The sequence below is a fragment of the Antechinus flavipes genome, chromosome 4 (assembly GCF_016432865.1).
Source record: "Antechinus flavipes isolate AdamAnt ecotype Samford, QLD, Australia chromosome 4, AdamAnt_v2, whole genome shotgun sequence".
In the NCBI taxonomy this organism is placed as follows: domain Eukaryota; kingdom Metazoa; phylum Chordata; class Mammalia; order Dasyuromorphia; family Dasyuridae; genus Antechinus; species Antechinus flavipes.
The window spans coordinates 190382282-190524760 of record NC_067401.1 but is presented as its reverse complement, the minus strand read 5'-3'; the positions used below and the strand labels follow the sequence as shown (position 1 = coordinate 190524760).

The 142479-nt window shown below is 40.6% G+C and overlaps 5 protein-coding genes across 61 annotated transcripts; 4 read left to right on the top strand and 1 right to left on the bottom strand.

Moving 5' to 3' along the window:
* The first annotated feature begins 4426 nt into the window (after window positions 1–4426).
* PRRT1 (proline rich transmembrane protein 1) lies at window positions 4427–8465 on the top strand. 3 transcript variants are annotated; one of them, XM_051996324.1, is made up of 5 exons: window positions 4427–4531; window positions 4663–4773; window positions 5797–6335; window positions 6798–6983; window positions 7337–8465. In XM_051996324.1, exons 2-5 carry the CDS (start codon window positions 4755–4757, stop codon window positions 7511–7513), a joined length of 921 nt encoding a protein of 306 aa, XP_051852284.1. In that variant the 5' UTR covers window positions 4427–4531; window positions 4663–4754; the 3' UTR covers window positions 7514–8465. The 3 variants fall into 3 exon arrangements, with proteins under 3 accessions (XP_051852284.1, XP_051852283.1, XP_051852282.1); XM_051996323.1 differs by lacking the exon at window positions 4427–4531 and having other exon boundaries at window positions 4611–4773; XM_051996322.1 differs by lacking the exons at window positions 4427–4531; window positions 4663–4773 and having other exon boundaries at window positions 5192–6335.
* A 29479-nt stretch (window positions 8466–37944) lies between these two features.
* Window positions 37945–40317, top strand: FKBPL (FKBP prolyl isomerase like). Of its 2 annotated transcripts, none has more exons than XM_051996320.1 (2): window positions 37945–38447; window positions 39159–40317. In XM_051996320.1, the coding sequence occupies exons 1-2, from the start codon at window positions 38407–38409 to the stop codon at window positions 40282–40284; spliced, it is 1167 nt and encodes a 388-aa protein (XP_051852280.1). In that variant the 5' UTR covers window positions 37945–38406; the 3' UTR covers window positions 40285–40317. The 2 variants fall into 2 exon arrangements, with proteins under 2 accessions (XP_051852280.1, XP_051852281.1); XM_051996321.1 differs by lacking the exon at window positions 37945–38447 and adding an exon at window positions 38727–38813.
* Window positions 40318–43611: 3294 nt separating this feature from the next.
* On the top strand, window positions 43612–53332 carry ATF6B (activating transcription factor 6 beta). 3 transcript variants are annotated; one of them, XM_051996313.1, is made up of 18 exons: window positions 43612–43726; window positions 44166–44245; window positions 44483–44561; window positions 44858–44937; window positions 45093–45228; window positions 46902–46987; window positions 47142–47277; window positions 47360–47491; window positions 47617–47768; window positions 48618–48803; window positions 48892–48983; window positions 50224–50403; window positions 50878–50985; window positions 51296–51383; window positions 51641–51711; window positions 51818–51929; window positions 52226–52310; window positions 52746–53332. In XM_051996313.1, the coding sequence occupies exons 1-18, from the start codon at window positions 43642–43644 to the stop codon at window positions 52970–52972; spliced, it is 2115 nt and encodes a 704-aa protein (XP_051852273.1). In that variant the 5' UTR covers window positions 43612–43641; the 3' UTR covers window positions 52973–53332. The 3 variants fall into 3 exon arrangements, with proteins under 3 accessions (XP_051852273.1, XP_051852275.1, XP_051852274.1); XM_051996314.1 differs by lacking the exon at window positions 43612–43726 and having other exon boundaries at window positions 44811–44937; XM_051996315.1 differs by lacking the exons at window positions 44858–44937; window positions 45093–45228.
* Window positions 53333–57690: 4358 nt separating this feature from the next.
* On the top strand, window positions 57691–122517 carry TNXB (tenascin XB). Of its 50 annotated transcripts, XM_051996312.1 has the most exons (43): window positions 57691–59008; window positions 63348–63758; window positions 63926–65647; window positions 66868–66983; window positions 68658–68814; window positions 69030–69293; window positions 70554–71333; window positions 72750–72842; window positions 74893–75180; window positions 75685–75969; window positions 78986–79270; window positions 81216–81488; window positions 86369–86698; window positions 89076–89402; window positions 89899–90225; window positions 90739–91071; window positions 92071–92397; window positions 92904–93230; window positions 93737–94063; window positions 95225–95557; window positions 96555–96881; window positions 97395–97727; window positions 99416–99742; window positions 100249–100575; window positions 103340–103666; window positions 104172–104498; window positions 105004–105330; window positions 107675–107962; window positions 108365–108643; window positions 114955–115242; window positions 117078–117392; window positions 117671–117997; window positions 118635–118757; window positions 118929–119072; window positions 119449–119568; window positions 119725–119868; window positions 120029–120159; window positions 120304–120436; window positions 120644–120795; window positions 120930–121026; window positions 121353–121514; window positions 121609–121772; window positions 122090–122517. In XM_051996312.1, the coding sequence occupies exons 2-43, from the start codon at window positions 63356–63358 to the stop codon at window positions 122189–122191; spliced, it is 12561 nt and encodes a 4186-aa protein (XP_051852272.1). In that variant the 5' UTR covers window positions 57691–59008; window positions 63348–63355; the 3' UTR covers window positions 122192–122517. The 50 variants fall into 50 exon arrangements, with proteins under 50 accessions (XP_051852272.1, XP_051852228.1, XP_051852222.1 ...); XM_051996268.1 differs by lacking the exons at window positions 57691–59008; window positions 63348–63758; window positions 63926–65647; window positions 66868–66983; window positions 68658–68814 and having other exon boundaries at window positions 69124–69293; window positions 89076–89299; window positions 90123–90225; XM_051996262.1 differs by lacking the exons at window positions 57691–59008; window positions 63348–63758; window positions 63926–65647; window positions 66868–66983; window positions 68658–68814 and having other exon boundaries at window positions 69124–69293; window positions 92904–93127; window positions 93961–94063.
* Window positions 115275–127951, bottom strand: LOC127561099 (steroid 21-hydroxylase). Of its 3 annotated transcripts, XM_051996317.1 has the most exons (10): window positions 127667–127911; window positions 127486–127575; window positions 127148–127299; window positions 126890–126985; window positions 126651–126752; window positions 126400–126486; window positions 125050–125244; window positions 124739–124917; window positions 124534–124637; window positions 123933–124241 (listed from the first exon to the last, which is right to left on the bottom strand). In XM_051996317.1, exons 1-10 carry the CDS (start codon window positions 127863–127865, stop codon window positions 124000–124002), a joined length of 1446 nt encoding a protein of 481 aa, XP_051852277.1. In that variant the 5' UTR covers window positions 127866–127911; the 3' UTR covers window positions 123933–123999. The 3 variants fall into 3 exon arrangements, with proteins under 3 accessions (XP_051852279.1, XP_051852277.1, XP_051852278.1); XM_051996319.1 differs by lacking the exons at window positions 123933–124241; window positions 124534–124637 and adding an exon at window positions 115275–115341 and having other exon boundaries at window positions 124703–124917; window positions 127667–127951; XM_051996318.1 differs by lacking the exon at window positions 124534–124637 and having other exon boundaries at window positions 124703–124917; window positions 127667–127924.
* Between the last annotated feature and the right edge of the window lie 14528 nt (window positions 127952–142479).

Here is a 142479-nt window from a genome sequence, read left to right as displayed (position 1 = left end):
TTCCCCCAAAACCCTCTCCCATTTCCCTGTTATTGTAGACAGAACAGTATTCTTCCATTCCCTCATTCTCAAACCTAGGTGTCTTCCTCTAATTTCACACGTTCGGTCTGTCCTCAAGACCTGTGGGGATGAGAGGGGATGTGAATTACTAGATATCAATCAACTAACATTTATTAAATACCTATTAATGTGTCAAACACTTTATAATGCAAAAGAGTTACAGAGGCAAAAGGCAAAAAGTCCTTCCCTCCAAGAGTTTACATCCTAATGGGGAAGAGAACATACACATATACAAATATATACAAAACAAATATGAAGTAAAACCTAAGGGGTTGCAGGGAAAGAATAAGTGAAGGAGCCAAGAAAAGCTTCATGATTAAACAAAAAGAAAAGGGACCCATATGTATAGACATATTTATAATAGCTCTTTTTTGTCCTGTCAAAGAACTGGAAACAAAGGGAGTACCCATTAGTTGTGAAATGTCTGAACAAATTAAGATATATGCATATAATAGAATATTCTTGTGGCATAGGCAAAAGAAATTATTAAAGGGACAGTTTCAGAGAAAACTGAAAGTCTTCTGTGAACTGATGCAAGGTGAAGGGATTAGACTCAGGAAAACAATTTACATGTAACCTGGGTTCAAGTCTACATAATAATCTTATTGGTACACAGGATACTGATTGAACATTGAAGCAAGGACGAAAGTGAGGAGGCAAAGTTAGGTAAGACCTTGTGAATAGAGAAGCTTTCTTCCTGCTTTTGGATGAATGGAAGACATATGATTCCAGATTTTCTTCTGGGAGAGAAAGAGAATGGATTTTGAAAGACAGGTGCATAGGGGAAAGCCAACAAATCCTTAATTTCTAGATTGCCTCCTTAGAGACTTTGGGAGTTTCCTCTTGGTTAAGAACAGGTACCCTCTTGGTTGAGTTAGGATTTCTTATCTCCCAGTTAAAAAGCTTATTCACTCTGGTTATTGTCTGTAAAACTTTTCAGGTTTCTGTTTGTGATCTTAGATAAATGGGCTTGTTCAGTATTCACTCATTGTGGTGTTTGGGTGTATGTGTGTGTGTGTGTGTGTGTGTGTGTAAAAGCTAGTATTTGGTGGGAACCAGTCAAGTTTTAGGCATACTCCTAAACCTGGCATACTCCTAAGCCTGGGATACTCCTTCTGCTTTAAGGGATAGCAACCAGAGAAGCTCCTTGGACCAAAAAATAATTTCCTCTAGAAATATTTAAGATATGAGCAAATAGATATAATTATAATATGGTATCTTCTTTCTGAAAAGAAAAAATAGCCAACCTAGTGGCCCCACTTCACTTCTCCCCTCCAAACAAGAATCCTCTCTCTTGTAGAGAGATAAGCTAGATTCCAGAGTTATCCTTACCTCCTAGAAAGCCACCTACATAGACCATACATACACATACCCTATCTATCCATAACAATAATATTGTTTTTAAAAAAAAAAAAAACCTATGAAGTTCTTAAGAATTCTAATAAATATAATAATGGACCATGATTCCAGAGGCCAATGATGAATAATGCTACATGTATCCTGACAGAGAGGTGATAGATTCAAGATACAGAATGAAATATATACATACATACATATATATATATATATATATATATATATATATAGAGAGAGAGAGAGAGAGAGAGAGAGAGAGAGAGAGAGGGAGGTGGAGATTTTTGACTATGCATATTCAATACAACCATTTCCTTTTTCTTTTCTTTTTTTCAGTCTGAGTCACAAGAAAAAGTTTTGATCATGAAAAAATGAAATTTAGAAAAAGAGAGTCCTCATGAAGAAGGTAGCAATCAGGCTTAGTCTTAAAGGAAACAGGGATTACAAGCTGGGATGAGAAGGAGATGAATTCTAAGGAGATAGACTATGGAAGACAGAGTATCATCCTTGAGGAATATCAAATTGACTAAACACTAAAGTGCATGGAGATGAATAATGTATATAAGACTAAAATGTTAAATCGGGATCATTGAATACTTTTAAAATGCCAAACATTAATTTCTATGTAATCCTAACAGTTATAGGGAGCCATTAGAATTTATTGAATTAACAACTCAATACCTGTACTTTAAGAAAAATACTTTGGCCACTTGTTGGAATCCTTACTAACTGCTAACTAATTAGAGTTGATCTAATCTTACAAGAAGTTGTTTTGGCCAGAACCTGAAACAAGGTACTAAGTAGAACTACCCATAATCCCTCTCTCTGGAAGGAGCATAAATAGGCCAATGGGCCAGTCGGAGAGTTCTGGAGAGTGAAGACGCTACAAGTCGAGATTTCAGCGGAATGACATGAAGAGTTGGAGCTGGCTGGAGGCTGAAGAAAGCAGAGGCCGAGGCTGAAGGACCAGACCTTTGGATTTGGTGACATTCGGAGAGAGCTCTTGGAACCAAGCAGAGAGATAGGCCTCTAAGCTAACCGGGCTATATTGGGATAATAAAAGATCTGAACTTTTATCACCTGGCTGCTTTTTGAGAAGAAAAAGCTCACCACAGCCACTGTGAAGAAGATAAACTGAAGTAGAGAAAGATTTGAGGCAAAGAGAATAATTGGGAGGCTATTCCCAAGAAGAGATGAATCCCTTATTAGGATTAGGTAGCTATGTGAAGAGAAAGGGACAGCAGCAAGATATTTTGTGGAAGAAGAAACCATGAGATTTGGTAATAGCTTGGATCTGTGACATAAGTAAGAGGGTATTTGAGAACATGTCTGAGATTATGAAGTTGCATGACTAAAAGGTGGTAGAAGTAAAAAAAAAAAAAACTGAAAGAGATGTCTGTTTGAGGGATGAGTTCAGTTTTGGACAAATTAAATTTGAGACATCTATAAGTGTCTAAATATCCAGTTCGTGATACAGTATTGGAGCTTAGGCAAGAGTAGGGAAACAAAGAGATATCAATATATAAATATTACATATTACATATCACCTTTAAACATAGGAATTATATTATATTGTCAACTTACATAGTAATACATATACAATATATAGTGCATGTAGTACAATATATTGTACAAAAACTGTGTGTATATGTATATGTATGTATTATATTGTATTGTCTAGGAGCCATGTGTATGAAGGTGATAATTGAATCCATGGGAGCTCATGAGTTTACCTAATGAGAAAGTATAGAAAGACAAGAGAAAAGAACCTAAAATAGAGCCTTGGGACATACTGATAGTTAATGGAACATAATGTGGCTGAGGAACCATCTGAAGACACTTCAGAAGTGATCAGATAGGTAGGAAGAGAATCAAGAGAGAATAGAATCATGCAGAGAAGAGATAGTATCAGGAAGTGGTCAAGAAAATTATCTAACATTTAGATATCAATTTATTATTGAAAAAATACTTTCCTCACAATTGTCCTGAAAAATAAGTTGCGCAAGCATTATCCCCATGTTATAAATGAGACAATCACATTTCTGAGATACATAATTTGTCTGTTTGCCCAAAGTCAAAAAGCTAATGAGTGATGGAGTGAGGACAGGAACTCAAGTCTCCTGACTTCAATATTCTTTTCACTACACAACTCACCTCTCCCTTCTAATTTTGATCTGTATGCTTAATCCAATTTTGAATGCTAAAGGATAAAGGATAAAGTCTTCATTCCTTTTAGATGACTCAGTGGGCTCATATCACACAACAACGTGTCCCCATATCAACCCAAATTCCCAAAGTGTTTGTCTTTTCAGATTGATGGAGGGATATTGTGACAAGGAGATGGTGGTGAGGAATCAGTTGTTTGGAGGAAGGCTGGATACCTTGGTATTTGTGGGAAGCGTCAGGTGGACAAGGATATTTTGTTATTCTTGTTTATTTTTTTTTTTACCTATTCTATTAATCATTTCAGGAGACCAATGATTTGGCTATGTGTTCTCATATAAATTCTTCTTTCAAAGTTTTGATTTATTTCTTGAATCATCTGGAAACAACCTGCTGTAGTTCCATGCTCTCCTAAGAATCTACTTCTGGTTAATTAGGCTTTGAGTTTATTAATCTTTAAATATTTATTTGGAGATTTTAAAAATAACTTTTTATTGATAGAACGCATGCCAGGGTAATTTTTTACAGCATTATCCCTTGCATTCACTTCTGTTCCAATTTTTCCCCTCCCTCCCTCCATCCCTTCCCCCAGATGGCAAGAGTTATTTGGAGATTTTTTAAAAGGGGGTTAAAAAAAAGGAAAAGCAGGTGGAGAAATTAACATTTGTGGTTCTGAAGAAATCTCTCAATCTCTTCCCTTTCTGTCCTTGTTCCAAATTTAGTTACTTAGTAGATTATTGGAGACTGGGAAGGGGTTACTTCTATCACCTCACCTATAGGGTCTTGAAAATATCTATGATGGATTTGTCTAGTTACTTCCCTCTTCTAACCCACTTGATTTAGTTCTAGTCTGTTTCCATGGCAATCTCAGAGGACCAGAATCCCTGGGTTCTCTAGGAGATCAAAGGAAGAAAGAGGCAGGACTGGAGATGGGGCCCAGAGAGATTGAGTAAGGGTATGTTTGAAGGGTGCTTCCTCCCAGCTCGGTCCCTTTAAGATCCCCCTCCTCTCTCTCCTTTTCCTCCGCCTCTCTCCTTCCCCCTTTCTCCATATCTTCCATCTCTCCATCCTCCTCTGCTCTCTCAGGCTGCGCCATCTGTGCTTTTGAACTCTGTTGTCTGTTGGCATCTCCAAACTGAGAAGGAACTCCGCATCCCGGCACTCCAGATCCCACAGTCATGTCATCAGAAAAATCAGGTAAAAAACAAAAACAAAAACCAAAAAACCCCCTACCTTTTCTGACTTTTTCCCGGCACATAAATCCTCCTTTCTCTGACCTCCGCAGTCTAGGTTCCCTTCCCCCCCCCCCCCACTTTTCCTTAGTCTCCAAGACATGATTCTGGATTCATCCACCTCTCCCCTGCTTCCCTAATTCCTCCATCTCTCCTTCCTCTTTCTCCTTATTCCAGGTTCTCTGCTTTAATTCACAACCTCTTCCCCTTCCTACTGCCCACTTTTCTTCTGTAGGTTGGGGGGGAGGGGGAGGGGAAGGGGAGGAGAGGAGGAAGGGAAGAAGGCTGAGGGAAAGTAAGAACCACAGGTGTCCAGATGTAAATATATATGCCACATGTATCAAAACATGGAATAACAACTATGCAGATATCCTAGCATATGAACAATCACAATAATTCGCGGAGAATCAATCACAAGTACATCCTTGGATGGGAAAAAGAGAAATCTAGTATGCTTTTTCTCTTTAAAGAAATTTCTGAACTAGAATTAGACAGTTAAGGGTACATCATACAGAGACAGACATACTTAGACAGTTGAGCACATGCAAATACATAAATCGCCAGGTGCTGTCATGGTTTTACACGGACAAATCAAGCATCCTAATAGTAACACACAACTATACAGACAAGGGCTTTCACAGAAGATGGGCGCGTGGTAGGAACCCTGGCAACTGAGGGACTTTTAGGGGAGTGGGGATGTTATTGTAAGAAGGTGAGCAAATGACCAAAAAAAAAAAATATTAAAAGAGGAGACTGATGGGCTGGGCTGAGGTTTTGTTCAAAGATTGAGACTTTCCCACCCCCAAACTGAAGGATGGAGACTTACACCTTTTATTTCTCTTTTCCTTTCTTCCTGTCTTCCTGACCCTGTTTCTATCTGTGTTCGTCTGCCTATCTTTCTCGGTGTCTATGACTCCTGTGTCGTCTGCATCTGTATCTCTCTATCTCTATCTCCTTCCACCGTTTCCACCTGTCCGCACCACCTCAGGTCTCTCGGACTCGGTTCCTCATACTTCTCCTCCCCCTTACAATGCCCCCCAGCCTCCAGCCGATCTCCCGGCCCCATCTCTTCAGGCACCCTCCACCTCCCATCACCACCATCACCATCACTACCACCAGTCGGGCACCGCCACACTCCCAAGATTAGGGGCTGGAGGGCTGACTTCTCCAGCAGCTCCTGCTCAGCGGGGTCCCTCGTCCTCCGCTACCTTGCCCCGCCCTCCTCACCACGCCCCCTCAGGACTTGCTCCTGGGGCTTCCACTCCTGGGTGCGCTACCTTGCCCCGCCTGCCCCCAGATCCCTACCTCCAGGAAACCCGCTTTGAAGGTCCGCTGCCCCCTCCCCCTCCGGCCGCCGCCGCCCCACCCCCACCTGCGCCTGCTCCTCCCGCTCCTGCACAGGGCTTTGTGGTGCCCACACACCCAGGTACCGTGGGTACGCTACCCCTTGGAGGCTACGTGGCCCCTGGGTACCCACTGCAGCTGCAACCCTGCACCGCCTATCTGCCGGTCTATCCTGTGGGCGCCGTGAGTGCAGAAGGGTAGCCAGGGGAAAGGGAGAGGGAAAGGGGAAACTTGGGGTGGGGTATGGCGGGTATCGGAACTAGTTTAAGAGGTAAGGGGTCAGAAGAAACGGAAACAAGGAGGGGGGTGGGGAAGGCTTGGAGGCACTGGGAAATATATAAAAGGGAAGTGACATAGCTAGAAAATGGAAGGAAGAGGGGCACTGAAGAATAGGAGTGGGAGGCACTGGAGGGGATAGCCTAGAGGGCTGGTTTGAAGGAAATAGAGACAAGAGGGATTAGGATTCTTAAGGAACAGTTACATTATTTACATGATTCCATTAATAGTTTTAATTTAAAAGAGTGACTTTAAAATGACCTGCCTGCTCTCTGCAAACTGCACACTCTTTCGGCAGCGGGAGGGTACTGGATTTTATTGGTCGAGGTCCTGACTATGACCCGGCTTCCTTACCGTTTCTTTCCTCAGCCATACACAGGAGGAGCTCCGGGAGGGACTGGAGTGACCCCTACGCTTTCCCCTCCACCCTTGGGTCCAGGCCTAGCCCTGTTGGAGCCCAGGCGCCCACCCCACGACTACCTGCCAATCGCAGTGCTCACTACAATTTGTTGCTTTTGGCCAACCGGCATCATAGCTATTTTCAAGGCGGTACAGGTGAGGTGATAGAAGTAAAAGGGACCAGGGGAAGGGGCCAGAAATAGGGAATACGATCCATATGGGGAAGAAAGGTAGGCAACTATGGCTGGGCTAAGGTAGCCCCAAGTGTGGTAGCTATCAGATGCTACAGTGGAGGCGGTTGGAATTGTACAAACTGGCTTCTTTCTCTGTCACTTCCCAGGCCTGCTATGGCTGATAGGAAGAGAAAGGCAAAGACTGGGCCCTTGGGAAACTGCAAGGATCTTAGAGGACATTCATCTTTCTCTTGTCCAGGACCAAACAAAAGTGTTTGATGAGACATTTGTGAGGTGTTTCCCTGACCCTGGACCTTCTTCTTCCCTCCCATGCAGGTGCGGACTGCTGTGGCCCGGGGAGACATGGTGTCAGCAGAGATCGCGTCTCGGGAAGCTCGGAATTTCTCTTTCATCTCCCTAGCTGTGGGCATCGCAGCCATGGTGCTCTGTACCATTCTCACAGTGGTTATCATCATAGCTGCACAGCACCACGACACCGACTGGGATCCTTAGGAACTCTCCTTCTCCAGCCTGGAGACTCCTTAAACCCAATTTCCTGGGATACCCTTTCCTCTCCCTTAGTGATGTCTCTCCAATCCCCTATCTCCCTCCTCCCCTCCTCCCGCCAGATATCCACCAAATAAGACCAAGGAGCCTCCAAAGCTGGAAATACCCCTAAACCTGACAAGGATCTTTTCTACCAGAGTAAACAGCTAAACAGATCCCAGGAATTTCTTAAATATGGCCCTTGGGAAACCTCCACATCCACTTCCCTCGAGACCCAGAACCTCTGCTGTCAGATTAGGAAGCTTGAAGCTCTCCATTGGTTCAGCTTATCAGGAACCACAACCACCCCAGGGTCTAGAACACAAACTTCCCTTATTTTTCTGGGTTAATTCGAGCCTTAGATGTCAATCTCCTATATGGTCTGTCTTTAGACATAGCAAAGCTTCTCCTTTGTCTTCTGCTGTTAGACTCTACTTACTTTTCAGGCTTTTCCCACCTGCTGAGGGACCTCTACTAAAGCTAGATATGCCTGTACAGTCCCAAGCTCCCATGACAGCCAGGGAGGCCCTCTTCTCCTTGATATTCCCAGACTTTGGGTTACCCTTTATGTATGGCCTAAGATAGATGTTGGGATCTCTGGTTCCTGAAGCACCTCCAATCTCATCCCAAGCTCCCCTTATCTCACCCTTCCTAAGTAGAGGAGCCAGAAAAGGAGAGGGGAATCTACAAATTTTACTCCCTTTCTCTAGGTGAGGGAAATCAGTCGTGCAGGGATAGGCCTGGATCCATCTACTTGTCTTCTGAGGAACATGACTCTCCAATCCTCATCTCCCTACCACCTTCCCAGGCTGCTCCCCATCCTTCCCCATACAGTGTTTGATAAAATGTACAGTCTCAAAGATGGTGTGATATTCCCAAAGATGAGATTAAAGAAACTTTGTGATTTTATTGCCCCAGATTCTGGAGACTACTATTATACTCAATCTACAATTCCCTCTCTGACAAACATTCTGGCATATATCCTATCCTCACCTACCATCCCCAGGTGCAGAGGGAATTAATGGAAATTAAGGAAAGAATGGAGAATAAGAAAAAGAGATTGAGGAAGAGAAAAATAGATTTCACTTGAAATAAAGAAGGCATTATTGGTATGTTGGAAAGAGGAGTGCAGTAAAAGGAAAGCTAGTACTGTCATTGTGTGATCTTGGCCAAGGCACTTCCTTTCTCTATAATCCAATTTTTTCTGTTGTAAAATTTGGTCTTTAGGAATCCCTTCTAGCTCCGACCTTCTATGGTTCTATGAATCTGAAACAAGGAGAGAGAAGAGATTATTGGTACTTGAACTTCTCCCTTTCCTTCCTTATCTCTTATCCATCAAGAAACAGTCTTTTTTTTGGGGGGAGGATGGGAGGGGCAAGGATGACAAAGTGAGAGTAATGTACAATTCAGGCCCAGGATCTCCTGGAATGACATGTCAACAAGAAGATAAATCCAGCATTAACAATGAATCTGAGAAGAGGATCAAGATATATACAGAAATCTTCAAGAAAAGAGTGAGGGTCAGGATATATAGCTGAAGAAAGAATGAGAAGGTAACAGAGTAGAACTGGAGTTTAAGGTGGTATGGGCTTGGTGGATTGGGAAAGTTAGGTGGGATTGATAATTCTTCAATCAAATTGGGCAACACCAATCCCTTTCTTCACCTAGCACTCAACAAAGGGAACTTCTCAGGGAAGCCAGGTTTTGAAGACATATTACTGGCAACATTTATATAGCACTTTAAGGTTTACAAAGTGTTTTGTATAAAAATAGAGAGAGATACATATATATTCACATGTATATATATGTACCTATATGAGCTCATGTGTGTGTGTGTATATATGTGTATCATTTAAGTGTATGTACATTTATATATTTATATATATATGTGTGTGTGTGTGTATATATATGTATAATAATCTCTTTATAAAGAAGCCTCCCAATTGACCGTGCCATACCCTCAAGTTCAATTTTTTTTCTCCTTTTAATAACAAAAATCCTAGGAAAAAGCATCTCTTAACACTTCTCTATCAACTATAGTGTGAAATTCTGACCCCACAACCCAACTAAAATTGTTCTCTTTCCAAGGTTATAGATGATTATTTAATTACCAAATCCATACACCCTCTTTTCTGTCTTCAACTTGACCTCTTTGTAGATCTTTGTTAACCACTACTTCCTCCTGAACACACTTCCCTGAACTGGGATTCATAATAATTTTACGCCGAGTTCTCCTGACCCTTCTTTCTTAGGTTTCTTTGTTGTACCATTTTGCATGACTCAGACCACAATAGTGGAGATTTCTCCAGGATCTCCATATTCTGTCCCTGTGTGATTTCATCAGTTCTCATTGCTTCAGTGATCATCTCTTACAGATGATTGCCTAATTGCTCTCCTGAGATTTAGTCACCAGGACTTTTTGGAAGACTATCTGGATGATTCATTGAAGCAAGGGAAATAGACAAAATCACCAAGGAACAGCATATGGAAAAGAAGGTCCAAAACAGAGTATATAATAAATTTTACATGCTGTTTTCAAAACTGTCCTACTTGCCTGTGCTTCCTTATGAACATTTTTCTATTGTCTTCTATTCATTTAAAACAATGTTACAGTGGCCCTGTTTAAAAATTTCTATTGCTGACATTGTCTAGGGAGGAGGAAGAAGGAAAGAAAGTGAAAGGGAGAGGAAGAAGGAAAAGAGCAGAGAGAGGGAGAGATCTTTGATCTCTCTTCCTAATTAAAAACTAAAAAAGGATCCTTGAAACAAGCAGAGTCAAGAAAAGACACACAAATAAATGCACAGTAGTCATGTCCAAAAGTATATGTCTCTGTACTTGTATGTACATCAAGTTTCTACCAGGAGGTTTGTGAAATGCTTCATCATAGGTCCTCTGAACACATGGTTGGTAATTACATTAAATCAGAGTGCTTAAGTCTTTCAAACTTCTTTTTCTTTATAATCTCACTGTCCTTGTATAAATTGTTATCCTGGTTCTTTTCATTTCATACTAGGTCAGTTCATGCTGCCTGAGATTCCCTGAATTGGCCATTACTGTGCCATTATGTTCAAATATCAGTTTATTCAAACATTCTCCAGTCATCTAAGAGGCAATTTAAGGCATACATTTCTCTTTACCACTTCACTACCAGACCCCTTAATTTTAGTTCTTTTTTATTTTTCTTTTCTTTTTTTACGTCTATTTTATCCCCACTTTAGGATCAGGAATTGTTTCTTTTTTCTTGTTTTACTTTCCCAATTCTCAAGAATTATTTTCCTTCTTAACCAAACCTCCATAAGCCCAATTTGTTCCCTGTCAAATTTGAGTAGTGATTTCTTTTTAAAAATGAATTTTATTAGTATTTTCAATTTTTTAACACTGTAGTTATTGCAAATATCCCTCTTCCCTCTCTTCCCAGAATTTTGTGTGAGGTGCTGCTAGTCTAAGCTTTCTGTCAGATTGTTTTCCAGTTTTCCCCGCAGATTTTTTTTTTAATCAAATGAGGTTTTTTTCCCCTAAGTAGCTTATGTTTTTCACTTTATCACATAATGGGTTATTGAATTCTATTGTTTTTGAATCTCTCCTTAGTCTGTTCAGTGATCTATTTCTCTTTTTTAATCAATACCAGATAATTTTAATGGATGCTGCTTAATAAGATAGCTTGAATTTGGGAATTGCTATTTTTCCTTTGTTCCTAATTCTTTTATAATTTCCTTTGATATTCTAAATCTTTTGTTTTTCCACATGAATTTTTTATTTTATCAAGTTTTGTAAAGTATCCCTACAATAATTTAATTGGTATAGCATTAAAAGTGTAAATTATTTTTTGGTAATGTCAGTATGGCCTACCCATGATAACTGTATATTCTTCTAACTATTTAAGTTATTTTTTTAAGAAAGACTTTGTAATTAAGTATAAGTAATTATTCTTATAAATACTGTCATAGGTTAATCTTCAGCAATTTTATGCATTTTGTAGTTATTCAAAATGAAATTTTGCTTTCTATCATTGCTTTTTGTGTTGTTATTATGTGGAAATGTTGGCTTTTGAGGATTTTTATTTTGTAACTTTGAACTTAGCTGAAGCTAATTGTCTCAATTAATATCTTTGCTGGTTTCCTAAGATTTTCCAAGGAAACCATTATATCATCAGAAAACAAGATTACCTTTTTCTCTTCTTTACCTAATTTTATATCTTTAAATTTCTTTCTCTTTTCCTATCATTACCATTTCCCAAACTATTATCAAATAATAGGAGAACTTGCTTCATTCTCATGTTTATTGGAAAACATTATATAGCTTGTTTTTTGGTTTTAGGTAGATTCTTCTTATAATATTAAAAAAAGTCCTTCTATGTCTATATATTTTTAGCATTAAAAAAGTGCTGCATTTTGTCAAAAGGTTTTTTTGCGTCTCTGAGATGATCATGTCGTTTTGGATATTTTAGTTTCTAATATGATTAATTATATTTATTTTTTTCTTCATATCAAACCATGCTTCCATTTCCAATATAAATCCCACTTGGTCAAAATGAATGATTTCTTGGGTAAATTATTATAGTCTGTTTGATAGGATTTTCTTTAAAAGTGTTGAGTCAATGTTCATTAATGATATTGACCTATAGTGTTTTTTTTCTCTTTTTTTTTTTTTTGGGGGGGGGGGTTGGTTAAATCTTATGACCTTGTTTGTTTCATAAAAGGATTCTAGTATGAAATCCTAAAATTTTAGGAATAATTTATGAAGTGTGGGTATTAACTTTTTTAAAAGTTGCACAGACAACTCTGAGATACCACTACATACCTCTCAGATTAGCTAAGATGACAGGAAAAGATAATGAGGAATGTTGGAAGGTATGTGGGAAAACTGGGACACTAATACATTGTTGGTGGAATTGTGAACAGATCCAACCATTCTGGAGAATAAACAGGAATTATGCCCACAGGGCTATCAAACTGTGCATACCCTTTGACCCAGAAGTGTTTCTACTAGGCTTATATCCCAAAGAGATCTTAAAGGAGGGAAAGGAACCAACATGTACAAAAATGTTTGTGGCAGTGGCAAGAAATTGGAAACTGAGATGGCCCATCAATTGGAGAATGGCTGAATTATGGAATATGAATGTTATGAAATACTATTGTTCTGTAAGAAACGGATGATTTCAGAGAGATTTGTAGAGACCTACATGAATTGATGCTAAGTGAAATGAGCAGATCATTATAGACGGCATCAACAAAACTATATGATGATCAATTCTGATGGATGTGACTCTCTTCAACATTGAGATGATTGAAACCAGTTCCACTTGTTCAGTGATGAAGAGAGGCATCGACACCCAGAGAGAGATCCATGGGAACAAAGTGTGGAGCACAACATAGCATTCTCACTCTCTCTCTTGTTATTTGCTTGCATTTTGTTTTCTTTCTCAGTTTTTTTCTTCCTTGTCTAATTTTTCTTGTGCAACAAGATAACTGAATAAATATGTATACATATATTGGATTTAACATATATTTCAACATATTTAACATGCATTGGCCTACCTGCCATTGACTCTTTCCAACAATGAGATGATTCAGGCTAGTTTCAATGATTTTATGATGATGAGAGTATCTACACCCAGACAGAAAACTATGGGAACTAGGATGGATCACAACATAGCATTTTCACTATTTTTGTTGTGGTTTGCTTGAATTTTATTTTCTTTCCCATTTTTTTTTTACTTTTAGATCTGAATTTTCTTGTGCAGCAAGATAATTGTATAAATATGTATGCCTATATTGGATTTAACATATATTTTAACTTATTTAACTAATTTATTGGACTATCTGCTAGCTAGGATGTAATGTTCTTGTTTGGCTTTCTGGAGGTCTTGGAGCAGCCTTCCTTTCAGCAGGGTAATCACCACAAGAATAGCCAGGTGTTAAAGCCCAAAATTCTTTATTATCTCTTTCCTGGGGCTGGGAAGCTTTCTGGAAAACCTTTCAGACCAGCCTTGATCTCAGTGGAGAAATTGCAGGAGGCCAGGCCAGCCACCAGGAGCCTGACCGAAGATGGAATGAATCTCATCCAGTCCTTGCTGGGTCCCTTATATACTCCATTATCACAGGTGTGAATCTTGTGGAACAATATAGTTCTAAGTACTAAGTACATATACTGAACTAGCGAACTGTTAAGCACCATGCTAAACTAGGTAACCATTGTATTTATCAATTCCACTGACTTAACACCTTATAAAAATCCTTGTTTTAGGTTCATAGTTCTGGCCCATAACATCTCTTTCTTTTGTTTTAGAACATAGAACTCCCTGACTTCTCAAAAAAGGGGTGAAAACACCAAAAAAAAGGAGGTGATCACACCCTCCCTGATGTCTCAGGAAGGGAGATGGAAACCAAAGGAAAATGGGGAATCAAATTAGCGGGTTTCTGAAGGATCTCACTTGAAACAAGTATACATAAATCCATCAACATGGGAAGTATTACATAAGCACATAGCAATATAACACAGGCTAGTAGTGATGTAACAAATAATATGAGTCAATATGAAGAATAATACATATCCATAAGTCCTTGAAATAGTCCAAAACCAATCTATTGTCCATTACTTCATGTGTATGGGAATCCAACGATTCCTGCTGGTTTTGAAGTTTTGCAACAGTTCTATCAACAATTTTTCACCTCAGGGAATCCAATGATTCCTGCTGGTTTTGAAGTTCTGTAATGGTCTTATTATCAGCCATGCTCTTTCAGTGTTAGATATTTCCTAGGTCTTCTCCTTTGTTTTGATGTTTTTATCTTTTTCTGTCTCTCTCTGATGGACAAAGCAAATACAGTTTGTTCGCACCCATCTGATGCTTTCTCCATCTGTAGAAATACAAGCAAACCTTCTTCCTCAAGCAGTTAACCTATCAGGTCCCTTCCATTCAGCACTTTCTGGATCTCTCCACATCACCTATTGATTATCTAAAGATAGTGGAGCTGCTCACACTGGACACTGCCCTTCTGGTGGATTATAAAACATGTCTGCTGGAGCTAATGTATCTTTATCAAAAATTTAAAAATTAATAGTATACAGAACTAAATTTAGAAGTTCTCTGTTGGGGTTCTCAGGTAGCACAAGCCTGCTGACACCAGTTGGATTCTGAGCACTTACCCACACTTATTGTCACCGCTACGACTCTTGGATGTCTCTGGTTTGAGACCATGCAGTTAAGAAGTTTTATTATTTAGTTATATCTTCCTCCCCTCTCTTCCACTCCAGTCCTGTACTTATACTCTTCACATTTGCCCCTTGCCCACATGTCCCAGCAACAAGTATCTGAGTGGCTTGTGCATCCAGGGGCCCAATTCCTGAGATAAAGGGGGCTATCTTGATCTGGTACATGCTCAATAATGCTTGTGCTGATGTGTCAACAGGGTGTGCCCCGGACCTTTAGTCAGCCAGGCAGAATATATACCCGAGGACCTCAACATCCATTCCCAAGAATGTGCTATTGAGATTCAATCAGCCACAGACCACAAGGGTCAGATTGCACAAGGCTTGTTTTGCGCACATGATATTGGTTGTGCAAGTGGGACATTGTATGCAAAGTACATACTAACAGGTCACAGGATTAATGCAGGCTCTTGTTGTTATGTTCCCTAGCACTCTTGTTATTATGTTCCCTAGCATCTCCCCCTTTTTGTTTTCTATGGAGAGGGTGCCACTGTGCCACCAGCCCTGCAAAGGATTGTCGTACAAGAGAGAGAAAGCATTGCAGAATACAGGGTAAAAGTAAAAGCAATACAACAAAAAAAGGTGACTAACAGCAAAAGATGAGATAGCCATGAGGATATTGCAACTGTATGTTGATATATCCAATCAATAAGGTCACAAGAAGCATCAGTAGGGAGGCTAAAATTTTTTGCTAATATATTAATGTCAGCAACAAGCTTTGCTAATTCTTGGATTTGATTACATTTGCAGCTAACAAAGCACCTTTAAGGTGGTCTCTGACTTGTTCCCAAGTGTAATTCAACAAGGTGGCATTCCATTGCAAAGTAGTTACACAAACAGGTCGATAATCAAAATGATATGGAAAAGCCTGTTACAAACTCTGCAATACCAACTCATCTCCTAACCATTCCACAGCTACCTCTAGGGCTTCTATTTCAGCTTGTAATGCCTTATCTATAGTTTCCTGTCTCTGCCATGCTGCAACTTCAGTTACCATGAATCTTTGTAGTTCAGAAGCTAAATAACCTATTTGGTCTTGCAATTGTGTAATTTGGAATTCTAAAAAGGCTTGAATAGCCAAGTTGATAACTCCAAAGATGAATCCAATCTCTCCTTTGTCTTTTTAGTGCTTGTCGGACCTGCCGCCACTGTATATCCCAAGGGTACCGAGCCCATAGCAGGGCAGACTTCACTGGTATCAATGAATAAGTGGGTTGTTTCATCAACAGCAAATAAGGATTTTGGAGGAGTGTCTTAATCTCTGTTTCTCCTCTTTATTATTGCCTGACCTTGAGGATTACAAGGTATGCCAGTGGTGTGTAAAATTTGGAGCTGTGGCTAACAAAATTTGCCACTCTGGGATGGTTTCACAGCATACATTAATTTGTGCATTAGTATAGTGTAATGACGATGTATTTAAAATCAGCCAGAGTCAGGAACTCAGGTTAAGGGAAAAATCTTCAGTCTTTATTGAAGTGAAGAGGTGAAAAAAGATTGCGATAGCAATATGGGCAAGAAGGATTGTGATAGCAATATGGGCAGCTGCGACAGGAAGCCAGCTAGCAGAGAGAGAGATCTGAGCTGAAAAGCCGTCCCAATTGCAATTGCAAAAATGCTAGCAGGAGATGGCTCAGTGGGTAGAGCACCAGCCCTGAAGTCAGGAGGACCTGAGTTCAAATCCAGCCTCAAACACTTAACAATTCCTGGTTGTGTGACCATGGGCAAGTCATTTAACCCCAACTGCCTCAGCAAAAAGCAAAAAGAAGAAGAGAAACAAACAGAAAGGTCTTCGCAATGGCAAAAGCAAACGACTCCCCTTCCTTTTCTCCTCCCCTGCCTCCACCCACCAAAATCGTCATTTCCTATACAACACATCAGGACTTGCACAAAGAGTGGGCGGGGGCCAGTCTTTCTCCAAGCTTATATATTAATAAAGTATGGTCCAATTACTATTTAGCCTCATGTGCTTGGGACCTCAGTGCATCAACTCAAGCCTCAGCCCATTACAGTATAGAATGTGTATATTTTGTCAGGTCTTATCCCAAATTATTGTACTGTTCGCTTAATGGCCTTTAATAAATCTAGCTACAAGCACTGGGTAAGGAGTAAGGCTTTGTTCTGGTTATGCTGGAAGGTTCACCCACTCTATCACACTATCTCCTTCATGAAGGATGCGGTGGGTACCTCTTTTGTAGCAAAAACTAATATTTCCAAGGGTTTTTTGAGTGACTCTTTCAACCACATTGGATAAAGCCAATTCAACTTCTCTCAAAGCCTCTTGAGCTTCTTTTGTACACTGGCATGGTGAGTATAAAGAAGTGTCTCCCCTTAAAATGTCATATAAATGTTGCAATTAATTGGTAGTTAAGCCTAACACTGGATGCATCCGTTGGATATCTCCTATCAGTTTCTGAAAGTCATTTAAGGTATTCAACTTCTCTTAAGAAAATTTTTTTTTAATTTTCTTAAGGAAAGTTTTTGTATTGTAAGCAACTTAGGATATATTTCATATCCTAAATATTGAAAAAGAGCGTGCCTTTGAATTTTTTCTGGAGCTTTATGCAATTTGTATTTTCTTAGTGTTTCTATGGTCTTTTGTAGATATGCTTCTAACATTTGCTCCTCAGGTGCACACCCCAAGATATCTTCAATGTAATGTAATAACATAACTTTTGGAAATGCTTTTCTTACTAGAGTAAGAGCAGCAGCAACATAAATCTGACACATAGTAAGACTATTTTTCATTCCCTGTGGCAAAACTGTCCATTCATATCTTTTATAAGGATCAGCTAAGTTAACACTGAGTACTGAAAAGGCAAATCTTTCCATATCCTCCTTATCTAGAGGGATAGAATAGAAACAGTCCTTAATGTCTATAACCCAAAGAAACCATTCTCTAGGCAATTGAATAGGAGATAGAAGTCCAGGTGAAATAGTTCCCATAGTTTCCCTTTGTTCATTTACTCTTCTTAAATCAGTCAACATTCCACATCAGTATATGGATGAACACTGTCTTGTAAGCATTCTCAGGAGGTGAAATGATCAAGCTTACTGTGCCTGGAGGCAAAGGATCCATAGGTCAGATAGGAACAGATTTCACCTCTTCAGGGGATATCTCAGTAATCCCTGCTCTATTATATGGGGACTACACAAGAATGCTCCTTTAAAGGAGATCATACAACTCTATTTTTCCTAATTACAATCCCTTTTTTCCCATCTGATTGCTTCTTGGCTGATTGATCATGTCTTAATGTTGAATTTCTAAAGACTCTCTGGGTGTAACCTCAGTTGCCATCATGTCCCACCTAGAGCCCTGGAGTTGGGCCCCATCTCTCATTTCCCTGGATCAATCTGTATTCTGAGGCCCAGTGGAACCTCTTATTGCATTTTGGACACAGGGTTTGGGGTCTTATTCTCTCACCCTGTCCTCTCACTTTATCTCTATACCTATTGAGCTTTCAGATGCCCTACTTTTACCATACTGAAAGCATTTATGAGTCTCTCTGGAAGTCCCTTGCCAAGAGACCGTGTCTCCCCATGTTCTGTATCATAGCCTGGGTACAAAAGACATTTGAACCCACTGTGGCGCAGCATTTTATGATCTCCTTTAAAGGAGCATTCTTGTGTAGTCCCCATATAATTCTTCTACAAACCTCATTAGCATTTTCTCCAATTGTTCATATGACAGCTGTTTGCAGTCGTCCCACAAAATCATCAAACGATTCATTTGGACCTTGCTCTATTTTCATGAAGGTTTCACCTCTATCTTTTCCATGCTTTGATAGCAGGAGCAACAATTTGCTCATATGCTATCAAAGGGTAATTATTCTGTACTGAAGTGTCTGCATACTGACCACTATGTTGCTGCAAATAGAAATAATTTCACATTCTCATTATCTATACTTACTTCCTTGATTTCTTTTTTTTTTTTAATATATTGCTATAACTAGCATTTGTACTATTATATGAAATAAAAAGAAATAATAACTTTGGAATATTGAAGGGTGCTTTCAGTGACCCCAAGCTTCTCCCTCCAAAAAAGAGCATATGTTGCTAGCAATATTTTTTCACTATATGGCTGTAAGTCATAGAATGCCACCATAGTATTTCTGATTAGTGAAGATTGTGGAAATTCCTACAGAGAGAGACTGAGTGGATTATACAACTGGAAGCTGTATGACATTTCTGGCATGCAAAAACATGCTAAAGAATGAAAAAAGCATGGTAATTAATTGCTAGCCTTCAGGATTGATTGTTTTCTTCTCCAGTTCTGCCCTTCAGATTCAAGGGCAATTTAACTATGTGGGCAAATGACAGCTGATTTTTAAGAGAAGAATTTCCAGTTGTCATGCAACTCAAATCACCTAACGTTGTACTAAATATTGAGAATACAAAGAAAGGGGGGAAAAATCAACCAAATGCAAATAACAATGTGCCAAGAAGATATATACAGGATAAAATGGACATAATTTAAAAATGGAAGGCATCAGTATTAATAAGAATTAGGAAATCTTCTTATAGGAGTCGGGATTTTAACTGGGATATGAAGGATGCCAGGGAAGCCAGAAGACAGAGATGAGGAAGGAAAGAATTCCAGAAATTGGAAAAAGACAGTGAAAATGCCTACAGTCAAGAAATGAGAGTCTTACACAAGAAATACCAAGGTTAGTGTCACTGAATGACAAAGTAAGCAAAGTAAGCAAAGACTAGAAAAGTAGGAAGGGATCAGGTTTTGATGGACTTTAAAAGACAAAGAGGATTTTTTTTTCTTTTTTTAAAAAAATTTTTATTTAATGATTACTTTATATTGACAACATTATCCCTTGCACTCGTTTCTTTTCCGATTTTTTCCCCTCCCTCCCTCCACCCCCTCCCCTAGATGGCAAGCAGTCCTTTATATGTTGGATATGTTGCAGTATATCCTAGATACAATATATGTTTGCAGAACTGAACAGTTCTCTTGTTGCATAGGGAGAATTGGATTCAGAAGGTATAAATAACCCGGGAAGAAAAACAAAAATGCAGATAGTTCACATTCGTTTCCCAGTGTTCTTTCTTTGGGTGTAGCTGCTTTTGTCCGTCATTTATCAATTGAAACTCAGTTAGGTCTCTTTGTCAAAGAAATCCACTTCCATCAAAATATGTCCTCATACAATATCGTTGTCGAAGTGTATAATGATCTCCTGGTTCTGCTCATTTCACTTAGCATCAGTTCATATAAGTCTCTCCAGTCCTCTCTGTATTCATCCTGCTGGTCATTTCTTACAGAACAATAATATTCCATAACATTCATATACCACAATTTACCCAGCCATTCTCCAATTGATGGGCATCCATTCATTTTCCAGTTTCTAGCCACTACAAATAGGGCTGCTACAAACATTTTGGCACATACAGGTCCCTTTCCCTTCTTTAGTATTTCTTTGGGATATAAGCCCAATAGAAACACTGCTGGATCAAAGGGTATGCACAATTTGATAATTTTTTGGGCATAATTCCAGATTGCTCTCCAGAATGGTTGGATTCATTCACAACTCCACCAACAATGCATTAGTGTCCCAGTTTTCCCGCATCCCCTCCAACATTCATCATTATTTTTTCCTGTCATCTTAGCCAATCTGACAGGTGTGTAGTGGTATCTCAGAGTTGTCTTAATTTGCATTTCTCTGATCAATAATGATTTGGAACACTCTTTCATATGAGTGGTAATAGTTTCAATCTCATCCTCTGAAAATTGTCTGTTCATATCCTTTGACCATTTATCAATTGGAGAATGGCTTGATTTCTTATAAATTTGAGTCAGTTCTCTATATATTTTAGAAATGAGGCCTTTATCAGAACCTTTAACTGTGAAAATGTTTTCCCAGTTTGTTGCTTCCCTTCTAATCTTGTTTGCATTAGTTTTGTTTGTACAAAGGCTTTTTAATTTGATGTAATCACAATTTTCTATTTTGTGATCAGTAATGGTCTCTAGTTCATCTTTGGTCACAAATTTCTTTCTCCTCCACAAGTCTGAGAGATAAACTATTCTATGTTCCTCTAATTTATTTATAATCTCATTCTTTATGCCTAGGTCATGGACCCATTTTGATCTTATCTTGGTATATGGTGTTAAGTGTGGGTCCATGCCTAATTTCTGCCATACTAATTTCCAATTATCCCAGCAGTTTTTATCAAATAATGAATTCTTTTCCCAGAAGTTAGGGGCTTTGGGTTTGTCAAACACTAGATTGCTATAGTTGACTATTCTGTCTTGTGAACCTAACCTTTTCCACTGATCCACTAATCTATTTCTTAGCCAATACCAAATGGTTTTGGTGACTGCTGCTTTATAATATAATTTTAGATCAGGTACAGCTAGGCCACCTTCATTTGATTTTTTTTTTCATTAATTCCCTTGAGATTCTCGACTTTTTATTGTTCCATATGAATTTTGTTGTTATTTTTTCTAGATCATTAAAATATTTTCTTGGAAGTCTGATTGGTATAGCACTAAATAAATAGATTGGTTTAGGGAGTATTGTCATCTTTATTATGTTCGCTCAGCCGATCCAAGAGCACTTAATATTTTTCCAATTATTTAAGTCTGACTTTATTTGTGTGGAGACTTTTTTATAATTTTGCTCATGTAATTCCTGACTTTCCTTTGGTAGATAGATTCCCAAATATTTTATGGTATCAACAGTTATTCTGAATGGAATTTCTCTTTGTATCTCTTGCTGTTGGGTTTTGTTGGAGATGTATAAAAATGCTGAGGATTTATGGGGATTTATTTTGTAGCCAGCTACTTTGCTAAAATTATGAATTATTTCTAATAGCTTTTTAGTAGAATCTCTGGGGTTCTCTAGGTATACCATCATATCATCTGCAAAGAGTGATAGTTTGGTTTCTTCATTGCCTACTCTAATACCTTTAATATCTTTCTCGACTCTTATTGCCGAGGCTAGTGTTTCTAATACGATATTAAATAATAATGATGATAGAGGGCAACCTTGCTTCACTCCAGATCTTACTGGGAAAGGTTCCAGTTTTTCCCCATTGCATATGATGCTTCCTGATGATTTTAAATATATGCTTCTGACTATTTTAAGGAAAAGTCCATTTATTCCTATGCTCTCAAGTGGACAAACAGGATTTTATATTCAGACTTGGAGGTAATAGGGAGCCACTGGAATTGATTAGAAAGGTGACATGATCAAACTTGCACTTTAGAAAGACAGCTAAGTGATGACAGGAAAAAAATAATGATGAATGTTGGAGGGAATGCGGGAAAACTGGGACACTGATGCATTGTTGGTGGAGTTGTGAACGAATCCAACCATTCTGGAGAGCAATCTGGAATTATGCCCAAAAAGTTATCAAACTGTGCATATCCTTTGATCCAGCAGTGCTACTACTGGGCTTATACTCCAAAGAGATACTAAAGAAGGGAAAGGGACCTGTATGTGCCAAAATGTTTGTGGCATCCCTGTTTATAGTGGCTAGAAACTGGAAATTGAATGGATGCCCATCAATTGGAGAATGGCTGGGTAAATTGTGATATATGAATGTTATGGAATATTATTGTTCTGTAAGAAATGACCAGCAGGATGAATACAGAGAGGCTTGGAGAGACTTACATGAACTGATGCTAAGTGAAATGAGCAGAACCAGGAGATCATTATACACTTCGACAATGATATTGTATGAGGATATATTCTGATGGAAGTGGATTTCTTTGACAAAGAGACCTAACTGAGTTTCAATTGATAAATGATGGACAGAAGCAGCTACACCTAAAGAAAGAACATTGGGAAACGAATGTGAACTATTTGCATTTTGGTTTTTCTTCCCGGGTTATTTTTACCTTCTGAATCCAATTCTCCCTGTGCAACAAGAGAACTGTTCGGTTATGCAAACATATACTGTATCTAGGATATACTGCAACATATCTAACATATATAGGACTGCTTGCCATCTAGGGGAGGGGGTGGAGGGAGGGAAGGGAAAAATCGGAACAGAAACGAGTGCAAGGGATAATGTTGTAAAAAAAATTACCCTGGCATGGATTCTGTCAATATAAAGTTATTATTAAATAAAATAAAATAAAATATTTTTAAAAAAATAAAAAATAAAAATAAAATAAAATAAAATAAAAAGAAATGACCAGCAGAATGAATACAAAGAGGCTTGGAGAAACCTACATGAACTGATGCTAAGTGAAATGAGCAGAACCAGGAGATCGTTATACACTTCGACAACGATATTATATGAGGATGTATTCTGATGGGTGTGGATTTCTTTGACAAAGAGACCTGAGTTTCAATTGATAAATGATGGATAGAAGCAGCTACACCCAAAGAAAGAATGCTGGGAAACGAATGTGAACTATTTGCATTTTTGTTTTTCTTTCCGGGTTATTTTTACCTTCTGAATCCAATTCTCCCTGTGCAACAAGAGAACTGTTCGGTTCTGCAAACATATATTGTATCTAGGATATGCTGCAACATATCTAACATATATAGGACTGTTTGCCATCTAGGGGAGGGGGTGGAGGGAGGGAAGGGAAAAATAGGAACAGAAGTGAGTGCAAGGGATAATGTTGTAAAAAAATTACCCTGGCATGGATTCTGTCAATATAAAGTTATTATAAAATATAAAAATAAATTATATATATATATAATATATATAAATATAAAAATAAAGTTATTATAAAATATAAAAAAAAGAAAGACAGCTAAGTTTAACAGCTAAGTGAAAGATAAAGACTTGAAACAGGAAAATGAACCAGAAGGTTTTCCAGTAGTACAGTTATGATGTGATAAGGGTCAAAACTAGAGCGATGGCGAAGTCATAGTAGAAGGGAGTATATATGAGAAAAATTACAAAGGTATGAATATAGGCCTTGATCATTGAATTTAGAGGGTGAGAGAAAATGAGGAATCAAGGACGACATTTAGTTTGTGAGCTTGGGTAATTGGGAAGATGGGGGTTCCCTTGACAATAATAGAAAAGACAGGAAGAGGGGAAAGTTTGGAGGTAGAGAGATAATGAGTTCAGTTTTAGACATGTTGAATTTAAGATGTATATGGAACATCCAGTTCAAGATGTCAATAGGAAGTTGGAGAAGCAAGACTAATGATCTCTGAATATAAATGATATTAGAATCAATGGAAGCTGATAAAATCACTAGGAAAAGTAGCATAGAGGAGAAAAAAAGAAGTAATGATGAGCCTTGGGGATTCCCATGGTTAGTGGACATGATCTTGTTAAAGATCCAGCAAAAGAGACAAAGAAAGAATGCTCAGATAGATAAGAGGAGAACCATGACAGAGCAGTCTTTCTGAAGCATCATCATCATCATTTCATCAATTGTGAAAAGAAAGGACCAGCCATCTCCATCCAAACCACTAGCACCCATAGAACTAGCAAGCTATCCTAATAAAGTGGCAAGGCACTCTGAGAGAGGATTAGAAGGTGGTCTATGTCATGCAAACCCAACCCCTATTTCCACTTTGACTACCTCCTACCCTCAGACTCTAAACATAAGATTCTTGGGAACAGAAATACTTCCAACCCAATGCTCTCAGCCATCATTCTAGGAAACAAACTCTGTTCAGATGCAGCCTGGTAACTATTCTTACAGGGACTATAGCCATAACATCAGAAACTGATATGATCAACAGAAATGACTTTAAAGAAGAAATATTGTCATCTACTTTATCTCTGCAACCTAAGGATCATAGGACCTTTCCATCTGAGTTGCAAGTGAAAACTTCCATATTCCATATGCTCCTCTAGAGCAGGGTCTATCTTGATTTTCTATTTGTATCTTCAGACTTTAACACTGCATATAGTAAATGCTTAATTTTATCACATTTATTCAGTGTCCCAACAACCTACAGAGAAGAGAGGATCTAGGAAAAGAAAGTGATCAAAAAGAAGAGGATACAAAAAAGTCAAGATTGGTGACTACAAAAGACCATTAGATTTGACAATTAGATACCTGTGAAGTCACAGAGAATAGTTTCAATTGAGGGATATGGCTGGAAGCCAGACTACAGAAAGCTACAAAGAGATTTCCTAAGGAATAGTCATAAAAGGAGGGAGACAGATAAGATGATGAAGATGAGTGCAAGAAATGAAGGAAGAAAAAAGTAACTGGGAGCTCCTGCTATCAGACTGAAATTTGGAGAAATATATGGGGAGGCCACTCAGATCCTGAATCAAAGACAAGGATTAGAGCATGAGGAACAGAGAGGACTTTGATTCCCAAAATTCTCACGTTATTGAGAATCCTGTTGTGGTTGAAGAGCAAAGAAAATGTGGAGGATTAGTTTGCTCCATATTTTTCCCATTCTATAAGCAGAAACCAAGGTCACATACATTCACAGACACACACATTATTTCCATGATTTATAGATACAATTGGAGGGCAAATAGGAGTAGTTGGGTAGGATGATGAGGAGATAACTGAAGGCAAATGGCAACATAAAGGATTCACATAAGGGTGTTTAATCTTTTCTTTTGGTTATGTTTATTAAACTATGTAGCCATGGTATGTTGAAAATTCAAATTCTGAGAGTATAGGGGATTGTGACTATAGAAAGGAGAGTTCATATACAAGGCAGGAACAACTAATAAATAATAGTTTAAAATAACAGGATCAGTATTATATAATGTACTGGACTTGGAGTAAGGAAAATTTGAATTTAAATGCAACCTCTGGCAGGTCACTTAACTTTTCTGTGCTTCAGTTTCCTTATCTATAAAATAGGGGTAATAATAGCATCTACTTCATATAATTATTGTGAGGACTAAATGAAGTACCACATAAAGTGCTTTGCAAACTTTAAAGTATATTTGCAATGAATAAATGGCTGATTTTTTTTTTAGGGGAGGGGTAAGTTTTAAGCAATCTACAATGATCTCCTGGTTCTGCTCATTTCACTTAGCATCAATTCATGTAAGTCTCTCCAGGCCTCTCTGAAATCATTCTGCTGATCATTTCTTATAGACCAATAACATTCCATAGCATTCATATACCATATATCATATTCCATACCTATTCAGCCATTCTCCAAATGATGGGCACCCATTCAGTATTCAGTTTCTTGCTTCTCATAGTTCATTTCAAAGATTTCAGGTAAGAGTTTTTGAGGGGGAAAAGGAGTTTTCTCCCTAAAATGTGACCTAAATTACTGTGTGTTTAAACTTAAATGCTAGAATTACCTTCAACTTATACATTTTGGAATAAGATTTTTAAAATACGTGTGCATTAATATTGAAGTATTACTAGTAGAAATTTAAATGTATTTGATATTAAGTTTGAAAAAAGGTTATGGAAACAAAGTTCTCTGGTGACTTAAAGAAGTCACATGTTTATATTATTGTGCCAAGATATAGAGACCAGTTGAGAAATATTAATTTTCAATTGGATAATTTATTAAAGTTGACTTTGGCAACACAGGATTCTTATTCAAAGCTCATGGCCCTGCACAAAAGGATATATAGACCCTTTTAAAAAAACAGCAAACAGGTTATCTAACACATTTGCAACTAGTAAGGGGATATATTGAAGACAGTGGCAGGAAGACAGAAGTCTTGTATAAGATTTCCACTGCTAATTTGTTAGAAGAGAAGGAAGCAAGAGTCTTTTAGGAATACAAAAAGGGGGTTGGGATTGCTGGATCATTTTAAGTTCTCAAATATCGTTTTCCTGGGGGTTGGGGCTATGGTTAACAGAATCTCCTAATAATTTTTTTTTTTAATTTTTGCCCATCTGCCCTTCTCTTTTTTTAAAAAAAATTTTAATTTTATTTTATTTTATTTTTTTTATTTTTAAATAACTTTTTATTGACAGAACTCATGCCAAGATAATTTTTTACAACATTATCCCTTGCACTCACTTCTGTTCCAATTTTTCCCCTCCCTCCTTCCACCCCCTCCCTCAGATGGCAAGCAGTCCTATACATGTTAAATAGGTTACAGTATATCCTAGATACAATATATGTGTGCAGAACCAAACAATTCTTTTGTTGCACAGGAAAAATTGGAATCAGAAGGTATAAATAACTGGGGGAAAAAAAGAAAAATGCAAGCAGTTTATATTCATTTTCCAGTGTTCTTTCTTTGGGTGTAGCTGCTTCTGTCCATCTTTGATCAATTGAAACTGAATTAGAAAAAAAAAAAAAAGAAAAAAAAAAAAAGAAACTGAATTAGCTCTCTTTATCGAAGAGATCCACTTCCATCAGAATACATCCTCAAATAGTATTGTTGTTGAGGTATATAATGATCTCCTGGTTCTGCTCATTTCACTTAGCATCAGTTCATGTAAGTCTCACCAGTCCTCTCTGTATTCATCCTGCTGGTCATTTCTTACAGAATAATAATACAGAATCTCCTAATTAGATGAAATATATTTAAGGTGTGATATTGCTTTCTAAATTGTATATTGGGCAATTTATAAAAATTATATGAGCTATGCTTTAACATTTTGTTGGTTTTGCTGGACATAAGGTATAAATTTTGTGAAATTTGGTCCAAAGTTATTTAGATATTACTTATGTTATGGTTCTTAAGTTTTGTCTTGCTTTCTCACTTTAACAAAGAAATATGCTTAAAAGGTAGAATTTATAAAATTTTATAGAAAGTTTAAAAAATGGGGGAGTGTGATTTAACAAAAACAAGAGACAAAAAAAGTTGATTGTAAAAGATTGATAAGATTAAAAAGGAAATAAGAAGCTTATATTGGCATTAACAAAAGTCAGATTTGTGAAGAGATGACAACCTCAAGGTAAAAAGGTCTGCATTCTTGAGGTGAAAATGTGACTGTTTCCTGACTTCTGTGAATTTGGAAACAACTAAGCGGTAATTGAGCTTGAATTGAAGATCAGTTAGAAACTCACATTGATTTTTAAAATAAGTTTTCAAATGATGTATGTATTAAAATTAGAAACTTGATTGTAAATTGCATGAGATTACTATCCATTTTTGTGATAGGTTATAAAAATTGTGAGACTGTTAATTAAATATTTGGCATTATTGTCATAAAGTTGAAACCTAAAATTGATACAACTACTATGTCTGGGACAGTGAAAAACTGTACTTAGATGTTATTTTTGGATCAGTTAGCCCTTCTTCCACCCTCCCACATTGGTGGGGAAATGGCAGAAAAACTCACAGAACCATTCTTGCTAGCAAGGTCATCAGCTCAAGAAATGAATATGAATATGACATCCCCATATAAGAAAGAAAATACAGATGATAATTTGGTTATCATTTAAAAAATAATTATTAAGGATTTTTTATTATAAACTGAAATTCAGGATTAAAAATTATATTGTTTTATTTTATATCCATTGACATAATTATACATAAGGGTGTAGTCTATCCTTCTTACATTAGGCATGGCTGCTTCTTTGCTTGGCCTAAGCCTACTGGTTATTGGGGGAGGTGGAAAGAATCCCACTTATACTCAGCTCTTCTCTGGGCACTCCCCTCTGCTGGTAAGATGAAATTTCTTTAACTTTCAATCCATTATATGGAAGATAGCACACAAAGCTATCTACTGGGGAAAGGGGCTGTTGGCACACTTTAAAAATTCAGCCTATGTTTTCAAGGTGTTAATAACCCAAATATTTGTTTTTATTTTTCAAGTCTGTGGTGGTTGTTTTAAGAGCAAAATCATTTCTGTAATGCTAAAGATATCTAAGATGCTGTATCAAGGTTCTACTGCTTAGCAATTCAAGTATAAGAGAAATTTGTTAGATTTCTGGTTAACTGCAATTTCTCTGAAAATGGTTATTTCAAAACCCATTTGGCAAATTAATATTTACTAAGTATATTGTACTGTCATTGTTTAATGAATATGATAGCAAAATGATCTATAGCTTTCTTGAAATATCTAGAGCAGGACAGATCTCATCTAGTTTTGCTCGTGCTCTATAGGCACATGGGATAGATAATTTAGGTTCTAAAACTTGATGAGTGAAACTTGCTATTGAGATGAAATCTCTTAGGATTATAACTGTTATTGTTTTGAAATTTGAATTTGGGAATGATTATCTGATTAATTATTTGATATCTGAGTTGGCTATAAAGTAGGATTATTACTATTTGATTGGTTGTCAACTGTACCCTCGGGATGAAGCCCTGAAGGATCAATTTTAGTACTGTTATAATAATGCCTTACTTTTTCCTTTTGTAACAAATTTCTTTAATCATAATAAGTAGTCAGTAGAAACCATAAGCACAATTCAAGCATGTAATATTTTGCTGTTTTCAATTTGAAAACATGAAAATTTGGCTTAGTCATCTATTTGTTGCTAGATGTATATGTCTGAATGAAATAAAATCATTAAAAGTTTTCAAAGTAATGTAACAATAATTGATACAACTGTCTGTGGGACCTAACTGATGAGGTGCAAATGATGAGGTTAGTGGTAGTTGTGATGAGGTGCGAGAATTGGAATGGGAAATTCCCTCTGATCTGAGGCACAGGTTCCATGCTAAAGAATTCACAAACCCGAAATCTGTGTGGCAAAAAGGGATTTATTTACTGAGAAGCCAGCTTGCTAGGAAATCAGACTTCTTTAGTGGGCAAAAGGTCCTGTTAGGAAAATAGCAAAGGTTAACACTGAGAAGAGAATATATTCACCAGTGGGCATGGTTTGTTAAGATGTCTACAAAAAATATCTGGGCATGTAGCCCTAGATATATTGGGATTTGCTTTGATCTTTGGCCTCAGTCAGGGGGGCCAACTCCTGAGAGACTGATTTTCAATTCAATTTAAAATTGAATGAGATTCCTTAACTGAGAGTTTGAGCCACTGAGAGTTGTTTGTGGCAATTCAATGGAGGGTAATTGACCAAGCTCTCCAGTTGAATGAGACCACTTAACTGGGAATTTATAGGCTTTTCTCAGGGTTCTGTTCTTGGTGTTCTCTCACACATTCTAATTCCCTTGTTTTCCTTGCTGCTTTGAGCAATTCACTTTCTTTTTCATGTAATTACTGAGGAATGAACCATTTATTTCTTTTTTTTTTTTTATAATTTTTTATATATAAAACATATGCATGGGTAATTTTTCAACATTGACCCTTGCAAAAACCTCTGTTTCAATTTTTCCCCTCCTTTCCCCCACCCCCTCACCTAGATGGCAGGTAGTCCCATATATGTTAAATATGTTAAAGTATATGTTAAATACAATATGTATATACATATTTATATAGTTATCTTGTTGCACAAGAAAGATCGGATTTAGAAAGAAGGTAAAAATAAGCTGAGAAGAAAAAACAAAAATGCAAGCAAACAATAACAGAAAGAGTGGAAATGTTATGTTGTGGTCCATACTTATTTCCCAGTGTTCTTTCTCTGGGTGTGGCTGGTTTTGTTCATTACAGATCAATTGGAACTGATTTAGATTCTCTCATTATTGAAGATAGCCACTTCCATCAGAATTAATCATTATGTAGTATTGTTGTTGAATGAAATATATAATGATCTCCTGATTCTGCTCATTTCACTTAGCATCAGTTCATGTAAGTCTCTCCAAGCCATTCTGTATTTATCCTGCTGGTCATTTCTTATAGAACAATAATATTCCATAACATTCATATACCACAATTTATTCAGCCATTCTCCAATTGATGGGCATCCATTCAATTTCCAGTTTCTAGGCACTATGAAAAGAGCTGTCACAAACATTTTTTTCAGATACAGGTCCCTTTCCCTTCTTTAAGATCTCTTTGGGATATAAGCCCACTAATAACATTGCTGGATCAAAGGGTATACACAGTTTGATAACTTTTTGAGTATAGTTCCAAATTGCTCTCCAGAATGGTTGGATCCATTCATAGCTCCACCAACAATGCATCAGTGTCCCAGTTTTCCCACATCCCCTTTTACATTCATCATTATCTTTTCCTGTCATCTTAACCAATCTGACAGGTGTGTAGTGGTATCTCAGAGTTGTCTTAATTTGCATTTCTCTGATCAATAATGATTTGCAACATCTTTTCATATGATTAGAAATAGTTTCAATTTCTTCATTTGAAAATTGTCTGTTCAAATCCTTTGACCATTTATCAATTGGAGAATGGTTTGATTTCTTATAAATTAGAGTCAATTTTCTATATATGTTGGAGATGAGGCCTTTATCAGAATCTTTGACTATAAAAATGTTTTCCCAGTTTATTGCTTCCCTTCTAATCCTGTCTGCATTAGTTTTATTTGTACAAAAGCTTTTTAACTTAATAGATCAAAATTTTCTATTTTGGGAGAGAAATTCACTTTCAAATGACCAGCACTAGACAGCTGTATTGAGCAGCTTCAGTGATCTGACTGGACTTTCAATCAGCTCAAACCTAAAGACCCAGGATGTAGGATGACCCAGCTCAATGCCTATTCTCAGAAGGAAATAGTTTCAGAAGATGAGATCATTACCCCATATCCTAAAGGACTTTGGACCTCAATGATTTGGGAATGAACTGGAAATGGTTAGTGAATGGATCTCAAACTCACCCAATATCTGAGTGAGTCCCCAGTAAAGAATTTATTGATCCGATGAAGTGGGGTGGCTATGTAGTATTAACGTTATTCTCCTGCTGCATTAGTATTTGGAACTTAGAATATTATTGAGAAAGATACCCCACAAAAAGTTCAGTCAAATTATAGAATTACAGGAGCTTAACTAGCTGTAGAGAAGTATATTCTTATAACAAGAATTTAATGGAATTTTATGAAATAACGTTTGATTTGCTACAAAGACTGGACATTTAGAAAATTCAGATCAAAAGAGTAGATTAGGAATAAATATACCCTGGCATGCGTTCTATCAATAAAAAGTTATTTAAAAAAAAAAAGAACAATATGGTTTTAAGAATAAAAAAAAAAAAAGACCCAAAACTGTTGCTTAAGAACTAATTAAGTATTTTTACCATCTACTCCAACTACAACAAAATTCTTATGGAGTCCAAAAGTCAGACAACATGTCTGAAGCCCATCCTAATCCAAAGACCCTAATAATACATGTACTGGAGACTTTCCATTGCCTAAGTAATAGTAATTGAATAGGACTGGTAACACATGACAATGCATGTAAAGGGACATATTCATTGCAAATATTTATTGGCCAAAGGACTTATTTAGGTTATATTCTCCTCATATGGAGATGAAAACAGACAGTGGTCTCATCACAGGAAAATCAAGATCACAATATTTACTTGATTTTGAGGGCAAATTTCAACCTCAGAATTAGCTAACAGTAGAGGAATTTATATGAAAATTCAAATTTTCCTAAAGTCTAGCTATGACAATTACAAAGGTAAACATGGCATTTTTAATGGAGTTTTAAAATATTCTCTCTAAAACTTTATTTCCAAGTCTGAAAGTACATAGATTATTTGAACATGAAAATTTGTACCTTTTTATTCTCCTCTATTTACAAGTATGATTTTTTTTATTGTTTGTTATGTATTAAATTTTTGAAGACCCAAGTATTTTATAAAAGCTTTTATTAAAAGTCCCAACTTTTGGATGGCTATTAAAATTGAATCTGAATGCTGGAAAAAAAAAAAGGAATAAATAGAATACATGCAGATCTCTTAGAAAGATTTGGAATCAAGTCAAGGACTTAAAGTAAATGACAGACACTAATGCCTAGGTAGAATTGGTTTAAAAAAAAAAAAAAAGAGTCTGAAAGAAGTCTGAATGAAATGTCATCTGTTCTCTGCCTGAGGATGGTTGCCCCATACTCAGATAGTACCATTCCCTTTGAGTATGGAAAAATATGAGAGTGAATTCTTCTTCAGATACTTCAGTCACTCAAAATAACATTTCTGAGGAGAACTTATCAATGTTTTGTTCTACCTTTCCCTTCTGTGAGGGAATAAACCAGACTATACTAGCCTCTTACCTCTGAAGATTAATGGGGTTTTTTTGAATAGAGACAAAAAGGCAATACACCTTTTTCTCAGAGAACTGCAATGTTTTGTTCTACCTTTCTCTTCTGTGAGAGAATAGAGACAAAAAGGAATACACCTTTTTCTCAGCAATAAATGGCACCTACAAAAAAACTGAACATGTATTAATGATGAGGTTAGTAGCAGTGCAGAGAGTTGAGGTGTGGGAATCCCTTTCTGGTCAGCGCAGGTTCTTCGTGAAAGAATTCACAAACACAAAAAGTTTAAGTGGCAAAAAGGGAAGTTTGTTGTTGGATGAGAAGTCAGCTTTGCTAGGAAGACTGACTTCTGAGTGGCAAAATCCCTATTTAGGGAAATGGAGGCTGGCACTGAGAAAAGAATGTCTTCACAGTGGACAGGAGTCCAGATATCTATGCCAAAGGGACAAAGTATACTATTTTGAACATTCTGCAAAGAATGAATGAACAGAAACCTATTTTATGAGCAGATCTAGAGGCAGTTCAAACTGATTGTCAGACCATGATCTCCCACTTGAATGAAAATAGAGTTTCCCGAATGAGTATACAACTCCCCAAAAGATCAATGGGAGTTGATTTGCCCTTAAATGATACTGCTTACCTCAATCTGGGAGGATGTGTCTTCTTTCTAGACTCTTTGGAGCCTGGGAGATCCTGCTCTATCTTCTTTTACAGATTAAAAGGGGACACAATTTCAGAGTGATAATTTTACAGATTAAAGAGAACACAGTTTCACACCCCCATCAATAGGGCATAAAAATTTTACAATCAAATGCAGAAAGGCAGAAATAGTAAGTGCTTCCTTTTTCAGATCATGAGGCAATAAAAATTATATTCATTAAAGGCCCAGGGAAAGACAGACTAAAAACCAATTGGAAATTAAATAATTGAATTCTAAACAATGAATAGGTCAAACCACAAAGCACAGAAACAATCCCTAATTTCCTTCAAGAGACTGATGATAATGAGACAACATATTTATGGGACATGGCCAAAGCAGTTTTAAGGGAAATTTTATATCTATTTTATAATTTATATTTATTCCTATAAGTTTATAGGAATAAAATAGAGAAAGAGGAGATCAGTGAATTGAACATGCAAGTAAAAAAGCTAGAAAAAGAACAAATTAAGAAACCCCAGTTAAATACCAAATTAGAAATTCTGAAACTCAAAGAAGAGATTAATAAAATTGAAATTAAGAAAACTATTGAATGGGACGGATTGGATGAAGTTTTCTCAGTTTGAGACTAAATCATATGATCCCTGTTCCCAGAGGCGGAAAATGAGGTCTTGAACTCTGGGTCCAAGAAGGACACTGGGAAGTCACAGACCCTAAGTTACAGGAAGTGACAGGAAGTTACATGAAGTGATATGACTTGTGGGAAGTAGACAACATTGGTGACCATTGGTCAAAGATGGTTACATCCTTTTAGTCTATCCAATGAAAAGGCTTGGGTCTTTTGCTTTTTAAATCTCCTACAAGCTAGAAGCCAGTCAGGTAGTAAGAGCACATGGTGGGAGATGGGATGGTTCCCAAGTGTGTTTCTGGGTCTCTCTCTGCAGGGACTAAATAAATGCTTTCTCTTTGTACTTGAAGATGCCTCTGATTAGTTGTCTCACACCCCCTTTCCCACACACTATTGAAATAATTAATACAATTTTGAGTTGGTTTTAGAAAAAAACTAACTATCAATATCAGGAAAATTATTACCATGATTGATCACATCAATAACAAAACAAAACCATATGATAATCTCAATAGATGCAGGAAAAAGCATTTGCCAAAAATACTGCACCTATTCCTATTAAAAACATTAGTGAGTATAAGGATAAAGGGAGCTTTCTTTAAAATAATAAGCAGTATCGCTAAAACCCCAGCACACATTTATAATATAGAGAAACTGGATACATTCCCAATAAAATCAGGGGTGAAACAAGGATGTCCATTATCACCATTATTATTCAACATTGTACTAAAATGTTGGCTTTAACAAAAGAAATTAAAGGAATTAGAATAGGTAATGAGGAAATAAAACTATTACTCTTTAAAGATGATACAATGATATACTTAGAGAATTCTAGAACATCATTCAAAAATCTACTGGAAACAATTAACAGGTTTAGCAAAGCTGCAGAATATAAAATAAACCCACAGAAACCATCAGCATTTCTATATATTGCTGACAAAGCCTATCAATAAAAGTTAGAAAGAGAAATTATTTAAAATAACTAGACAAAATAAAAATATGAAGATAAACCCAGGAACTATATGAACATAATTACAAAACATTTCTCACACAAATAAAGTCAGATCTAAATAATTGGGAAAATATCATGGGAAAAATGCTCATGGGTAGGCCAAGCTAATATAATAAAAATGACAATTTGGCCTAAATTGGTCTACTTGTTCAGGCCATGATTATCAAACTGCCAAAACATTATTTTATAGAACTAGAAAAAATAATAAAATAAATATAAAAATAAAAATAATAAAAATAAAATAATAAAAAATTAATATCAAGGAAATTAATTTTAAAAAAAAAAAAAAAAGGATGGTATCTTAGATGGTCTCTATTCTCTCACAGAAGAGAAAGACAGAACAAACATAGTTTAGTACCAAACCTAAAACTATATCATAAAGCAGTAGTCATCAAAACCATTGAATACTGGCTAAGAAATAGAGTGATGCATCAGTGGAATAGGTTACATACACATGATACAATAATCATTGCCTATAGTAATCTGGTATTTTGATAAATCCCCAATCTCCAGCTTTTAGGATAAGAACTCACTATTTGACAGAGAAAACTGGAAAATAATGTCAGAAACTCCACATAGACCTAGATCTTATACCTTATGCCAAAATAAAGTCAAAATGAGTACATGATTTGAGTAATACCATAAACAAATTAAGAAAACAAGGGATAATTTACCTATCAGATCCTTGGAGAAAGGAGGAATTTATGACGAAAGAACAAAAGAACATTATGAAAGATAAAATGGACAACTTTAATTACATTAAATTAAAAAGGTTTTACACAAAGAAAACCAACAGAAAAAAGATTAAAAGGGAAATACAAAGCTGGGGGGGGGGGAGTAGAGGGGAGGATTTACAGCCAGTATTTCTGATAAAGGTCTAATTTATAAATTATATAAATAAATATATAAATATAAATATAAAGAACTGTGTCAAATGTATGACTACAAGTCATTCCCCAATTGATAAATGGTCAAAGGATATTAATAGACAATTTTCAGATAACAAAATGAAAATCATCTATAGTCATATGAAAAAATGCTCTAAATCACTATTAGAGAAATGTAAATTAAAACAACTCTGAGGTACCACCTCATACCTCTCAGAATGACTAAAATGACAGGAAAAGACAATGATAAATGTTGGAGGGTATAATACCTGAGTTTCCCTGTCTCCGTTTCCCTGAATTGTAATACCTCAGTTTCCCTGAATTATTATGTCCTGAGTAGAAATATTGTGGCCATTCCCCTTTCATGCCTCATTGGGACTGAGAGAATTGGGGCCTCAAAGATCTGGTCACTCTTACATTCCAAAGAGTTATAAAATTCCAGATGACTTATCTCACATGCCTAGTTATCTCCTGCCTCAGTCTCCTGTCTCCTGTTCAACCACCTTCTTGACCCCCAACCTATCAGAATTTAAAAATTATGGTTCTTTCCAGAAATTATGACTTACCCCATGTTCTGCTTCCTCTTGCCTTTGTTTTCCTGATAGCTGGAGTCCTGTAAAAGTCTCTGGAATTACTTGCTGGATGCTGGATTCTTTGAGCCAACAGTCCCATTTAGCCAGTTAAGGGTTGGACATGAGTCCTGTTTGATCGCTAGTCCAAATTCTCCATTATTAAAATATCAAAAACATAATCTCTGTTTTGCCTCAGTTTCTCTGGCATTATGAGGGGATGTGGGAAAATTGGGACACTGATGCATTGTTGGTGGAGTTGTGAAATAATCCAACCATTCTGGAGAGCAATCTGGAATTATGCCCAAAGAGCTGTAAAACTGTGCATACCCTTTGACTCAGCATTGCCACTACTGGGTCTGTATCCCAAGGAAATCATAAAGGAGGGAAAAGGACCCACATGTGCAAAAATGTTTGTGGCAGCCCTTTTTAGGTGACAAAGAACTGGAAAATGAGTAGATACCCGTCAATTGGAGAATGGCTGAACAAGTTGTGGTATATGAAAGTAATGGAATATTATTATTCTATAAAAAATTATGAACAAGCTGATTTTAGAAAGGCCTAGAAAAATTTACATGAACTGATGCTGAAAGAAACAAGCAGCATCAGGAATATATTGTAGCCAGTAACAGTAAGAATGTGCGATGATCAACTATGAAAGACTTGGTTCTTCTCAATGATTTAATCATCCAAGGAAATCCCAATAGATTTTGGATAGAACATGCCAATTGCAGAAAAAGAACTATTGAGATTGAATATAAATCAACACATGCTATGTTTACTTTTTTTCTGTTGTGTTTTTTTTTTTTTCTCTCCCATGGTTTTCCCCCCTTTGTTCTGATTTTTCTCTCCCAACATGATTCATAAAGCAAAATATGTTGTAAATAAATATTTTTTGAAAATTAAAATTAAGGATGTAAGAGTAGAGTGAGTGAGTATTGGTGCTCTAGACAGTAAAAGGAAAGGTTGGAAAGGAGGGTTTGGGGAAAAGATAATGAGTCCAGCTGAGACATGTAATAAGATATTCTTTCAATAGATATTATAATGACTGGAGATTAGAGCTGGACAACTAAATTTTAAAATTATTGGTATAGAAATGATAATTAAATACTGGTTGTGCAATACTGTTTTATCAATGCAGCCAAATCCTTTTTCCCCTCTGGGCCTCAGTTTTCTCATATTTAAAGTTGGACTAGGTCCCTAACCAATCAAATCAACATTTATTAAGTAATCGTGCTAGGCACAATCTATTCTAAAAGCCCATGACTAGATGATCTCTAGGAGCTCATTTGTCTCTAAACCCGATGATGGGATTGGTATGACCCCACCAATGCTAGATGAAAAGGTGCTGGGTAGGACTGGGGACTAGAGGTGTGAAGACTTTAAATACATCCTCCTCCTTGAATTAAGCTTTTACATACATGCTTCTCCTTCGCGCCCCCTCATTAGGAGTTAATCATCTAACTTGAATTTATTCAGTTCCTTTTATGGGCCAGGCACTGTGCTAAGGAAGGGCCCATTGACTGGGCAGAACTCCAATGGGGCTGTGTGCATAGGTAGACGGTTCAGAACCAGAAACAGTGGTAGGGGCCTTGTTGAAGGTTTAGCCTCAGAAAATGGGAAAATAGCAAGCTGGGTTAGTGCAGGGTCAACTTATCCGGTTGATGGATAGCAGCGCTGAGTAAGGATGGGTAGTGCTTAGATTCCATTGTGTATGTACTCAGGGGCTGGTTTCCATTAAACTGAGACTACGATTGTTGACCGTTGCTGAGGACCTCAGAGTGTTTGCTGTCACGCCTGAGAATACTTGGACCTATGATGAATGCGCAGGAGTGAGCACAAAGATCTGAGGAGACCCCTCCCCAGCTTTAACTTGGCTACAGTTCTTTTGGCTCATGAGAGCTAAAAAAGGAGGCAGGAGGAGAGGCAGACAGTGGAGTTCCTGAACATGTAACAGATTGGCAATAAAGCTGCCTTCTCTTTCCCGCTCCTTTGGCTCCTGACTCTTCTCAAAAACATGGCTGGCCATATCCAGCGGTACTCTGAAGACCGGCAACGGTAAGAACCCTGGCTGCCCCCGGTGGTAGGATCCGGACAGAACAGGAGAGACCCAGAGCCCATGATCTCAAGAAATAAGTCATTTCTTCCCTCATTCAGCTGTATATTGAAAACTTGTAACTCTAGAGATTGAATTGTTGGCCCCTCCCCCTCTCCGGGCTTCCGGTGAAATGTGATCGATAATGCTGGTCTAAATTGCTCCCGGTTGGGAAGGAAATGACGTAAATGTCCATGATGTAACCACGGAAAGATTTGCCCATCCTGGATTGGTTACCAGGAGGCCACTTAGGTGAGCAACCTGGCGGGGGGGTGGGGGGGGAGGAAGGAAACTGGCGGTGTCAACAGTTCTCTACATCCTTCCTAAAGGTGAGACCCTAATGGAAATCGCTTGGCAGAGACTCTTGTTGCGTGGGACGCCCAGCATCCCCGGCTTTCTCCTAGGCTAGATCATTTTGATTTTTTCCTTCAACTTTTGGACTTTCCGGCACGCCGTTAGCGGACGAGCTACTGTCATCGTAGAGAATTCTGGGACTTGTAGTTCCAAGCTGTCGGAGGCAGGCTGAACAAGTGTGAACCTGTTTATTTCAGAGGACCAGGAGATAGTACAAGCAGAAGATTTTGGGGAGGGGGGAAAAAAAAGATGCCCATGACGCAGAAGGAGGCATAAGAGCGTATTCTGAATTCATTCATGACTCTGATTTTCTTTTTTAGGTGCAGATCTGAGACCGAGGCCCTAAAGAGTACTCCTCAATCCCTCAATCTGGAATCCCTATCCAAGATGGAGAAGAAGAGCCAGAGCTCATTGAAGTTGGCCTCAAGCACTCTACTAGGAGAGAAAGACATTCTTCAACAGCAGGAAGTTCAGCAGGGGCTTGACAGCTCCAGAGAAGACTTGGCCCTGGATTCTGGAGCCCTGCCTGCTGAAGCCCTCTCCGCTGCAGACTCGGACCCACTGATTCCTCAAACAGAGGATCCTCAAGGGCTTGACAGAGCTCCTGCTGGTATGAGAGGAGATCCTCTGGAGCATTGCCGATCCAGCAATGAGATTGCAGAGCCACTCCAGTCTCCTATTCTCTGGCATTGCCCTGATGGGAGCTTTGTCAAGAGGATCATGGTCCAGGGCCAAGGTTTGGACAAACCCAAGGGGGGCTCCCAGTGCCAGGTTCTAGTATCTGGGCTTCCCCCTGGAGTAGGTCTGCCTGAAGGCTGGACAGAACTAACTGTGGGATCAGGGCCCTGGAGAGACAGTCTCTGGGGAGAGGTGTTGGAGAAATGCCTGGAAACCATGTGTTCAGGTGAACAGGCAGAGCTCTTGCTCCCTGGTGGAGCTGAGCCCCCTGCCCTGATCACCCTGGCCTCTTTCACCATGGGCAAGGACTCTTGGGAGTTGTCAGTTAGGGAGAAAGAAGAGTTAGCTTCAGAAGAGCGAGCTAGGGGCACAGAATTATTCAGAGCCGGGAACCCTGAGGCAGCTGCTAGATGCTATAGCCGAGCTCTACGGCTGTTGATGACTCTACCCCCACCTGGCCCTCCAGACAGAACCATCCTTCATGCCAATCTAGCTGCCTGTCAGCTGCAACTAGGACAGCCTACCTTGGCAGCTCAGAGCTGTGACCGAGTACTAGAACGAGACCCAAGACATGTGAAGGCACTATACAGAAGGGGAGTAGCCCGGGCTGCCTTTGGGGAACTGGATGGAGCTGCTGATGATCTACGGAGGGTGCTGGAGGTAGAACCAGGAAACCGGGCTGCCAGAGAGGAGTTGGGGAGGGTGGTGATTAGGGGGAGAGAACAGGATGCAGGGCTGGCTCGGGGTCTTCGAAAGATGTTTGGCTAATTAAAAATCAGAACTTAAAACAGAAAAAAGAAACTGATGTAATTTGTGGTCTGTGCTAATAGAAAAAAGACTTTGGAGTCACATGAATTTAGAAGAGAAAAGGCTTATTGGATTTAATTTCATATTCCATCTTCTGATTTGCTGGCCTGGAGAAATACTATTTCCCCTTTCAGCTTCCATTCCTTCCCTTTTTTCTGTGTTCTGGTTTCATTTTTCTCTCTTCACAATCTTGAGCCTATGATTGGCCAGTTCAATAATATACTACTATTTTCTACTTGAATCATAGCCACTTCTGATTTGCTACTCCATGGCCAGAATTCATTTCATTACCTGTCTTGTCTTCCAGTCAATATTAAATTCAGAGACTGAACCTACTGCAAATTTATATTATCTACTCTGATCTCACCTGAAACCTCACTGTTCTACTACAATCCTATATTTTCCCTTAATTGTTCATCATACTTTTTACAATGGTTATATCACTGTTTCTCAGGCTCCCTATTCTTGATCAACACAGATCTGACCACACAGCCTTGCATAAAATATCTGCAGTTGTTCCCTTAGCAGTCCCTAGGAGAAAGAACAAACTCTTTAGCTTTGATGTTTAAATCCTTTGAAAATCTGCCTTCACTAACATTTATGGACTTTATATTTTTATTATTCTCCTTGAACTCTACATTCCAGCAAAACTGGCCTATTAACAAGTTTTTGAACTTAACATGTCTTTTCATGCCTCTGTCTCTTCACACAGGATATCTGTTTCTTAAAACTGGAATGTGTTCCCTCTTTAGCTCTTAGAATAACTAACTTGATATAAGGAGCAGTCTTAGGTGCCATGTCTGACATAAAGCCTTTTTAAAAATTCTCTTTAGTTGTTAATTCTCTCTCCTCAAATTATCTTTTAGTTCTTTATCTGTAAACATGCAGTAAAGCTTCCAGAAATTGTCATTTTTTTTTGTTTTGTTGTCAGTCTATCCAAAGAACCTTATATATATTCAAGAGAATCTATAATCTCATTGATTTGGTATTTCCTACCCAATGGTGCTGATCACAACCATTCATCCCTGCTCATCTTGAGCCACTTTTTTTCCATGGCCTCCTTTGTTTACCACAAGAGGTCCACAAAATGGGGTGGAACCTTCTTTGATTTCTCTTAACACAGAGAAAATGCCAGTGAAGTATTATTCAAATTGTCAGTCTATATTATAACCTTTGCCAGCAATGCTGAAGAAAGTAATTTTTATATTTTTTTATTTTAATTTAATTTTTTAATATTTTAATAGTGGAGAATTTGGACTAGCAAAGTCATACTAGCCATAGCCAGCCAGATGAATTGGACTCTTGTCTCAAAACATCTAGACTCCAGCAATTAATTCCAGAGAATTGTATAGAACTCCAACTATCAGGGAAACAAAGACAAGGTGGGGAGAAACATTTAGTAAGTCATAATTTCAGGACGTACCATAAATTCCGATAAGTTCCCCTTCCAGATTTTTAGATTTTTTTTTTTTTTTAAACAAGCAAAAGAGGAGATTCTTTGTTGACAGTTGCTATCTGGCCTTAACCACTGACTGGGTGCCGCTTCAAACTGAGACCTGTTGAAGGCCTTACCTTAAAAAGGCCAAGGTCTCTCATTGCATCCAGAGCCATCTGAAGTTGTTCTGATTCTTATCTAGTCATTGGACCCAGATGGCTTTGGAGCGGTGAGGCAGGTGACCCTTGCACATCCCTCCCTCACTTAAATCCAATTCACTTGCATGTCAAGGTATCACCTTCCTGTAGGACAAAACAACTACAAACACAACAATAATACTTAATCACTTGGTGTTATCTTCTATTCTAATTTTCTTAAGGTCTTGATTTGCTTATAAGTATAAGCTCTAGTCTTTACTCTCAACTGCATCTCATTTCCCTTTGTATAAAGTTCATTTTGACTATAAACTTGTCCTTGCACAAAAATGGGCCCCCAGTAAGTATTTATATAATTGGATAACGGCTAAAAATTTAGGAAGAATCACCCTGGAGGGATAGCAAGCCTAAAGCCAGAAGGGGGAGGAGGAGGGAGAGGGAAGCCCACAGTAGAGACGGGGTGAGTAGTACATACAGAAGAATCAATGTGAGAAGAACACTGAAGGGATTGTAATAGTTCTCTTCAAGTATCTAAAGAGCAATCAAGAGGAGCAACTATTGATTTCAGAGTGCACAATTACGGGGCAATAGGTGAAAATTGTTGAGAAGTAGATTTTAGTTCAACGTAAGTAAACATTTTCAAAATCAGAGCTGTCCAGAAGTAGTCCAGGCTGTTTTGAGAATTATCATAAAGATTCAGAATTAGAAGGCACCTCAGAGACTACATTCAACCATACTCAGGGCTAGAAAGGATAGGTCCGTCCACAAGCATTTAACATGTGTAAGGCATTTCAATAAGTAGAGATACAAAGGCAAAAACATTTTTTTTGTTCTCAAGCTTACATTTTAATGCAGAGACAGTAATTTACAAGCGAGGCTAATTAAAGATAATCTCATTGAGAGAGACCAGCATTAATGAGCACAAAGAAAAACTTTTTGCAGAAGGTGGAATTTTAATTGAGATTTGAAGGAAGCCGAGTCACCAGTAGAGAACCAACACCCTCTTTTCCGCTCCACTTCTCCCCCCACCCCCACCCTCCGCCTCGCCATATTCCTTTAGGTCTGCAAGCCAAGCTTGCAGATTCTTATTCGATTCTAATTCAGATAAGAATTTTCTGCCTTATGAAGTTCCTTCCAACAATGAATTTTGAAAAAAAAGGAGGAAGGGGGGGGGGAGAGGAAGAGGAGGAGGAAATTTTTAAAAAAAGATTTTTTACACATTATTTGTGAGAGAAACCAAGAGATAAAAAATAACCAAGGAGGAAACGACCTCTTAACTCCCGAAAACTACAACTTTCACAAAATCCAGGCACGTGTGACACCTGGTAGTCAAGAAATTGGAATCCCAAACCCCAAATTCCTTGCGGTTTCCTGCATCTTCTCTAAGGCTAAAGGAGTTGGGGAGAAGGTCACTACAATTCCCAAGATGACCTAGCTATATATCTCAAAATATTTGCTCCAATGAGGTTCTTACTCTTGAAGGATGCTACTCATGCACGACATGCCACTTAGGCTTCCCCATCTAGTTTTTTTTTTCCCCCTGTATAGTTCCTATTACCCCAGAGACACAAGAGCCTCGCTCCTATTGGCTCCACTAAGCATTGAAACATTTTATTAGTCAAATTGACTTCCGGGGAAGAAAGGGTCATAATTGTGTTGTGATTGGTCTATATTGGTGAAAGAGGGTGGGGCTTCGAGCCGGCTCCGGGTTGGGGGGGGCGGGGGAAAATGGCGGCAGAACTGCTGCTGCTCAGCGAAATCGCCGATCCGACTCGTTTCTTCGCCGACAACCTGCTCAGCGCTGAGGATTGGGGTCCGCGGGGAAGGGGCTTGGGAGGTGGAGGAGGCTGCAGCGTGCAGTTCCCAGAGGGGATTTTGAGGAGGGGACAAAGGGCTAACATGAGGAATGCCATTAAGGAATCTACCATCTACGGGAAGCTGGGTGGGGCGTGGTTTCTGGGCTGAACTATTTAGGGGCGGAAACGGGGTGGGTACTTTCCCCCTACATGTTGTCCTCCTTGTGGGGTGCCCGTCGGGGGAGCCGTTGAACTGTTCCAGTGCACTTTTTTCCACGTGAATGTTTGAGGAACCCCCTCCCTCTGTGGGGAAGGTGTCCAGGGCTAGGGAGATTGAGATACACCACTTCTGTGGGAGAGGGCTTTGAGTCCTTTGGATTCTACCATGATGGGAATGGGGGGCAAATGATGTAGAGGATATCACTAAGACTGATGTTTGTCCCATCATCCTTACAGACCGCACTCTCTATAATTGCCTTGATGAAGTGACTGAGGATCAAGTTCAGCTCTTCAGATGTCTGGAGCAGGATGTCCCGGTAATTTTAAGAACCACAAATGTCAGGATGGGGGGGACCGTAGGGGTCTGGTCCAGCCTCATTTTATAGAGCAGAAGCTGAGGCCAAGGGAGAGGCAGTAATTAGCCCAAGACTACACATATTCTGTCACCCCCCTCGCCTGTCCTAACACCTCTGGGAGTTAGACTTTCAGTCCTGGAGCAGAACTCATCTTGCTGGATATTCCTTTCTCATGCCTTTTCCTCTCATCTCACACAGTTTGATAGCGGCTCCATGGACATGAATATGAACATCACCTCTCCTGAACCCCCATGGGACCCACTGCCTATCTTCCCAGGTGAAGGATAATTTGTACCCCATCTTCCTCATATTCCCTGTTTAATTATCTCCCAAATTTAGAAATCTGCTTTCCAACTACTCTTCCACATTCCATTTCTTCCCAAAACATGTCTTTTTGGGAGTAACCAGAAATTGTTATGTTTTCCTCCATTTTTTCAGATACCTCTGTGTACCCCTTACCCTGAGGCTTCCAAGGTCATTCCTCTAAAGACTCTACCTCCCCTCCACTTTCCCAATCTCCTTTTAGATATTTCTTTCTTATTCATCACCCTCCCACACACCCCTCACTTCCAGACCTACAGGTGAAGTCAGAACCTTCTTCCCCTTCTCTCAGCTTTGAGTCTTCACTTCTGTTCACGGAGCCCCTTGGCCAGGTGAGAATTTCATTTTCCTTCTACTCTAGATGGAAAACAGTCTTCTTAATTTCATTCACACATTATTTGTGAGCTTTTCACCCTTAGTAGTAGAACCTTCTTCCCCACCTCTTCTATTATCTGATTTATTCTTTCTTTCCTTCCACTTCCTGTAGGTTTCTGTGGGGGAAGAGGTACTTGGTGTGAAGATAGAATCTCCTAGCTCTCCACACTGCCTTTTGGGGAAAGTTCTGAAACCTTCATTTGGAGCTGTCCAGATTAGTGTGGGCTTCACCCCAGATGACCCCTCAGGTAGTCATTGGTTTTTCTTACCCCTCTTTAGACTCTCATTGTATAATGGCAAGGAAGAAATAAGAGGATAACTGGGAAAGAGATCATCATCAGGGAGGGGAGATTAAAGTCTAGGGCTGTGTTTGGGAAAATGAGCAGAGAGATATAGATGTCCCTGTTCTCCCTTCCCTAATCCATATTCCAAATATTCAGTCAGGTAATGAATGTCATCTGACTTTGCATTCCTTCAGCTTTTACAGATTCCATTTGTATACTATTTTGCAGGTGTTCTTAAGTGAGTTGTATTGTCTCCTTCATGGTTGATTATTCAAAAAATATTAATGGAGGGCTTAATGTGTGCCTTGTACTATAGAAAGTGTGTGATAACCCCTCCCTGTCCTCAAAGAATTTACAGTATTTTAGAAAAGGAGAAAATAGAACATTTATTAAGTGCTTGGCAGTTTTTTATCTGCTAGATTTGGGAGATATAAGGACCAGCAAACAAGACAGTTGCTGCCTTCAAGGAGCTTATATTCTGATGGAGGAAGATGAAACAAAAAGGGGATCTGAAACATGATGTGGAGTGTGGCATGGTATAACATTGATGTCTGCACAAAAACCAGTCTAGAGGTTAATGGGAAGCAGATTAAGTGATGGCCTAAGTAGTTGCAGCATGACTGGATTAGTCAAGGAAAAATATACACTGAAGTAATAATACTACATAGGATCTATTATTAAGTGCCATAATTAGGAGGGTTATAAGGGTTAAGAAGAAAGCCCCCTTATTGCAAGTGTATTTGCAAGGAAAAATGTCAATGGAAGAGATAAAATTTAGTCTGGATCCTGGAAAATAAAGGAAAATTTGGAGCAGGTAGGGAAGAAAGAGTAGGATGTTCTAGTTGAAGAATGCAGTATTATTAAAGGAGCAGAAGTTTGAATGGACAGAGTTCTTGAAACAATGAGGCATTAGCCTGGTTTGGAATATAGGCTTTGAACTGATAACTTGCAGGAGATAAAATTGAGTAAGTAGGTTGTGACCTTAAAATATTTATAGATTTGAACTGAATTGTGAAGGGCCCAGATTGGCATGATGAGAGATAATATAGTGAAAAAAATTGTATAGCCATAAAGTACTGTGTAAATCCAAGCTGTTATTGTTATTACTTTATTTTTTAGATAGTGGCAAACAGTAGAAAGATTTTGATCAAAGAAGAAAGCAATGTTTAAAGAAAGTTGTTATAGTAATGGTGAAGAATTGAGTGGATTTTATTTTAGGAGTTTGGGAAAGGTGGGGAAAATGAAGAGGCTAAAGGCAGAAAGACCAGTTAGGTTATTATATTCTAGGATTAAAGGTGATGAGGACTTCAATTAGAGTTAAAGTAATGGGAATAGAAAGGTATGGTTATAAGATATTTTGAAGGTGTAATTGTCTCTCACTCTATATATCCAGTCAGTCTTATCTTTTCTTTTCTCATAGTATCTTATATGCATCTCACAGTATCTTTACTTCTCTCTATTCATATGATCATTTCTCTGTAAAGACTCTCTTCATTTCACACATTGACTATTGAAATAATTGCAAATTCTCAGTCTATTCCAATCTATTCTCTACACAGCCACCAAAGTAATTTTCCTACCATATAGGTCCAATCACACCACCCCTTCTCCCAAACCTTTCTTCTCCCACCTTGCAGATATACAGACCAAGACAGAATCCATCTCATCTTCTTCCTCTCTTAGCTCAGAGACCTCATTGCTCTCCGAAGAATTCCCCAGTAAGGTAAGCCTCACGTCTTACTTTCTTCCCAACCATTTTACTATTGTCACCCTTCCCCCAAGGATAAGAATTTTTTCTCCAACCAGAATACCTCCTTTTTCCTCTCTCTCCTACTTTTTTCCCCTCCCTTTTTATCTGTATTCTGCATTCTCTACAGCCCTTTGTAGAAGAGGAGTCACTAGGATTAAAAAAAGAATCACCAGCCCCTCAACTCTGCCTTCTAGGAGATGTCCTAACTTCCCCATTTGGATCAGCTCAGATTAATGTGGGTCCTAACCCTGAAGGTCCCTCAGGTAATGTCCATCCTACCTCCTGAATTTCCCCACTGTAAAAAACCTGCCCTCCAGATAACTCTGCTCTCTGTCCCTTCCCCAGGAAAGGCCCTACCCCACCATAAGCCACCATTGCCACCAAAACCTGTTATGGTGACAAATGTCCCATTGTGCCTCCGAAATTCACCTCCTAGTACTACAGTTGTATTGCAGCCACTAGGCCAGCCTCCACCAGGTATGAAAGAAAGGACGTAGGACTGGATCCAGGAAGACCACCATTTCTTGAATCTCTGAACTAGAAATGCCCAAAATATACAGGCTGCCTACCTCACTATATTCTTTATTTCTCTCTCTCTCTAGTCTCATCTGGATCTTCTGTAGTCCTTTTCCAGGGACCTGTACAAGTACAACCACCTATAGGGGAGGGGTCAGCCCCCTCCACTCCCAGATTGGAGAGGAAGAGCATTGTTCCAGCTCCCATGCTTGGGACTCCATGTCTTCCAGAAGTGGATGTAAGTTTTAGGGGAAAACGAGGGTGACAGATTAGGGAGGAACCTCTCATAAGAAAAAGAAGTTGAAAAAGTTGGAGATGAGACACAGAATAGGAAAGAGATAAGAGATAACAGGAGGGGAATGGGAGAATAGGGCCCGAAAGGATGGAGTCCTGGCTTAAGGATGCAGAGGCAGGGAAGGCAGGGCTGTCAAATAGAGGGCTTGTACTCAGTAGTGGTTCTGAGGCTGAAAAGATGGGCTGAAAAGAAAAACCTTACACTATATAATAGGGTTGAACTTTTTACCTTGAGGAGGAATTCATAAGGGAAATTAAATTCCCTTTTTCTAACTGAAGAAAGAGAAAAACTGGAGCAACAGTAAGAATTTTTCTTACTGGGGGTTATTCAGTCATGTCCCAACTCTTTGTAACCTGATTTGAGGTTTTCTTGGGAAAGATAACTGGAGAGGATTATTATTTCCTTTTTCAGCTCATTTTACAGATGAGCAAACTGAGGCATATAGGGTCAAGTGATTTTCCCAGGGCCACACAGCTAGTAATTTCTGAGGTGAGATTTGAACTCAGGAAGATGTCTTCCTGACCCCATCCCGAGCACTACAACCACTTCACCAGAACAAGGGGAAATTATGAGAAAGCTTCTTCCAGATAGATCAGGAGAGGGAAGAGAAACTCCCCTCCTGGTTGCCAGGATAGGGAAGCCAAAAAGTAAGTTGGTTAGAAGTCCTGGAAGGGTCTGCTCTCTGGACTTGGGAGCAGGACTGGAGGTCTCTTGAGAAGGGAAGATCCCTGACTTTTACACACACACACACACACACACACACACACACACACACACACACACCACTTTCAGGCAAAGGTGCTGAAGCGTCAGCAGCGGATGATCAAGAACCGTGAGTCAGCCTGTCAGTCCCGGCGGAAGAAGAAGGAATACCTGCAGGGGCTGGAGGCCCGACTTCAAGTGGTCCTTTCAGACAACCAGCAGCTCCGCCGTGAGAATGCAGCTCTCCGACGACGGCTTGAGGGGCTGCTGGCAGAGGTGAGGGCTCTGAGACCCAAGGGAGCCTGATGACAGAGAGGACCCTCAGGGTGACTCACTCTATCTTCTTTATCTTCTGCCCTTCTAGAACAGTGAGCTTAAGTTTGGGTCTGGGAACAGGAAGGTCATCTGTGTCATGGTCTTCCTCCTCTTCATTGCCTTCAACTTTGGGCCTGTCAGGTAAGGTCCTATTTCCCCTTCACTTTGTATTCCCTACACTTGAACAAGGTGAAAGGATTGAGGCTTCCCATTTTCCTTGCCTTGGGGCAGAGCCCATCCTATCCCCGTTAGAAGCTTCTTTTGACCCTTTCATTCATCTTTCACATACTTAGGAAGCTCCAGGGGCTCCTTTTGCTTCTAAAATAACACATAGACTCAGTTTAGCATTCAAAGCCCTTCACAGCTGGAGTTCCACTGTTTCTTTTATCTTTTCTATCCTTCCCTCCTTTAACCAAAGGGATGATTGAGTATGCCGTGTTTCATCTCCCACCTCCATATCTTTCTAGTCACTCCCTCTTTGCCCCTTCTCCATCCCTTCTTATCTCTGAAACTGCTTTGTATATATCTTAAATTGATGTATCTATAGATAGATTTCCTCACTATAGACTGTAAGCTCCTTGAGGGCAGGGATTGCTTTCCTGTTTGCCCTTTCATCCTTAGCATGTAACATAGTGCTTGATATATATATATATATATACACACACACACATGTATATACGTATACATACATATATACATATATGTATGTATATACATGTACATATATATATGATAAGTGCTTAAAGAGTGTTTGCTGAACTTAATTACATTCAATTGGATTTAATTAAATAAATAGGAGTATCAGGCATAGCTGTCGATTACTTCTTGCTTGTGCAAGAATGTTCTTCTTTCCATGTTGCCATGCACCTACCCTTTTCACTAAGGGAAGGCCTTTGCATCCTCTTGGATGAAATGTGAATATTGTGCTACGATGACCTTCTATATTCCAGTCATCTCTCTACTCTCACCAGATAGTACTCATCTTCTGTCTGTCCCTTCCAAGTTTAATGATATAGATCATCATGGCTCTCAGATCTGCTGTAACCTGGGATAGATATATAACAGGAGGGATTGACTGGTCAGTGGGATAGTGGATCCTTTCCCTAACTAAATATTCCCCACCCCAGGCTTGGATTCTAATCTGGTTTGTTACTTCCTAGTTTTGTGATTGTGACCAATTCATTTAACTTCTGTGATTCTTGAGTTTTGTTATATCTCAGATATGAATAATAACATTTATGCTCCTAACTCCACAGGTTTACTATAAGGAAAACAGTTGATAAATCTTCAGGTGCTATATAAATATGCATTATTGTCATCATCATCATCATCATCATCATCATCATTATCATTATTATTTTGGTTTTCTCATCTTCCTTAGCATCAATGAAGTACCTCCAGCTCCAGCCTCACCTCAGATGGGCAGGGAAGAATCTTGGCCCCAGAGGCACCTCCTAGAGTTCTCAGAGCAAGGGGTAGTTACCGGGCAGGACACCCAGGGCATACCACTAGGCCACAAAGAATCACAGCCCAGATCTGCTGCAGGCCAGCCATATTTCAAGTAAGATGAGAACAAGACACTTTTCACTGGAATGCCTGGAATATACTCCTCTCTCATCTCCATCTTCAGTATATATCTTCAGTGTTTACTTTTTCTCCCAATTCATTTCAAGTACCATTTTATTTTTCTTGATCCCCTCCTTCTTTTTCTCCTGAAAATTTGCCTGTATTTATTTCATATATGCTTTTGTAGATACATGTCACTACCAAATGACTGTGAGCTCTTGGAAAGTAAAGACTTTCATTTTTTACTTTCTATTCCCACTTTATCTCAAAGCTTAGTATTTGTTGATTGATTGAAACCCTCTCTACTTAGTGGGGATGAAAGCTGTCTTACCCAGAGCTACTCATCTCTTCTTGAATGTTAGTCTTTCCCCTTTCTGCCTCTTTTCCTTCTCCTTATCCCCCATCTCTTTTGTTGAAAGTGAGATTGTGGCAGGCTCTAGCTGTGTATGTCTTCTTTGCTCTACTCTAGGAATCTAACAACCTTTTCCAAGGGAGCCAAGGAGCTATTTCTGAGAGATTTAGACCAGTTTTTCCTCTCTTCTGACTGTCGCCACTTCAACCGGACTGAGTCTCTCCGGTAAGGGGAATCCTTCATGGTGTGTTAAAGGTCCCCTTGAGGGTGTTCATTACTTTCTTTTCTGCCTGATAGAATTTGATGATAGACTCTCCTGTATTGAGAGATCATGTGCCCATCCCCATCATTCCCAGATTTAAATTCTTCATTGGCCTTTTCAAAAGTTGATCCTCTTTTCTAGACTTCTGCACTCTGTAGTTTGGACTTTTGCATGTGTGCACCATGCTAGTGTAGGATAAGCTCTCGGGGACACTTACTCCAAGAGAGGGTCAGGGAGTGGTAGCTGATTTGTCCCCTGGCTCACTTCTCCTAGGCTTGCAGATGAACTTAGTGGCTGGGTCCAGCGACACCAAAGTGGAAGAAAGAGGAGTTCTCAGCTCCGTAAAATTAGAGAAAAACAGGTAGGAAATGGATATATTGATAGAGATTTTAGTGGGCTGAGCAGTAGTGGTTTAGAAAACCGGTTGGGGAGAACCTAGGGTTCCTATGGGGTAGAAAAGGAATGGGAGAGATGAGAGTAGGGTTTGAATGGTGAGGAACTTTGAACTGGAGTTTTGACTTTTGAGTGTGGACTATGTGGTAACAGCTTCCAAGGGCTACTTTAGGGCTGCTGCTGTTTCTCCCCTTTCTCTATATCCTTAATTTCCTTTTTTTGCAGAAATTTCACCAATGGAAGAAACCACCTCCAGCCTGGTCAGTCCCTCCTCGACCCTCTGGTCCCCCTGAAAGGTAACTGGGAGCTGCTATGTGCCTACTCCTTTCCTCTTGGATGGAATTTGAATGTTGTGCTGGGATGTCCTTCGGTCATTCCCAGTGCTTTCTCCACTCTCACCAGGGACTCCGTGGGGCAGCTGCAGCTGTATCATCACCCCAGGCATCCACAGCCAGAGTTCCTAGATGCCATTGACCGTCGGGAAGACACATTTTATGTTGTCTCCTTCCGAAGGGTGAGCTTCTCATCCTTGATCTAGTCAGTGTCATAAATGGAAGAGGGAGCAGGACCAGGGCATAAGAATTCTCAGTGTGGGGCAACTACTTATGGTCTCACACTGTCTGCATTATCACCATGTTCAGTTTTCTGTACTCACTCCACTGGTTTGACAGGGCCTCTGGGGAAAAGGGCAAGGAGCAAAGGGAAGCAAACGAAAGAGGGAACAGACATTATATCCAACCCCTGACTATTCCTTTCTCATTTGCTCAGCACATATTTAATAAATGTCTATAAATGATTATGATTCTCTAGGATCACCTATTGCTCCCTGCAATCAGCCACAACAAAACTTCTCGTCCAAAGATGTCTTTGGTGATGCCAGCCATGACCCCCAATGGTAATTCTTTTTTTTCTTTAGTGGGACAGGGTGACAGTGATAAACTTCAGAATCAGGGGGCTTAATGGATTAATCCTATGGAGCAGTCAATTTTGAGGGGGAAATGGGCATCATAAGTACTGGACAACCATGAAATTCTAAGGGAAAAACGAGGAGCATTTGGGGAAAAAACAGAGCAGGACAATAACTGGGAGAAAGGAGGAGCCTGAGTCTGACTGTAACAGAAGCATCATTACTCATCTCTCTTCCCTCTTTTTTTTTTTTTTTTTTCTCCTTTTCTTCCTAATCTTCATGCCTCAATACATGTGCCTTCTCCTGTTTTGTTCCATTTCTCTCTCTACACAGGCTTATCCTGTTGTCAACTCTTTCTCATTTTTTGTCTTTTCTCTCCATTATTCACATTTGATCTAATCCTCTCCCTCCCTCCTCCCACAGAGACCCTGTCAGGCCGGGGAAATACAGGGGACTATGAGGTGATGATGCAGATCGAATGTGAGGTCATGGACACCAGGGTCATCCACATCAAGAGTTCCACAGTGCCCCCCTCCCTTCGAAAGCAGCCCCCTCCTCCTTCGGGCAATGCTTCAGGCAATCCTTTGCCTTCTACACCCAGCTCTTCTAGGCAAACTCCTCATCAGCCCTTCTATCTTAGTCATCCCTAAACAGCTCTGACTTGGATTGACTGAAAGCTGAGAATGAGAGATTAGAGAATGAGAATCTCTACTTCAGGGTTTGACATTTATAAGGCACTTATTTGAGGGTGGAACTGTAACTTCTATCTAGTTCCCTTTTCTGTACAAAAGTTCCATTTTTTTTTTTTTTTTTGGGTGGGCTCCTGCACATACCTTTTATTCTGCTATTTCTCCAGTGTTGGGGATGGAAGTTAGTCCCCAGGTGGGACTAAAGTTTTTACATTTTGTGGGGAAATTATTGGGGGGAAAAGGGGAAAGGGGATGATTGAGAGGTAATTGATGTTTGTGTGTTCTTTTTTATTATTAAATAAACAACTGAGAGGGAGTGAAGGAATAGTGCTTTCCTTCCTGGGTTTTCATTTGGGCTTTAGGGGAAAAGTGTATTCAGTACTCCAGCGGGTGTATTCATAAGCAGAGAGAAAAACAGAAAGACAGCTGGATATGGGGTGGGGTGGGTGTATCATCTCAAACCTAATGTCATCACCTACCTCCTTCTGTCATCCTCATTCCTCCCCCCTGCCATGAGCTATGTCTAGCTCTAATACAGGGTGTGGGGAAAGGAAAAGAAAGTGTCCTCAGAACTGACAAACTGATGGATGCACAATCCTGGACTGTTTGTATAAACAGGATGGAATTGGGATATCTCCACCCCTTGTGACTAGTCATTGGGTCCCTACACTAGGATAGATCCTGCCTCCCACAGTCACTCAAACCTTTGTGCCTAGACAAACAATTAAAAGAGGCCAGAGGGATCTGTGCTTGGGAAGGAGTGGCTACTAGGGGGTAGTGTGTGAGATTCGGAGTAGGGTGGGGTAGATTTGCACTTGAGAGTTGGAGCCCCAGGAGTAGAGAGGGGGAAATAATTGGAGTAGTACAAAATACATTGTCAGCCCTGGCTGGGAAAGGGGGGGATTTGAGAGTGAAAAAAGAGAAGTTTGATGGGAGAGGGCCAAATTCTATTCAGTTGTTCCTATGAACCACCTCTGGGGACATGACCATGCTGAATTATCCTAGGTCAGAAAGAGCCTGTAGGCTGGGCTGGGCTGGGCTGGAAGCCTGTAAGACTGGACATGATCCACCCCGGGACTGGAGCCCAAGTCTACAGGGGAGGGACAGGACCTCATGTGTCCAACCAAATTCTGCCTCTATATCATCTCCCCCAACAAAAAAATACATGTTTGGGGTGAAAACAGATTGGGTAACCATGGCAACCTGGAACAGGGGCTCCCAGGAACTAGATCTCTTTTTTCTCAGAAAGGCCTCTCTGGCTTTTCACCCCCTTTCCCATTGTCCCCTTGCCCTTTTTCTTCCAAATACTTTGTCCCTCATATTCTTTTTTTTCCCCTTTTCATTTCTTCCCTGTCACCTTTTACTTCTTTAGGCCCAACATTCTTCCTTTCCCTAAATACATTTCCTTTCTTCCTGTTCCCTCACCCAGTCATTAGTACTTTATACTAGTTGATGACAAATGGGTGATAGCCCTGGAAAGGAGTGGTCAGGGTTAGTGGGTCTTTTTGGAGACAAAAGCTATGGAGGAGGAGAGGGGCAATTTGGAGGTGGACAAAAGTTAACCCACTATGAACACAGAACATCTCTATCAGTTTTTCTTCTGTTTCCATCATTTTTGGAGGCTGGACCCTACCAACTCTCTTCTTTCAGGCTGGGGGAAGCAGTAATGCACACACCCTCACCTCCTTTCCCTTTCTATCCTGTCCTTTCTCTTGTTTAGTTCCTCACTCCACATTGATTGTTGCTATGGCAGTTATCTCTTCTTCTAGCACCTCCTGCCTTTTTTCCTTTTAGTCCATCATCACTTGATAAATTCATATCTTTTCCCTGCTTTTTCTTGATATTTTGATTTTCCCCTCTCCAGTATTTTCCTCACTTTGAATTTGCTATTCTCCTTCATTCCTTTTCTTACCTGTTTCCTCTATTCTTCCTAGAGATTTTCCTTTCTCTGCTTCTTCCCTTTTCTTCCCCTAAATTACTTTTTTCTCTCAGTAAATCCCTTTTCACCCTGTCTATTTCTTTGTGCTATCTCCCTTATTCTTTTCTGGTTCTTTCCTTTCACTTCTGTTCTTTCTCCATCTCCCAACTCACCCCTCCCCACTCCAATCCCCTGTCCCCTTCCCAGCTGTGGGGGCCAGTACTAAGACGCCCAATGTTTGCCTCATCGCTCTGCTATGGCTTCTGGATACACCACATCTGGATTCCAGGGCCCAGATGTGTGGTTGCCACAGCGACCGGGGTCCTCTGGTAAATATGAGCGCCCATCCTCCTCACAGCAAAGAAGAAAACAATTGTGCGACTTTAATTTGTCACAAAATTGAGATTCTCCCCCATACTCATTTCCCTGGATTTAGGGAATCAATCCTAAGGATCCAACATTCCTTCTGTTACTTTTCTTTTTTTCTAGCCTTTTAACTCTACTCTTTCTCCCCTTAATCTATTTTCTCTCAACTCCTTGCAGTTCTTTTAATTTCTTTCTCTTTACTAAGAAAATTCCTTTAATTTATCTTACTCCTTCTTTAAAGAGTAAAATAAGAGTCAGATTTCCTGTCCCTAGATAGACCCCGCTTAGGTGAGGCTAAAAAGAAACCAATTTCATTTAAGCTAATTGTCTTATTTCTCATTGCTATAATAAGGCTCATTTTAGTCAAATCTTTCACTTGAAATTTTGGTCCTGGGGCAACTAGGTGGCACGGTGGATAGAGCACCAGCCATGAAGTCAGGAGGACCCGAGTTCAAACTCTGATCTTAAACACTTAACACTTCCTAGTTGTGTGACCCTCAAATCACTTGCCTCAGCAAAAAAAAAAAAATGGTCCCTTTTTTTCTCTCAGTGGTCATCTTATAGGAAATCTCACACTAGTTCTACTTCCTTTTGGAGGACTTTTTCTCTTCATTTTCTACTTTGGGCCTTTTCCCTCTTCTTTCTCTATATTGCATCTACTCCTCTCTTTTCTTTCCTTTACCTCTTGATCCCTATGTTCTTTTCTTCCTCTAACATCTCTTCCCTTTTCTTATCTTTGCATCTGTCTTCTGAATTTCTATACCAATCAATCTGACTCTCCTCTCCCTTTGTGGTCAGAGCAGAAACCTAGGAGGAGAACAAATGAACAATAGTGGCATTCCAGACCTGGAGAGCCCTGGACCAAGACCCACAAAGACATGAAATCCAGAAAAGATTTGAACTTGTAAAGAAAAACTATTTAACAATCACAGCTATCCCAAAGTGGAATGGACTTAATCAGGAAATAGTGGGTTCTCTACAAGCAGAAGCTGGGTAACATTGAGGTTCCTATATTATAGAATTCTTGAGGTCCTTTACAAAAATGAGATTTCTCAATTACACCTCCAGCTTCCAGTTATTCTAGCAACTACCTAGGAAGCTCCATTAACCAGATCCCAGATCCCAGAAGTGACACTCTACTCTGAAAGGATTTAGGCATTCAATCTCAGAGGCACTGCCTCTGCTGTTCCAGCCTGTCATTCCCCCCTACCTCAAACCCTATTCTCCATTAGAAATTCTGTTCATTCTTTTCCTAGCTCTCCATCATTAATTTCTCTTCCCAGATACTCTCTCCCAGAAATTTATGATGTCCTACCTAAATCCCTTCTTAGTCTCTGGTATCTTCCCTCCATCTAGGTCAAGCACTGTTTTCTTTTGGTATTTTCACTTCTTACCTTGACAGCTTCCTATCACCATCTCTCCCAATTTCTGCTTCTGTCAAGCAAGAATATGGTATTCCTAGCCTGATCTTTACTCTATATTGCTTCCAGTCCTTAATCCATCTTTCTTGAGTTTTATTTTTTGCTAAGAATAATATGGGGATGGAAAGGTTGAAAGGAAGTGCTGTCACCTTGCCCCCTGGCTCTGATAACTAGAGCCAGGCATGAGAGAAGCTGAAGCTGGAGCTGGCCAAGAGGCTGACTTCGTTCTCCCTATCATAGCCAGGAAAAAATGATCTGTACACATCCACACCCAGACACCAAGGCACACACACAGGAATACCCATGAGAGGACTGGCACACGCATATGTCCTTGTACATGGGAAACTGGGTGCAAGACTACAGCCTTGTACATAGAGGTGTCCGTGTATGGTATCCTGGACACATTTGTCTGGGTGAATTTGACCACAATATGGTTAGACTCCTATATCCAGCTACACGTGTACCAGTAACATGAACATATGAGTTCCACATGAATTGAGATGTATGCTATGCACAAACTGACATAAGCATATGTTTAAGTCCTATATGATATTTATGTCAGGTTGGAGAAAACAGCATTTCCACAAAGATTTGTTCCCTAACCCACCCCAACCTGTATTGAGAATAGATCTCTATTCATTCCCTTTATTTCCCTTAGGGCTATGGAAACCTTAAGAGCATCACCTAGAACTAGCCTTGAGCAACTGGGAAAATGGTACCTGAGAAACATCACAATGTCTGGAGAGAAAGGTTCTGACCTCTGATTGTGTACTCTTCTCATATAACAACCTTCCTAAGATCTGGGTGTTCTACTCCATGGTCCCTGATTGCCACTCTCTTCCCCACAATTTCTGTTAGGATTTGGAGTCAGAAGACCTGACTTCAAATTCTGCCTCAGACCCTTACTAGTTATGTGACCCATGGCAAGTCATTTAACACCTCTGTGACTCAGTTTCCCCACTTATAAAATGGGGGTAATAGCATCTACATCTTAGGGTTGTAAGAATGATAGGAGTCAATATCTACATACTTCATACAATATACTACATACAACATCTACATTTACTTACCATATGATTATATGCAAATCTTTCAGTATATATGTATTGGCTAACTATCATTTTCCTGTTCCCCAGGATCATAGCCGTCCATTCCCTTTTCATAATTCGTGCTGCCCCTAAATTTCTGGCTCCATCACTAAACAGTCACAATCTAGTCAATCTCCCCCTGCCATTCTTAGTCTCAAGTTTTTTCTCAGGTGCTAGGTATCCCAGCTTTTGTCCAAGGACTTAATGCATATGCACCAGCTGTCTTCTGAAGAGGGAAAGTACGGAATGTAAAGGTTTTTAGGATAGGAGGTACAAAGGACAGCAAAGTGAGAAGACAGCTTGGAAAGAAATGAGAGTCAAAAGTGGTGGGAGGGACAGGTAAAGGAGAAGGATCATGAAGTAAAGATGAAACGAGATATGGGAATGTAATTGTAGTTCAGGAGAGTGTGTGTGTGTTTGTGTTTGGGGGGGTAGTCAGCCAAATGGAGAAAATCTTGAACAGGTAAAGAATGGTGATAGAGAAGAAAGGTGAAAGAGAGGCAGATTTGGAGTAAGGGAGCTAAGTGTGAAGAAGTTAGGGTGGAAAAGAGAGAAGGAGAAAAGGATAAAAGTGGAATGTGGTGAGAACCTTCACTTGGAAGGAAAGAAATTATAGCATAATAAAAAAAGATGCCAATGAGAGAAAGGAGTAGGGGAGGGAACTAAGAAACTGGGATTGAGAAAAGGGGATTAATGTTTGTTTAATTGAATTGAATGACTGTGGGAAGAGGAAGAGTAAATGATAGCGTGACAAAATAAATAATGGGGGATAGATTTGGAGTCGGGAAACAATGAGAGGAGGAAGACTCATGGAAGACCTTACTATGAGGTAAAAAAAAAAATAAGGGATTTTTCATAGGAAGAGGGGGAGAGGAGAAAAGAGACAAGGGAGGGGCCAGTTGACCGAGGGGATGAGGAGAAAAGAGGGAGGAAAGACCTGCCCTATCTCCTCTCCCCTCCCTGACCTAATGTAATTCATTCTCTTCTCCTCCCCCTGCTTGCTGCCAGGCTCCCTCCTCCTTTCTATTGCTGCTGAGACGGACGGATGCAGTTTAGGGAGTCTCTGCTCTAAGGGAAGAGTGACGTGTCTAGAGAGAAACCCCAAATTCTTGCTGCTCTTCCCTCAGCCTTCTTCAGGACGGAAAGCAAGGCAGGTGCAAAGGCTCAAGAAACCAGCCTCAGGCCACCCTCCCAGCTCCCCCAGGTAAGGAAGAAACCTCTTTCCATGGTGACACAACCCGGGGAGGTAAAGAAAGAGGAGTTGGAGTGCACCCTTGACCTTTGTAACCTAGCTTAATGATCTAAGAGAACTTCTTAGAACCAATACCGTTAGTCAGGAAGTGGAGGGAATCAGAGCAAAAATAAGCAAACAGGCTATTTGGATTCTTGATGGAAGTATGGGCTTTTGAAGAACAGGAAAAATCTACGGGTGAGAGAATGCTTAAGAACTGAGAAGGAATCAGTCAGAGGAAGGAGCAGGGATCTGGATTCTGGGAGGGAGGTGAGAGCACTAGAGGTGGGGCGGGAATTAAAGGTTAAGTGCAGAACACCTGGCTCCCTGAGGCTAGTAAAGTTGGGAATAGTAGTGAGCCTGAGGCTGGATTTGCTGGATTGGTGCATTTTCTGCGCTCAGTATCAGAAACGTGGGATGGATAAATAAAGTAGATGCCTGGATTACTGGCAGGTGATGATGCCCGGGTTACTGGCAGGTAGCTGATGATAGTGTGTCAGATGCCTGGATTTAGGGAGACATGGAAGAATTGGGACTTGTGGAACTTGAGAGGGGTTCTGTTTCTCATGAGGAAGATGAGTTGAGGAAGAGCCAGGGATTAGTTAGGGAGCTAGGGTGAGGTGGGGAGCGGACTGGATTCCCTGGGTCTTTGGGAAGGGAGTGGGGATTCTGAGTAGAGGGGATGCCAAAATCTTGCTCTTGACCCAGAACTCCAATTCATGGCTCATGCTTTGTGAGGTTGGGACCAAGTCTGAGTGAGAGATTCCCTCCGAGTAAGGGGGATCCTCTGTCTTCCCATCATTCTAGTGTTCTCCCCAGCTCCTGTCTGTCTGAAGCGCTTCCTTCTTGCTCCACCTCCCTCACCAACCCCCCTCAACCTCCTCCCTTTGGCCAGTTCCGGGTGGGACGGGCGGGCCCCCTTATCTTGCCTGGAAAGAATTTAATGGCTAGAAAACAGCTGGAAGTGGAACTAAGAGGAACTGGGAAGCAACTCGGAAACGCTGCAGCTGCCCTGGCCAAAGTGTCCAGCACTCCCCACCCCCTTCCTCTCAGCCCCACCCCTTGCTTCTTGGATCCTTCAGCCTCACCCTAGCTTCCCCAGCCCTGATTTCCCCTTACTTCCTTTCCTTTCCCACTTCAAATCCCACTTTCCTTGGCAAGTCAAGAACCTAAACTAGACAATTCCACTCTTAGTTTACATTCTCAAATTCTACCTCAAATTCTCTTAAACTCTGCTTCTACAGGGGTGGCTAGGTGGCGCAGGGGTTAGAGCACCAGTCCTGAAGTCACGAGGACTTGAGTTCAAATGTGATCTCAGATTCTTAACACTTCCTACCTTTGTGACCCTGGGCAAGTCACTTAATCCCAATTGTCTCAGCAAAAAAAACAACCACCACAACAAAACTCTTCTACTGAGAATCTTCCTTTTATCACCCAAAACCTGGAAAAAGAGTCTTGATCCTCCTGGCTTTCTCCCCCAGTCAACTTTTTGCTCCATTCTTTACACCAAGGCATCTCCAATCTAAACCCTGGCTGTTCTAGAATACCAAGGTTCCATGTTCCAGTTCCATGAGTCTCTTGCTTTATCTTGTTTCTGCTATTGGGAATCAGATATACTTGATTGTATCTATCTTAGTTCTAAATGGGCTTGGGAAGGAGAGACAGAGACAGAAAAACAGACTCAGAGACACAGAAAGAGACAGATTCTGAGACAGAGAGAGAGAGATTGATTTTTCATGGGGTTGGACTAGGAATAGGCTTGATTTGAGACTCTCTCCACCTCCCCCTCACCCCCTTGGGAGGGGCTGTCCCTGATGAGCAAAGTGTCAGAATTGGCCATGAACTTTAAATACCAGGGAAGCTGAGTCACAGCTTGGGCAGATGGGTTTCCTCTCTTGGGCCCCTCAAATGAAGAAGGGGAGGCGAAGAAAGGGGAGGTCACTTCCCCAAACACATGCATGATATAAGAGGGATGCCCCAGAACTACAGAGAAAATTTATACAAGGAAGGGTAGAAATGCGTGATCCAGGAATACTTCTAATTCATGGACTACCCAAATACTGAAAAGAGGACAAGATTATCCCAATGATTGGGATTATTCTGCATCTCTTAAACCTAGGGATAGTGAGTTAAAGGGATTACTTCCCAACCTCAGAGCTTTGGTGATAGGTCCAACCAGGTCAGTAGCAGAGGGCACAGTAACAATCTTGCCTCTCCTTCTAGGGGTTGACATTTTGTCAGGAGCATCAGCTATAGTAGAGACCATATGCCTCCTTGGATATATGGGAAAACAATGAGCACTAGACTAGGTTGAGGAAGAAATTTCTTGATCTTGGGGTGAAGTTTTTGAAGGAAGGAAGAAAAGGGGTAGTTAAGTTAAGGGGTTAGGAATTAAGACAAAAATGTTGATTCTGTCTTGGGCTGCATTGAAAATCATAGTTTCCATGAAATATTAGTTTCACTATACTCTGCCCTGGTTAGTCCACATGTGGAATACTGTGTTCAGTGCTGGGAAAGAGCTTGGCTAAATCTTCTCAGTTCCTTCAACATTTCCTTAAATGATATAATCTTAAGGTCTTTTATCAGTTTGGTTGCTCTTCTTTGAACCTTGACTTCATATGATGAAGATTAGTTGAAAGAACTGGGGATGTTTAGCCTGATGAAAAGAAGACCCAACAAGACCTGATACCTGGTTTCAAGTTTTTGAAGTTTTCAAATATTTGACTGTCTCATTGGCTGTCATTGCCAACAACTCTATTACCTTTCCCATTCTAAAGTTCTGTGGTTCCGTATGTTTGAATCTTCCTTCTACTGTGGATCTGGCAGGAAAGGCTTGAGGGGACCAGGGACTGTTTTTACCAAAATAATCTCCTCTGTTGCTTAGTACCATATAATATTGTATCAATTATTTGACCATGTTTTTTGAATTGATAGAAGGAAGAGACATGCTTAAAGTCCAAATTCTATTTCTTGACTATTTCCCTTTAGAGGAAGAGATGAAAAGCCCTTCTCGGTCTTCCTGATTCTTGGTAAACTTTACCACAAGGGAAACCTTGTGTGAAGGCCTGTGTACCACACTCACTTTCTTTTAGGGAACTAATGTTAGGAAGTGCAAATGGTCTTTTGCTGCTGCTTCTAGGCTATCCCAAATCTTCCCTCCCTTACTGCTCTGGTCCCTGTTTCCCTTCAACTATGTATATCTGATGCACAAGGTACCCTGACCTTTATCTCATATGACCTTTCTCTATCCCTCTCCAGCCCTTTTCTAGGTCACCTTAGAGAAGGTATGACCTTGGGCCTACTCCTATTTCTTCCTCTGTCCCCCAGCTACCTTGGATTTTGTCCTCATTTTTTAGATTCTTTCCCCCCATAAACTATTCATGTTTTCAGCTATAGCAGTACCTAACTCCTTTGCAAGCTCTTTTCCCTTCTCCCATCCTTTCCTTAGTCCTTAATCTTAGCCATATTATTTTTCTTCCTTTGCCTTAGTTTTTTTTTGCCCTTAATCCCAGGTCTATCTTACTCCTAGTCACCAGTATTGGTCCTATATTTATTCAGTTTGGTGACCCATTATGTCAGTGCTCTTCATTTTTGGTCTTATTAATTTCTCCCAATATTTCTAACCCTGGCCTAATTGCCTTAGCTTTGCCCCCAATTTTTTATTTGTTCCTGCCCCAAGCTGTGCCACAACCCATAACCTCATCTCCTCCATCCTATCTCCAGGTAATAATTCTGCTTTTATAGATAATATTGTCTTGCTCTGTCCTTGGTCCTAATCAAGATGCTGGGCCTGAGTATACTTGACTCTGTTTTTAACCTCAACATTTCCCCTATTTCTTTAATAACCCCAGTTTTTGTATCTGTTTATAACAGCTAAGTGACCCCTTCCCCTTTCCCTGTCCTGCCCTAACTATATCTCTGGTCCTAGAAACACAGGAAAGGAATAATCCTTTATTAAATGCCTACTATGTTCTAGTCTCTAAGCTAAACACCAATCCTATTCCTTCCTGCATCCATAATTTTGTTTTTGTCTCTGCCTAATCTTAGCCCTGATCATGTTCCTAATGTTGTTGTTGGTTCTGTTCTTAATTCTGATCTTGAGTGTAAATCATTCCAAACCAACTTTGTAAATTTGTCGTTTTCCTGGTCACTCAGTATATTTAGCCTTTGTGCAGACTCAATTTTATTTGTATGATTCAGATTTTTGATTTGTTTGTTTCTGATGGGAGAAGATAATAGTAATGTCCAGTTTAAGTTGGGTCCATTTTGGTTCTTTTGCAAAGCCCTAACAATTTGCCTTCTTTCCCTACAGGCCCCTGAATGCTATCCACCAGAGACCCCTTAGTCCCCAGCCTTATCCTCTTGGTGCTGCTAGGGATAGCAGGGGCTGGGCCCTTCCTTCCACGTTCTAATGGGACAGCCTCAGCTTCACGATTCCCTCCTCATCCAGGCGGGCGGATAACAGGTCCTGGAGGTGGAGGATCAACCCCTAAGCTCTATGAACATACAGTGGAAGGAGGTGAAAAGCAGGTGGTATTCACACACAGAATCAACCTGCCTTCTTCTGCCAACTGTGGATGTCCTCCAGGTGCTGAACCTCCTGCCCCCGCCTCTGAGGTGCAGGCCTTAAGAGTGAAGCTTGAAGCCCTGGAAGAGCTAGTGAAGGGTCTTAAGGAACAATGCCATGGGGGGTGCTGTTCTGCTGCTGCCCAAGCTGGAACAGGTGAGTGGCCCCAGGGGATACTGCCTGAAGTGAGCAGGGCGTGCCAGGGAGAGGAGAGGCATTTGGAGAAGAGGTAGATAGGAGGAAAAGCTGCCAGGTGGGGGGGGTCTCGGAGGGGCGAATGGAATCTTGTACTAATTTTCTCCCCTGACTCCCAATCCTTACAGGGCAGACAGATGTGCGGAGCCTGTGTAGCCACCATGGTGTGTTTGACTTGGACCGCTGTGCCTGTTCTTGTGAGCCGGGCTGGGCTGGTCCCACGTGCTTAGATCCCACAGGTAGTATAGTCACCTCATCTTGTCCCGAGGATTGCAACGACCAGGGTCGCTGTGTGCAGGGCCGTTGTGTCTGCTTCTCAGGCTATACTGGACCCTCTTGCAGTCGGCCTGCCTGCCCGGGAGACTGCCGGGGCCGGGGCCGGTGTGTCCAGGGTGTCTGTGTGTGCAGGACTGGTTTCACTGGGGAAGACTGTGGAACCAGAGCCTGTCCCAAGGCTTGTAGCCAAAGGGGCCAATGTAAAGATGGGAAGTGTGTGTGTGACCCAGGCTACGATGGAGAGGACTGTGGGCTGCGGAGCTGCCCCCGGGACTGCAACCAGAAAGGCAGATGTGAAGATGGGAAGTGTGTGTGTGACCCAGGCTACGATGGAGAGGACTGTGGGCTGAGGAGCTGCCCCCGGGACTGTGGGGATGGTGGGCGCTGTGTGGATGGGCACTGTGTGTGCTGGCCGGGGTACTCTGGGGAGGACTGCAGTACCCGGACTTGCCCTCGTGACTGCCATGGCCGGGGTCACTGTGAGGATGGGGAATGCATCTGTGAACGCGGATACAGTGGAGATGATTGTGGGGTACGGAGCTGTCCTCAGAACTGCAACCAACGGGGATACTGCGAGGACGGTCGCTGCGTGTGCTGGCCGGGCTACACCGGCGAGGACTGTGGGAGCCGAGCCTGCCCCCGGAATTGCCGCGGTCGAGGTCGTTGTGAGAATGGAGCGTGCGTCTGCAATGCTGGCTACAGCGGGATCGACTGTGGGGTTCGGACCTGCCCCGGGGACTGCCTCGGTCGGGGCCGGTGTGAGAACGGCCGTTGCGTGTGCTGGCCCGGCTACACAGGCAGAGACTGCGGAGCGCAGACCTGTCCCGGGGATTGTCGCGGCAGGGGCAGGTGCCAGGACGGGCGCTGCGTCTGTGAGCCCGGCTACACAGGGGACGACTGCGGGAGCCGTCGGTGCCCGGGTGACTGCAGAGGCCGCGGGCGGTGTGAGGATGGGGTGTGTGTGTGCGACAGGGATTATACTGGAGAAGACTGTGGGCAAAGGAGTTGCCCTGGGGACTGCCGAGGCCGGGGGAGATGCCAGGATGGGTTCTGTGTCTGCGATACCGGCTACACAGGAGAGGACTGTGGGACGAGAAGCTGTCCCCGAGATTGCAGCCACCAAGGGATCTGCCACGACGGGGTGTGCGCCTGTTGGGAGGGCTACACAGGAGAAGACTGCAGCCTTCGGACCTGCCCGGGGAATTGCAACCATCGGGGTCGGTGCGAAAACGGCCACTGCGTATGTGAGGTTGGCTATACGGGCCCTGCCTGTGGTACTCAAACCTGCCCTGGGGACTGTCAGGGCAGAGGCCGATGTGTCCAGGGAGTATGTGTGTGTCAGGAAGGCTACCGCGGCGAAGACTGTGGACAGAGGGAGCTGCTGGCCGAAAGCTGTTCCGGGGGCTGTGGACCACGGGAACTCTGCCGAGCTGGCCAGTGTGTCTGCATTGAGGGCTTTGAAGGCCCGGACTGTGCCACGAGGACTTGTCCTGGGGACTGCCGGGGTCATGGGTTATGTCGAGAAGGGAGCTGTGTATGTCACGACGGCTATGGCGGAGAAGACTGTGGGGAAGGTAAGAACTTTTTGTCTCTCCCTTCCCCTCCTTCCCTCTCTTCTCCTCTACTCCCTGCCCCTCTCCTCTCTTGTCCTCCCCCCCCCCCTTTTTCTCCTCCTCCCCCATAGGCTAGAAGTGTGAGGGCAAGAGAAAGATATATCTGGATTCCCATAGAAGAAAAGGAAGCTAATGGGAGAAGCCAGGGCTGTAGAAAACTGGTTGAGAAGATCTGGGGAGCAACTACATCCTCAAATGCCAGAAGCCTTATAAGAGTCTGTTGGAGTGAAGAAAGACATGAGGATGAGATAAAAAGAGCCAATGAAGAAAGAAGGAAGGCAGGCAACAGAAAGGGCTCAAACTCTGGACTGGCAGATTCTGCTCTTCTGAGAGTTTACCTTTTTTTCCGTCTCATCTTACATTCAATATTATTATTATTATTTTAACTGATATTTTATATATCACTTTAAAGTATATACTTTACATACTCATTGGAGTCTCACAACAACCCTAAAAGGTACCACAGGCATTATTATCCCCATTTTAAAGATGAGAAAATTGACTCAAGCTGAACAACTTGCTCCAAAGCCACATTACTTCTGTGGGCAGCAAAGTGGATAAAGAGCTCTGGATATGAAGTCAGGAAGATCTGAGTTCTACCTCAGATCTACTTCAGACAGCAACCTGGGTGACCCTGGGCAAGTCATTTGCCTCAGTTTTCTTAGCTGTAAAATGAGGATAATAACTGCCACTTCCCAGGATGGTTGTGAAGATAAAATGAGATATTTATAAAGTGCTTTACAAGCCTTAAAATGTTATATAAATGCTAGCTGTTATTATTATTGCTATTCTCCCTGCCCTAATGTTTCAAAATCATTGTAGTTCAGAGAAATTTAAGGAGATGGCAGTTAAGTCCTGTAGTTCAGAACTATAAAGAATCACTAATTCATTCCAATAGAACTAGGAGAGCAGGATTAGAACACTTGGATCCCTGAAGAAAAATAGGGGATGGGCTTGGGACAGCTGGAAACCAGAGAATAGATCACTTGGGTCCTACTCTGAAATGAGCCACTTATCTTATCCATGCCAGAAGCAAAGACAGGCATTTTTTTCTCCTTAGCTTCAGGGTCTAATACTTCCCTCACCCCTTCTCATTGTGAATTTTATAGGGATGGATAGGATTCTAAGGAAAGAGGGCAGAAGGGAAATAATGGTTATTCTCTCCTACTCTTTCCAAACAGAGATACCTCCAATAGCAGGAATGAGGATGCATTTGTTGGAAGAAACAACAGTTCGGACTGAGTGGACGAGAGCCTCAGGACCTGTGGATGCCTATGAAATCCGATTCACTCCTACAGTAAGAGGAGCATATTCTGTTTCTAAGTATGGCAACCAATAGACAAATTCCATTCTTTCCTACCTAAATTTTATTTTTGGTAGGCAGAAAGTCCTACAGGTTAAATTTGGAAGGTTCTTGGTAATCATCTCCATAAGAGTAAAGAAATCCCCTCAACAAATTTTTGACAATAATTTATCATCTGGTTGAATACCCCTAGGGACAGGGAGCTCAAGAACATCTTGAAGTTACTCATTTTGTTGTTGGGAAGCCTCAGTTGTTAGAATAGGAAGAAAAAGGAAATAAGCATTTATATAACACTTACTATGTGCCAGGGACTGCATTAAGCACTATTTAAATATTACCTCATTTGATCCTTACAATAACCCTAGGAGGTAGCTATGCTATTATTCCCATTTTACAATTGAGGTAATTGAAGTGGAAGTTAAATGACTTGTTGAGAGTCATATCTGAGGTTTCTGACTCCAAGTCCAGTGCTTTATCCTTTACTCCACCTAACTCCAGAATATCCTTTCATCTTTCATCTGAGTAAAACATTTGTCTTTTTAACATCTACCCACTGTTTATAACTGTGCCTTAATTCTGTCATCTCTAGTATTGGCTATCCTGTATTTGTATTTGTAGTATAGCAAATGAGTTTGCCAAATGGTCCACGCCATTGGCAAAAATCGCGAAGGTGACAGATTCTTGAGAAACTCCACTAGACATGTTCTTCCAGGCTAACATTCCTTGAGTATGGCTATTGTACCAGCTATGGATACATAATATTTCAATCATCTGGCCTCCATGTTACTATCTTATTCACAGGGATGTCATGGGCGATTTTGGTAAGTATTTTCCTGATGTCTAAGTGAATCATATCAATGTCATTCTTTTGGAGTATCTTGTTATATATGCAAAGCACTGTGTTATATCCTGGGTATGTAAGGGGGAACTAAGTGTGATTCCTGTCCCTGAGGAGCTTACATCTCTAGATAAAGAAGTAGGTATACAAGAAAAAAAATAAATAACAATACAAATTGAATATCAGTGAGTGATTCCATAGTAGATGAGAAATGCTCTAGACTGTGATTACTGAGTGCTGAGCCAGCTGGGCTCATGGATAAGGCAGCATTTGAATAGAACCTTAAAAGTAGCATGTATATTGTACAACACACGTATAGCTAATCTTTACACACATTATTCCTTTAATTCTCACAACAGCCCCATGAAGCATGTTATCCCAATTTTGCAGATGGGGAAACCTCAGAGAGGTTAAGTAACTTTCCTAGGGTCATACAATTAATAAGTATCTGAGATAGGATTCAAACCCAAGTTTCAGGTTCCATGTTTTTACTCATTCTGCTCTGCTGCCTCCTTATCTACTACTTTTTTAGGACTATCAGAAGGGCAGACTTTCTTGGAGAGAAATCTCCTTAAGAATCAGGGCAGAGTGCCATTGAACAGCAAGCTGAATTGATTTTTCTCCTTCCACCAGAAAGGATTTTTCTCTTTCTGATTTCTTTAAAATTAAAACCAAAATCTCCAATTCTGCTTACCAGTAAATATACCAAATTTTGCCCAATCCTCACCCTACCTTCTGTAGTTAAGTAGAGTTGAGATTTGAACCAACAGGAAAAGTAGGATAAAAGTGTGCCCCACTTTGATCTTGTGCTGGCCATCTCTTTCCCACAGACAGAGGGAATAGGTCGCCCATTCTCTGCTCGGGTCCCCAGCTCGGCTTTAGCCTATGACCAGAGGGGGCTGTCCCCAGGCCAGGAGTACCAAGTCACCGTCCGTGCCCTACGAGGTTCTAACTGGGGACCTCCTACCTCCCAGACCATCACTACCAGTGAGAGCAGGGGGTTTGGGGTGGGAGAAATGGAGCTGAAATGGGGAGGGAATAACTGGGGAGCATTGCCAGCTAGGAAGAAAATGGGGATGGTGGAGTGGAGGGAAGGTGTAGGATGACCGAATTCTTTAAAGTTGGGGACTGAGGGAAGTTAGAAACTCTCTGCTTCCAAATTCCTGACCCCTTTTCCTCCCTTATCTCCTGGGGCCCTCTAGTGATCGATGGTCCCCAGGATCTTCGGGTCACAGCTGTGACTCCCACTACTATGGAGCTAAGCTGGCTACGTCCTCAGGCTGAAGTGGACCGATTTGTGGTGTCATATGTCAGTGCTGGCAACCAGCGGGTACGGTTGAATGTGGCACCTGAGGAAGACAGAACCCTGCTCACAGGGCTAATGCCTGGTGTGGAGTATGTCATGACCGTCACTGCTGAGAGGGGCCGAGCTGTCAGCTATCCAGCTTCTGTCAGGGCCAACACAGGTACAAGTGAATGTGAGAGGGTCAAAAGAGAAAGGGGATCATGGGGTTTTCATTCTTTAGATCACAGGATCATAACTTTAGAGAACACCAGTCCAGTGAGATTTTATAGACAATGAATGCTTTACCCAAGGGTTACACAGTGAATAAATGTTTTAAGGAAAGATTTGAACCTGACTCCAAGTCTAGCACAATTAAGCCATGTTGCCTTTCATGTTCTTTTTCACTGCCTAATTTCTTTCAGAGCCCATCAAATAATGAATCATCATGTACTTATTAAGTACTTCTTATGTTCTAGCCTCCATACTAAGTACTGGACCTACAAAGACATTTATGAAATAACTCCCACTTTTAAAAAGCTTATATCCTATCCAGGCTCAAGGGTATACACATATCTATGTATAGCAAGAGGAGGAGAGCAGGGGCAATAAGGGGGATTAATTAGATTTTTGGGAAGAATGACTAGTGATAAAATCTCCAGGAAGGCACTAGAGCAGAAGTGAAGATGTCTCTAGATATCTACTTCTCTAGGTAGCCTGGTTTAGATATAGTCTTTTTGAGAGGTGGAGAAAGTCCACTAAAACGCTAGGTTTTGTGGGAGATGTATTTATCATGGAAGTTAGAATTCACATTGGACAGGGGTAAGAATCAGAGTAGTCAGATTAGCAGTCAGTGAGAGGTTAGCTTTAGGAGAGGGAAGAGCTCTGTTGGGCGGTGTTGGATTAGGGGACTGATTGGTGAGGAAGTAATAAGGCTGAGAAAAAGGAAATAAGTATTTATATAACACTTACTATGTGCCAGGGACTGCATTAAGCATTAAAATCACCTCATTTGATCCTTACAACAACCCTGGATATGGTGTCTCTTAACAAAACCTGGATCTTCCTTCTTTTCTTCCCCTTTGGCAGGTGGAAAGTCCGCCCCATTGTGGCTTTCAGTATCTTTTTCCTTTGGAATCTCTTCCTAATCTGTTTTCATCCTCTCTCCCTCCTCCTGACTCAAGGATCTATCCACTGACTTCTTTTCTTTCTAGGGATCATCATTGTGAGGTATGGTGGGTGGGAAATGAAAGGGGCTCTAGGGACAATAACATTTTTCTCTCCTTTATCATTCCAGGTGGGGCACAGGCTGAGGGAGGAGAAGCCTCTAATGAAAAGGGTTGAGAAGGCAGGGGCTTGAGAGGCTATTATTAGTTGGGAGACCTGGGGAGTGAGCGCAGCCCACTGATTCATTCTTTTCCTCCTCCTTTTTTGCCCCTCGCAGCACCAGCCCACCATAATTACCAGGATACCCGTCCCCCAGCTCCACCTCCTCGGCCCCCAGTCCAACCCCAACCCCAACCAGGTCTCCGACCAGACCTGGGCCCCTGGCTGCCTCAGCCTGTGGAGGAGGAAGATCCAAAGCCTAGGGAGGTGCCCTTGGGGCTTCCCCCACCACGGTTCTTGAGGAACCTCACATCAAAACTAGGCCTTTCCTGGGGTTCCGTGCAGGATGTGGCGCGATACCTACGGGCCTCTGGCTACCCACTCCGTGGCAACCAGACCTACACTTCAGTGGCCCGCTCCATCTTTGCGTATCTGCAACGCCGGGCAGGGGGACTCTCTGCACCCCCATCATCACTGTCCTACAAGCCCCAGTCCACTGCCAATCTGGACCCAGACACCAGGAAACCAAACTCTGCCAAAGCTATCCATGGTCATGACCCTGAAGGTGTGGCCCAAGTGGAAGGGAGGCACACACCCCTCCTACCCTCCTTACTTCCGGGCCCTTCCCCTCGCCACCCCAAACCTGAAGTGCTGGGCAGCTCAGCTGATGGGGCCTTGCTGGTCTCTCTGGATGGTCTCCGTGGCCAATTTGAGCAGGTGGTGCTGCGCTGGCAGCCCCTCTCTCCTATGGAAGGGCCCAGCGGGGAAATTGCAGTACCAGGGGCAACACGCATCGCCCGCTTGCCTGGCCTGAGGCCTAGTACTACCTACCATGTGGAGGTCCATGGGGTCCAGGATGGGCAGGCCTCCAAGTCCTACGCCTTCATCACCACTACAGGTAGTGTGTGCTGTCTGCCTTGGGGACCTCCCCCTCCATCCACGTATCTTGTCTTTCCAACCTAGAAGTTGCTTACCCAGCAGTGCAGATCTCTCTCCTCTAACTGTAAAATGCCTCCACATCTATGAAGTGTGCACTGACCCTGCCCAAATCGGCCAGTTGCCCCTCAATTCATTCCACACTCCATTTTCCTTCTTCCTGCATTCTACCAAGTTCAACAATACCAGCATCTCCCTACAACAAAAGTATCCTCTCCCTAACCCTCCTCCCTCTAGCCAAAGACTCCACCAGGACCCAGACACAGGCCTGAGATTAAAAAAAAAAAGGTCAGAGCCATTTCATGTGCTTATGATGGCTGGCAATTTTCATTTCAAGTCTTGGAGCACCTCAGTCTGATTTTTAGGGTAGTATAAGGGGCAGGTGAGTGGGATTGGGGTGGGAGAGGGTTGCCTATGTGGCCAGCAGACTTTGAGAACAAGGATGTTGTTGTACAGATACCCTGGGAAGGGTAGCCCAAGGAAGGGGGAGTCTTTCAGGTCCATCGCTGATTGTTACTTACTTACAAGATTGGTCTGCACTAAAAGAAGGAAAATCGAGACCACCTTTGATTGGGGTGGCATTTAAACTACTGTTTTTTCTTCATCTGCCTCTCCCAGGCGGGCTACTCAGCCCTCCTTTCACCTTTTTCTCCCATAGGCAAAACCTGGGGCCTGGAGAAGGGAGCTGTGGCAGCTATGAGGAATAGGGTGGAAATCTTCTTTCCCCACAGGGCACTGATGTCACCTAGTCCTGGATGGAACTTTTCCCACCATTCCCTTCTTGCTCTCCTCTCCTGCATCCTTTGCTAACAGTCACATCTCCTTTCTTCCAGGCTTCTCACTGCAGCACTAATGGAGGCCAGGATCCCCCATAATTCACAGTTGGGAGGGATCTTAGGGAATATCAGGGTCTTCGAAGGGCCAGATTCCCCAGGCCACCTGAGGATGGAGTGGTAGGGTGATTTCTGGGTCCTTTAGGGAGATAGGAAGGAAATGGGTATCTTAGGAGAATGGTGTATACCATTTATTCCCCAAGTATATATTGAGCACCTGCTATGCAGTTGGTGGTATTCTCATTTTTGGGATGCTGGAGGACCTGGACATCTCTGTGGGAACAAAGGGGAAGTAAGGGAATCTGAGTTGTAATTTAGGAAACCAAGGAGCAGGCACAAGTCTCAGGGTAAATAAGGGGCTTTACGGGAGAGGGCAACTTAAGGGGACAGGATGCTTAGGATAATGGAGGCTAGAGGAGTGAAGTTCAGTTTCTAGTATTTTACTTTTATCATTTCTCCCTCCCTCCTTTCCTCCTTTCCCCTCTCCTCCACCTCTCCATCCTTCTCTCCCTTTCCCCCACCTTCTGTTCATTACTCTCCCCCAGGCCCCTTTGAAGCTACCGATGAATCTCTTCTCTTAGGGCTGACCCCACCGCCAACAACCCAGGGGGCTCAGGCCCCTCTCCTGAAGCACCCAGGTAAGTTGGTAGAGTTCAAGGTGATAGGCACAAATGTAGCAGGTGAGCTTCCTATATGATAGAGAGCCCAGCCTAACATCTTTGTCCAATTCTTACGTCATCTGCTGGTGCTCCACAAAAAGTAGCTGCTTGGGGAAAGTTTAGTAGGGTTAACTGCCATTTCTAACCCTGTGGGGCTCTCCCTGAGAGAGAGAGAGTCAATTGCTCCCTTCAAAATCATCAAGGCATAGCCCAGATAGTTAAGGAGTGGGGCTGCAGCTCAGACAGAGCCCTCTCTCTTTCTCTTTTTTAAAAATTTTATTAATACTTTATATTTACAAAGCATATTCATTGGTAATTTTTCAACATTGACCCTTGCAAAACTTTGTTTCAAATTTTTCCCTCCTTTCCCCCACCTCTTCCCCTAGACAACAGGTAGTCCAATACATGTTAAATATGTTAAAATATATGTTAAGTCCAATATATGTATTCAGACCGAGTCTCAGAGGAGAGGTGGAAATGTCAGTATAATAGGGAATAATGGATCAAGGAGCAAAGTGACAGAAGAGGGGTACAATAAGGCTGATTTCAGGTGAAAGAAATGAGAGGATTGGAGATGGTACATGAAAAGTAAGAATTGAGTGATAGTCTAAAGGACAAAAAGAAGGAAGAAGATGGTAATGAGTATACAGGAAAGAGCCCTAGTTGAAGAGTCAGAGGATCTAAGTTCAAATTTTGATTTCTTTACTTCCTTGAACAAGTTACTCAACCTCTCCAGGCCTCAATTTCCTCATCTATAAAATAGTGGTGTTGAATTAGAAGATCTTAGAAGATTCAAGTTCTAAAGCCTCTGACAGAAGGGATAGGGAGAGCAGAACTGAAGGACAGAAGACAGGAAGGACTGGGTAGTTTTTCCACATAGGTTAGAGAAGAAAAGGATGAAAAGAGGATAACAGAGATGTACCTGGGAAGCTGAGTGCCAGGGGTCAGAGGGCAAGACAGACTAAAAGACAGAGGAGAAAAGAAACTACAAGGAAGAGAATGAGAGAGAACAAGATGAAGATGAATAAACCCTAGAGAGAGGAGGGAAAAACAAACACTGAGGAGACAGGAAAGGAAGACTGAGTGACAAAGAGGTTAATGAAATCAATCTTTGAGGAGAAAGGGTGGAAATTTAAGAGATTCAGGACTCTAGGTTGGAGGCCTAATACTTTTAAGTTCTTTTCCCTATTGCCTTTCTTATATTTGGTCTGATCCTGCCTCCAAGAAGCTTTTGCAAGGAGTAGGAGAGGAGAGGCTTTCCACTTTCCACTTCACTCCCTTTCCCCAAATCCCCTACTATCCCTACACTAAGGTTCTCAGTACTGGGCAGGCTTTGGGCAGTGGAGCTAGCCCTGAGAGAGTTGGACTTTCAGTGGCAGTACCATGTGGTCATTTCAATGAGTTCCTGCTGAGGGTAGAGCCCTGTCATGGGTGGAGAAGGGCCTCCCAGAAAGAGGTGGTGCCAAGGGACCTTCAGGTAGCTAGGCTGTCAGGGCTTCAGTTCCATACTCCTTACCTAGTCATTCTCTATGGAGTGCCGGTATCCGGCCGCTCCCTCTCCCTAGCCTCTCTGGGCTAACCTCACCAGAGATACCCTTTGGAGGAATTGGCTAGGAAAAGAATCAAAAGGAAAGGACTTTAAACCCATCAGTGATGGCAGTACCCAAAGAAAGTACTAGAGAGGTATTGAAACCAATAGAGGTAAGGGATTGGTGGAGGGGGTGGGGAGCTGTAGAAATGAAGAAGGGTATTGAACAAGGAAATCACCAATCTCTTCCCCTTGTTACTCAGTAGAATGCGTCGTGGGAGCCCCCAAAGGAAAGTCAATAAAAAGATTCTCAGGAAGACTGAAACTGAGAAACGGGGAAGAAAGAAATGGAGAGTATGAGGGAAGGTGTCATTGCTAGAAAAAAAGGGACCTCTTAGATCCTGGTCAGAAGGCTTGTCCAGGCCAGGAGGGAGTTGTCCAGGAGAAAAGGGAGAAAAGGAGGGGAAAGTTGTTATTACCTATTGTGATTTATACCCACAGTTAATAAGCCTGGGGCACTTTCTGTCCCACCTCGACTTGGAGAGCTGCAGGCTCTAGATGTGTCTCCAAACTTCGTCAACCTCCACTGGACTGTTCCTGAAGGCCGGTTTGATTCTTTCTTAGTCCAATATAAAGACAAGAATGGAAAGCCCCAGAGAGTGCCAGTAGAAGGTCTCCAGCACTCTGTCATCATCTCCCCTCTAGATCCTGGCCACAAGTACAAATTCACCCTGTATGGGTTTGAGGGCAAGAAGCGCCATGGTCCCCTTACCACCGAAGCTAAGACATGTAAGTGTGAATGGCTGGGCCTCTTTCTCCTGGCCACCCCCAAATACCTCCTCACTTTGTTCCTCCCTTTCCCAAATATCCCTTTGACTCCAGTCACTTAACATCTATTGGGCATCCAACCAGTGCAAAGACATAAATATGGTTTTATGGTTGGGGCAGCTGCTTGAAAATGGATAACAGTCTAAGGTCCTAAGACCTTGAAGTTACAAGATTCTTTCCCCAGTCTGTATTCTGGCAGGGCTAAAGAAATGAGAGATTATGGGGGAAAGGTGGGAAGTATGCCACAAGGAAATTTTTCTTTCTTTTTTTTTTTTTGGAAATTTTTCCTATAAAGAAATAACCCCAGACAAAGAAGGTTACTGACTGTCGTAGAAAGAAGGATAAGATATTTGTTACCTTCTTTCCTTGATTTCCCTCATCTAGGGTGTGTTTGGAGTAGGGAAAACACTTTTTCCTTTTTCCCTGTGGCCTGTACCTTATTTCTTCTCTGTCTCCCTTTCTCAGCTTCTTTCCCTAACTCAGGAACTCTACCTCGCCTTGGAGAGTTGCGGGTAACAGACCCCACCTCTGATTCTCTACACCTCTCTTGGAGTGTCCCTGAGGGTCAGTTTGATTCCTTCCTGGTCCAATATAAGGACAGAGATGGGCAGATCCAGGTGGTCCCTGTGGAGGGGCCTGAGCGTTCTATCACTATCTCCTCACTTGATCCTAGCCAAAGATACAAATTCATCTTGTATGGACTCACTGGCAAGAAGCGCCATGGTCCCCTCACTGCTGAGGGAAGTACAGGTAAGCAGAGGCAAGGATGGTACGTGAAATCCTATAAATCCCCAGCTCTCACATGTTTCCCTTCCAACCTCATATCCAGCATAGTATTCTCTCTGGGGAAACTTTTCAAGTTTCTGATACCTTGACCTCTCCATATTTCAGGCTCTCTATGTTTCCATCTGTTGTGCTGGATGGTATCATTGTCTTTCCACTGCTCATTCTATAAGCTCAGGTCATGTAAAATTAGCTGATCCTAACAGCTGGGTCAAGTACCAAACAAGTAGGATTTCTTAGAAATTTCTATATGCTTATTCTTCAAGCTTTGGAAATTCACAGTCTCATTTTTTTGTCTTGCTCTGTCTTAGCCCCAAGAAACTCTCCTCTCCTCCCTCCAGGTACAAAGGAAGGTCCCTAAAACTCTTGGGGAGTCCTGTCTTTGAGACTTAGCTGGGAGATTTGACTTTAGCTTCTCTAAGCCTCTTGTGGACAGTCACCTAAGGTCCCTTTAACTCCTTTGTGATTCAATATAAATATAAGGATGGAAAACTCTAGGCAAGTGCCTTTTGAAGGAAACCAAAATGAAATCAATATCTCTGACTTAGAGCCCAACAAAACATATAAAATGAATTTCCATAGGCTCCATAGCAAACATTGTATAGATCTCTTTCTGTGGTTGCTATCCCAGGTAAATAAGAATAGATTAAGACTTCCTCTTTCTATGGGCCCCTTACTTCCTTTGATTCTGGCTCTTTTTTCTCTATTCTGTCCTGGCTCCTTGTCCAGGAAAGTCCTAGAGCCCAGGAAATTCTTCAGTCATGCTCTGTTTCTGTATTTTTTATCATTTGTACTTCCTCAGCTCTGACATCAAACTCTCCACACCTTCCTGATCTACTCTCTTCCTCTTCTTTCTCCTCCTCTCCTATTTTCAGGACTCCTTAACAAAGTCATCCTTTTCTGAATTCTAATTTTGATCACATCTTTACTTCTCAGTACAGAATACTACTCACTTCCTCCATATTTGTGGGAGTTGACTTCCCCCGAAATCTATCCAGTTCATTCCTCCTTAGCTTTTCCCCATTATATCCTCATCTTTCTTCCATTTTCTTTTGAGATTCCTAACAAATTCATTGACTCTTCTGTTTCTCAGGGATTTACTGTTTCTCTATCTCTAGACACAATTAAAACCCTGGTTCACTCCCAATCACCTCCTTGTGTCTGGTTTCTATTGCCTTTTCTCTAGTCCTCACTTTTTCACATTCCCTTCTCTCCACCTTATTTCCTCACATATTCTTGTTGGCTTGTCCAAAAGATCCAAGAAAGGTCATGAAATTGAATTTCCCAGAATGTTTTACAGTAGATTGGAATATTCTTTTGTCTTGATTTATAACCAGTTTGGATTGTATTTAAGGTAATGGGGATAAACGGGAGACAGAGAGAAAAAGATTATTTTTAGAAGGACCTATCAGAGTCTGAACTTGCTTGGTTAATTTCAAGATTCTTTTCAAATTCCTCACTCCCATCTTTTCCTCAGTATATTTTGCCTGCTTTAGTTGACTTGTGGAATCTTTTTGTTCCTATTCTATATTTCTTCCCTCATTTTTCCTTGTTCTGTCTTTTCTTTTCTCCAAAATTACATTTCCTTTTGTTTCTTAAATTTTACTTCTACCCTGTCCTTGTCTTTTTTTCACAACATCACTTTTCCACTAACTTCTCTTCTCTTGTTCTGATCTAACTTCTTATTTGCCTTTTAGAGAATCTAGAGGAAGATTTTTCACTCACATAGACTATAGCATCTCCCTCCTTCCCCTGAGACAGATACTTATTATAACTTCTCAGGGCAACAGCTTCACAAAGGCAGAGGTCCTACTATATGGATTATGTATAAGAAATAGGGCCAGCTTTAACAGTAGATAGGTAAATATTTGAGGGGTCAGGAAAGGTCCCCTGTCCCACATAACTCCTACTTTGAAGAAGGGAATTCTACTTTTTAGCAAATATAATTCAAATACCTGTGTAGATAGTAGAATTTTAAGTCCCATAGAATGAATGATTTTTTCAGGCTCTTGATTGTAGGAAGCAGTTTGAAAGAATCCAAAGGAAAGAGGGCATTGAAAGAAGAATGAGTATGAAGGCATATTATTGGTCAATTCTGGTCTGGTCCTAGTTGCTTAGAGAAGGTTAGGTTATAGTTCACTTATTTGACCTCACAGTTACCCTTCCTGCCATTCCTATCTTTGTATTTAGCTTCTAGGCATGTCCTGAATTCCTTGAGATATAGTGGAAACATCATTGGATTTGGAGTCAGAAGACTTGAGCTTGGAGTTTAGCTCTTTTACATATATCTGTTTGACCTTGAACAAGTCACTTGAATTGGATAGGACCTTAGAGTCATCTTCATTTTACAGAAGACATCACTAAAGCAGAGAAAGGTGTCTAAGAAAGATCTTGTCCAAGATTCCATAGATATTAAGTAAAGGATCCTTCATCCCATCCTAGATTAAAAGTCTCCATGGAAGTCTTATCCTTGATCCAATTCTCCTTGACTTATTTCTGTTATCTGAAGTATATTTTCTAGCTAATGATTATTATTTTAAAGGTAAATGGGCCTTAGTGTCACTAAGTGACACTAAGTCATATGGACTGTTTCATGGTGGACACCATCTTTCCATCTTTCTCCTCTGAAGTCTTTCTGAATTGCTCTCAGTTCCTTTCAAGGGTAAGATATAAACTTTTTGGATTCTTTCCTTTTCAAAACTTAACCTTTCTTTGGATAACTTAATTTCTGTTTTCTTAGCTCCAGACTTCTTTGCTGAATAGAGATGACTGGTTCTTTGCTCAATGACTGAACAAACTTTTTCTGGCTTAGTTGCCAGCTCTATCCAGTTTTTCAGCTTCTCTTTGATGACCCATCATTAGGTGTCTTGCCCATGCAATGAATTTTATAATATAATTATTTTAAAGATCTAGTAAAAAAAAAAATCAACACAATTTCCACTAAAGGAAAAAAAAAGTCCAATAGTTTCTATTTCTGTTACAGCTCCACTGGACACTGAGAGCCCCAAACCTCGAGTTGGGAAGTTGATAGTGACAGATGTGACTCAGAATTCCCTGCGTCTCCTCTGGACTATCCTTGAGGGAAAGTTTGACTCCTTTGTAGTCCAATATAAAGACAAGGATGGACAACCCCAAGTGGTGCCTGTTGAGGCTGGCCAAAATGAAGTTACCATCTCTGACCTGCAGCCCTCCCGGAAGTACAAGATGAATCTCTATGGACTTCTAGGCAAACAAAGGGTGGGCCCTCTTTCTGTGATTGTTACAACAGGTAAGCAAAAATGGCCCACTTACCTCCATTCTTATTTCCTAATTCTCACCATCTCCCCTTCTCACAAACTGTTTTTTTAGTCTCCTTTATCTCTTTAGTCCTCTGCTTATCCTGTACTCTCCCAGAGTCTGAATCAAAGCAAAGAATTCTTTGTTCTTCAGGAAAAGTAAATCCATCCTTCCTAAAGCTATCTCATTCTGCTAGCTTTTTCTAGGCAGAATGACTTCTCCTTGCCAAATCAGAAGTCCCTTAACCATCTAACCCAAAATCTACCTAAAGCCAACTTGGTACATTTCTTGGTGATTTAATGCAGCTAGTTCTTTTTTTTTTTTTTTTTTTTTAACCATGTAGAATTTTTAATTTTTATTTATTTTATTTTTTTAATAACTTTTTATTGATAGAACCCATGCCAGGGTAATTTTTTTACAGCATTATCCCTTGCATTCACTTCTGTTCCGATTTTTCCCCTCCCTCCCTCCACCCCCTCCCCTAGATGGCAAGCAGTCCTTTACATGTTGAATAGGTTACAGTATATCCTAGATACAATATATGTGTGCAGAACTGAACAGTCTTCTTGTTGCACAGGGAGAATTGAATTCAGAAGGTATAAATAATCCAGGAAGAAAAACAAAAATGCAATCAGTTTATATTCATTTCCCAGTGTTCTTTCTTTGGGTGTAGCTGCTTTTGTCCATCTTTGATCTGAATTAACTCTCTTTATTGAAGAGATCCACTTCCATCAGAATATATCCTCAAACAGTATCGTTGTTGAGGTATAGAATGATCTCCGGGTTCTGCTCGTTTCACTTAACATCAGTTCATGTAAGTCTCGCCAGTCTTCTCTGTATTCATCCTGCTGGTCATTCCTTACAGAACAATAATATTCCATAACGTTCATATACCACAATTTACCCAACCATTCTCCAATTGATGGGCTTCCATTCATTTTCCAACTTCTAGCCACTACAAACAGGGCTGCCACAAACATTCTTGGCACATACAGGTCCCTTTCCTTTCTTTAGTATCTCTTTGGGGTAGAAGCCCAGTAGAAACACTGCTGGATCAAAGGGTATGCACAGTTTGATAACTTTTTGAGCATAGTTCCAAATTGCTCTCCAGAATGGCTGTTCACAATTCCACCAACAATGTATCAGTGTCCCTGTTTTCCCACATCCCCTCCAACATTCCCCATTATCTTTCCCTGTCATTCTAGCCAATCTGACAGGTGTGTAGTGGTATCTCAGAGTTGTCTTAATTTGCATTTCTCTGATTAATAATGATTTGGAGCATATTTTCACATGTCTATAAATAGTTTCAGTTTCTTCGTCTGAGAATTGTCTGTTCATTTATCAATTGGAGAATGGTTTGATTTCTTATAAATTAGAGTCAATTCTCTATATATTTTGGAAATGAGGCCTTTATCAGAACCTTTGATTGTAAAAATGTTTTCCCAATTTATTGTTTCCCTTCTAATCTTGTCTGCATTTGTTTTGTTTGTATAAAAACTTTTCAATTTGATATAATCAAAATTTTCTATTTTGTGGTCAATAGTGATCTCTAGTTCTTTTTTGGTCATAAATTCCTCCCTCTTCCACAGGTCTAATGCAGCTAGTTCTTGCACTCTTCCTTGTGATCTTTTGAGGCTTGGAAGTATTTAAGGCATCCCTTGTGGATATTTTTTGGGGTCAAATAATCTATGTTCTTTTAATCTCTTTAAAGCATATTGAACCTCTATTTTTCATTGTTTTCTGGCTCTCTTCCAGGCATTTCCTTTCTTCCAAACTAGTCTCTACTCCTATTTCATGTCTTTTTCTTGGTTGACTTATCCTTTCCACCTCCCATACCATCTTAGGAAAATTTAATTTGTTCTTCAATGAGAGACTACTAGTGACTTTTACCTTCTATTTCAGGGTGTAACCATTTTTTCTTTCTTTTCTTATTACAGACCCATTTTCTGTAGAGCCTCATCTGGGAGAGGTGACAGTAACAGATGTGACCCCAGACTCCCTGCGCCTCTCCTGGACTACTAAGGGCGAGTTTGACTCCTTTGAGATTCAATATAAGGATAAGGATGGGCAGCCAAAGGTGGTGTCTACAGATGGCACTCAGAATGAGGTTACTATATCTAACCTAGAACACTCACGGAAGTACAAGTTCCTTCTCTTTGGTAACAAAGATGGCAAACACCAAGGGCCCATTTCTGTTGAAGCAAAGACTGGTGAGTCAGAAGAACCAGCCCTTATCAATACTGCTTCCCTACCATTTCTTTCTATTTCTTTCTGTATTTGGTCTCTTTTCATTTCTATGGTTACTATACAACCACCCCTTCCTTTCCTATACATTTTATTTCTTTTAAAGCAATGGTTCTCAAATTTTTGATCTCAGGATCACTTTAGATTCTTAAAAATTATTGATATTCTCAAAAAGCTTTTGCTTATGTGAATAATATCTGCCAATATCTATTTGATTTTATTTATTTAATATTGAAGTTTAAAATATTGAGTCATTAAAAATAACAAACCCATTTCACGTTAACATAAATAACATTATTATAGACAAGGATAGTAGTATAATATAATGATATATAGTAAATACAATAAAGTATTGTATATTATAGTAAAATATAGTAGCTGCAGAGGAAGTCTCTGGCTCTGCTGAAGCTAGGGATCTAGTGAAACTTTCAGGGCCCCCTTGTTTCCCTTGCCCTTCTGTTTCCTTTCTCTTTGAGCTGTCTGTCAGTCCCATCTCTAGCTACTCAGAGGCCAATACCTCCCCTCTTCCTCCCACGCTCACATCTTCCTGCTTCCCTCCTCCTCCCTTCCACTGGGCTTTGGAAACTGGGAACCAAAAGAAATGGAAGGCTTGCTGCCCAGGCCAGATGTCTCCCCTTTCCTGGGGCTCTGGCCAGTCCCTCCCCCACCCCGGAGGCTCTCAATAGCCACCAAAAATTCAACAATAAAAATTCCGTCAACTCCCCCAGTATCCAGGAACATAGCTCACCAACTCTACCAGGTTCCAAGATTCTCCTCCTAAAAGACAGTTTCCCTAGTTGGCCCTTTCCTTCCCACCGCTACCACCTCCTTCTCCCCTCCTATCCCCACAAATTAATTCCCTATGCATCTTCAAAAATAGATGCAACTGCGCTCCCAGCTGGCCTGCACTGGATTCTCAGATTCCCAGGGTCCAAATAGGCCAGTTCTGACTCATCTTGGGACTTCTTGTTCTCTCAGCCTTTCTCAGTACCATAGGCAGTCAGAGGGGAGAGTCCTGGCAAAGAAAAATGGGGAGGAGGAGGCACTGAGGGAGGAAGAAGAAAGGCATAGAGAAAGCAAGACCCAGGGTGGAAAAGGAGCTAGCCCCACCTCCTGTCATTGGCAAGAAATATTGTGGTCTCTTCCTTTCTGTCGGTGCCACTTTTGGATGAGAGCCTGTGATTATCTCTCATTTTACCTGTTTGTATGCCTTAGAAAAGCTCAGGGCTTTCCTTTTTCCTAGTCATGCTTTTTCTTAATCCCTTGACTATAGAGACTTTCTCTAACCTTCTGCTCTAAGTCAGGCAATGTTGGCCTGCAGCCTCTACCTTTCCTGTTCTTTGAAATCATCCAGCCTCCTAGAGGCAATTCAGCCTCCTTTTTCACTTATCTCCAAGAATCCAGCAGCTTTAGGCCTCATAGCGACTCAACACCCATTAAAGCCTCACTTGGGAGAGAAACAGACAGCAGTGACTATGGCTGAGGATGCTATGCACTTACCATGGACTATCCAGCAGGGATCTTTGACTCCTTTGTGGGTTTGATACAAAGACAAGGATGGGCAGCCTCAAGTGGTGCTTGTGGAAGGGAACAGAAGGGAGTCTTTGTTTCTGGCCTAGAGCCATCTCATAAAATACAAGATGCTCCTCTATGGGGAAGCAGTTGGGCCCCATATCAACTATTGTTGTGAGAGGTGATTGGGAGTCAGAGAGGCGGCTGGCACTTCCCCCTCCATTTCTTCTGGCGCAGTAGTCTATGAACCTTCCTGTCATTCTTTGCTAGTTCCTCAACTCAGTGAATATGGTTTCTCTATCTCAATCTAGCTTCAAAAAAATAGTGGGGAACAAATATAAATAAAACATTGTCCTTGGCTCCTCCATGATGCTTATAATAAAAGAGGTGATATCAAACATGCATACTAGCAAACAAGCATAAAATAGGATGCCCAAAGTTCAAAAGAAGTATACTTACCATGGGAATTCATGAGACAGAAAGATCACTTCTGGTTGTGGGTATCAAGGGATGAGGGACTGATGAGTGTGGAAGCATTTGCAGGATTTTGAAAGGTGAACAGAATTTCGTAAGGAGAAATAGGTAGGGAAAGGCATTTTGGGCATCGAGAATGGTATGAACAAAATACTCAAAATGTTTTCAAAGGATGACAGATGGTCCTGTTTAATCTGACTGTGGGATGAGAAGATACGTGTGGAGAAGGAGTTTTGATCAAGATTCCAGAGGACTTTGAATGCCAGGCTCAGGAATTTGGACTTGAGTTTCTCTTCTCCCACATTGAATTCTGTGACTTTCCTGCTTCTATTTAGAGAAACATTGAGAGATTAGGGAAAAAAGCCCTTCACCAGAAGTCCACAGGAATCTCATTAGGATCATAGATTTAGGGCTGGAAGGGCCCTAACCTCACATATCTTATATGACAAATTTAATACAAACCCTTTCCTTCCCCTCTTCCCAATTTACCAAGGAAAAAACTAAGGCCTAGAAATCATGTACACAAAAAGTGATTAAGGCAAGATTTTGAACGCAGCCCCTTTTGGAGTCCTAGTTCTACCATTAGCTGTGTGTCTGTAGTTAAAGCACTTAATCTCTCTTAGCTTAATAAAGAGGTGGAAATAAGCAATTCACGCTGGAACTCCTGGATATTGTCAGTTGGTAAGAATGTTTGTCAGACACTGAATAAATAGGACTTATCAAAGTACAACACAAAGGCTTCTTAAATTGCATGCCATGACTGATTCTAGAAGCTATAGCTCTAGTGATGGATTGGAAAAATTACATTTGTAACAGCATTTGGCTTGTTGGGAACCAAGAAACTCCCAAGATTTCCCATAGAAACAGAATTGTAGGACATCAGCATGTAATGATATTTGTGTATGAGCACACAGGACTAAGGGTTGCTTATTTCTTCTTCTTATGTCCTTAAGAGAGATTACTCCTTGGACCATTCAAGGTTCATGGAACAGAGGGTCACAGAGAGGAACCTGAGTCTCCCAGCCTGCCATGCAGCAGATTTTGGATCAAGATGACTTGTTTTCTAATGTTTGAAGTTTCCCGGCATGATAGTGTGGGAGGCACTTACACATACTGTGTACAACTGGGAAAATTAGAATCCACATTTATTGGTTCAGAATTTATACTCTTAAGACAATGTGGAACATTACCCAGAACTATTTAGAACTGGAAATTGCATGCTTTCACCTCAACTCTGCATCCAGAATTTTCTGTTTCTGTCAAATGACCTTTTCATTTATCAGACACAGGTAATCAAGGTTTTAGGTATACAGAGTTTATGAGGCACACTCAGAATGAAAGATAAATGTGTTGAATTCTTCTATGGAGAATCCTTTGTCAAACCTTTTCCCAAGACTACTCTCGACTACCTCTTTGCTTTCTGATGCAGGTAGAGAGTAGGGAGTGGAGATGGGATAGAGGGTGGTTCTGAACTACATTCAAACATAGATCATAGAAAGAGAATAAAATAAGAGGAGAGACAGAGACAGAGAGAGTGTGTGTGTGTGTTTGTGTATTTGAGGTCCAGGTCTAGACCTCAGAGTATGAACAAGAAAGGTTGGTTAAGCACTGGGTTAGAGGTCATGACTGAAATATCCCAACAATAAGAAAAAAACTTCCTGACTCCATGTAAAAAACTCTAACCACTGTTCCACCTACCTTCTCTGATGATACTTTCTTCTTCTTGGTAGTAGGGTAATAGACTATAGGTGAGGAATGAGACATAGGTTGTCAGATGTGTTAATTAATGTGTTATCATTTTTTGCTTGACAATATTTCTTCTCCAAGCTTTCTGTGCTTTAGGGCCATAAATCCATTTGCTATTTCTCTCTGAGGACTGTGATTCCTCAAATCTGTTTAGATTTGGAGGGAAGATGATATACTCCACTTGAGGCAGGAAGAAAAGAAATAAAGGTTGTTTCTCAAAGAGGTTATGAGATAGTCTTCAGAGCTGTGGAGTTTTGTTTGCCTGGTGTGAAGTATGCCCTTCTACAGTTCACACTGGTGAACTACTACCATGTTCATGGTATATCAGGGCATCAGACAACAACCAAGGAGGCTCTGGAACTTCAATAGGCATAATTTGATTTTTTAAAAAAATAGATCAGTACTTTATTAATCACAACAGCATCTTATATGTATCTGACAAATAGCAATATACATATGTCATTCTACAGAACATAAAGTTTTGTCATACTTCACAAGGTGGAGAATAAGCTGAATTGGAGTCAGGAAGACCTGAGTTCAAAAGCTGTATGAACTTTGTTACGAACTTCCATCTGAATAGGCATAATTTCAATTGGTTCTCCAAAAACTGAGTCCTTAAGTCAGAAGAAAATCCCCTAGTTCCATGTACTAGATGTATATCTTTAAATTAAAAAAAATTATTGTAAATGCAATTATTCATAGTATTTATTGTAAATAAAAAATCTTATTAAATTTTTTTTCTACATTTCTGTCAATATCTCCCTACATAATAAAACTTTCTCCTATAAAAAAGAAATAGAATCAAGCAAAAAATGATAATACGTTTACATATCTAACAGCCATAGACAAAGGGAGAAGAGGGATTTCATTGTGAAAGGTCTTAGTTTTTTTTATTGACGTATGAAAGCTAAGAGGGAAAGGAGGGTGGGATGACATGGAAGGTTTGAAAAGAGCAGTCTCTGGGAGGAATTGGATAGAGAATCAATTAAGAAGGAATTAATTGACTCATACTTCATTTTGAGGCAAAGTTCCCAGTGCATTTGTAGAAGACAAATTTATATTTAAATTTATAGTCCCCAAACTTCAATTTTTCCTCTGTGTTTCTCTTTCCTAGCCCCACAAGATATGAATCACATCCCTGTGCCCACAATACTAGGAACTAAGGCTCCTGAGCCTACAGAGAAGCCTGAACTAGGGGAACTGACAGTGACAAGAGCCACCTCAGACTCACTGAAGCTCTCCTGGACCATCTCCCAGGGAGAGTTTGATTCCTTCACAATCCAGTACAAAGACAGGTATGAGAGACCCCAGATCATGCGCGTTGGGGGAGACCAGAATGAGGTCACTGTCTCTGAGCTGGAGCCTGACCACAGATACAAGATGAATCTCTATGGTTTCCATGATGGACAACGTGTGGGCCCAGTCTCTGTCATTGGAGTAACAGGTGAGTGAATGAGACTGGATCATCTTATAATGAGAATTCCTTTACTTCACATTGGTGATTGGCCTCATGTTTCTTACAATTGTGATGTCCAGTATGCTTGTTACTTCTTCCCATGACCCCTGTCTGTGGCCACAGTTCCCATTTGGTTTTATCCTATCTGTACAACAAGCATTACCAATTCTCTGGAACTGATGGAAAAAGCATCAGATTACTGAACAGCTGGAGGCTTTACTGATGTAATGTCTGTTTTTCTGGCTGCTCTCTATCCCATTAAGCTGCTCATTCTGGGGGTCTAAGTTTGCTCAGTTATTCAGAACATGTGTTGCCAACTGGCCAAACATGACTCCCTCCAATCCAATGTAAAGACTCCTCTAGATAACATCCTATGATTTACTAGCCGCCATACTCTTGGACCCAGTATATATGTACAGTGTAATATGTACAGTGACTAGAGTTTTTTACAAGGAGTCAGGAAATCCTGGGTTAAAATCTGCAAAACCTTGGACAAATTTCTTAACCTTTGTCTACGTTAGTTTTCTCATCAATAAAAGAGAGATAACTTCTTCCTGACAGCGTTGTTGTGACATTCAAATAAGATACTATTTGTAAAGTGCTTTGCAAAATTTAAAATACTATATAAATGCTATTTAGAAAGTCTTTTGTTTATGTAGCTATTATTGTTTTAAAATCTCATGGCAACAATCCAATCTAACTTATACATGAAACAGCCCTCTCCTCTGTGCCATCCCTAACAAGTTAGATTAGCCACCCTCCCTAGCAAAACCTTTAGGGATTTAGAATTCCTTGTCTCCCAAGGCCACTGTTTCCATTTTAAGACAGCTTTGGTTAGGGATTTATTTTCCTCTTCACAATTTCCACGTATTTCTTCCATTTTTGCCCCCTGGGTCCAGGTGTATGAATATTCTTTGGATACTTAAGACCTTAATTATGTCTCTCCTACATCTTCCCTTCTTCAAGATATATATTCCCAGTACTTTGAACATATCAAGTATCAGAATGGATCTCTCCACTGCTCCCACTGTCCTAGTCAACCAACATTGGTTATCCTCACTTTTTTGTCATTCACTTTGCTAAACTGTGGTGCTTAGAAGTGAACAATATCTTCTGCATATGATCTGATCAGGGCAGAGTACAATGGGACTATCTACTCCCTGAACCTTATCCTTTTTCTAATGTACTCTCAGGAGTGAATTAGCTTTTTGGCCAATCACATCCCATTAGGGATTCATATAAAGTTTGATCTTTTTCACATTCATAGTTGTTCTCAAACCATTACCTGTCTTTACTTAATTTATTTTTTAATTAAAGTTATACGATTTTATTATTTACACATATAATTTTATCCTGATCTTGTTAGCCTATCATTCTAGCTCATTGAAATCTTTGGATTCTGAATTTGTTATTTAATGAGTGAGCTAAACTTTTCAGCTTTGCATCAACTACAAATTAAATGATCACACCAACTATTTTATCATCCAATTCACTGATAAAAATATTGAACAAAACAGGACCAAGGACAAGTCTCTTAAGTCATTCTGCTGGAAACCTCATTCAAGTTTATATTACTCTTATTTGAGTTTGATCATTCATAAACCTCCGAATACTCCATTATCAATGATATCATGAAAGAAAGACTTTAGTCAAATGCCTTGCTAAAATTTAGGCATGCCCATAACACATGATCTCACAGTTTAAAAACCTTATGAAAAATGAAACAGAGTTGGAATGGTGTAACCTGTTCTTTGTTTTCCCTTTGTCATTGTTCATAAACCATCCTTTTAGGACCAATTCTATAATTTTTTTCAGGAATCAACTAAGTTCACAGGTCTTCTTTCCCTTGTATCAAATGAGTACATTTCTTTCAGACTTCTTGGATTCTCTTGTAACTATTCACATTTCATTGACAAGAGGTCCTCAATCATATCCATCCAGTTCTTTTGATTCAGGAGGATATATAATTTAACAGGACCTGATGGCATGAATTCATTGAGAGAAACCAGATATTCTCTCAACATTTCTTCACTTTTAGTGGATTTCAATTACCTTGTAATCCTTGTTGATCTATGCTTCTCAATCTAAAGATTGGTTTCCTTCACAAATAAACAAAAATAAAAGAGATCCAGTATTTCTACTCTCATCCTTCATAGTCATTATTCTATCCATCTTCGGTGGCAACAGGTAGATCTTCCTTTGGCCTCCAGTATAGCTAGTACTAGGAAGAAAATCAAGGAATTCCTGCTACTATTTTCACATACATGAGAATCATACTCTGCTCACAAAAGGGACAGGGGACATAAGTAGTGGTGAACCCCTTCCCAAGGGTAACTTACTTTGTTTCCATATCTTTCCTTCATAGCCCCACATGAGGAAGAGACTCCGGCTCCCACAGTGCCAGCTACTGAGGCCTCTGAGCCCCCAGAGAAGCCTGAACTGGGAGACCTGACAGTGATAGGGGCCACACCAGACTCCCTAAAGCTCTCTTGGACCATCCCCCAGGGAGAGTTTGATTCTTTCACAATCCAGTACAAGGACAGGGATGGGAGACCCCAGATGGTGCGTGTTGGGGGAGACCAGAATGAGGTCACTGTCTCTGAGCTGGAGCCTGACCACAGATACAAGATAAATCTCTATGGTTTCCATGATGGACAACGTGTGGGCCCTGTCTCTGTCACTGGCAAAACTGGTAAGTGAGGGACAATCGAATCATCAGGGATGATATTCAGAATGAAAGCCTATTTGTCTTCCACTGGGGTCTGTATGTCCTGGGCCGTTGAAATTCCTGTGATTAGTTTGATTCCTCAGTTGAGGTGTCAAACTCCACAGACTCTCTAGCTCTCAGTGAAAATGAATGCAGATCATGGGAAAGCCAGAACTTCCACTGTTCTCTCCTTTGCTCAGGCGTCTCTTCCTGGGACTGCTCTCGCTTCCATCTTAGAAGCTCTGGACGTTCATGTGTCTCAGACACTGCTTTTGATCATGCAGGACTCCGTAGGGTCCGATGTAAAGATTTTAATTAAGGATATTCTGTGTTTGTCTGCGGGCCGCAAAATCTAGACATGAAATGGGAAAATTCCTTTCAACTTGTACAGAGATTAAATCCTTACAAAAAGGAACAGAGAGGTCACTATTAATGAAATCCCCATTTCCAATTTATCTTCTTTATGTGTTTCTCCTCCCAGCCTCACATGAGGAAGAGACCCCCGCTCCCACAGTGCCAGCTACTGAGGCCCCTGAGCCCCCAGAGAAGCCTGAACTGGGAGACCTGACAGTGATAGGGGCCACACCAGACTCCCTAAAGCTCTCTTGGACCATCCCCCAGGGAGAGTTTGATTCTTTCACAATCCAGTACAAGGACAAGGATGGGAGACCCCAGATCGTGCGTATTGGGGGAGACCAGAATGAGGTCACTGTCTCTGAGCTGGAGCCTGACCACAGATACAAGATGAATCTCTATGGTTTCCATGATGGACAACGTGTGGGCCCAGTCTCTGTCACTGGCAAAACTGGTAAGTGAGGGACAATCGAATCATCAGGGATGAGACTCCAGTCAGTCTATTTTCTTTCCATTTGAGTAAGTCCTTTGAAATATGACCAATGTGCCTATCACCTCTTTTTACATCTCTCGCCTCTTGCCACAATTCCCATTTTGCTTTTTCCTGCTTTAGTGAGGCTGACAAATGCTCTGGAGGAAAAGGGGGGAAAGGTTGGATCACTGGAGAGAAAATACTTTATTAGGATGATATCTACTGTCCTGATTTCTCTATCTCATTATACTATGTGTTCTGCAAGTCTGAAATTATACAGATTGCACGTTGAGACATTGGCCAGGTATGATTTCTCATACTCAATGGAAAGGCTTCTCTAGAATACATCCTGTGAATAAAATGGAGGAATTCCTTAGAGTCCCTGAACACATGAAGAACAAATGTGTCCTGCTCACATGAGGGCTAGAGGAAGCCACTGGTGGTTAAGCCCTTTCTAAGGCTGACTTAGTCTTTCTTCATGTCTGCCTTTCATAGATCAATATAAAGTGGTGGAAGAGATCCCCGCTCCCACAGTGCCAGCTACTGAGGCCCCTGAGCCCCCAGAGAAGCCTGAACTGGGAGACCTGACAGTGATAGGGGCCACACCAGACTCCCTAAAGCTCTCTTGGACCATCCCTCAGGGAGAGTTTGATTCTTTCACAATCCAGTACAAGGACAGGGATGGGAGACCCCAGATCGTGCGCATTGGGGGAGACCAGAATGAGGTCACTGTCTCTGAGCTGGAGCCTGACCACAGATACAAGATAAATCTCTATGGTTTCCATGATGGACAACGTGTGGGCCCTGTCTCTGTCACTGGCAAAACTGGTAAGTGAGGGACAATCGAATCATCAGGGATGATATTCAGAATGAAAACCTATTTGTCTTCCACTGGGGTTGACCTCCGTCTGTATGTCCTGGGCCGTTGAAATTCCTGTGATTAGTTTGATTCCTCAGTTGAGGTGTCAAACTCCATAGATTCTCTAACACTCAGTGAAAATGAATGCAGGTCATGGGAAAGCCAGAACTTCCACTGTTCTCTCCTTTGCTCAGGCGTCTCTTCCTGGGACTGCTCTCACTTCCATCTTAGAAGCTCTGGACGTTCATGTGTCTCAGACACTGCTTTTGATCATGCAGGACTCCATAGGGTCCGATGTAAAGATTTTAATTAAGGATATTCTGTGATTGTCTGCGGGCTGCAAAATCTAGACATGAAATGGGAAAATTCCTTTCAACTTGTACAGAGATTAAATCCTTACAAAAAGGAACAGAGAGGTCACTATTTTTTTTTTTTTAAATAACTTTTTATTGACAGAACCCATGCCAGGGTAATTTTTTACAGCATTTTCCCTTGCACTCACTTCTGTTCCGATTTTTCCCCTCCCTCCCTCGACCCCCTCCCCGAAGTGGCAAGGAGTCCTTTATATATTAAATAGGTTACAGTATATCCTAGATACAATATATGTGTGCAGAACCGAACAGTTCTCTTGTTGCACAGGGAGAATTGGATTCAGAAGGTATAAATAACCTGGGAAGAAAAACAAAAATGCAAGCAGTTTATATTCATTTCCCAGTGTTCTTTCTTTGGGTGTAGCTGCTTCTGTCCACCCTTGATCAGTTGAAACTGAATTAGCTCTCTTTATCGAAGAGATAAACTTCCATCAGAATACATCCTCAAACAGTATCGTTGTTGAGGTATATAATGATCTCCTGGTTCTGCTCATTTCACTTAGCATCAGTTCATGTAAGTATCGCCAGTCCCAGAGAGGTCACTATTAATGAAATCCCCATTTCCAATTTATCTTCTTTATGTGTTTTTCCTCCTAGCCTCACATGAGGAAGAGACCCCGGCTCCCACAGTGCCAGCTACTGAGGCTCCTGAGCCCCCAGAGAAGCCTGAACTGGGAGACCTGACAGTGATAGGGGCCACACCAGACTCCCTAAAGCTCTCTTGGACCATTCCCCAGGGAGAGTTTGATTCTTTCACAATCCAGTACAAGGACAGGGATGGGAGACCCCAGATCGTACGTGTTGGGGGAGACCAGAATGAGGTCACTGTCTCTGAGCTGGAGCCTGACCACAGATACAAGATAAATCTCTATGGTTTCCATGATGGACAACGTGTGGGCCCTGTCTCTGTCACTGGCAAAACTGGTAAGTGAGGGACAATCGAATCATTAGGGATGATATTCAGAATGAAAACCTATTTGTCTTCCACTGGGGTTGACCTCCGTCTGTTTGTCCTGGGCCATTGAAATTCCTGTGATTAGTTTGATTCCTCAGTTGAGGTGTCAAACTCCACAGACTCTCTAGCACTCAGTGAAAATGAATGCAGGTCATGGGAAAGCCAGAACTTCCACTTTTCTCTCCTTTGCTCAGGCGTCTCTTCCTGGGACTGCTCTCACTTCCATCTTAGAAGCTCTGGACGTTCATGTGTCTCAGATACTGCTTTTGATCATGCAGGACTCCGTAGGGTCCGATGTAAAGATTTTAATTAAGGATATTCTGTGATTGTCTGCGGGCCGCAAAATCTAGACATGAAATGGGAAAATTCCTTTCAACTTGTACAGAGTTAAAATCCTTACAAAAAGGAACAGAGAGGTCACTATTAATGAAATCCCCATTTCCAATTTATCTTCTTTATGTGTTTTTCCTCCTAGCCTCACATGAGGAAGAGACCCCGGCTCCCACAGTGCCAGCTACTGAGGCTCCTGAGCCCCCAGAGAAGCCTGAACTGGGAGACCTGACAGTGATAGGGGCCACACCAGACTCCCTAAAGCTCTCTTGGACCATTCCCCAGGGAGAGTTTGATTCTTTCACAATCCAGTACAAGGACAGGGATGGGAGACCCCAGATCGTACGTGTTGGGGGAGACCAGAATGAGGTCACTGTCTCTGAGCTGGAGCCTGACCACAGATACAAGATAAATCTCTATGGTTTCCATGATGGACAACGTGTGGGCCCTGTCTCTGTCACTGGCAAAACTGGTAAGTGAGGGACAATCGAATCATTAGGGATGATATTCAGAATGAAAACCTATTTGTCTTCCACTGGGGTTGACCTCCGTCTGTTTGTCCTGGGCCATTGAAATTCCTGTGATTAGTTTGATTCCTCAGTTGAGGTGTCAAACTCCACAGACTCTCTAGCACTCAGTGAAAATGAATGCAGGTCATGGGAAAGCCAGAACTTCCACTTTTCTCTCCTTTGCTCAGGCGTCTCTTCCTGGGACTGCTCTCACTTCCATCTTAGAAGCTCTGGACGTTCATGTGTCTCAGATACTGCTTTTGATCATGCAGGACTCCGTAGGGTCCGATGTAAAGATTTTAATTAAGGATATTCTGTGATTGTCTGCGGGCCGCAAAATCTAGACATGAAATGGGAAAATTCCTTTCAACTTGTACAGAGTTAAAATCCTTACAAAAAGGAACAGAGAGGTCACTATTAATGAAATCCCCATTTCCAATTTATCTTCTTTGTGTGTTTCTCCTCCCAGCCTCACATGAGGAAGAGACCCTCGCTCCCACAGTGCCAGCTACTGAGGCCCCTGAGCCTCCAGAGAAGCCTGAACTGGGAGACCTGACAGTGATAGGGGCCACACCAGACTCCCTAAAGCTCTCTTGGACCATCCCCCAGGGAGAGTTTGATTCTTTCACAATCCAGTACAAGGACAGGGATGGGAGACCCCAGATCGTGCGCATTGGGGGAGACCAGAATGAGGTCACTGTCTCTGAGCTGGAGCCTGACCACAGATACAAGATGAATCTCTATGGTTTCCATGATGGACAACGTGTGGGACCAGTCTCTGTCACTGGCAAAACTGGTAAGTGAGTGTGGTGTTCTTTTCCTTCTTTAAAATAATATAAAGGTTCTCTCTGGGAGCGAGAGCAAGTTTCTCGGGGAGGTTTTCTGGAGGCAGCCTTAATTGCAATTCACATCAATAATTACCCCAAATACAGCCAGGTGATAAAAGTTCAGATCTTTTATTGTCTCCAATATAGCCCCGTTAGCTTAAAGGCCTCTCTCTCTGCTTGGTTCCAAGAGCTCTTGCAGCTTTGTCCTTTGCTTCTGCCTCTGCTTTCTTCAGCCTCCAGAGCCAGCACCAAGGTGAATCTGTCTTACCTCTGAGAGAGGGCTTCTGGCTCTCCCAGAGTGCTCTGTGTCTTCAGCCTCCAATTCCGCTCCACTCTCCATGTAATTCAGTTGAATTCTCTTGACTGGTTATATATGACTCTTCTGAGAGAATGGGATTATGGATTTCCTCCCAGAGTGCTCTCTGGCCCTAAGAGCTTCAAGGGAGGTGGAATTCCGATATCTCATATTAAACCCTGAAATCTCCCAACCGTGTGAACTCCAATGAGAAAAGATATGAACACAAGCATTGTATCAATTACATTGAGTTAACACTAGGATTCTAACACCTCCCTTGAGTTATCACCTTGTTTCAAGTTAAGTTAACACTAGGATTCCAACAAGTGAGGGACAATCGAATCATCAGGGATGAGACTCCAGTCAGTCTATTTTCTTTCCATTTGAGTAAGTCCTTTGAAATATGGCCAATGTGCCTATCACCTCTTTTTACATCTCTCGCCTTTTGCCACAATTCCCATTTTGCTTTTTCCTGCTTTAGTGAGGCTGACAAATGCTCTGGAGGAAAAGGGGGAAAAGGTTGGATCACTGGAGAGAAAATACTTTATTAGGATGATATCTACTGTCCTGATTTCTCTATCTCATTATACTATGTGTTCTGCAAGTCTGAAATTATACAGATTGCACGTTGAGACATTGGCCAGGTATGATTTCTCATACTCAATGGAAAGGCTTCTCTAGAATACATCCTGTGAATAAAATGGAGGAATTCCTTAGAGTCCCTGAACACATGAAGAACAAATGTGTCCTGCTCACATGAGGGCTAGAGGAAGCCACTGGTGGTTAAGCCCTTTCTAAGGCTGACTTAGTCTTTCTTCATGTCTGCCTTTCATAGATCAATATAAAGTGGTGGAAGAGACTCCCGCTCCCACAGTGCCAGCTACTGAGGCCCCTGAGCCCCCAGAGAAGCCTGAACTGGGAGACCTGACAGTGATAGGGGCCACACCAGACTCCCTAAAGCTCTCTTGGACCATCCCCCAGGGAGAGTTTGATTCTTTCACAATCCAGTACAAGGACAAGGATGGGAGACCCCAGATCGTGCGCGTTGGGGGAGACCAGAATGAGGTCACTGTCTCTGAGCTGGAGCCTGACCACAGATACAAGATAAATCTCTATGGTTTCCATGATGGACAACGTGTGGGCCCTGTCTCTGTCACTGGCAAAACTGGTAAGTGAGGGACAATCGAATCATCAGGGATGATATTCAGAATGAAAGCCTATTTGACTTCCACTGGGGTTGACCTCCGTCTGTATGTCCTGGGCCGTTGAAATTCCTGTGATTAGTTTGATTCCTCAGTTGAGGTGTCAAACTCCACAGACTCTCTAGCTCTCAGTGAAAATGAATGCAGGTCATGGGAAAGCCAGAACTTCCACTGTTCTCTCCTTTGCTCAGGCGTCTCTTCCTGGGACTGCTCTCACTTCCATCTTAGAAGCTCTGGACGTTCATGTGTCTCAGACACTGCTTTTGATCATGCAGGACTCCGTAGGGTCCGATGTAAAGATTTTAATTAAGGATATTCTGTGATTGTCTGCAGACCGCAAAATCTAGACATGAAATGGGAAAATTCCTTTCAACTTGTACAGAGATTAAATCCTTACAAAAAGGAACAGAGAGGTCACTATTTTTTTTTTTAAACAACTTTTTATTGACAGAACCCATGCCAGGGTAATTTTTTACAGCATTATCCCTTGCATTCACTTCTGTTCCAATTTTTCCCCTCCCTCCCTCCACCCTCTCCCCCAGATGACAAGCAGTCCTTTACATGTTGAATAGGTTACAGTATATCCTAGATACAATATATGTGTGCAGAACCGAACAGTTCTCTTGTTGCACAGGGAGAATTGGATTCAGAAGGTATAAATAACCCGGGAAGAAAAACAAAAATTCAAGCAGTTTATATTCATTTCCCAGTGTTCTTTCTTTGGGTGTAGCTGCTTCTGTCCACCCTTGATCAGTTGAAACTGAATTAGCTCTCTTTATCGAAGAGATCCACTTCCATCAGAATACATCCTCAAACAGTATCGTTGTTGAGGTATATAATGATCTCCTGGTTCTGCTCATTTCACTTAGCATCAGTTCATGTAAGTCTCACCAGTCCCAGAGAGGTCACTATTAATGAAATCTCCATTTCCAATTTATCTTCTTTATGTGTTTTTCCTCCTAGCCTCACATGAGGAAGAGACCCCCGCTCCCACAGTGCCAGCTACTGAGGCTCCTGAGCCCCCAGAGAAGCCTGAACTGGGAGACCTGACAGTGATAGGGGCCACACCAGACTCCCTAAAGCTCTCTTGGACCATCCCCCAGGGAGAGTTTGATTCTTTCACAATCCAGTACAAGGACAGGGATGGGAGACCCCAGATCGTGCGTATTGGGGGAGACCAGAATGAGGTCACTGTCTCTGAGCTGGAGCCTGACCACAGATACAAGATGAATCTCTATGGTTTCCATGATGGACAACGTGTGGGCCCAGTCTCTGTCACTGGCAAAACTGGTAAGTGAAGGACAATCGAATCATCAGGGATGAGACTCCAGTCAGTCTATTTTCTTTCCATTTGAGTAAGTCCTTTGAAATATGACCAATGTGCCTATCACCTCTTTTTACATCTCTCGCCTCTTGCCACAATTCCCATTTTGCTTTTTCCTGCTTTAGTGAGGCTGACAAATGCTCTGGAGGAAAAGGGGGGAAAGGTTGGATCACTGGAGAGAAAATACTTTATTAGGATGATATCTACTGTCCTGATTTCTCTATCTCATTATACTATGTGTTCTGCAAGTCTGAAATTATACAGATTGCACGTTGAGACATTGGCCAGGTATGATTTCTCATACTTAATGGAAAGGCTTCTCTAGAATACATCCTGTGAATAAAATGGAGGAATTCCTTAGAGTCCCTGAACACATGAAGAACAAATGTGTCCTGCTCACATGAGGGCTAGAGGAAGCCACTGGTGGTTAAGCCCTTTCTAAGGCTGACTTAGTCTTTCTCCATGTCTGCCTTTCATAGATCAATATAAAGTGGTGGAAGAGACTCCCGCTCCCACAGTGCCAGCTACTGAGGCCCCTGAGCCCCCAGAGAAGCCTGAACTGGGAGACCTGACAGTGATAGGGGCCACACCAGACTCCCTAAAGCTCTCTTGGACCATCCCCCAGGGAGAGTTTGATTCTTTCACAATCCAGTACAAGGACAGGGATGGGAGACCCCAGATCGTGCGTGTTGGGGGAGACCAGAATGAGGTCACTGTCTCTGAGCTGGAGCCTGACCACAGATACAAGATAAATCTCTATGGTTTCCATGATGGACAACGTGTGGGCCCTGTCTCTGTCACTGGCAAAACTGGTAAGTGAGGGACAATCGAATCATCAGGGATGATATTCAGAATGAAAATCTATTTGTCTTCCACTGGGGTTGACCTCCGCCTGTATGTCCTGGGCCATTGAAATTCCTGTGGATTAGTTTGATTCCTCAGTTGAGGTGTCAAACTCCATACATTCTCTAGCACTCAGTGAAAATGAATGCAGGCCATGGGAAAGCCAGAACTTCCACTTTTCTCTCCTTTGCTCAGGCGTCTCTTCCTGGGACTGCTCTCACTTCCATCTTAGAAGCTCTGGACGTTCATGTGTCTCAGACACTGCTTTTGATCATGCAAGACTCCGTAGGGTCCGATGTAAAGATTTTAATTAAGGATATTCTGTGATTGTCTGCGGGCTGCAAAATCTAGACATGAAATGGGAAAATTCCTTTCAACTTGTACAGAGATTAAATCCTTACAAAAAGGAACAGAGAGGTCACTATTTTTTTTAAAAATAACTTTTTATTGACAGAACCCATGCCAGGGTAATTTTTTTTTCTTTCTTTCTTTTTTTAAATTTAAATTTTATTTTATTTAATAATAACTTTGTATTGACAGAATCCATGCCAGGGTAATTTTTTTACATTATCCCTTGCACTCGCTTATGTTTCGGTTTTTTCCTTTCCCTCCCTCCCCTCCTCCCCCCAAGATGGCAAGCAGTCCTATATATGTTAAATATGTTGCAGTATATCGTAGATACAATACATATTTGCAGAATCGAACAGTTCTCCCGTTGCACAGAGAGAATTAGATTCAGAAGGTAAAAATAACTCAGAAAGAAAATCAAAAATGCAAATAGTTCACATTCATTTCCCAGTGTTACTTCTTTGGGTGTAGCTGTTTCTGTCCATCATTTATCCATTGAAACTCAGTTAGGTCTCTTTGTCATAGAAATCCACTTCCATCAGAATACATCCTCATACAATATCGTTGTCAAAGTGTATAATGATCTCCTGATTCTGCTCATCTCACTTAGCATCAGTCCATGTAGGTCTCTCCAAGCCTCTCTGTATTCATCCTGCTGGTCATTCCTTACAGAGCAATAATATTCCATAACATTCATATACCACAATTTACCCAGCCATTCTCCAATTGATGGGCATCCATTCATTTTCCAGTTTCTAGCCACTACAAACAGGGCTGCCACAAACATTTTGGCACATACAGGTCTCCAGGGTAATTTTTTACAGCATTATCCCTTGCATTCACTTCTGTTCCAATTTTTCCCCTCCCTCCCTCTACCCCCTCCCCTAGATGGCAAGCAGTCCTTTACATGTTGAATAAGTTACAGTATATCCTAGATACAATATATGTGTGCAGAACTGAACAGTTCTCTTGTTGCACAGGGAGAATTGGATTCAGAAGGTATAAATAACCCGGGAAGAAAAACAAAAATGCAAGCAATTTATATTCATCTCCCAGTGTTCTTTCTTTGGGTGTAGCTGCTTCTGTCCACCCTTGATCAGTTGAAACTGAATTAGCTCTCTTTATCGAAGAGATAAACTTCCATCAGAATACATCCTCAAACAGTATCGTTGTTGAGGTATATAATGATCTCCTGGTTCTGCTCATTTCACTTAGCATCAGTTCATGTAAGTCTCACCAGTCCCAGAGAGGTCACTATTAATGAAATCCCCATTTCCAATTTATCTTCTTTATGTGTTTCTCCTCCTAGCCTCACATGAGGAAGAGACCCCGGCTCCCACAGTGCCAGCTACTGAGGCCCCTGAGCCCCCAGAGAAGCCTGAACTGGGAGACCTGACAGTGATAGGGGCCACACCAGACTCCCTAAAGCTCTCTTGGACCATCCCCCAGGGAGAGTTTGATTCTTTCACAATCCAGTACAAGGACAGGGATGGGAGACCCCAGATCGTGCGTGTTGGGGGAGACCAGAATGAGGTCACTGTCTCTGAGCTGGAGCCTGACCACAGATACAAGATAAATCTCTATGGTTTCCATGATGGACAACGTGTGGGCCCTGTCTCTGTCACTGGCAAAACTGGTAAGTGAGGGACAATCAAATCATCAGGGATGATATTCAGAATGAAAACCTATTTGTCTTCCATTGGGGTTGACCTCCGTCTGTATGTCCTGGGCCGTTGAAATTCCTGTGATTAGTTTGATTCCTCAGTTGAGGTGTCAAACTCCACAGACTCTCTAGCTCTCAGTGAAAATGAATGCAGGTCATGGGAAAGCCAGAACTTCCACTTTTCTCTCCTTTGCTCAGGCGTCTCTTCCTGGGACTGCTCTCACTTCCATCTTAGAAGCTCTGGACGTTCATGTGTCTCAGACACTGCTTTTGATCATGCAGGACTCCATAGGGTCCGATGTAAAGATTTTAATTAAGGATATTCTGTGATTGTCTGCAGACCGCAAAATCTAGACATGAAATGGGAAAATTCCTTTCAACTTGTACAGAGATTAAATCCTTACAAAAAGGAACAGAGAGGTCACTATTAATGAAATCCCCATTTCCAATTTATCTTCTTTATGTGTTTCTCCTCCCAGCCTCACATGAGGAAGATACCCCGGCTCCCACAGTGCCAGCTACTGAGGCCCCTGAGCCCCCAGAGAAGCCTGAACTGGGAGACCTGACAGTGATAGGGGCCACACCAGACTCCCTAAAGCTCTCTTGGACCATCCCCCAGGGAGAGTTTGATTCTTTCACAATCCAGTACAAGGACAGGGATGGGAGACCCCAGATGGTGCGTGTTGGGGGAGACCAGAATGAGGTCACTGTCTCTGAGCTGGAGCCTGACCACAGATACAAGATAAATCTCTATGGTTTCCATGATGGACAACGTGTGGGCCCTGTCTCTGTCACTGGCAAAACTGGTAAGTGAGGGACAATCGAATCATCAGGGATGATATTCAGAACGAAAACCTATTTGTCTTCCACTGGGGTTGACCTCCGTCTGTATGTCCTAGATCTTTGAAATTAGTGTGATCAGTTTGATTCTTTACCTGAGGTGTCAAACTCCAAAGACTCTCTAGCACTCAGTGAAAATGAAAGCAGATCATGGAAGAGCCAGAGACTCAGCAGTGCTCTTCTTTGAGTAGATCTGTCTTCCTGTGGCTGCTCCCAGTTCCTAGGAATTCTGGATGGTCATATTATCAGTCAATAATCACTTATCAAGCATCTACCAGTAAGCATTGTTCTAAGTGCTGAGAATACTAGGAAGGCAAAAAAAAATATTTCCTCTTTTCAAGAAGCTCACAATCTAATCGAGAAGACATGGATAAAACTAGGTACACATGAGCTATATATACCAGATAAATAGAAAATAATTAACAGAGGAAAGGCACCAGAATTAAGGGTAATTGAGAAAGGCTTTTGACAGGAGGTGGTATTTAACCTGTGACTTAAAAGAAGCTGAGAAGAGAGAGAATTCCAGGCTTGAGGCAATGCCATTTAAAATGCCCAAATTGAAGAGATGAATTATAAAAGGAACAGCAAGGATGCTATGTCACCAGATTGTAGAGGACATGAGCAGAGAGGAAATGTAAAAAGTTGGGAAACAGGAAAGGAGCAGGTTACAAAGGATTTTGAAAGCCAAACAAGATTCATATTTGTTCCTGAAGGTGACAGGGAGCCAACAGAGTTGATTGGGGAAGGGGGGAGAGGGGAGAAAAGGTGTTTGATATGATAATTAATAACTGAGAAAATAATCCAAGTAATATGATTTATTAGCCAAACAGGCATAGCAAATGAGTTAGTAGACTCCCTGGTTGGGTTTTTTTTTTTTTTTTTTTGGTCATCATCATCACCTATATTATTAATTTACCAGAGACACATAATCAGCTTTTTGCTTTAGGAAAATCACTTTGACACCTGAATGGAGAATGGACTGTAATGGAAAGAGATTTGAGATGGAAAGAAAAAACTGTTACAATAGTGTAAGCCTATATGAGGATGGTGGCAATGTCAGAAGAGAGAAGAAGGGATATGTTAAGAGATATTATGAAGATAAAAATCAACAGAATTATCAATGGGATAGGGGGGTAAGAGAAAATAATTAAGTATGACCCCTAGATTTTGAGTCTAGGATGATGATTTCCTCAACATTAATACAGAAAGTAAGAGGAGAGAGTTTGGGAGAAAGATACTAAATTCACCTTTGAATATATTGAGTTTAAGCTGTCTATGTCTAATGTCTAATAGGCAATTAGAGTTGCAAAATTGGAGGTCAGGAAAAAATTTAGGATTTAGATCTGAGGGTCATCTACATAGAGGTAATATTGAATCTATACAAGCTGATGAGATTGCCAAGTGAAATAACATAAAGGAAGAAAAATAGAGGGCATAGGACAGAACCTTGGAGGATATCCATATCAGTGGGCATAACCTGAAGGAAACTCTAGGAAGCAGCACTAAAAATAACCCACCAGATAATTAGGAAGAGAACAAGGATATGAAAATCTCGAGAGAAGAGAATATCAAAGTAAATGATCAACAGTGTCAAAGGCTGCAGTCAGGCCAAGAAGGATGAGGATTAAGAAAAGGTATTAGATTTGACAATTAAAAGAGAGAATTTTGAGAGGTAGATTTCAGTTAAATAAGGGAGTTGGAAACCAGATTGTAGAGAATTTCACACAGAATGAGAAGAAAGGTACCTTTATTTTATGGAAGTATCTATTGCAAATGGCCTTCTAAAGGTGTTTAGCCACAGAAGTCAGGAAAGAATGGGATTATAACAAAATGGATCAAGTGAAAATTTTTTGAGGATGGGAAAGATACATGTTGGCAGCTTTAGGGAAGTAACCAGTAGACAAGGAGAGGTTGAAGATTTGTGAAAGAGTGGGAGAAGTACTGGGATGGATAAGATCATCTGAACAGCAAAATGCTTATCATTGCTGAGGAAAATAGCTTACCTCTTCAGGTAGGATGAGATGAAGGTTGAGATACTGTCAGAAGGCCTATGGGAAGTGTTAGTTAAGGAAGAAGAGAATTACTTTGGTGAATAGCCTCCATTTTTTGAGTAAAATAAGATGAAAATTGCCAATTGAGGAAATGCAGAAAGGAACTATGGGAGGTATGAGGAGGGATAAAAAAAAAGTTTGGAAAGTCTCCTGTGGTGAGTGGGATAGTAAGTCAATTACTTTTAATCAAATGGGACTCTTCCGATTCTAATATAAAGATTCTAATTAAGGCCATGTTGTGCTGATGATAAAATCCCAAATTTTAAACATGAGAGAATATTAATAAAAAATATTCTTATATAGCACTTTAAGGTTTGTAATGTTCTTTACATATATTATCTCATTTGATCTTCATAGCGAGAGAAGATAGCTCTTGGGAAGTAGGTGCTATTGCCATCCCCATTTTACAAATGAGGAAATTAAAACTTAGAGACATTAGGTAACTTGCCCAAGGTGACACAGCTTGAAATGTCTGAGTCAGAGTCTGACCTTAGGTCATCACAATTTCAAGTCCAGCATTTTATGTACTGCAAAACTGAAGTGATTTGTTTAGACTGGGATTTCACTTCTACAGGATCTTGATTCCTAGACGAAGAACATTACTAGATGAAGAATAAGAGGTCTCTGTCAGTGAAATCCCAATTTCCAATTTATTTTCTTTATGTGTCTCTCCTCCCAGCCTCACATGAGGACGAGACCCTTGCTCCCACAGTACCAGCTACTGCGGCCCTTGAGCCCCCAAAGAAGCCTGAACTGGGAGACCTGACAGTGATAGGGGCCACACCAGACTCCCTAAAGCTCTCTTGGACCATCCCCCAGGGAGAGTTTGATTCTTTCACAATCCAGTACAAGGACAGGGATGGGAGACCCCAGATCGTGCGTGTTGGGGGAGACCAGAATGAGGTCACTGTCTCTGAGCTGGAGCCTGACCACAGATACAAAATGAATCTCTATGGTTTCCATGATGGACATCGTGTGGGCCCTGTCTCTGTCACTGGCAAAACTGGTAAGTGAGGGACAATCGAATCATCAGGGATGATATTCAGAACAAAAACCATTTGTCTTCCACTGGGGTTGACCTCCGTCTGTATGTCCTAGATCTTTGAAATTAGTGTGATCAGTTTGATTCTTTACCTGAGGTGTCAAACTCCATAGATTCTCTAGCACTCAGTGAAAATGAATGCAGATCATGGAAGAGCCAGAACTTCCACTGTTCTCTCCTTTGCTCAGGCGTCTCTTCCTGGGACTGCTCTCACTTCCATTTTGGAAGCTCTGGACATTCATGTGTCTCAGACACTGCTTTTGATCATGCAGGACTCCGTAGGGTCCAATGTAAAGATTTTAATTAAGGATATTCTGTGATTGTCTGCGGGCCGCAAAATCTAGACATGAAATGGGAAAATTCCTTTCAACTTGTACAGAGTTAAAATCTTTACAAAAAGGAACAGAAAGGTCACTATTAATGAAATCCCCATTTCCAATTTATCTTCTTTATGTGTTTCTCCTCCCAGCCTCACATGAGGAAGATACCCCGGCTCCCACAGTGCCAGCTACTGAGGCCCCTGAGCCCCCAGAGAAGCCTGAACTGGGAGACCTGACAGTGATAGGGGCCACACCAGACTCCCTAAAGCTCTCTTGGACCATCCCCCAGGGAGAGTTTGATTCTTTTACAATCCAGTACAAGGACAGGGATGGGATACCCCAGATCGTACGTGTTGGGGGAGACCAGAATGAGGTCACTGTCTCTGAGCTGGAGCCTGACCACAGATACAAGATGAATCTCTATGGTTTCCATGATGGACATCGTGTGGGCCCTGTCTCTGTCACTGGCAAAACTGGTAAGTGAGGGACAATCAAATCATCAGGGATGATATTCAGAACAAAAACCATTTGTCTTCCACTGGGGTTGACCTCCGTCTGTATGTCCTAGATCTTTGAAATTAGTGTGATCAGTTTGATTCTTTACCTGAGGTGTCAAACTCCATAGATTCTCTAGCACTCAGTGAAAATGAATGCAGATCATGGAAGAGCCAGAACTTCCACTGTTCTCTCCTTTGCTCAGGCATCTCTTCCTGGGACTGCTCTCACTTCCATTTTGGAAGCTCTGGACATTCATGTGTCTCAGACACTGCTTTTGATCATGCAGGACTCCGTAGGGTCCAACGTAAAGATTTTAATTAAGGATATTCTGTGATTGTCTGCGGGCCGCAAAATCTAGACATGAAATGGGAAAATTCCTTTCAACTTGTACAGAGTTAAAATCTTTACAAAAAGGAACAGAAAGGTCACTATTAATGAAATCCCCATTTCCAATTTATCTTCTTTATGTGTTTTTCCTCCTAGCCTCACATGAGGAAGAGACCCCCGCTCCTACAGTGCCAGCTACTGAGGCCCCTGAGCCCCCAGAGAAGCCTGAACTGGGAGACCTGACAGTGATAGGGGCCACACCAGACTCCCTAAAGCTCTCTTGGACCATCCCCCAGGGAGAGTTTGATTCTTTCACAATCCAGTACAAGGACAGGGATGGGAGACCCCAGATGGTGCGTGTTGGGGGAGACCAGAATGAGGTCACTGTCTCTGAGCTGGAGCCTGACCACAGATACAAGATGAATCTCTATGGTTTCCATGATGGACAACGTGTGGGCCCAGTCTCTGTCACTGGCAAAACTGGTAAGTGAGGGACAACAGAATTGTAAAGGGTGAGGCTTCATTGTGAATCCATTTCCTCTCCATTAGTCTGTCTCTGTAAGTTCTTTGAAGCATAGCAATATGTCTATTCTGTCTGTCACCACAATTTTCACTTTGCTTCTTCCTACCTATTTGTCATGTGCATGACAAATGCTCTGGAGCTAAGTTGTTCAGGTACAGGGTCACTGGAGAGAATTGTATAAGTTGAAGCTTTGCCTCTCCCCTATTGGTGTTTGACTCCATATTTCTCCTTTCATTCTACATCTGCCTTTGTGCATATTCCAACAAATTCCCTCAATTCTGTGATTTTCATAGTTACCAAATTCCCTCAATTCTATGATTTTCATAGTTACTATGTACAAATTATTTTTGTTGGAGATGTTTGTATTGTATTTGTGTCTGCTATAAACATAAAAATGTGTCTCAGCCATTTGTCTTCTCAGCCTCATAGTTCTGGTTTATTCAATTGGTTGAAATGCTGTTAGATGTCAAAGCTTTTCTTCCTATAATCTAAAGAATTAGTCTTTTAAAAAATTGATAGGAGAAGTTATTTCTCTCACAGATAAGTGTACTCCATTTTCACATGGACTACAGAGCAAATGCTCAGGAATTAATTAATCCTTTCCTGAGCCCACCTCACCTTTCTTTTATGTTCTCCCTCTCAAGTCCAGATAAAGTAGTAGATGAGACCCCACTCCCCACAATTGCAACTAGAGAGTCTCCAGAACACACTAAAGAGCTACTTTTGGGGCAGCTGAAAGTGACAGATGCTGGTTCAGATTCACTTCAACTCTCCTAGACTGTCATTCAGGGAGATTTTTGACTACTGTGCAATTCAGTACAAGGTCAGGGATGGTTAGTCCCATAGAGTTCACATTGAGGGTGATCAGGTGAGGTGTGAATGAAGTCACAATTTCTGACTTGGAAACCAACCACAAATATAAAATGAACTTCTATGGTTTCCATGACAGACAGCATGTGAGTCCTGTTTCCACCACTGGTATGATAGGTAAATGCTCAAGGTTAGTTCCTCTGGGATGACTCATAGTCAATTTATTTCCCTTTTGCAATGACCCCCATTCTGATAAAAATCTCTCTATAACAAGACTTCCCCCAACATATTTAGCTAGTAGCTTTATTTCAAAGAGTAGTCCATTCTGATTCCATTAAGAAAGAACTCTTTGGGGGGCTTGGAATTTGATGCGTGCCCCTTTAGTGTCTTGCCACAAGGCACTACAGAGAGGAAGCCCTTAGTTTTTTTGTGACATGGATGATTTCAAGGACTTAGCCCACATTTCATTATTTTTATCTGTATTTTATAGGATTTAGAAATAGAAGAGACTTTATAGAATTTGTAATCTAACCCCTTCATTTTAAAGTTGAGGACCTGAGACCTAGAGAGGGCAAGTGACCTGACCTAAGATAATTCAGGTAATAACTGGCACAGGAAGGCCTTCTACTCCAAATCTAGAACATTTTCAACTGTACCATAGAAAGTATTGTTGTTCTATATGTCCTTATACCCCTTGAAAAGGAACTTGGAAGACTCATATTTATCCTTCTTAGCCCAGTTCATCTCTGCTTTCTTATGACTATCCCAGTCCTAGAAGAATCTCCAGCCCCCACAGTCTTAACCACTGAAGCCCCCAAAGAAACCTTAGTTAAGCCCCAGTGGGGGAGCTGACAGTGATGGAAATTACCTCAGATCTTTTGCACATGTCCTGGACTGTCACTGAGGGCCAGTTTGACTCATGATGCAATACAGGAATGGTGATGGGCAAACTAAAAGTGGTTTGCACAGGGGGAACCAGAAGGAAGTCATGCTTTCTGACCTGGTCCCTAATCACAAATACAAATTGAATCTTTTTGGCTTTCATGAAGGCCATTGTGTGGGGTCTCTCTCCACAATTGCCATGACAGGTGGGTGAAGAGAACAAGGCTGTCTGGGGGCAAAGGAGCTGAACCTGCTTTCCTTTCTACTGGAGACTAACTCAAACCCAGAGAAGCAGTTATGCCTACATTTTCCATCAATTCCTCCTTCTGAGACCTCAAGTGGATCCTCTGGGGTTGCACATGATTAAGAGCTGACTGAAAATTGGTAGCTTGGCTGACCTAGTGGCTGCTGTATGTTTTTCATTCCTTTAGGTGCCTTTGCTGGTGGCTCAGTGATGCTCTATACTGGGTTCCTTAGAATATTCAGCAAAAGCTTCTCCAGAGTTCACTTAAGTGCCCATCTCTAGAACCTGGAGCCCTTTCTTCCACCCCAACTCCCAGACACTGTCCTCTCCAGCTTGGTTCAACTGATCTCTCCTCTTTTCTGGCCTAGCTCCTCATGAGACTGAGTCTGCATCAAAACCCTACCTGGGAGAGCTGACTGTGACTGATGTAAACCAGGACTCCCTCCACCTCAACTGGAATGTCCTTCAAGGTCCCTTTGACTCCTTTGTGATCCAGTACAAAAATAGGGATGGGCAGCTTCAGGTGATTCCAGTAGCAGGTGATCAGAATGGGGTCACTGTCTCAGACCTGGAACCTTCTCAGAAATACAAGTTCCTTCTCTTTGGACTTCATAATGGGAAACGCAGTGTCCCCCTCTCTGCAGATGCCAAGACCCGTGAGTATACAATGGAAATCCTTTTCTGGACTTTGTTTTTCTATTTCTGTCCTGTTTTATCCACCACTGAATGTGATTAGGATATTCTTTCTTCCATTATCAGAGCAGGCCCTTGTTATTTCAGGATCCTGAATACCACATTTGCAATACCCAGACCCTGCCTTCTTCCCAGCCCCAGATGCAACATAAAGTCACACCAAGGGAACTCAGAAGAGAAATATATTCAAATACTAGTGTCATTACTTACTAGCTTAGGTCATTTAAACCTCTTCAAGACTCAGTTTCCCCTGTGCATAAACATGAGAATAATAATACCACTACTTCACAGAGTTGTTAATGAGGAAAGTATTTTATAAATTACTTCCCCTTCCCCCTCTTTTCGTTTTCTTGTCCCTTTTGCAGTCCCAGCAGTGAAGCCAGCTCCCCTCTTAGGGGAGATAACAGTGACAGACCCAAGCTCAGATTCTTTGCATCTCTCCTGGACCATCCTTCAAGGTCCCTTTGACTCCTTTGTGGTCCAGTACAAGGACAAGAATGGACAGCTCCAGGTGGTGCCTGTAGGAAAAGACCAGAGAGAGATCACTATCTCCAGCTTAGAACCTAATCGGAGGTACAAGTTCCTGCTCTATGGACTCTTTGGCAAAAAACGACTTGGCCCTATCTCTACAGAAGGTACCACAGGTAAGTAGGACCCTCCTCTCTTTCCAACAGTATTGTCCCCTTTTCTCAAACATCACTCCTTTACATTTATTAGTTCTGTGACCCTGAGAAAGTCACCTGACTCCTCTGAACCTTAATTTTCTCATCTGTAAAATGGGAATACCTATAGTATCTGCCTCATAGGGTTCTTGTGAAGTTTAAATGTTATATTATGTGAAAAGCTTTTTGCCAACTTTAAAGTGCCATGTAAATGTTGCAAAGGAGTTCCTGACTTTTCTTACAATTTCGCAAAAGGTGACATTCCTTAATCATGTTGAAGGAGTATATGACTTTGGCATTGGATGAAGGCAGTTAAAACAACACAGCAAAACTAGGGATTTGCTGCAAGAATCATCCATACTCTTTAGATCAGATGTATGTGTGTATATTTATGTGTCTGTATATATGACTTTGTACACACATACATATATGCACTGTGTATACGTCTGTGTCTACATGTACATTAAACAAATGTGCATATAAATAAACCATCTAGAAGTTTAAGAGTAAGAGATAGTCAAAGCAGTAGTACTTGTGGAATGGGGTGGTGACCTCAGTTATTAATCATGCCTAATTTCCCCCTTTTCTGCCTACTACTGACTCCTTACCCTGATGGATTTCTACAGTATAAATGCTCTTTCTATGCTCTGGGAATCTGTCTTAAAGAATATAGTATTCTCTCAGAGTGTCTCTGTTTGTGTCTCTCTCTTTCTCTGTCTCTCTACCTCTGAACTCCCAATCAGAGATAACAGGCAAAACATCTCCATGTTAGATCTCACTATTCTAGGGATATTCTCCCTTCAATTATCTCCTCCCAACTGCATTTCTAATAAGTAACACAAACTAGGAAAGAGCTATGGTTAACACTGTAGGGACAAAATAAATGTTTAATACAAAGAAAAGTAAACAGATTTTCCCAGAAGTAATAGCTTCTATGAAGGAAGAAAAAGGATATAGCCTTGGAGTCTGTAGTCTGAAGGTTTTTTATCAGCTGTGTGATATGGCAGACAAAAAAGTTAATGGAATTTTGGAGGGCATTAAGAAAGACATAGCTTCCAAGTAGGAGGTGAAGTAATAACCACTGTACTCTGCCCTCTTCTAGAGTACTATATTTATTTCTGGATACTTTTATTTAAGAAGAATATTGAGAACCTAGAGAATGATCAAGACAATAACTATCATAATACCTATATGTAATGTGTCCCAGCACCATCACTTCCAGAGCCCTTGTCTCTTTTGTAGAAGCCCCTTCTTCTTTCGCCTCAAGTGTCATCAGAAGCTGGGTTTCTCTTTGAGTTGCTGACCTGACTTTTACAGGTCATTTCAAGTCACAGCCTGTAATTCTTTAGCTTATGAAGTTGTTTCCAATCCAGTTTATTCAGGGAACTTATTCACAACATATAAAGATATCACCTAATGTGGACACATTTTACAGTTAAATACCTTACCTGGCCTCTTTTCAACAATTAGGTCTATGAAAGAAGACTAATCTTTTATAATTAATTTAAGTAGAAATATTCAGAAGTTTTTCCTGACATCAGACCCAAATTTGCCTCCCAAATCTTCTGTCCATTGTTGTTGGTTTTGTCCTAGTAAGCTTACTATATAAAACAAGTTGAATCTATCTTCCACAATAGCTCTTCAAATATTTAAACACAACTATCATCTCCTTTCCACGTCTCTACTTATCTTCTCCAAGTTAAACAGGCCCAGTTCCTTCAAATAGATTAAGGATCCTTCACTATTCTGGTAGTTCTTTTCTGATCATTCTCTAGGTTATCAATATTCTTCTTAAACAAAAGTATCCAGAAATAAATATAGTACTCTAGAAGAGGGCAGAGTACAGTGGCTATTATCTCACCCCCTTCTTGGAAGCTGTGTCTCTCCTAATGCAGTCCAAAATTCCATTAGCTTTTTTGTCTACCATATCACATAGCTAACTCGTATAGAGCTCATATAGAACTATGGTTCACCAAAAGCCAAAGATAATTTTTCAGAACACGGCTGTCTAATCATACTTCTCTCCATTTTATACTTGGGAAGTTGATTTTTTGTACCAAATGCTAGATTTTACATTTATCCCTACTGAATTTCATCTTGTTAGATTGAGCCCAAGACTCTCAGATTCAAGACTCAAACCAATGTCCAGTATAAAGATCTTTTTAGATGCTCATTGTTTCAGAGGAAAACTTTTCTTCATTATTGTCTCACAGGAAAAACTCCTAAGTTTTCACTTTTCTCTGTCCCAGTTCTATTGGATTTTTCCAGGATCCTGAACTGAGGCTACTGGTACACTTCGCCATTTAAAACATTCTAATCCCCCTGGATATCCTAGCCTAGATGTGAACCAATTCCTTTTCTATTCATTCAGTAAGAATTTATCAAGCACCTACTATGAGCCAACCTCTATATTAGGTATCCAGGAAAAAAAGAGAAAAACAAAACAGTCTCTTTCCAGAAGGAGCTTACATTCTATTTGGGAACATTAAGGAAAACACACATTTATTCAGGTAAGTCAGTTTAAACATATAGATAGAGATTTAGAGAAGAGATAGAGATAGTACACAGAAAGTAATTTCCAGGATTAAAGAAAGATATCAGCCTTGTGAAAATCAAGAAATAGCTTCTGATAGAACTTGAGCTGAGCCTTGAATGGAATTCCAAGTAAGAGATGAAATAAGAAGGAAGGGCATTTCGGACATGGGGAACAATGTGTTTTGAATTCAACTGAAAAGAGGCTTGGAGTTTTTTTGTTTGTTTGTTTTTTGTTTTTTAAAGGAAGTTCTAGGAAATAATGGGAGGAAACAAAGCAAGAAAATAGAACTAAAACTCTTAAAATAATGAATTTTTAGAACTGTTTGTCCTAACTTCTCTCAAGTTATTTACTTGTCTGGTACCATTATTTACTTGTCTGGTACCAATTCCTTTTCATGGGATACAGTTCATTTCATAATCTCTTTTTTTGTCTCCTTTCCAATTGTAGATCCCCAGGTTTCCTCCTCATGGCTATACTTAGGGTTACTAACCAGAAGGTATTTGATTGGTTTGGCTAAAGTCTCATCAAAACAAGCAGCAAGTTGGTTTTTACTGGTTGATATATGCTAACATGTTCTGCCTCTGGTTGTGATTTTGGTAATGATAGCTGCATTGCCCTTTTACTCTGCAGCTTCCTTGACCTCTATAAGGATTATCTGATTCATTCTCAGTGATTCTTTCTGAGTTTAGGCTATTCTACTAAACTAGTGATTGCCTTCTTCACCTACCTTGGATGTCTTTATGATTTCTCTAACCAGAAAGTCTTTGACTTTCTCTCTGTCTAGTTCAGTCTGTTTGAAGCTTTATGCTCATCTAATCTATCATCTGGGCCGGGTAACTTAACAACTATGTGGCCTTGATGATGGGGTTCATCATTTCCTCTTGGATCCTGTAATTTTATATCAACTTTTACCTCCTATATGAAACATGCTTCCTATTTGTGCCTTCAGTGTTCCCATTTTCTGTATGAGGAGTATTCTGGCTCCCAGATCATTTACAGAGCAGAGACACGCCATAGACCCTGAGCCCAGTGAGGGAGTAAATCTTCCCTGGCATAAGTCACTAGCAACTCTGTTCCCCTCCCCAGGCTCTCTTGGATGATTCATTTCATTGCCTTTCCCCACATGGGAATAGTTTTTCTATAATTTAGTCACTCTGGTACTACAATGCCGGAATGATTTTACACATGCACTAACAAAAACAAATAATTTACACAACAATAAAAGAAGAGATGTCTCTTCAATCCAATCTGACCCAACAAATCTTTTTCAAGAGTCCAGTCTAAAGTACTATAACATTTGTACTTCAAGGTTATCTTAGGTGTTTTCATGCATGCGTCAAGTAACCCAAATTATTTGCCCTTGATTTTTTCCTGAGTCTCTCTCTTAATATCTCCTTGGCACTCTGAGGCCAGAGAGCCCCATATTGTGTCCAAGAAAGACAGAGTATTCTCTAATTGCCTCATTTTCCTCTGCCTTTCTCCTTCCTTCCCACTTTAGCTCCACCTGCTATACCTCATTTCCTACTCTAACCATTTCACTTGACCTCTCAATCCAGGAACAATAGGGGAGAAGAGGCACAGGAAGACATAAAGGAAGGCTTGATCTCATAAAAAGAATATGAAAAAAGTTGATGTTATTGTTCCCAATGATTCAGTTATCCCAGAGGCAAAGAGGCTAGGGACCATGAGTCATACTAGCCAGGGGCAGGGAGCCAAACTAGGAGGTAGACTGGCCAGAAGTTAAGATTTAGGATGTCAGAATTTTCTTCCTAAGTCTCTTATTTTCTAAAGATCTCAGGGACATGTCCACCCCAGCCTAATTTACCCTAGCCTCAGTTTCCTACCACGCCATCATCAAACTCCCTCCTCAAACCCCCATATTCTCCCCGTGTCTGTCCCTTTGTTTACCCACTCCATTTACCTGAGCTTCCTCCTCATTTCACTGTGGCTATGAGATCCTTACTGGCCTTGGGAAATCGATATAGACAATGTCATGTACCACATAGGACAGGTAAAGAGAACAAAAAGGGCACAGGATTAAGGATTTAAGGATGGGAGGGGTTGTTCTTATGATTCATGAAAAGAGATTAACTCAACTACTGCTTACCATCTCAAAACTTGCTATTTAAAGGCATCTCCAAAGCAACTAATACGTATAGATGGCCTTTTCATTGTGTGCTCTTTTCATAATTCATCTTTTTTCTGATCAGAAAATTGACCAAGATCAGCCTCCAGGAGCAAACTAAAGTGGAAGAGAGGACCTCCTCTCCCTTCTCAATGTACTTTTTAAATAAATGACTAACTTATTTATTCAGCACTTGGCTTGACTGATATATGACCTATTCATTTATGAAGCAGCTAACCAAAAGTAAATGGTGACAGTGGGGCCAGGGAGAAAGCTGGGGAGTTCTGTCCACCTTGAGATAGAGGGGAAATGTTAGTCTAAGCTCTGAGACTTATAAAAAAAAGGAGGCTCTAAAGAAAACCTAGCTGATGTCCCCTAGTTCTAGAGGCCAGGAACAGAATTAACATATTAATGTTAATTAATTAATAGATGGGAAGTCAGGAAGACCTGAGAATTTAAACTCAAACTCAAGTCACTTATTAGACTTACATAGGTAAGTCTGAGCAAGTCATTTAAGCTCTGCCTAACTCAGTTTCCTTAGGGTTATTGTGAGAATGAAATGAGATTATATTTGTAAAGCACTCCATAAACCTTAAAACCCTATCATTAATAATATAGTATTCCCTTATAATAATAAATATTTAAGCATAACCAATCAACATAGAAACTACATCTATGTATAATATTTGTTTCCCACAGTTCTTCCTCCTCTCTCTAGAAGAGGAAGGTGTGTTTTGTCATCATTTGTATTTTATTATCTGGTCTCTGGAACCAAAATTAGCCATATTGCATCTGACTTGATTTCAGCTGTTTATGAGTTTCGTTTTGATTTGCAGTATTACAATATAGATTATATTCTCAATTCTGCTCTTTTTGTTTGAGGTCAGTCATATTAGTCTCATGTTTCTCTGAACTCCTAATATTTATGATAGTCATATACCACATATACCTTCATATACCACAGCCTGTGTAGTCACTTCTCAATGGGCACTTACTTTGTTTCCAATTTTTCACTATCCCAAAAAAAAAAATGCTGCTATAAATATATTGGTAAATATGGAACTTTTCTATTTTGACTACTTTAGGGTGCATGTTCATATGTGAGATCAAATGAATGAGTCAAACAGTATGATTAACTTGCAGCTCTACCAACAGTAAACTAGTGTACTTGTCTTCCCAGATCCTTTCCAGCTTTTACTAACTTCACCAGTTTTATGAATGTGAGGTGAAACCTCAGTGTTGTTTAATTTGTATTTCTCTCATCATTAGTGACTTGCAACATCTCATATAGTCATTAGTTTTTTACAATTCTTCTCTTGAAAATTCTTCAAACTTTATGACCACTTACTTATTGGGGAATGACTTTTTAGTCACATATATTTATTTAGGTCATTTCCCTAGATTCTTGATTATCACACTTTTAAATGAGATCTTTGATATAAAGAGTGTTTCATTTGTCTTCTTGCTTTTGTTGAACTGGTTTGTTCATGCAAAAGCATGCTTTTCCCCCTAAACTGTGTAATCAAAGTCATCTGTTTTGCCTTTTGCAATCACCTTTCCCTTGGTTGATTATGAGATCTCCCCCTTCCTCTCTTCAAATTCTTGAATAAGACTTTATCTCTTTCCCCACAGCTCCCAAAAAGGAAGATACCCAACTCTTACCCCACCTGGGAGAAATGAAGGCAACAGATGCAACTCCCAACTCTCTCCGCCTCTCTTGGACAGTATCACAGGGTCCCTTTGACTCTTTTTTGGTTCAGTACAAGGATAAGGATGGGCAGCCTCAGGTATTGCCTGTAGTTGGAAATGAGAATGAGGTCATTGTATTTGGCCTGGAGCCCAAGAGAAAGTACATGTTCTTCCTGTATGGTCTCTATGATGGAAAACGTGTTGGCCCCATTTCTGCCCAAGGTGTGACAGGTAAGCAGGGATATATGAGAATTGGACCTTACCCAGTATTCCAGATGTCAAGTTAATGTCTCTGAGTAGTTACATAATTGTTTTCTCCTGTCCACTGTCCTGGAAGACATTAAGAGGGTAATAGAGAAAGTGTTATAGATTAAGGTAAGGCTAACATTCCAAATATACAATAGATTCTTACTAAGCATTTGCTGTTATGTGCAGACCATTATACTAAGAATTGAGACATGGCTGAGTAATGGGAGTATTCTAGAAGTTAAGAGACATGGTCCTTGCCCTTAGGATCTTTCAGGCTATTTGGATAGATAAAACAGTTATCCATGAAACATTTTCCAGAAGAGTTACAAGCGACATTTGCAAAACAACCTAAGTCAATAGGCCAACGGTCTATATGTTATACAAAATAATATTCAGAGCCTTGAGTTTCTAAAAGGTTCTAGTTTGTAAAAAGATTCTACCTCATTTCCAGGGCTGTGAAAAAACACACTTTGTAAAACTTAAAATAACATCTAAATGGGAGTTATGACTAAACACGGATCTTAGGTGATCTGAGATCACTCACTATTGTTACCAGCTCTTACTCATCTGTTTTCTGATTTTTCCAGCTGTCCCAACTCCTCTAACTCTTCTCCAAGTCCTGAACTCTATCCACTGAGCAACCAGATAGTCTGACTTAGATAGCAAAAAAAACCAAACAAACTCCTTTCTCCTTAGTTCAGCTGAGACAGTATTTTCAGAAGAAACTTTTACCATCCATCAATTAACCCATCAGCATTTATTAACATACATCACTGTGCCAAATACTAGGAGATTCAAAGACAAAAAAGTGAGATCGTTCTTTCCCTCAAGAAACTGATACTCTTATGTGGGAATGAGACAACCTGTACACATATGAGCATTTACAGAATGTCTAAAACTACAAAATTATTTGGGGAGAAGTTGGTTCTAGCAGTTGGTGGGAATAGAGAGTAATATAGGAAAGAGGAGTAGGGAAGGTTTCATAAGAAGGTGGCCCTTGAGCTGATTCTTCAAGGAAACCTGGTATTCTTAGAGTCAAAGATTTTCTCAGTTAATTATTTCCCTTCTACTTCTAATTGTATCGACTTTATTTGAGCAAAAACTTTTCAGTTTTATGTAATTAAAATTGTCCATTTTTTTTCTCCTGTGATTCTGTCCCTTTATAGTGATAGATTCTTCCCTAATACATAATTTTAAAAAGTATTCCCACTTTTTTTTTTGATCCTTTAATTTATTTAGGATGTAACCTTTTATTTCTAAATTATATATTAATTTTGGAACTTGTCTTAGTATGTGGCTTAAGATGTTTATCTAAGGCTATTTTCTGCCAGATTTCTTTCCATTTTCCCAGGATTTCTTGCTGAATAGTGAGCCCTTATCCCTGTAGCTGGAATCTTTACGTTTATCAAGTTCTCTGCTACTAGTTTATTTCCTTCTATATGTTATGTATATAATCTCTTCCGCTGATTTACTTCCCAGCAGTACCAAATCATTTTAATGATTATTGCTTTTTTACTTGAGATCTGACAATGCTATGACTCTTTCCCATCTTTCTCCATTATTTATTTTTACTATTATTCTTGATCATTTGTTTCTCTAGATGAATTTTTGTTATTGTTTTTTCTAGATCTATAAAGCAATCTATTGGTAATTTGAGAAGTAAAGTAGTTTAGGGGTATTGTTGGCATTTTTGTTATATTGGCATGGCCTAACCATAAGCAATTAAAGTTTCTCCAGTTAATAAGAGCTCTGTTTCTGTACAAAGTGTCCTGTAGCTTGGCTCAGTCTCTATTTCTCTTTCTTTGATGCAACCCAAGAGGAAGAAACTGCAACTTCTTTGGCACCAGCTACGGAAATCCCTGACTTGATGGAACCCCGCCTAGGAATATTGAAAGTGACTGATGTTGCCCCAAATTCCTTGGGTCTCTCCTGGACTGTCCTACAGGAACCTTTTAACTCCTTTGTGATCCAGTATAAAGATAAAGATGGGAAATCCCAGGCAATGCTCGTGAGAGGAGACCAGAAAAAGATCACTATCTCTAATCTGGAGGCCAACTGGAAATATACATTCCTCCTATATGGACTCTATGATGGGAAGCGTCTAGGCCCCATCTCTACAGAAGCCACTACAGGTGACAGCTCCAACTCACAATAGAGCGCTAGGCCAGAGAATCAAATTTCTCTCTTGTGGTATACCATCTGCCTCTATTCATCCTTTGATTCTAGGAAAGGGAATGTTTGGAAATATCAAAAATATTTGCACAAAAGTTATGAGTATGGAGGGAGAGAGCATACAGGGGGGAAAGGGAGGCCAATCCTTCATAATAATAAAAGTTAAGCTGAAAGTGTAGGTCCAATACCAAACTGCAGTCTGATGAACTTTTCTCCTCCCTTCTGACCCATACTCTAGGGCTGGCTCCAGCTGGGCAGTCCCCTGGGGGCCGTCTGTCCCAACTGTCTGTATCAGATGTGACAACAAGTTCTTTCCGGCTGAATTGGGAGGCTCCACCTGGTGCCTTTGATTCATTTCTACTTCGCTATGGGATTCCAGAGATAAAGCCTTCAGAGCCACTGTACCCCCCTCTGTTACAACGAGAGTTGACTGTACCTGGGATCCGACGTTCAGCAGTTATTCGTGATTTAAGGCCTGGGACCCTCTATGCTGTAACACTTTATGGCCTTCGTGGCCCCCACAAGGCTGATAGCCTCCAGGGCACTGCTAGAACACTCAGTCCAGGTACCACCTGATATGGCCCACAGCCTCTAGGCACTACCCCTAACTTTAACTCATACTCCATGAGTCTCACCTGGGTAATAAGGCAAATCAGCACCCTCAGTATCCTGCTCCAAGAGGAAAATGATTTAGTTAGGAAGATGGGTGGGTAAAAAAGTTATTCTGTCAAAAATGAACACCCAGTTTCTTCCTCAAAAAAACAAGATGGGGGCAGCTAGGTGGCATAGTGGATAGAGCACCAGCCCTGAAGTCAGGAGGACCTGAGTTCAAATCTGGTCTCAGACACTTAACACTTCCTAGCTGTGTGACCCTGGGCAAGTCACTTAACCCCGATTGCCTCAGCCAAAAAAAAAAAAAAAAAAACAAGATGGAGATGGTAATTATGAGTAGCAACAGAAATCTGTGATGCTATGTTTCAAATTTTTGGAGTGGGCTATTTATCAACAGATAGAAAAAGAAGGGTGAATAAGTTATATAGAAAGAAATGGCTAATAAGAGATAAAAGATTGATATGGGAAAAAAGATCCTAGCAAAATTGCCCTTTCTAAAGCTGGAAATGGGTCCCAATATAATCCAATAAATATTAAGTGCCTACTGTGTTCCAGACATCAGGCCTTAATTGCTTTCCCTGATGATTTAGTGCTAGAGAGCCCGCGAGACCTCAAGTTCAGTGAGATCCAAGAGAACTCAGCCAGGGTCAGCTGGACTCCACCCCCGAACCAAGTGGATGGTTTCAAAATCTCCTACCAGCTAGCAGAAGGAGGTAACCTGCCAGCTTATTTACTTTGACTCCGTCTTGGCTTCATCTCTTTTTCTTTATCCTCTGCTAAAACCTTCTCACCCTCTTCTGTTTTCCCTCATTTTCTTGTTGCCTTTCTTTGCCAAATCCCTAATCCTTTTGAGCTCCAAATGAATTTTTCCCTTTTATGTCCAGGAGAACCACAAAGTATACAAGTGGACAGTCATACTTGGCACCGGCATCTAGTGGGTCTGACCCCTGGAGCCCAGTATGAAGTGACTGTGATATCTGTTCGTGGCTTTGAGGAAAGCGAGCCACTCACTGGCTTCCTCATAACCGGTAAAACAGACAAAAGGGAAGAGAGGGAAGAAAGGTGGGAACAAAAGGCAGAGAGAAGAAGGAAAGATAGGAAGGAGGAATAGACTGGAAAGAGTGAGAAATATGGAGGAAGATGAAGGAACTAGAGCTGTGAATGGATGGGAGAAGGGGGGAAATTGTGAAATTGGTAAAAAAAAAAAAAAAAAAAAAAGGAAAAGATTAAAAATGAGAAAGATAATAGGATCAAGCTGGGGAATATCAGGGAAATGGGCAAAGATGGGGGAAGGTGAGAGAGCTTTAAGGGGAAGAGAAAAATGTGACTAAACAGTTAAGTAGAGGTGGAAGGGAGATAGTATAGGGATCAGTTCGGTAGTTCTGTCCATCCCATTCCCCACAGTCCCTGATGGCCCCACCCATCTTCAAGCATTGAATGTTACTGATGATTCAGCCTTGCTGCACTGGAGTCCTCCTCAAGCCCCTGTGGACAGATATGCCCTTCGGATCACAGCCCCAGAAGGTAAGTTGAAAAGAGGCGCAGTGTAGGATACAGAGAAAGTTAAGGTTTTAAACACATGGATCTCTGAGGGGGAATGAGATGATTCAGAAAGTGTGGGACAGACAGCTAGGTATTAAAGGAAAGTTGTAGCTAATTCCTTCTTCATATCTCTTCTAGTCCCACCTGTGATGGCTTCAGTTCCAGGAGGTGCTTTAGACTTCTCCCTGCATAATCTTCAAATCCGGACAAACTACACTGTAACCCTTAGAGGTTTCCGGGGTCCTAACATCACTTCCCCTGCCAGCATCACCTTCACTACTGGTATCATTAGGCCTGGGAACCAGAAAGGGGGTTACAAGAGGGAGGGGACAGCTCTAATGTGATGTCTCCCAGAGAAATAGAGAGTGAGGGATCACAGAAAGACCTTGCTTTATCTTATGGGATTAAAAAGAGAAGAATGAGCTATGCCTTCCTTTCCCAGGACTGGATGCCCCACATGACTTGAAGGCTAAAGAGGTTACCCCCCGTTCTGCCTTACTCACCTGGACTGAACCTGAATCCCCACCTAGTGGCTACTTGCTTAGCTATAACACTCCTGGAGAACAGACTAAGGTATCCCTAACTGCTCCCTCTGCCCAGCCCAAGCTCTTATAGCCACATTTGTGTCTGTCTGTATCTGTCTCTACTTCTGATCTTTTTTCTATGAATATGCCTTTCATTCCCTACTCACTGGTTCTCCTTCTCCCTTTACTGTAGGAGATTCTGCTACCAGGAGGGGTCACATCTCACCAACTGTCTGGCCTTTTCCCTTCCACTCTGTATAATGCTTGGATTCAGGCCATCCGGGGGGAAAGTCTCACATTACCCGTGCCAACCACCTTTACCACTGGTACTAGACATTGAGAGAGAAACCAAAAAAAAAAGGGGGAAGGGGAGGTTGGGGGTTGACAACAGTCCCCAAGGGTAAAATAGAGGGACAGGGGTAAAAGTAAGCCAGAGGGATAGAGCAGCCTTGAGTCCCAAGTCCCATCTAGACCATCAATTCTTTTCTCATTTTTCACCCTCTTTATTACATTTCTCTCCCTTTCCATCCTAGGCGGATTGAGGATCCCATTCCCCCGGGATTGTGGAGAAGAGGTGCAAAATGGGCTAAATCACTCCCGTAAGACCACTATCTTCCTCAATGGAAACCGTGAGCGGCCATTAGAAGTTTACTGTGACATGGAGACAGAGGGAGGTGGCTGGTTGGTGAGTTGTGGGGCACTGGCAGGGGCAGACTGTGGAAACAATATTCCCTTTGCCTAGGGGGTCCTCCTGACACCTGTATTCTTTAGTACCTTATATAAATGTTAACTATCGTCATTGTTATTCCATTATATTAGGTGTTCCAGCGCAGGATGGATGGACACACAGACTTCTGGAGGGACTGGGCAGAATATGCCCATGGATTTGGGAACATCTCTGGGGAATTTTGGCTGGGTCAGTGTCATTACCATTGGCTCTGGTTTGAGGGAAGGAGCTAAGATTTAAGCCTGTCTCTTAAAGGGGATGAGAATGCTTTCTTTTTTTTCTTATTAGGTTTCTTGAGTCTGTTTTCCTTTGTAAGATGGCTAATATGGAAATGTTTTGCATGACAGCATACAGATAATCTATATCAAATTGTTAGCCTTTAGGGAGGGAGGAAGGGAAGGAAGAAGGGAGAGAATTCAGAACTCAACTTTTTTAAAATGAATATAAATTTCTTTACATGTATGGATTTTGTGGCTAAAAGACGAAGTCTTACTGGATATCTCTTCTCATCCTAGGGAACGAGGCCCTACACAGCCTGACCCAAGCCGGTGATTACTCTTTGAGAGTGGATCTCCGGGCTGGAAATGAGTCTGTCTTTGCTGAATATGACTTCTTTACTGTGGACTCAGCTGCAAAATACTACCGCCTCCACCTAGAGGGCTACCATGGTACTGCAGGTAAGATAAACAGCAGAGGTTGGAAGGGAAGGACCCAGTCATCATTGTAAGATGACAGAATCGTTACCCTCCCCCATCCTCTATTTCTCTTTAGGAGACTCCATGAGTTATCACAGTGGCAGTATCTTCTCTACAAGGGACAGAGACCCCAACAATCTCCATATTCCTTGCGCCGTCTCCTATCGAGGTGGTTGGTGGTACCGTAACTGCCATTATGTCAACCTCAATGGACTCTACGGAAGCATCATTGACCATCAGGTGAGATGGGACAGTATGACGGGACTGCCTTGGGAGGGGAATTCATCAAGCCTGGGATGGAGTTGAAGGTAGGGAAAGGGAGAGGACCATTGAGTTGTGATAAACCAAGGTTCTCTTTGAAGGGGGGAACAACATTGAGAGAGAAGCCTAGGGTCTTGAGAATAATTTGTCAAAGATACATGGGTTCTCCTTCCTTTGAGCACAAGATACTCCTTGTGCCCCCTGGGCTAGAATGAGTGGGGTCGGGATCATACTGAAAAGAGAAGGTAAGAATGAGGGAGACCATCATATTGTGATTTACAACTCCTCTCTCCTAGGGCGTGAGCTGGTATGCCTGGAAGGGCTTTGAGTTCTCCATTCCCTTCACGGAAATGAAGTTGAGGCCAAGAAGTTATAACCCATCTTCCCAGAGGGCTTGATTCCCCATTTTCAGCCCTCTAATCCTGACATACAAAAGAAAGGCTCCCTGCCCCAGGGGCCTCCCAGACCATCCAACTGCCCTTTACCAGAAAAAGCCAGGACCCTTATTTTCATTCTCTTCTCCTTTCCCTCAAAGAGCCAGTTATTCTTTGGATTTGTAGAAAATAACTGAAGGGGATTGATGTAATCCCTCTATCCATATTACATTCTACATTTAGTAACAGTTGCTCTCCCCTTCCTCCCACAGTGAATTGTGATTATTAAAAAACAAAATGTTCTACCCTGGGACAAAGAAAAGGCCACTTACATAAAACTTTCAAATCTAGTGGTTATAAAAGGATATTATTTGTAATCAACAGAGGTCTAAGATGTACATGATGTCTTAAGGCCTCAAGATATTCTCAGATGGGGAGATGGGTGAGGGGAGAGAAGGGGAAAGAGCTCTCCAAAGAGCTAATGCAAAAGGGTTAGAGGATATCTTCCAGAGGTCTCAAGGAGGTGGATGATCTAAGGTGGCTTCTATTCAAGCTATCCAAACGGTATACAGAGGCCTGCTATCTTAACTCAGTTACTAGGGATAGGGAGACAGCTCAAAATTCCATTTAGGATGGCTGACTAGTGTCCTCTTTTGATATAAAAAGGTCCTAATGTAATGCCAGAGAAACTGAGGCAAGATAGAGATTAGAGAGTTTTAATATTTTATTTATTGGAGAGCTTAATTAATTAACTGGATCAGACTCTCATCTCCAAGTATCCAGTATCGAATATGAGATTCCAGAGATTCTTTATAAGGTTTTAGTGATAAGGGAGAACAAAGATAGAAAGGTGGAAGCAGAATGAGCACTGGTCCTTCTGATAAATTGGGAAGGTCTGGAGCCATGATGTCTAAAATAGAATATCTTCCCCTATCTGGGATTAAATATTTACAGTTTATCACCTTAGAGTAGCCACCCCTAAATTATATCAGTCCTAATGGTTGGGGGGTAGGGGGTTTGCAACCCAGGGGGACTGAAGCAGAACAATTTGAGTAAACTGTGGCAGGATAATAAAAGGGTCCAGTACTATCTCAAATGATGCATGTTAAAAATGTTTCCAAGTTGGTTTTAATTCATAGACTGCAGACAAGGATGGAAAGATGAAACAAAATCTATCATACACAAGAGTTAGGGTTATATAAAAATCGGATTAAGCTGAGCCTTATCTCAATTTTGAAAACCAGAAGAGATCTTCCTGAGAATTTGGGAATTTAAGAAAAAAGCATGAACTTGAGAAGGTAAGGAAAAAAATCATGAAAAGAATACCCCTTGCTTCTAAATAACTTAATTCAAGGGTTACTTCCAGCAGAGAGAGAGAAGAGATCCATCTTTACTTCAGTTTTAAGGAATTACAATTTTCCACTTTGTATTCTACATATGAATGCTAATGTAGAAGGGTGAGGGATTTAGGAGCTGAATTTTCACTTTTAAGATGGCAAGGGCTTCCTTTTACCAATATAGCTACCTATGTGTTCTAACAAGTAATACCAGCATTTTGGTTCAAGGACAAAGGGTGGCATTTGCATTTATAAAAATCCTCAATAGCAAGCACATCCCTAGATAATTTCTAACATTCCCCTTCCCTATTCCAAAAACAAAATAAAGTGCTGTCAGGTGCCAAGGGGGGAAAAAAACAGCCAATTGCAAAGCACCTTGTTTACCAGTTAGAAGAAAGGAGTGAAAGAAAAGGACTGCACAAAATTGATAAAAAGAAACTGGTTCAAGGCCTGCATTTAGGCACTTTATTGGTACACTCTGCAGTGAAGAGGCTATCACTCCAGCCGAGGCAGCAGCCGCACTTGAAAGTCTTGGGCCTTTATATTGCTTCCAAAAGTGGGCTTCAGAGAAGGCAGATTATGGACGCCCTCAATTACAGGCAGTAGTGTGAAAGCTTGGAGCAGGTGAGCCAGGATCAAGAAGAGCTCTAAGCGAGCCAGAGCCTCTCCCAAGCACACCCTGGCCCCACAGCTGAATGGGATCCCTGATGGACTCAGTTCTGGCTCCAAGAAACGATCTAAGAGGAGAAAAGATACTTAGAGATGGAGACAGATCTGACTCTCAGACATCAGGCCTCTGATTCCTCTGCTCTGCAACTCCTGGAACCTGCGTAACTGGCCTTGCAAACCCCATTCCATTCCTTTTCCCACCCTCAGGACCAAAACATTGGGCAGCTCCCTAGAGCCCCCTACTCATTCTCAAATCTCCCTCTTAAGATTTAGCATTGGTTTTTCCCCAAGCCCTCAACCCTCATTCAGATCCCAGCTCTCTGCCCACCCAGCCCCACCCCCTCCCTTGGACCCCTGTACCAGGCCGGAAGTCATATGGCTGTGCCCAAACACTGTCATCATGGTGAGCACCAAAGATGTTGGGGATAATAATGGTATCCTTAGGGATGTCAAAACCACATATGCTGAGGAAGGACAAAAGAGTTAAAAGACAAGGAAACTCTGGACACAGATAATCTGTCCCACATACCTTTTCCCATCCTTGCCCTTGAAGCCCAGCGAATACCTGCTAGGCTGTTTGGTGCAGTGTGGAAGGGCCAAGGGGGCTGCAGGTCTTAGCCGGAGTACCTCGGTAATTGTAGCATTGAGCAGGGGGAACCGAGCTCTGTCTTGATAGTTGGGAGGACTTCCTGAAAAACCTGGTCCCAGCTCTTGATCCAATTCTTCTTGCAACCGCCTTTGTATCTGAGGGAGGGGGAGTTCTTGAGTTCTTTTCTGCTGGGCAAACTACATTCTCTTTAGAGCCCATTATCTCCCCAGGTGATGTCTTCCATCCCATTCCTTATCCCTTAACAGCCCAGTCCTCTGAGGCCACACCTCTGGGTGATGAAGCAGGAAGGCCACTGCCCAGGTGAGGGTAGATGCTGTGGTCTCTGTGCCTCCAATGAAGAAGTCCACCAAAGCCATGTGTACATGTCCCTCAGAAAGCTGACCTGACCCTTCTCCTTGCTCCTTTAGTTTTTGTAGCATATAATCAGTCAAATCCCGAGTCTGTCCTTCCACCATTGTCTCCTGGGGGATGGTAGAAAGTGACTTTGGGAAGGGTATAAGGGTAAAGATATTGAACAAAAACCCCTGGTGAAGGTGGATGAATTAGGCTCGATGTGAACACCAGTCTACATAGTTTTTATTTTATTTTCTGGGATCCTAATGGTTCTTAAATTCTCTCTTTCCATGGAACTGAGTCCCATCTCTGTAAATAATTAGCTAACTTAATGACACTGAAGGAGCAACTCCTCTACCCATTCAGCTGTTGTCCCCAAAAGTCATCTCCACTTAGTCACATCATACATTGCACATTTTTTTCACTTACCCAGGTACAGAAGAGGTTTTTCACTATAAAGTTTATTGGTTTAGAGAATAGTGTGGTACAATGGGAAAAGAACTGGCTCTAGCATCTGGGTTCAAATCCCAATTCAGAAATAACCTGTGTGACTTCAGCCAACTTCAGTCAACCCATTTAACTTTCAAAGGCCTCAATTTCCTCAACTGTAAAATGAGAGGATTGACAAATAGCCTCTAAAGTCCTTTCTAGCTCTAGTTCTTTGATATGAAAGGTATATAAAAATATACTTCAAAGAGTGTGACATAAAGATTGTATTACAGATCCCAGGGATATTAAAAGACCCCTACCCTAAATTGGCTATGTTGGGAGCCATTGGCTCTCTGTGGTATCAGCACTTTTTTTCTAGGAGAATTAAATTAAAGTTGAAAGATTATGGTTAAATCACTTAATCCAAGTCCTACCAATGAGAAAATTGTATGTCACCCAGAGAGGTGGTGACTTCCCAAGGGCACATGGTCTATAGCAGACCTAGAGCCTAACCATTATCCCATATTGCACCAGTGTTCTCTTTATTCCCCAAAACCAAGGTCCTCCAGCTCCTAATTTTAAGGGAAGAATTTCCTGGAACCATGATGCTTCTCTTTTCTTGCCAACATTAATATCTCCTGCTCTCCCAGAATACAGGGCCAATTCACATCTTAATATGAATTCAATTTAATAAATACATAATGACTACCTACAGTTTTTTACAAAACATTAAACAGGGGTCATTTCTTCATAAGGTCAGCTAAAAAAGTGTGTGGTAAGGAGAAGAGAGGATAGAAACCTACCTGGCAATCAGAGGAGAATTCATGCAAATCAGCAAAAAATAATTCTTTTACCTTGTGCCATCTCAGTTGCTTCTGCACAATCCCATCCCGTTTCTTTATTATCTGCCTCAGCTTCCTGAGACCTGGGTTGGGGAAAAACTGGAGAGAGGAAGTAATTGTATCATCCTTCTTCTCCCTCCTCATCCCTGGGAAAGAAGTTAGTACAACCCTTCTAAGACCTAAATATTTCATCTTTCTGCCCAAGACATCCCATTCATAACTCCTCGCCCCTAGGTCCCTAGGGGACTATATTCCATTCTTACCCTGAGAAAGGGTAGGAGGTTCAAAATCTGGACTTGCCAACAGTCCCAGGCTATCATCAATTCCTCAATGCAGCTGTTAATTTCCTGAACTGAAGACTCTCTCTGTCAAAAAGGGGATGTCAGTTTGGTGGCAAAGGGAAATGGAAGAGAGAATAAGATTGGGAAGGGACAAATGGGAAGATAGGATTCAGGAGAAATGATCAAAGGGTGCCTGATAAAAAGGAACAGAACTAAGTAACCTTTTCTCCAAAACTGAGGAAGCAGATGATGCTACAAGTGAACATGGAAAACTCCTCAGATATGCTCACAGGAGAGCCAGCCTGGGCAAGAAGCTTCTGTGGAATGAAGGGGAATTAAAAAGGTTAAAGGAGGCCCTGATATCATTTCAAAAAGCAGAAGGGTGAAATGGGAGAAGTACAGTCTCAACAAGTTTAGATGGAGAAAACCAGAGGGTAGCATAACATCCTAGAGCTCAGCCTAAGCAGGAATTTTCTAACCTTACACAAGTCTTGTACCATCTGTCCCACGAGAGGCTCCGTGTTATTCTGGACATACAGAAGAGCAGAACGGGCCAGTTTCCTGTGGGCCTTCCAGAGTGGCGTGTAATCCCCCAGAGACAGATCCTGGCTGTCATTGCTTACCAATTGAACTGGGGAATAGAGAGGACTGAATGTAAAAACATTGGAAAGCACAAATCTAGAACCCTAGCCCCAAACTTTCTGTTTCCACCAGCCCTTGCTTCTTTGGAAATAAATTTACAGCTGCTATTCCTCAGTTCTTGTCCCATTCTCCCATCCCTTATTACAATAAGGAACCCAATAGTCATTTCCCTCACCAGTGAATGTTTGTGGTCTCCCTGAAAAATCGATCCATTTCTTCATGAGAGCTTCCTCAATTGCCTTCTTGGAATTTAGCACCACCACTTCTAGAGGAGAAGAAAGAAGGACAGTTTACAAGAATTTCTTGGGTTCCAGGGAGACCTAGAGGACTGTCCAGATGAAAGACCCTTCTCTTACCTTGCATCCCAAGGTGAAGCCGATAGAGTGGCCCATATTTCTGTGCAAGGCTCAGAAAATGGCTTGGGAAATCAGCGTGGATGAGGTGAAGAAAACCAGGGACTAGAGGGGGAAAGTGATGCGGTGAGACAGTCAGTTCCATCCATAGCCACCTCAGGGCAGCTAGCAGAACCAGCAGCAGGACCACCGAAAGCAGCATAGCATAGGAAGGCAAAAAAGGGGAGGCAAAAGGCCAAATATAACCTCCACTGCACTTTCTCCACCCCGCTTGGGCATCATTCATTCCCTTGGCCTTGAAGTGTCTTTGGGACTGAGATATTCCTTCCCCTTCCTAACCAAAGCACTCAATATTCCTTCCTATACTGGACTTTATTGTCAAAGAATTATTCAGGAACCACTTTAACCAACCTTATTTCTCTAGCCTTGGAGAGCCATCTATCAATCAAGAACAGAACACAGGGTCCTTGAAGCCAGCCTTCCAGTTTCTGTCTCAGCTCAGCTTATGAACTATCAGGGTTACAAGCAGAGAAATGGGAATCTCCAATAATTATCCTCCTTTAGTTTCTTTGCCCACTTACAGATACCTCCAGTGAGGCAGAGATGTTCTTGTACAAAATTATCCTCAAGAGGCATAGTTAATTCAAAGAAATAGTTTCTTCAAATGGGGATAATTATAAGGATCTTACCTAACTCCTAGGGTTGTCCTGAGAAATAGGCAAGAAAAAATTATTTGAAAGAAGTTAAAATACAGAAATCACAATATAAAGAAACTGAACACTGGGTAATTAGAATGACCAAGCTTGGTCCTGTAGACTGGTTAAGAAAGTCCACTTCCCTCTCTTCTCAGCTGAAGTGGAAGACTCTAGCTATGGAATAGCTATTGGTTACCAGTTGTGGTTGAAGTATTGGTTGATTTGACTAAACTGCCTTTTTTCTGTTTCCATTTTGTTCTTTATTCTAATATATGAATGCAAGAGAAAGGGGCCCCTCTATTCAGAAAAAAGAAAAAATGAAGAAAGGGAGGGAAGAAGGAAGTTTTCCAGATGAAGAACCAGAGGTTCAGTGAGATTAAGTAAGGTCATTTGTGTAGGATCACTTAGAAATAAAGCTAGGACTTTTAGACTTTCCATTGCCAAGGCCATGATCAGTCTTCCATCAGAACTTGACTGACTCCTTGGGAGAATTCTGGATTCTCTGATTCATAATCCCCACTCAGATAGTCAAAAAGCTTCTTCTCTAACAATATCCCATATATCTTCACCAATTCTCCAAGTTTAAAGAATGATCAAATTTATTTATAGGTTAATGAAAACAAACAATTCTTAAAAGCTGCAGGTTATTAAGTCTTTTTCTTTATCTCCCTGGGGGGGGGGGGGGGGGGGAAGGCATTACCAGGAGAAGCATGCATGTAGCTCCTTGCCTCTTCATCTTCTGGGCATTTTAGGAAGTAGCTTCTGACTTTGTCCAGCTTAATAAAAGGATGATTGGAGAGGATATGAGGGTATACCCTTGTGCCCTATAGAACTGGGGACAAAGTCACATGCTAGAAAATCCGATTCCTGTACACAGACCCCCTGGCAGATTTCTTAATTGTGAGGCTGTGTAGACCATTATATAAAAGAAAACTTCAGAAAAGCAGAAACACTTTAGCCAAGAGATCATTTTTGAGCCATAAGTGTTCACTCATTGCTGCTAGGCAATCCTACTATACCTCCCTTATCAACCCATAATCCCACTCTTCACTGTGGCTTTTCCAAGTCTTTTTAACTCTCTCCAAATTTTTTATGGCTCCCCTCTCACCTCCCCTCCTCAAATGAGAAGCTTGCCTCATCTTTTACAGAAAAAAAATGAGGCTATTCACTATGAACTCCCTCTTTCCCTCTCTTCCTCTTTTCTTATCACTCAGCCGTAACAGTAATCCAAGACAAATCCAAAATGCCATGTGGATCAAATGAATGTGAATCATAGTATTTTATTTTCACCTTATTGTTGTTGTTGTTTGCTTTTTCTTTCTCGGGGTTTTCCTCTTGCGTTCTGATTTTTGTTTCACAATATGACTAATATGGAAATACATTTACAAGGATTATTTATAAGGATAACCAATATCAGATTGTTTGTTGTCTTGGAAAGAGGAGAGGTTAAGAAAGGAAGGCAGAAAAATTTGAAACTGAAAATCTTACAAAAATGAATATTGAAAATTATCTTTATATGTAATTGGAAAAATAAAATACTATCGAGAAAACAAACAAATAAGTAAATAAGAGTGTGACTTCTTTCTCGGCGTTTTCCCCTTGCGTTCTGATTTTTGTTTCACAATATGACTAATATGGAAATACATTTACAAGGATTATTTATAAGGATAACCAATATCAGATTGTTTGTTGTCTTGGAAAGAGGAGAGGTTAAGAAAGGAAGGCAGAAAAATTTGAAACTGAAAATCTTACAAAAATGAATATTGAAAATTATCTTTATATGTAATTGGAAAAATAAAATACTATCGAGAAAACAAACAAATAAGTAAATAAGAGTGTGACTTCTTTCTCGGAGTTTTCCCCTTGCGTTCTGATTTTTGTTTCACAATATGACTAATATGGAAATACATTTACAAGGATTATTTATAAGGATAACCAATATCAGATTGTTTGTTGTCTTGGAAAGAGGAGAGGTTTAGAAAGGAAGGCAGAAAATTTTGAAACTCAAAATCTTACAAAAATGAATGTTGAAAATTATCTTTATATGTAATTGGAAAAATAAAATACTATCGAGAAAACAAACAAATAAGTTAAATAAGAGTGTGACTTCTAATCTCATATCCAAAACTGTCTTTCAGAATCTCAATCTAGGAGATAGTCCAGTCTTAAACTAAACATGTCCAAAACAAAACTCATTATCTTTCCTCCTTAAAACCCTCAGGTCTGACCATATTATCTTCCCTACTCAATAAACTCTAGTGAGTCCCTATTATCAAATATAAAATTCTCTGAAATTCAAAGCTCTTCATAACCTAGGACCCTCCTACTTTTCCAGTCTTCTTCCACCTTACTCCCCAACATATACTCTTTGATTTAGTGACACTGGCCTACTGGCTGTTCTACAAACAAGATATCCCATCTCTCAGTCTGGGCATTTTCTCTAGATGTCTCCCTCCATACCTGCAATGTCCTCCCTCCTCAACTCAACCTATTGACCTCTCTGGTTTCCTTTATGTCCCATCTAAAATCCCATCTTTTTCAGGAAGCCTTTCCCAACCCCTCTTAATTCTAATATCTTCTTTCTGTTAATTACTTCCTTTGCAAACCTCAGCTAGCTTTAATTGTGCTGCTGCTTTTCCTTCAGGATCTTTGGAAGAGAATTAAATTCTGGCAGGGAGATTGGGGACCTCTTCAGGTATCTCTTCTCAGAAATACAATGGTAAAGAATAAGCTGCTGGTGGAGGGAGGGAGGGGAAAAATCGGAACAAAAGTGAATGCAAGGGATAATGCTGTAAAAAATTACCCTGGCATGGGTTCTATCAATAAAAACTTATTTAAAAAAAAAAAAAAAGAATAAGCTGCTTCTGGATTCTAACATTCTTCTCTGAGTGGTCCTATCAAAAATCTTCATCACCTTCTTTGGGACAAGATCCACCCTGTTGGGGTTTTTCTTCTTTAAAATATTAGATGGTTCTCTGGGAGAGAGCAGGTTTCTCAGGGAGGTTTTCTGGAGGCAGCCTTAGTTTCAGTTGAGTAAATAATCACCCAAAATGCAGCCAGGTATTAAAAGTCCAGATCTTTTATTGCTTCCAATATAGCCCGGTTAGCTTAGTGGCCTATCTCACTGTTTGGTTCCAAGAGCTCCCTCCAAATGTCTCCAAATCCAAAGGTTTGTCCTTCAGCCTCCAGCCGGCCAGGTGGAAAATGGAATGGATCTCTCTTGCCTCTAAGAGAGGGCTTCTGGCTCTCAATCTCCCAGAGTGCTCTGCGTCTGTCCCAGCGTGCTCCTCTCCAATCTAATTCAGCTGAACTCTCCCCAGAGCCGCTGTCTGTTTCTTATATATCATAGAGTGGGATTATGGGTTTTCTCCCAAAGTGCTCTCTGGCCCTGAGAGCTTCAAGGGAGGTGTGAATTCGGATATCTCATACTAAACCCTGAAATCTCCCAAACAGTGTGAACTCCAATGAGTAAAGATGTGAACACAAGCATTGTATCAATTAGTTCTACTTAGGACCTTGTTTCAGGTTCTGGCCCAAAACATCTCCTTGTAAAATCAGATCAGTGATACTGAACCATGCTGAATTAGATAATTATTGTCTCTATCAACTCTAATGACTCAACAGTTTGTAAAGATTCCAATACCTCCCCTACATATCTAATTTCAGATCAAGAAGTAATTCAACCAGGAACAGTTAACTTTTCAAGCAAGTCCTGATTTAAAGCAATGTCTTCTGGGGGGTTGGGGGGGAAGGGTGGAAGGAGGAGGGGGGAGGGGGGTGGAAAATACGTTCCTATGTTTTTTCCTATGTCCTATGCATTCCTTATAAATTTCTTGACATAAAAGTACTTTTTGGATAAAGTGAGATAAAATAATAAAGTATTTATCACAGTCTCTGACATATGGTAGGCTTTTAATAAATGCCTGTTGCCCTCCCTTTTCCATAAACTATGAGAATGTTTTATTTTTAATGAAAAGAAAGTTAATGACTTTATTTCTGGTAATAGCTTCCATGATGCTCAGTCCTGAGAAAAGGAAATAGGACAAGTGTTTTTCTTATGATTCTTATTAGTGTATAGATCAACATGATCTTTTCAAGATTTGCCATAACCATTGTCCCCTTTCTTTTAACCCTCCAATTTAAATCCATATGACTAGAACTGAATTGCTCACTTAAGAATATGCTGGTTGACATTCTGGAGAGCCATTTGGAACTATGCTCAAAAAGTTATCAAACTGTGCATACTCTTTGATCCAGCAGTGTTTCTACTGGGCTTATACCCCAAAGAGATACTAAAGAAAGGAAAGGGACCTGTATGTGCCAAAATGTTTGTGGCAGCCCTGTTTGTAGTGGCTAGAAGCTGGAAAATGAAAGGATGCCCATCAGTTGGAGAATGGTTGAGTAAATTGTGGTATATGAACGTTATGGAACATTATTGTTCTGTAAGGAATGACCAGCAGGATGAATACAGAGAGGACTGGCGAGACTTACATGAACTGATGCTAAGTGAAATGAGCAGAGCCAGATCATTATATACTCCAACAACAATACTATATGATGATCAATTCTGATGGACCTGGCCATCCTCAGCAATGAGATAAATAAGTTCCAATGGAGCAGTAATGAACTGAACCAGCTACACTCAGCGAAAGAACTCTGGGAGATGACTAAGAACCATTACATAGAATTCCCAATCCCTCTATTTTTGTCTGTCTGCATTTTTGATTTCCTTCACAGGCTAATTGTACACTGTTTCAGAGTCCGATTCCTTTTGTACAGCAAAATAACGGTTTGGTCATGTATACTTATTTTGTATTTAATTTATACTTTAACATACTTAATATGTATTGATCATCCTGCCATCTGGGGGATGGGGGGGGGAAGAGGGGAAAAATTGGAACAAAAGATTTGGCAATTGTCAATGTTGTAAAATTACCCATGCATATAACTTGTAAATAAAAAGCTATTAAAAATTAAAAATTAAAAAAAAAAAGAATATGCTGGTTGAATCCTGGATTCCTTTACTTCCTCAATGTTACTGGACCTTGAAACATTTTTTCCCCACTGATTCTGAATCAAGATAATGCTATTGGGTTAACTTTGAGTGAAGCTAGATCAAAAGGCAGGAACAGCTACAGCCATGCCCCAGATACCAAAAAAGTTTATTTATTTATTTAAAAGATACAGTCGGAAGCTTTGGAGTTAACTAATTAGTAGAGGCCACAAGATTATGTCAAGAAGTTCATGGCCAAAAAAAATCTCCACTTTGAAGGCATGTTCAAAGAGGAGCTACTGACGTCTATTTTCTGAAAGCAGAGCTAGCTAAACTAACCTTTGACATTTTTGCAATGCTGGTGAATGTCATTGTGTGTTTGTGTATGTGTGTGTGTGTATATGTGAAAAGCTCAAAATAAACAGATTCATGTGTTGATAGGAGAAGGTCATGGTAAAAGGAAAATAGACTTAATTTGAAAAAATAAAATAGGAAAGTACCAAGAAAAAAAGCAATACTTCATTTGGGTTAAAAAGAGCATTACCATAATTCTGGAAACAAAAAGATCTCCGAAATTTACAGGCATAAAGCAAAACAGTGATAGGCAATAAATTGCCTATAGAGGCAAAATGATAATGATAATAATGATAACAATCATAATCATCATAATAATTATTATTCTGTTGTTTCCCAACAGAAAACTCTTTTACTTCTAAATCAATTGTTACTGTAAAATTATAGTCTCAAAGTATGGTCTAGAGAATACTGTGAGTCTCTGAAACCCTTTTAGAGGATCTACAAATTCTAAATTAGTTTTTATTTCTAACATTGTAAATATCTAAAGATATAACCTACATAAATAAAAATTCTTTTGATAGATCTTCAATAATTTTTAATAACTTAAAGACAAAGACAAACAAAATTTTGAGAATTACTGCTTTAGATAAGATTGTAAATTACAATTAAAGTACTAGCATTGGTACCAAGCAGATATAATCCCTATCTTAACACCTAGGATCAACTTCAGTCTTATAAGGTTAAATTATTCTCTATTGTAAACTTTTACCTTTTGCTTTTTGGAAAATCATGTTCTGTCAAAATATTTAGGAGACACCCTATTTTCCAGAAGTAAGGCCATCCATCACTTCTTCATAATCTGTGTTCCTTATCATTAACAGATACTGCACTATCTGTTATCATCATAGAACTCTACTCTGTGCCCCACAGGATGGTTATGACTCCTATGATTTAAGATAATGGATATTCCTGCAGGATTCAATAATACCTGTATCATCCCAAGAAATGCTAACAATGAGAACTATTCTTAAGACCTAAGAATAATATGTTGTAGAATAACCCCTTTCATGTATGCAAGTGGCCCAAGCATCAATAGCAATAATTTTGGGGTGGAGAGCAGGGGAGTTGGCAGGAGGACTTCCTTTTGCAAACATTATTTTCCTCACTCGGAAATTAAACTTTTTTTGTGTCTTAACTTATCTGTCTCTAGCATGATTTGTGCAGCTCTAGTCATTCACAGGCTAGAGGCAATAATTCCAAGACAGTTGACAATTCCAAGATTTCTTTCATATATGATCCTATGGTGCTTGAATTCTTTTTTTTTTCCTGGATATTTGCAAGTGTTTTTTTTTATTCTACCTGGGAGTTATACATTATTGGTTTTGACAAATTCTGGGTTTCATTCAGGAGATGACTTCTTGGTTCTATTTTCACTTTTTCCTCTGCTTAGAATAAATAAGGAAAATATTCATTTATGAGCACCATAGTATCCAGATGCTTTTCTAGTCATGGTTTTAAGGAAGCCAAATAATTCTTCAATTGTCTCTGCTTAACCTATTTTTTAGCTCAGTTATTTCCAATAATTAACAATTTATATTTTCTTCTATTTTTCAGTCTCTTCATTTTGACCCCATATTTCTCATTTCATGGAGTAACTGAGTTCTATTTAGTTCATTTTAATTTTTAGAGTTCAATACTTGGATAATTTTTTTTTTTTACTATCTTGGCTAAGCTATTTATTTTCCTACCAGTTTTTTCTTCTGTAACAGTTATGTGATTTTTTCTCTTGTTTTAGTTTTTCCAGGAATTTTTGTATCCTTTTAGTCAAGCTATGCTTTAAGATTTATTTTTGCTTTAAAAGTTGGATACGAGATTTTTTTTTAATAATTTGCATTCTCTAATCAATAATAAGGGGCAGCTAGATGACATAATAAATAGAGCTGGGCCCAGAGTCAGGAAATCCTAATTTCAAATATGCTTTCAGATATTTACTAGCTATGTGATCCTAAGCAGGTCACTTAACCCTATTTGCTTCAGTTTTCTCATCTATAAAATGAGCTGGAGAAGAAAATGGCAAACTCCAGTATCTTTGTCAAGAAAATCCCAGATAGACTCATGAAGAATCAGATACAACTGAACAACAATAACAAATCAATAATGATTTAGAACATTTTTTTCATGAGACTATATATGTATATATATGTAACATGTATATTATTTAATGACATTATGTATGTACATATATAAAATATATAAGCTATATGATATATATATATATATAAATTTGATATGAAATACTTGTTCTTATCATTTGACCATTTATTAGTTAGGGAATGATTCATATTCTTATAAATTTGCCAGAGTTCTGTATATATTTGAGATAAGAGATCTTTATGTGAGAAAATATGTATAGAATTCCCCTTCCCCAATTTTCTACTTTCTTTCTAATCTTGGCTAAGTTGGTTTTATTTGTTCAAAACCATTTAAATTTAATGTAACAAAAAGTATAATTACCACCTTAAAATACAATTTAAAATCTGGTACTACCAATCCTACTTCCTTTACATTTTTTTCATTAACTCCTTTGATTTTCTTGACCTTTTGTTCTTCCAAATGAATTTTGTTATTTTAACCCTTCATTCTTTAGGACAACATTATTTAGTATCTGAGTTGGAAATTTTTGTTCATATTTCTCTTATCGATGACAGTTTTATTTTCATCATAGTCAGATGGCAAACCATTCCAGTGTCTTTGAAATAAAATTCCAAAGATAATCACAAGCATTGTTTAATATTTTTGTCTTTTCCCATTTGTTTTCTTCGTGCCATAGCCCATACATTAAACATAGATAATATGACCAAAAAAGCACATAGAGATGCTTATTGGTAGTCTTCCACTTTATAAGCCTGTGCTAGTAGGACAGACAACTCTATATTGTTAGGCTCTCTGCTGAAGCAAAGATTTGAAAAGCACATAAAAGTACATAGAAGCACAGAACAAAAAACATGACTGATAACAGGATTTTACCCTTTGTTTTTACCCTCCAGTTGCCTCCACACACACATACATTAATACAAACATTACTACAAATCTACACTTTATACTCCACAAAGATAAATGTTGTAGCTTTTAAAAAAATAATTATGAGAAATATTTTACATCTAGCCCTTTTCTTTCAAATTTTGGGGTTTTTAGGTGTTTTCTTGGGAGGATAAAGTTCTTTTTCTTCTTCTTTTTTTTTAATATACATTTTTTAAAATTTTAATAGCCTTTTATTTACAGGTTATATGCATGGGTAATTTTACAAACATTGACAATTGCCAAACCTCTTGTTCCAATTTTTCCCTCCTTCCCCCCACTCCCTCCCCCAGATGGCAGGATAACCAGTAGATGTTAAATATATTAAAGTATAAATTAGATACACAATAAGTATACATGACCAAACTGTTATTTTGCTGTACAAAAAGAATCGGACTCTGAAATATTGTACAATTAGCCTGTGAAGGAAATCCAAAATGCAGGCAGGCAAAAATATAGGGATTCGGAATTCAATGTAATGGTTCTTGTCATCTCCCAGAGTTCTTTCCCTGGGTGTAGCTGGTTCAGTTCATTACTGCTCCATTGGAACTGATTTGGTTCATCTCATTGCTGAGGATGGCCAGGTCCATCAGAATTGGACATCATACAGTATTGTTGTTGAAGTATATAACGATCTCCTGGTCCTGCTTGTTTCACTCAGCATGAGTTTGTGTAAGTCTCTCCAGGCCTTTCTGAAATCAGAGGATGAAGTTCTACATTAGGTTTCTCTTTTAATGGCTTTTAATAGCCACTGATCAAAGGAGTCTAATTCAGGATGTTTGATTTGGAGCCCTGCCTAATACAGTGACCTCTTTAAATAGTTTATTTATCTTTGTTAAAGGATCCTCACCATGGTCAGCAGCTTTAGCGGATCCGATCCTAGAACTTGCAAGTGTCCAAACCATACTGCAAAGCCATCTAACTGGCTGCAATTCCCATAGGTGCCAGATAAAATGGAACCTGAATAAATGCTTATGTGTCTTTACCAGTATTCTCAATTAATGAGGTGACACAATCCAAAACTTATGGAAGTCTGGATTCAAGCAGGATTATAGTTACTTACCAAGCAGAATAGGAGGGGACTTGGGGACTGAACACAAGAAGTTCATACTAGTATCTGGGCATACAGAAGCTCACTCCCAGAACTATGAAAGATATACTCTCCCATGAATTCTCTGCTGCCACCATTAATGTTAGTCTTGAAATAAATCAAGCTCTTAAGTGAAGGAAGTGGAAAAAAGCAACATTAACCTATAACTCTGAGTCACCCATATATCTGAGCACATGGATATATACCAATGGAAATTATAAAAAGATAATACTTTCAGGAAGAAAGGAAGAGTTATCCATATGAGAAGCAAGGCCTGGTCAGGAAGCCTCCACTATTCTTGGCAATCCAAGCAAGAAAATCCACTTTATTCTGATTCTTTTAACCTTCATGATCTAATTTGCCATAAATAAAAGAAGCAAAGACTTATGCTACTTTAGGCTAGCTGTAGCTGGCCTAAATCAGTTCTCTTTATATGATCCCTAGGGTGGGGCTTAGTCCAACCTAATTGAAAGTAACTCAATAAAAATTGAGGAATAAAACAACATTCCTAGGATTGTTGAGAAGGAAGGGCTTTATTACTCCCCATATGGCCTTTAGACAGAGAAAGGAATATTACATTTGATATTGACAATATTACTGCCAAATGCAAGAGACAAAGATGATTTCACTGATTAAAGGAAATTTTTTTTTTGGTAGTTTGTGGTTTAAAAAATTTGAAGTCCCACCTTAACTCTTTTCTTGACTATGAAAAGAGAGAAACTAATTTAAATCAGTGAGAAAGTAAAATAATTTTGAAGAATGTTTTGGGTAAGCCAGAAGTAAAGACAACAGATATCTTTCCAGTTTTGCTTTTTGAGACACAGAAAGAGATTATTCTTAATTTATAAATTAAGGATAAATGAAATGTCCTTATATACTTAATACTATTCACTATCATGGAAACATGAGAAAACTAATAATTAGTGAAATTTTGCTATTTGAGGTAAAATCTTCTCTCAGTTTTGATTTCAGATACGATTGAATTGTCATGAAACCATTGTCATGTTCATCATTCAAGAGATGTGCTGCCCAGAAAAGAAGTGCAACCTGATAATGACTGCAAATGGATGTCTATGTCTAGAAAAGTTGAGGGGTAGACAAGAGTGGGATCTTCTTCACTCAGTTTTCTCATTGTATTATTTCCTTTCTGAATAGGAAAATTTCCCACATAGTTACTTCTGACCCTGGTTTTGATCCCTTATGAATAATGTGGAACTTTGTTTTATGATTGGCTATTAACTATGTCTGAAATCAAACTGAGTTAAGGGAGTTTTTCCCCTTTATGTCTTGTATCAAACCAATCTATGTCCTCAAAGGGTCTTGAATATTGTCATAATCATGCCCCTCTTTTTCCCTTTCATTGCAAATTTCTATAATCAGAACAAGTGAACAGTGGAAATTTGTCAATGCAATACCACAACTATTAATTAATAGACACAAGTATGAAAGATATTATTAATCTATATTAGTAGTTACCATCATAGTCTATGTAACTAGGTTAAACTATGTAACTTCAGCTTACCATCCCCTTGCTTATATTATATTATATGTATATTATATTATATTATATATATTATAATATATATAATATAATATAATATACATATATTATATTACATAATATATATTATATAATATATACCATCATAGTCTATGTAACTAGGTTAAACTATGTAACTTCAGCTTACCATCCCCTTGCTTGTATTATATATATGTATATTATATTATATTATATATATTATAATATATATTATATAATATAATATACATATATTATATTACATAATAATATATATTATATTATAATTTTATATTGTATAATTTTGTTCTGTATAATATTAATGTATAAATACCTCATTCCTTCAAATTGATATGAGAAATCTGTGTGTGTGTGTGTGTGTGTATACATATATATCTAGGATATTGGTGAGGGTATATATCCTCCAAAAAGAAGAATAAGACTAAAAGGTGGTGCCTTTTTAAAAAAATTTAATGGAGCACTAAACTTTAGTAAAGCAAAAAAAATTAGATTGTTAAAAATCCAAGAACTAGGATATATATTCAAGTTGCTCCCAAAGATATCTAATGGGAAATAAAGGCTTGATTATGTTTTGCTAGTAAGTTTTCAAAATTAGATTACATTGATATAAACAATTTTAAATAGTGTTTTTTCTCCTTATTTTAAAGTCCTTATCTAGTAATATTTAAGGGAAAGAAGGGATCATTTTATAAGTCAGTCCCTTCTGGATTTTTTTTAAAACTTTTTATTGACAGAACCCATGCCAGGGTAATTTTTTACAGCATTATCCCTTGCACTCACTTCTGTTCCGATTTTTCCCCTCCCTCCCTCTTCCCCCTCCCCCAGATGGCAAGCAGTCCTTTACATGTTGAATAGGTTACAGTATATCCTAGATACAATATATGTGTGCAGAACTGAACAGTTTTCTTGTTGCACAGGGAGAATTGGATTCAGAAGGTAAAAATAACCCGGGAAGAAAAACAGAAATGCAAGCAGTTTATATTCATTTCCCAGTGTTCTTTCTTTGAGTGTAGCTCCTTCTGGATTTTTTTTAAGATTGCTTCTTCAGCCTGTGGATGACATTGCATCAGCTACAAAATTTGGGTAGATATAGAAAGAACAAATGATATTTCAGAGAATTTCAGTTAATTACCTCTCTGATTTCTAGGTGGAACCCCACTTGAGTGTCTTCGAGTTTAGCTATGAATTTCTACCACCACACAGATACACATGTATAGGTTGATCAGCTGGTGAAATCTGAGTAAGAGGCTGAGACAGCTGTGATGAATAAATTTTGCTGTCACTACAAATAGTTTGCGAATAGAAGTAATAGAGATAGATGGGATGAGGAGAATGATACTGTCCCCAAAAGGGAGATTGGCGTATAGCTCCTGAAACAAGGGTCTGATGAGACTAATTGATGGCCAACTCTTTCTGGCTAATAAAACTATACAGGAAAACTAAGTATGTAGGACCTGGGGCCCTTTAGCACCACCAAGCTCGAGATATTCTCTAAAGGTCCAGCCTCATTTGAATCTTTCAGGGAAGGCTACAGGGTCAGTCCAAAGAGGATTATTATAGGGTCCCTTTCTGGGAGGGCCTATTTAGGAACCTCTAGACATGTTACTGGGGGTACAACCAAATGGAAATCCTTAGTTACCTCAACCATACCACCATATAATATGGCAGAGGGAGGGAAAGGAAAGATGATAGAGATGAAGGCAGCTGGAGTATTCTGTTATCCCATATCCTCTTACAACAACAATCCTGTGAGAGAAGCAGATAGCACTTGAGAAGTTGCTATGCTTATCTCTACAGCTGTCCCTGATCTTGTCAATGTTCCTGTCAATATTGAAGACCAGGTAGCTCAGGCTCAGGTGGGGTGAAGTAGGGCTATCAATTTTGACAATGCTTTTTTCTCTATTTCTAGGACTGAGACTAGTCAGGAACAGTTTGCTTTCACCTGGGAAGGCATATGTCTTCATACCCTTCCCCAGGATTCTCCGTAGTATTACCACATTATGATGGACAGAAACCTGGAAGAGGCTTCTCCTTCTGAGAGAAACAGGTGAATACCAACACACTGATGGCATAATGTTGACAGGGTCAAATGCAGCCACAGTGGCAGAGGTCCAGAATGGCTCATATGAAAGACAAGGGAAGGAAATCAACCCTAAGAAAATCTAGCATGCAACTCGTTCAGATTTAGGGGAATACAGTGGGCAGGAAAATCCCAAAGATTTCCGGGCATACTTGTACAACTGAACAAATGAATGACAACAATCATGATTATATCCAATATGTCAGTCAACAAGAATCATGGGCTGCAGGTTATATGTCTATTAACAATTAGGTCCTCTTTGAAAGTGATCTGTTCACTGGGAAATGAATGTGGACTACTTTCATTTTTGTTTTTCTTCCCGGGTTATTTTTACCTTCTCAATCCAATTTTTTTTGTGCAACAAGAGAACTGTACGGATCTGCACACATATATCGTATCTAAGATATACTTTAACATGTGTATGAGACTGCCTGCCATCTAGGGGAGGAGTTGGAGGGAGGGAAGGGGAAAGTTGGAACAAAAGTGAGTGCAAGGAACTGTGGCGTTCTTCTTCTTTTGTATAATATATGAGGGTTTTCTGGGAGCAGATTTCTCGGGGAGGTTTTCTGGAGACAGCCTTAGTTTCAGTTCAAAGTAATAATCACTTCAAATGCAGCCAGCTGATAAAATCCAAACGTTTATTTTCTCCTTCCAAGTCTTGTCTCTTACCTTGGGCCCGGTTAGCTTTCCCGACTCCTGGCAACCTTCCGAACTGACTAACTGAAGCTCTAAAAGCTTCTTATATATGATCTCTTAAAGGTGTGAACCCAAAGATTGACTCCTCCTCTGAGAGAGTGGGATTATGGGTTTCTGACTTGTGAATCTCATACTGAATACTGACTTGTGAATCTTCCAAAAGTGTGAACTCCAATGAGTACTTAAATACATTAGTGAGCTAGAGAATTTGCTAAGTACCATGCTAAATTAGGCAACTGATTTATCACTTTGTAAGGATTCTAACAAGGAACAATGTTGCAAAAATTACCCATGCATATATTCTGTCGATAAAAAAGCTATAATAAAAAAATTAATAAATAAATAAA

Coding starts and splice junctions, on each gene's coding strand:
- FKBPL (XM_051996320.1), top strand. CDS start 38,407: ATGGCTGGCCATATCCAGCGGTACTCTGAAGACCGGCAACG. Junction 38,448..39,158: donor TACTCTGAAGACCGGCAACG/GTAAGAACCCTG, acceptor TTTCTTTTTTAG/GTGCAGATCTGAGACCGAGG.
- LOC127561099 (XM_051996317.1), bottom strand. CDS start 127,865: ATGCTGCTTTCGGTGGTCCTGCTGCTGGTTCTGCTAGCTGCCCTGAGG. Junction 127,300..127,485: donor GAGACCACAAACATTCACTG/GTGAGGGAAATG, acceptor TCTATTCCCCAG/TTCAATTGGTAAGCAATGAC. Junction 126,986..127,147: donor TGGTACAAGACTTGTGTAAG/GTTAGAAAATTC, acceptor TTCATTCCACAG/AAGCTTCTTGCCCAGGCTGG.
- TNXB (XM_051996312.1), top strand. CDS start 63,356: ATGCTATCCACCAGAGACCCCTTAGTCCCCAGCCTTATCCTCTTGGTG. Junction 72,843..74,892: donor CCCTCTCCTGAAGCACCCAG/GTAAGTTGGTAG, acceptor TTATACCCACAG/TTAATAAGCCTGGGGCACTT. Junction 119,073..119,448: donor CACTGGCTTCCTCATAACCG/GTAAAACAGACA, acceptor CATTCCCCACAG/TCCCTGATGGCCCCACCCAT.
- PRRT1 (XM_051996322.1), top strand. CDS start 5,718: ATGACTCCTGTGTCGTCTGCATCTGTATCTCTCTATCTCTATCTCCTT. Junction 6,336..6,797: donor CGGTCTATCCTGTGGGCGCC/GTGAGTGCAGAA, acceptor TTCTTTCCTCAG/CCATACACAGGAGGAGCTCC. Junction 6,984..7,336: donor CTATTTTCAAGGCGGTACAG/GTGAGGTGATAG, acceptor CCTCCCATGCAG/GTGCGGACTGCTGTGGCCCG.
- ATF6B (XM_051996313.1), top strand. CDS start 43,642: ATGGCGGCAGAACTGCTGCTGCTCAGCGAAATCGCCGATCCGACTCGT. Junction 47,278..47,359: donor TAACCCTGAAGGTCCCTCAG/GTAATGTCCATC, acceptor TCCCTTCCCCAG/GAAAGGCCCTACCCCACCAT. Junction 47,492..47,616: donor ACTAGGCCAGCCTCCACCAG/GTATGAAAGAAA, acceptor CTCTCTCTCTAG/TCTCATCTGGATCTTCTGTA.